The sequence below is a fragment of the Thunnus albacares genome, chromosome 2, assembly GCF_914725855.1.
Source record: "Thunnus albacares chromosome 2, fThuAlb1.1, whole genome shotgun sequence".
Classification (NCBI taxonomy): domain Eukaryota; kingdom Metazoa; phylum Chordata; class Actinopteri; order Scombriformes; family Scombridae; genus Thunnus; species Thunnus albacares.
The window spans coordinates 2,959,937-3,068,500 of record NC_058107.1 but is presented as its reverse complement, the minus strand read 5'-3'; the positions used below and the strand labels follow the sequence as shown (position 1 = coordinate 3,068,500).

At 39.8% G+C, this 108,564-nt stretch overlaps 1 protein-coding gene across 2 annotated transcripts; it reads right to left on the bottom strand.

The window, feature by feature from the left end:
* Positions 1-256: 256 nt before the first annotated feature.
* whrnb (whirlin b) lies at positions 257-98,635 on the bottom strand. Of its 2 annotated transcripts, none has more exons than XM_044363066.1 (12): positions 96,875-98,635; positions 51,066-51,242; positions 44,898-45,023; positions 31,171-31,445; positions 29,582-29,618; positions 19,561-19,746; positions 18,409-18,600; positions 14,622-14,696; positions 12,956-13,655; positions 11,353-11,528; positions 7,816-7,947; positions 257-5,241 (listed from the first exon to the last, which is right to left on the bottom strand). In XM_044363066.1, exons 1-12 carry the CDS (start codon positions 97,586-97,588, stop codon positions 5,065-5,067), a joined length of 2,967 nt encoding a protein of 988 aa, XP_044219001.1. In that variant the 5' UTR covers positions 97,589-98,635; the 3' UTR covers positions 257-5,064. The 2 variants fall into 2 exon arrangements, with proteins under 2 accessions (XP_044219001.1, XP_044219010.1); XM_044363075.1 differs by having other exon boundaries at positions 7,816-7,944; positions 96,875-98,634.
* Between the last annotated feature and the right edge of the window lie 9,929 nt (positions 98,636-108,564).

Here is a 108,564-nt window from a genome sequence, read left to right as displayed (position 1 = left end):
GTCTTATTTTTTAAAAAGGCTCAGTAATTTATTAAAACAGCTGGCCACTGTAGTTTTTAGCAAACATTACTCAACTAGGAGGAAACAATGCATTTGTTAGGGACTATTTTCAGTGGCGGATTAATTCACAGTCTGTGCTTTAGTGGGTGATTTTGGCAGCAGGACGGTGTGTGCGGTAAGGTAAACCAAACAAAACAAAAATACTCCTTCAAATCAGTGTATACATTCTCACACTTGTTTTTATTCTGTCTTATTCAGGAAATACGATGTGGGAATATTTGGAAGTATTTCACCCTTTTTTTTTTTTAACCTTTCTTGTTCCTTAAGAAAAAAGGAGGATTGCAAGAACCAATACAAGAATAAGTGACTTGTTCTGAAGGATATTTCTGTGGTGTGACAGCTGTGATAGGACATGGGAAGAGGAAATACACAAGAGATGTTAGCAGTTACATCAGCCACAAAGGGATTACATAATTGTGTTTAACAAAATTTTCTAACCTCTCACCATGTAGTGTATATACACCTCTATAAATCTATGTGCAGCTTTTTCTGTACAAGATATACTGTATCATCTTTGAACAGTTTGCATTTACAAAAAAGCATAATCTCATTTACACACCCTTATATACTACAGTGTTCTCCTCACCAACTCTTCATCCTTAAATCCACACTCTTAAAGGTGCAATATACAACATTCAGCCCCACTAGATGTCAGCAAACTATCTGCTATGTGAAGACACAGTGGAGTAATGGTGACCTGAGCAGAGAATGAAGTCACACTCCCTCTGTGTGTGTTGTAATCTGAGCCTCTCTGTTCATTGTTTTCCGGCCGTGCGTGCATGTTAGTGCATGTGAATCCCTCATGAAGGCTGGGTCAAGGGTGAGAAATAGGCAATGCAGTAACAGAATCTTGATCCATATTTGATCAGCACTGCCTAGTTTGACAGTTTGATCCGAGTTTCGTGAACTGTTGGTTCAGGGACATCTTTCTTTCTTTTTTTCCCAACTTTATTGAGTAAATGACGTGCACATTTATTTTGGTCTGAGATGCTGGTGCTATAGTGCAACATCTAGTGGGGCTGAATATTGTATATTGCACCTTTAAGCATTTTATTACTCATACATCTTATCCCTAGACTCCTACATTTTCTCTCACTATTATCTCACTGTAGTGGGATTATGTCATTAGATTACAAAAATATAATATAACCACAATAAATAGAATCAGCCCAAAATACATTTTTAAAAGCATCTGGATTACTTGGCTCTACTGTATTACTTTGGATTACGATTGCAGTTATGTTAAAGGATAATAAAATTATTTTCAGCCTTTTGGAGCGAACAAAGATTTTTGAAGGAACAGACCATATGAAAGCCACATATAACACTGACTGTTCTGCTGTTCTCTACAGCCACTGTAGTTCACTACACTGCTGAAAGCACCAACATGCTTCTGGTAAATCAGCTATAGTGAATTTATTTGGGTGTTTTATACCCAGGTTGAAAATGTATTATGATATAAATTCATGCTGAAGATCATAAGTAGAAACAACTGATTGTACCTTTGTTGAAATAGGGGTTGTATAAAGCAATGCATTAATAAATGCTTTTAAAGAGGCACCCCAGTGATTTAGTATTGCACTGTCATAAGGTTGGGAGACTCAGAGGAGCTTTAAAGTGTTAGTAGTTGGCTCTCCTTAGTGATAAAATGATAAGTACAGATTGTGCGTGACTAAGCCTGGATCATACATAAAGGCTGTTGTTGGTTGGACATTTCCCTCGTAGCAAATGTGTACTTGCAGTTTAAATATTTTCTATCAACTACAACAACCAGTAAAGAGCTGTCATCAACTAAAGTGGCTTCATATAGTATCTCTAGGTCAAGACAAAGGGGCTGTTAGTGCAAACATAGCAGGGAAGACTTTGGGAAGAAGACAGCTGAACAAATGCTTTCCACACCAGCCTAGTTTCAATTAACAAGACAGCGACAGAATCAAAAAAAAAAAAAAAGTTTTTTTTTTGTCATTTTGTAGCAATTTGACAGAAAATTAGGAATTTTCCACAATAAAGTGCAATCTTCTTGATTTTTGATCGATGAACTATTATTTCAAGGAATTAAGTTCTGCAAGTGGATTTATATCATTATGTTGACAAAACATTTAAAGGAGAGTTTTTTGCATTTTTTTGTTTGTGAATTGTGAATTTATGACTAAATAGGTATTACTTGTGTTGATGGTCTTGTCATCAGGTAAATGTAAATTGCTGTTAACTGCTTCAATACTGTTTCTACTTAGATTCCATTATCTTTATTCCTTGATTCAGATGGAGCACTTCAGTAAAGGTTTGGCAGACAGTCATTAGTCTAATTTGTGTTGGCAGGAGGTGATTTACTGACTTCTGTGGAGTGTTGAACAGTGCAGGGCTATTACCGACACATTACCTACAGTAAGGGATACTTTTTGGCTGACTTTTCACAATAAAAGTTCAGAGGAGCTTATTTTTCAAGTGATAAAGAAAACGAATATTGAACACAGTGTGAATTTTAGTCAGAAATTAAAACAAAACCAAATGAGCTGGTAAACATTGGTTTGTGGCAGAGCCATTGTTGGAATTTTGTGCAAATCAGCAATGGCTGAGTATTTTCCCCTCCAAATTAAATATGAATACCAGCAATACATTTTTTACCTACACATACTTTAATATTACAGCTGTAGCCTGGGGCGCACATGGAACTCTTCTGTGTGTCATTAGTGTGTTGTCTGATTTATTTATGTGAATAAATATGAGAAAAGTCGGGATAAACCCTAGTGATGTTCGCATAGAGCAATGCATGTCTCTATGGAAAAAAACACTATTTTAAATCAAGTTTCATTTACCTTTAAGACTTAATAATGCTTATAAATTGCTACTGAATGGCCATGAGTTTTAACATAATTTCTAAAATGAAGTCATATGTAATTTGGAGAAACTGGGAATATGTAATATTAGTGAACAAGGCACAACCTCATTCTGAATGGCATCAGACAAAAATACTGTACATATTACAGTAGGTGGGCAAGATAATGGAAATATAATCAACATATATGACCATGGTAAACAGCAGCTGTATTTCATTATTCGTTAAGACAGGTTTCTTCTTACTGCTCACAGTCAGTGCATATTATGGCTTTCTGATCTGGTCGTGTGAGTAATAAAATCCACTTTTCACTGTTTAAACCTAAATGAGGGCTTGATTTTATGTTTCTGCTCCTCACAGTGTGTGCGCACGTTTTTAATTACAACAGGATACTCTAATCTGATCAGTGTTTCCTGTACAGTGCATCAGCAGCCCGCTGATTCATTACTGAGTCTCAGTCCTCATCAGCATCCCACAGAGTGCAGGATATGGATATGCTGATTCATATAGGGCCTTCATTGATCTCTGCTATGTAGTATATGTGGTTTCATATAGAACATGGCAAATCCTGCACTTCAAGCTATAGGGGAAAGACATGAAATAAAATGATTTGTGATGTGATATAAAGTAGTGTTATAATCTTGGAAAATATTAAATGCTTTTCTACTGTAAACTATTTAGTATTATAAAAACTTATATAGTCTTTTCATGTAGGGGTTATAAGCAGTCTACAGTATATACAAGCTATCATACCATTAATGTCTGTATCATAGCTGTTTAATACATGTGGCAATCCTATTAAAATACTGAAGACAAATGTGATGGATTAAACAGATATATTCTCTGAAAAGAAAAGCACCATTGTTGGTCAACATGAAGATGCTGTTAATGTGCAAATCTGTGAGGATCGAGAATCTGATGGTTCGAGTTCCAAAATGCCAGAAAGGTGATTAGTGAGTTGTCGATATAAGTTTCAGAGGCTTCAATTCAGTAGAATCTATTAATAAATTCTTTGAAGGCAAATTAATGAGACATAGCCTTCTGTATCTTGTCAACTCATTTTGCCATGATATGGTTGAGATGGGAATTATGGGTTTTAATTCATGATATATTGGGATAATTATGCCAAACATGAGTCAAATGATATTTGCAAAAATGTCTTTGTATTTCTCTTAACTTCAATTGGTGGAGCCACCTCATCCAGTTTTCAGTCAGTCAGCTGTAGTTTGGATTTCACTGAAAAATCCTCCTGTTTTAATGAAACCTCACATATGCAGACATCCACAGGTATCTTGCCTAATCAGCACTAGACCAAAGCCCAGTAAAAGATGAGCAAACTAACACTCTACAGTCTCATACTCTCAGTAAAGACTGAGCAAAAACATACTTTTGGTAAATTTTTATCCAGGTTTGCTTGTTAGCCTGGCTAATGTTTTGAACTCAAATTAGCCATTTATCTAGCTAAGCTAGTTAGTAAGCCTGCAGAAATTCATCATGAATGAATTTTACAAAGTTTTTATTTTCACTTCCTTTTCTTTCTTTTCTTTCTTTCTTTTTTGGTTTTTTTTTTAACTTTTGTTAAGTTAGCCAGTTGTCTCTGCCTGTTAACTCATTTAATGGAATATTGCAGTTTATTACAACTTTGCTTTTATTTTCATAGATTTAGCCATTGTTTCTGTCAGTTATGATAACATTGTACACACCAAATTAATTGCTGAAAAGAAGTCAAGAGTGCAGCCAGATTATCTATAGCACATGTTTGGAGGTAAAAGTGAAATTAAATCACGTTTGTTAACCTGTGGGGTTGTGTTAAACCTTATGCTTGTGTTTCTTACCCTATTTGATGTGGCAAACCCTTGGATCAGTACTAACAGGTACTAATACCATGACATTCAGGTTGTGAATACTAATGAAATTGAAATTAAAGTCATTCACAAATGCTATTTGACTCAGGTATGACTTTTATGGCAAATATTAATATAAGACCCCTTTCTCAAATGACATTGTGCAAAACTCTGAAGAGTGCAATCATCAAATACCGAACACATCTTTCCACTTATCCTTTCCCTGAAATTGAAATGAGGGCCATGATTAGATGACAATATCATATGGAGTTCATTCGGTTCCCTTAGGTGTCTCCTTAAGCCAAGCTGCTTAAAGTCCTCATACTAGAGTCCCGGTTCAACCACCAGGAAGTCAATGTGGTCCTTTTCTTTGGTCTTGAAGGCCTCTGCAATGATCCGGGCTGCTTCCTTGTGCTCCCGACCTCTCAGGGAAATGCCGTTGACCTCCAAGATGACCTGACCCACCTTCAGCTGGCCACAGTTATGAGCTGAGCCTCCTTTCTGTCAACAGAGATGGTGATCTGAGTAATTTGGACAGCTGAAGCTTTATATTAGCTTTAGATAATCTTTTAAATACATTTTTCTACAGAAGGAGGACTGTGGATATTTGCTAATATTTGCTGATTAGCATTAAACACAAAATACAGCTGGGAGGAATAGTCAGGAGATTAGGATTCATCCTCTGAATGAGTGATGGTTGACTGAACATAGGCTGAGTGATTTTGATATTGTAAGACTTGGTTGTATATTTGGGAAACAATTTCTGCCATGAACTTACTAAATTACAGCAAACTCTGTAGCGTGACCTGCTAGATTCAGCCGCAATTTTTGTGTAGTGAGACCAATACTTTTGATAGTAAGAGCCTGATTTAAAGCAGCACTAATATTTCTATATTATCAGTGGATCAAATGACTGTGTAATGTGAAAGATGTCCCTTGTAGTGATCAACCAGTCACCTCTACAGAGGTTTTTTAGCCTCTTTTAGCTCATTGTTTTAGTTTTACTGCCTGCAAAGTTCTGCTCTCATTGACCTAAATTTCAGTGGAAAAGCTCTGATTACCCAATATACACTGCCTGCCCAGCACCAACTGGGACAGCCAAAGTTAACGACTACCTGGTGAAGAGAGAATACCAGCTAACAGCTAAACAGGCAGATATTTTTCTCAAGAGCTGGTGGAGAACAAAACGGAGCTAAAAGTGAATATTGGACTTAAATTGATCATCAGATGGACACAAACTCAAGTCTGACCAAATGCTTATGACGTTGTCCAGCAGACAATGTTGCAAAGTATCTGCTGAATGTGTAAATAGGCGGCTGTTTGCTGTTTTAGCTTGTTCCACTGCACCCAAGTGGTGAAAAAAAATCCAATTGATATAGTTTTAAAATAAAATTTTAGTAAAGTCACTGTTCTTCTTACCTCCCACTTGAATAGAACATTTTAGTTTTGCATTCATGTATTTTGGATGTGCGTGCTTGTGTGTGTGTGTGTGCGCACTGTTACACGACCATTTCCTCTTCCTCCACTAGGCAGTCCAACAGAGCCACAGGGTTAATCCATCCTTCCATTCATTGATCCTTCTTCCACTCAGGACAAACAGGATGACTGCCAAAATTGCCCGATTAAATTTAATCCTAGAGCCTAAACATGTTTATTTGCTGTGACATTCAATTACAAAGTAGCAGCTGAAAACATCACTGCAGGGTATATAGGCCAATAATAATGAATTTTGATTCTGCAGACTGGCCAAGAAACTCTCAGTGGGGTAATGAATCAGACACACTCTCCGCTGCATCCACAACCATCACTGATATGCCTGTTAGCAAGCATTAACATCCAGCTGCTCAAATACAGCAGCTCCTGGTGGTCCACGGTAAAAGACTGAGATCATAATATGTAGCTCCCTGCTTTAAAGCATGAAACACATTCAAGGGTTTCAGGCACCTCAATCAGAGACATCAGTGTTTTCAGTTCAGTTACAAATGTTCAGTTACACCAACACATTTCTGACATATTTCAGGAAAAGGAATTAAAACTGCAAGCAGTGTTGGTGAACTCCACGGGCTTCTGTCACGGGCATGTAGATGTCTCCAGACCTGGACTGACAGGTCTGACTTTACAAACATTTAAAGTTTAGTGTGACCGGAGCATGTACAATAAAGTTATAGCAATTTCCTCTGTCATGGTGAAACATCAAATCTCAACGGTGTGAGGATGAGAATTTTCTGCAGGGTGAGACATGTGACCTGTGTCATCAAAATTATGCAAGTTTTGGGCCCTTTCACTTTAATTTCAATAAATAAATTGAAAACTTTTGATGAGTTTGTGTGCAAAAGAAATTAATTTTCCTAATTTTCATCAAGTTTATTTTTAGAATAGCAGATTAGCAAATGAGCATTATTAGATTACAGCTTGTTTACAGGAATGTAATTGGCTAAATGTGTATGTACAAACATGCAATGTCACACTGATTATAGAGGAAGTTGGGTTTGTCAAGCTGCTAAATGACTGTGAGGGTCATCAGCAAACTGACTGACATTCAATGTCATCCACTGTCCTGAGAACCATGGAGACAGGTGAAAGGAGTCATTGTTATGGAAATCACTGCACAGTCACGAAAACTCCTCAAGGATGGCCTGCTCGTGACAGAGGCTGAGAGGAGGGTGGGGGGTCTGCTGGGGGGACTGAGGCTTTATGTCATTCAGTGATTAGCTGATGTTATCTCCTCTCACCCTCAGCCCGTATAAAACGCTATGGAAATGTGCCGCTTTGCTGTCTTCATACTTTGTTGGACAGAGGGATATATCACCAGGAGGATTGGTATTTGCAGATGGTTTTAGAATGCTGTCTGGGCAAAACAAATGCATGTTCATAATCAGATGCTGAGGGAAGACAGAGCTTCTATTTAAGCAGGAAAGGGAAACGTTAATATACTGGAGTTCTATTTTCTCTGCAAAATATTTTATTCCAGTCACGTACAGTATATTCTCAAAGAATAGACACTGAACATTGGCACAAAATGTAGGCTCCTGACGATCCAAGACCCACTTAAACCCTATTGTATCCCTGTCTCACCTGGATGGTTACTATGCGTGGCAGAGGTTGGCGTGTGTTGGCTCCTCCCTCTATAGCGATACCTAGGGTGTTGGCGTTTTTCACCACTCGTACCAGTGTAGCAGTGGGTGCAGGGACCGGTGAACCAGTCTGCTAGACAACAGACAGGGACACAAAGTGAAGAAATGTCAGGAGATTGAAGGTTCAGATTGAATTTTATATTGACAGTAGTGCAACCTTTTGTAGATCTAGATCAGACCTGCAAACTTGACATGAAATGATTTGATCCAAATAAATAAATAAAGGGACAATGGTGAAACCCTCTGCAAGGGTTCAGAAATAAATATTTAAACAGACTGCCCATGCCTGCCATAGCTATACAGTCTGCGGAAACGTTGGATCAAACGCTTTTTTGAAAGGTTTTATCATTCAGACAAACTGCAGACATCTGTGAGATCACAAAAAATATCTTTGAAGATACAACCCTCTGCTGGATAACGGGTAAAAATAAAGTTTAGATTTTTCCCTCGAAGATTTGCATACAGAATGCTATGTTACCAGTTAACATAGGTCACAAATGAGGCTAGGAATTACCACTGCAAGTGTATATTTGGCCATCTCTGTCTGGGCTCTACCTGGCCAAATCACAGTCACACCTGCCCTAAATGCAGGAGCCTGCTTGACATTATGTTTGGATAAGCAGCTGGTAATGCAATCTGAGGTAAGCCCTTTTGTTTGGCAGCTAAAACTGGCCCAGTATCAGCAGTATTTGAATGTGGTGTGAAGTGAAGTTTGCCACTTTTGTTTTTTGTAAAAAGTAACAAGATAGAGGACCCAAACGCAAATACTAGGTAGAATATTGGGCACTTTGTTTAATTGTTGGTCAGATGAACAGACTTACAGCTGGACAAACAAGCAAACAAACTGAAAGGGTTACAGCAGGAAGGCAGGTCACAGACAGGCATAACCTAGATAGCATATGGAAGTAAATAACTAACTAACTAATTAACTAACTTTTGGTGAGTACATGTTCTAATATTTTGCGCTGACACTAAAATACACAACTCTTGTCTTATTAATCGTAATATATCGACTGCCAAAAACAACCAGCACTTTTACAGATGAGTTCAATGACCTGTTGTCCCAAACTTCAACTTGATTTTATATTGATTTCTGGGGACTTAAATATCCATGTAGATAATAACACTGGGGACTACCATTATAAAGAGCTAAACAACCTGCTGGAGGCCTTTGGTTTCTCTCAGCATGTAACTGGACAATTCATAACCTGGGCCATACCTTAGGATTAATTACATCTAAAGGAGTAAATGTCCTTTCCATGTCAGCGTTTGACGTTGCTTCATCAGACCATTAAAAAGCTTGTCCATACTTTTATTTCCAGTCGGCCAGACAACTGTAACACGGTGCTCATGGGAAAACCTAAAAGGCATCTCGATTGACTGCAGCTACTCCAGAATGCAGCTGCTAGAGTTTTAACTAGAAAAAGGAAATATGACCATATAACACCTGTGCTGGGCTCATTACACTGGCTTCCAGTAAGTTTTAGAATTGATTTTAAAATTTTAATGCTCATTTTTTAGGCCCTACATGGTCTGGTACCCCAATATCTCTCTGATATGCTTGTAAGCTATGAACCAGCTAGACCCCTCAGGTCATCTGGTTGTTCCCTGAGTCTCCATGAAAACAGGTGAAACTGCTTTTAGCTTTTACGCTCAAAGGCACCAGAACATCCTACCCAATCATGTGAGGTGTGCTCCAACGCTATCATCCTTTAAAACTAAACTGAAAACATTCCTTTTTAGCTGTGCCTTTCAGTAGTCTGGTGTGCTTGTCTTATTTTATTTTATTTTATTCCTACTTTTGTAATGGTTTTTAACTCACTATTTATGTGTTTGTGTTAACTTATGTCTAATGTTTTATCTACATTCTTCTGTTTTTGTGGCTGTAACTTAGCTCATGCTCTATGATGCACATTGTGCTTCCACCTGGAATGAAATGTGCTATAAAAATAAAGTTTTGCTTGCTTGCTTGATGTAGTGACCACAACTTCAAATACATTCGCCTTTACTTTGAATGATTTCTGGTTATTTTAAAACAGTTCTCTTTGCTCTTCACACCACTATCACACAGAAGGCATGGACTGCTGAGTGCAAATTGTCCCAGAAACAGAAAAAAACAGAAATCTGCTTCTGTGTGGGCTCATTCCCTGTAAAAAAAAAAAAGAATGAAAAAAAAAACAAAAAAAAACGGAAAGGGTGTTAAAACATTTGACTGTATCTACTCAGTCTGAAGTCACGTACCTCCTAGATAAAATGGATGCAAAGGGAGAAGGGTGTGTGTAAATGTATTTTCTGGATTTTATTTCAGTGTTGTTTATCACCACTAAATGACTGCATGTGTGAACGTAGAATGTGACGCACTGTGTTTTGTGTTTCAGGATTTTCACCATGATGTGATTTTGCTGATCGTATGAAGACTTTTGAGAACATCTTTTAGAGCACAATTTTGTGGTTTTTCAAACGGAGCACAGTTTTGGTGTTTGGGTCATCTCTTGACTGGGCTTTTGTTTCTAGCTACGCATTATGCAAATGGAAAAAAAACTATTTGCTATCACAGTATTATCACTATGATGATATTTTTCCTCAAATTTGAAACATGTAAAGAGTACACTCACACAGCAGGAGAAACAGAGAAAACAATGTTGAGGCTTCTTACTTGTGGTTTTTATGTTTTGAATTTATGTGTTTCTGCATTAAATGTGTCCTGAATATTCAAGCATTGGTGCTTAAACATCTGTGCTGTGCATCTCTTTTACGATGGGCTTTAATTTTTTTTGAGTTTGTACAAATTATTCCTCTTTATTTCTCATTGTATTGCCCTTGCATGCTCTAATTGGATCATGACTATGCAAACTGACCCAGCCGAACTGATTTCCATTGAAAGCAAATTAAATCAGCAGCATTTGTAAAAAAAAAATTACACTATTACATTTCATTTTCTTTTCGCACATGTAAGAAAATGAAGGTTTTAATACAGTGCTCAGGGGTTAATTCAGATCTTTAAATATCACACAACTTGGGTTTATTCTTATACATCAAGTGCAGCACTGATTACAAGTTTATATCATTGTTAAAATCACATCTTGAATTATTAGTCTTCTTGTATGTAAATGAGCTGAGACAGAGTGTACTTCATCTTAATCCTGTTTCTTCATCTGTTGCTTTGATTGGACCGCTGCCAGTGACACAGTGATGCGCTAAATCGTTTGAGACACATAATCTGGCTCTGTATTATTAATTACATTGTTGTATCAGCTGTGCTTCTGTTTGTCTAGAACAAGCTGTGGTGCAAGTTATGTTTGCTGAATTCATTTTATAAAGGAAATGGAAGTAATAATAAGAATAAATAGTGATCCAGAGACCTGAAATCATAATCAAATAAACTTATCGGGTTTACACAGTAAGTCACAGGGAAAACTTTGAGCGACACTGTGAATCACATGACTTGTTAAATGGAGTATTTATGTGAAGCCCTCACCTGTCTGGTGGCCCCTGGAGGAGGTGCGTGGGCCCCTTGCTGCTCTGGATGGCCCTGCTGGTTCTTGTTGGGTCGAGGGCTGCCGTCTTTACTGAGGCCTCCCACCTCGGCTATATCCACCCCGCTGTCCTCACTCAGAGTCTGGCCACTGTCTGACAGCTGGGACAGCGTGGCCCCTGCACGGGACGACATATACACTGTAGTTAGTACATAAACAGGCGATACATACTGTACTGTTTAAACAGTACAGTATGTAAGTGTAAGTTTAGTTTCAGAAGTGGGTGGACAAATGAAGTCAGAGGTTCTTTAACTAAAAACAAAGAATGACTAAAAGTATATGAATGCTCTGTATCAAAGCTGTATTTATGCTTTTTTTTCGTTCCAAATAAGCCTCCCGAGCCTTCATGTATGCTGCTCTTTTTGACTGGAAAAATCAAAGTATCTTTTTCAACCATTTGGTCTCACTTTGTGTTTCTAAACTGTGTCTTTGACTGGAATATTTGTATCTATTGAGATTATCAGTGTTCTCTGTTTTTTTCCACTTTCTGGATTTACTTTGAAGACTTTTCTAGTATTCTGTATCTATTTTTACATTCCCTTTTTATGGATTATCAGTTGCAGTTATTTGTCATTCCAATCTTATCTATTTAGGGATCCTTATCCAGTATCAGAAGCTGCTATCTTGACAGGACACTGATGTGAAAGAAAATCTGTTAAAGATCCCCTCCAGACATATATCAAAACATATAAAAACACTCTGCACAATAATGTATGTCTGATATGGCTTTTCCACAAAAAAAGTAGATATAACACTTATATAACAAATGACATCTATGCTCTCTGTCATTAAAAATCTATGAATATGCAAATATAATTAATCTCAGAAGTTTAACTGCTCCGACCTCACTGTAGGGTCCGTTCTCAGTGGACCTTACAGAAACTTGAAGCAGTGGAGCTTTCAAGTTTCCACATCATGCTTCCAAACTAGTTGTGATATCATAACTCATGCTTACAGGCCCCTTAAAATCAGATTTTCAATGAGCACAGAGAAATTTTTCCATTTTCAGGAGATTAATGTGAAAAAAGCCCCCAGTCTCAAACTCTGCACACACATCACTGTGCACTGTGAAGCTAAAACATCTAACTGTAGGGAACTGTGGGGGCTTTACATAAAATAATGGTCGCTTTTGATGTGAAACATCTGCAGGAAGTGTTGAGTTTAATTAACATCGACATCAGACAAAAGAACTTATAGGAATCAATCAGTCAACGAAAATTGTGTTTCTGTGGAAAAAAAGAGAACTGCAGTAGGAATGATGCTAAATTTACCATGTGAGCAATAGACTCAACACTCAAGAGGCAGAGGAAGGTAATTCCCCCCCGCCTCAGTGTTTTTACTCAGCCAAACATACCAGCAGCAAGTCAAAGCTGCCAGAAGGCAAATTTATTTTCTACCACCAGAGAGATTTTGCATGATACAGTCACATTGTTCTGTAACAAATTCTAATCTTGCCATACATTATAATTTGATGTTATATGTTGAGGAATATGTGAAATGTATTTTTGCGAGGGACACCGCACACTCATACAGAGAGTTGTGTACCTCTTTGCTGTGGTCTGGTGTCTGCAGACAGCCGGTTCATGTCTGTAATGATGACTCTCTGGATGAGGGCAGGTGAGCAAGGCCGGTCAGGACTGCAGGGCGGAGCAGCAGGTGTGATGAGAGAAGGGCACGGGGAGGGACATGGTGATGGATGAGGTGATGGATGAGGAGAGGGCATGGGTGAGGCAGCAATGGAAGAGGATGCGGATTTCGACAAGATGGAGGATTTCTCATAAGATGATGATCTAGAAGAGAGTTTGACAGACGCCTCTGGCTTAGCGGAGCCGGAGGAGTCCCGGTGGTGCGAGAAGCCCGGGCAGGTGTGGTGACCTGAACTGGGCCGGCTGTGGTGGTGGAGGTGATGAGGAACGTGGGGGTGGCTGTGGGGATCAGAGTCGGAGAGCTGGAGGGAACTGTGGCAGGTATGATGGAGTGAGTTGAGGGAAGTATGGTGGCCAGTGCAGGTGTGGTGGGCTGAGGCCTGGGAGGGCTGGTGGATTGCGGGGAGGGATTTGAGTGACTTGTGGAGGCAGTCCTGAAGCAGCCGGGTGGGACCAGTGAAGAGCAGGCTGGAGCTGGGCTGCACCAGTCGGGCTGAGGGCTTCCGATTCAGCTCCTTCTCTCTGGACGGCCTGCTCTGTGCCTGGTGAGGAGTAGACCTGAAGGGTGGAGGAGATTCACCTGCAGCCTGCATTTCATCCTGTCAGTAACAAGAAGATAATCCCACATGAACTCACTTCTCTGAGACATACAGTAAGTGAATTCAAATGTCTGGCAGCAGCTCTTGTTTCACATGACATCCAGTATGTGGATGCATCATTTTCTGTATTCCTATTGTGTAAAGGAATAATTAGGACCAGAAATCATACAAAAAATTCCATAATGACAATCTTAAGGATTATAACTTTAAAGGAAGGGTTCCCCCAAATTATGAAAAGAGATGGTTTGGTTCCTCTACCAGTTTCATAGTCTCATCCAGAGCCAGTGATTATGACACCTACTGGCCCAGACAGCTATATATATATATATATATATATATATATTTTGACGCCTGATGATTCGGAGACTCTTGACATCTTGTTGACCTCAAGGTCAAATCTTCAAAAACTGCCTGCCAGATTTCTAAGAAATTTGATGTTGTTATTCATGCTCTTCAGAGGATGAACTTTTGATTTTCCCATGAACTTTCATCCAGGGCCTCCCTCAAGCCAAGAAATTTACAATTGCAAATGAGATCTAATAAATTTATGCTTAAATTGCCATGAAATGTACTGAGCAGCGACATGCTCCCGAGGGAATTAAGTCTTGATTTTAATGACTTCATGATCTTTCTTCTTGTGTCACCCTCAGGGCAAGCTTCAGATTTTAGCCCCGGCGTGTTTTTTTCATCTAACTCCACACTTACATGTTGCAGAATGTGATGAAGATTGTAGCTTCAATAGAACTCCCAGCGAGCCTTTCAGTCTTTAGTCTTGTTATGTGATCTGTCCTGTGTGTAACACTGTGGTGATTTATATTGTATCCTGATGCCTGAGATATTGCTAAAAATGGACAAACAGGGAGATCTATCCTCAAACATTAAAGTGATCTCTGCATATGCATTTTATATACTGTATGTCTCCGGTTGGTGCAAATCATGCCATATAAAACAAAGAATGACACATACCAGTGCGATGTTTTGTAAGGCATTAGTGATCTCCTCCTGGTCTTTTTCTGCCCAGCTACCAACAGAGCCGTCAGCCTGAAAGAAACAGTATGAAGTATTGTAGTACTACAGGGCTAAAACTGTGATAAAAACGTGATGGTTTACTATAGCCTACTTAATGCAGATGCCAAATGGATGGGATTTGCCCCATAGGACAACATAATGACTTCAGAAATTTGAGACAGTTAGAACAAAATGAGAAACTGTTTGTTTATTGGGGTTTTTTTTTGTCTTTTTGTTATTTGAGACCCAAGGCTTTATTCATAGCTGCGGAGCCGTAGTTTCAAATAGGAGTTCAGGAAGCCACAGAAGTCCTTTAAGGGGAGCATAAGGAATACCTTCATTTCATTATAATTTAATCAACAAATCCTCATAATGAACCTACACTCCAGAACAACTCATAGGATAGGATAGTGTTTCCAGAATGACCCATGGGAGCGTTTTCTAATATACTGCCTCTATTGGCAGTAATTGTGAAAAATAATGATGTTTTATAGAGACAACGCTGTGGTTAAGGTCTGCTTAGGTTTAGGCACAAAAACCACTTGGTTAGGGTTAAGGAAAGATCATGGTTCAGGTTAAAATGATCACTTGAAACGTGGTGTGGGTTAAAGTTACTTCCTTAAAGTTACGCAACCATCATTGTCATGGCAACAGTAAACACCATGTCAATTGGTTAGTTATGGTTTTTAAAAAACTGTCGCGGTTGGAAACAGGATGCAAACAGTGGTCTCCTGCAGCAAAGTCCAAAGTCCACTTTTTTCCATCTATCTAGCCATAACACAATACACAATAAACACAATATGAGCCCCCATTACTGTCACATCACACATTTAATAATCAAACAATACTGCAACCCTGCTGATATTGATAAACATTTTAATCCAATTTAATATATGTTTATTTCTTACAATTTATTATGATATATTTAGCTCATATTTGGCTTTATTGTTTTTCTTAATGAGCTACTACAGCCAAAGAAAAATCACCTTCTCTGCTCAGAGATCTTTTGTGTTGCAGAGTGAGCTTGGACTGAGAGAAGGAAGAGACGATTCACACTATACAGAGTGCAAAGAACCAGACAGAATTATTATTCTTATAATTATTTATCATGCACACATAAATGGAAGCTTGATTAACTGATTTTTATTGTAATATTTACACTCTGAACATCCATATAAATTTGTATCCAGCAGGTTTCTTTGGCCTTCTTTTCATTCTGCTGTCCTTGACATACTACAGTTTTAAGCTTCAGTATAAATAGCTCTATCTCTCTATGCACATCTCCAAATACCCCTCCCCCACTGGCTTGGCATGCTACCACATTTTTAGCTATGTTAATTACAGCTATTGGCTATTCTAAATGACTATCTTGCAGCCAACCTGCATAGAAATATATATTTAATGAGACAATGCTGTGTCATAACATGATGTTGCTACAATGAATCTCATTGAGTAACTAAGTGCCTGTCAATTAAATGCAATTAGAGTTTCATTGGGGGAAGGAAAGGGTGGGGGGTGACACTCACAGTAATGAGAGTGTCAGCATGGGCAATTACACATGTGCATACACATATGGTGTGGTGATCTTTGTGACTGTGAAGGCCATAGTATATGATTCATGTCATTTTCATACTCATCAAACCATTCAGTGACCCCTCGTGTCCTGTGAATTGGGGCATTGTCATCCTGGAAGAGACCACTCCCATCAGGATAGAAATGTTTCATCATAGGATAAAGCTGATCACTCAGAACAACTTTGTATTGACTAGCAGTGACCCTTCCCTCTAAGGGGACAAGTGAACCCAAGCCACACCAGCAAAATGCCCCCCCACAGCATAACAGAGCCACCAGATGCCCTCACTAGAGGGGTCAAGCATTCAAGCCTGTACCGCTTTTTCCTTCAATTTGTCACCCGTCTGTAGCTAACCACAACAAGACAAATGCACTGCTCCCGTGGGCACACAGAGTGAGGAGTTTGGTCGGGCAGAGGGCCAGAATGTGCAGCAGATAATCCACACTTCGCTCAAGCTAAAAGCTAACTGTGTTATAACATTGTGTTGCTCTGTTGGGTCTTCTAGGCCAGACTGTTGGAGGAAGTGGATCAGAGGAAGACTGGAACCTGGCAGAATGAGGCCTCTGTGGATTGATGTGGGCCACAGTGAAACATCAATACTACATAGTTGACAGGCTGGTCTGTGAGAAAGACTGATGCTAGCAAGCTGGGACTGAGGGAGATGGGAACAAATGATATGTGCAGTGACACTCTAAGTCACACACACATACAAACAAACACATGTTCAGTGCTCTGTGTGAAAGGCCATTACATGAGTAGAACAGAATCACCATACTCTCATAGGTTCCCATCATACCTATGTGTAGTCCTGTATGCTTTGATCACATGCACCACTACTGAAAATTACGTAGCATCAAAATATGTTACAATATTTCTTCTTGTGGCGTCAAGTATATTCTATGTTTTTACACAGACAAGCACTCACATTTAATTTCCCTACACTAGTCTGTTTACAGTTTTGGCTGACCAGAGAGTAACCACCTCCTGACTGGTGCTTAAATGTTTAATCATATATGGATTTTACACAATAATTTTCTATAGCAAATTGCTATAGAGATTATTGTTAAATTTAAGAGTTGCTCTCACTTCTCCTCGGAAATTTGAACTCTGCTCTACTCTCTGGGGAAAAGTAGTTTCATTCAGTTTGTTTGACAGCTGTGTTGTGTTGAAAATGTTCATATTGCACTAAACTGATATCCTGTACATTACTGTCATGTACGTTAACTGACTGTTTTCCATTAAAAATATATTTTGAACAGCATATTTTCTCTTCAGCTGCAGATCATGTGATATATCATAGATAAATGGTATAAATGTATGTATCACAGGATTGCCTTTGTTGTGATATATGTGCACAAATCAGACACTCAGTGGCATCAGGGACACAGAATAGGCTCTGATCAGCAAAGTGATTAAAGCTTCAGCAGCATCAAGATGTTTATGCAGATTTTTCTCTAGAAATACAGAAAAGGCAGGAAGTGATGTAATAAATGCTTCATATTATATATTAATATCAAAAAGATAATAGAAAATTATATACAAATATAATACAAGTGAGATTTGTTGATTTAGATGTGTTCCTCATGCCATCAATGTGTCTGTATTTGTGTACATATTTACAATATTCAAATGTTATCACTTTTCTGTATTTGACTGCACGATGGAGTATTATCACTGACCTGTTCGGGAGGCTTTTTTCATTGAGTTTGTTGGGTGCTCAGTTCTGATTGTGTATTTTAATAAAGTCTGTTTCAAATGAATAACAGATTGCTTTTTCTCTTGTTTTTTCCAATCACGTCTATCCGCAATCAAAAGGTGTAGTCTGTTTTGTTAATTGCTAATGAAATTAACATTTTGTTCCAGCCAGCTGGCACAGATTGTAAATTATATTGAGCTTGCAGTGAATCAATATTTCATGTCAGATGATTTGGTAAGCAGCCATGTGACAAGAATGATAATGCTCAGCAAGATGGTTGTTAATGCAAAATATGCAAAAATATCTTTGACAAAGTTAAAAATTCATTCGCCCTGTTGTGGCTTATCCTGTGAAAATGAACACACTGCTCTGTTATCGTTATTTAGCTGATATGAACCTTTAAATAGGGTCAGATTGGGGCATTATTACACTCAATATTACCACATTTTCACTGTTACAGTAGATGATAGATCTACCTTAGCAGGGGTGGTGTGTCCAGTATCATGGATCACAGGGGCTGCATGAAGGCAGTGACCCTGTGGATGAAGAACTCCCAGGCCTCCATGCCAGGTCTGGTGGGCCTCCCTTTCGCGGTGCAACACCAGTCCGTCGTACAATTCAAGGTCGTGGGGAGCCACCAGACTCCTCACCTCAGACAGCATGGACAGCTGGAGGCAAGGAGAAGACAAAACAATTCTACAATTAAAAAAAGAGCAAAGAATAGCTCCGGTCAGCTGATGCTCTTTTAAAAAAAATACTATATGTGGGATTTTTATGTGATTGCAGCATCTTTCAAATCATTTCTACACAATAAAAGCCGACACAATGTAATTAGAAAACAGCAAAATTGTGCAGGACAAGGCAGTGTTTTGGTCTTAAAGTTTTAAAATAGAAAATGTTTCTTTCTACTGTCATGAAACTCAAATTCCCAAAACAATGGAGCCTCATTGTAAAAATAATTACATCACTATATAATTTTCATAAAATAAGTGTTTTTAAGACTGAATAGGAAACCAAATGAACACTGTTAACACAAAGAAAAAATTGTTCAAAATGGCCATATCTTTTGAAATCACACTGGCCTCTAGGTGCATTTGTACTTCTTTTCTAAATTTTTGTAGTTAATTCACCTTGATTCTGAGATTTCTCTGCTCTGAACTGAAATGTCTTCATTTTTAGCCATGCTAGTGGCCTCGTCTGTCCACCACTTCACTCCAGACTGAAATATCTTGCCATGAGATTTTGTACAAACATTTTCAAACTTATAGTCTTCAGCCCTAACTGATGCTGACTCAAGTGACATCATTTGAGTCAACTTTCACACAGTTCGCTCTGGAGACTTTATACAACTTTTTTCACACATATGGTGGCGCTCGCCAACAAACACGCTGGAATTCACCTTTAAGTTCATATGAAGCCTTTGCTGTTAAAGTTAAGCTGCAAGCCTTTTTAGAATTTGCCAGGTGACTCCAGTCCATACCTCTGTTTTCTACTACATGATCACTGAAGTTCTCTGTAAATTCACAGATTTGCTGTTAAAAAACTGTGTGCACATATTCCTAGATTCGATTACATTCAAGTATTTTCTCCTGTGTTCCTGACAAAACCTTTAGATCTCAGACTGGTACCTTTGCGTGTGTGTTGAAGAGCTCAAACAGAGCCATGGCCAGAGGCTCCACTCCTATGTGTCCCTCCTGGTACTCCTGGAGGTAGTAGGCCATGGTCTGTCTCTCTAGCTCTGTCAGCAGCATGTAGGACTGCTGCTCCAGAGACACCTGGGCTCCAGGCGGGCCGGCACCCCTGTAAACCGCCGGCTGGATGGTCAGATAGGTCAACGCATGAGGAAAGATGAAGAGAAAAATGAAGGGAGAAAATATGAGGGTCACGTACAGATATAATAAGATCAGTTATCTAACTCTATGACCCCAGAGTAGCATGCAGACAGAAAGTCTTGTGATGTGTGCAGACCTCCCATTCCCCCTCTCCCATCCTGCACACACATGGCAGTGGCTGAGCTTATCACGCTCAGGGAATAGAGGAACCACTTCAAAGTCTCAGGGAGAGTCAGTCAGAACTTGTTTGCCTTTAGGACTCCATCATCGTTATCTTCATAAGCAGCTCAACTTGGAAACAGGTCCTCTCACTGTTGGTAGATTGACAGAGTTTCAGCGAGGTCCCGTGGCTTTACGCCAATCCTGAAAACCTTTCTATGGAACAAAAAGCAGCCTGCAAGAGCTGCTGGGGGAGATTTCTCCTCCCACAAAGTTTCAGCTGTGAAACAAATAAACTGTTCATTAGATAGCGGATATAAGCCTCCACATGATTCGCTGAGACTTAGCACGGCTCTGTGATGGTGAAGCTCAAGTAAAACACCATATAATAAATGAGACTGCAGAAGGCCATTAACAAGAAAGCTATTCTCTGTGCTTAAGGTTAAATAATATCCATAACTGAAGAATAAAAGGCTTAGAGATATAGCCTGAGAGGGAGAAAGGACAGAAACAGAAAGAGGTGGAGACAAAACAGAGATCAAGAGAAGCTCTTACTGTAATTTGTTGGATTGAGAAATCAATACTTTCTAAGAGTTTGCCAATTGAATTTGACCTTGAGCATCCCTCCGTCAACTTACAGGATTGACTTTAAGCGTACTGACATGATAAAGGAGGAAAGAGATCACTTTAAAGCTCAGAGTTAGAGGATATAAACACTCTCATGTCTCTGACAGAAGCTCACTCTGAGCTATGATTGTATCTGATGTGAGGGGCCCCTAGTTGGGGCCAAAATTGAATGAAGTCAAATCGATCGAGTGAAATCTGATTCCTGAGGACAATGATGAGACAGTGTATCCGAAGGCTTTTCTTTCATTATAAAAAACACTAAGAAGTGTGTTGCTTTAAAACTTTAATGGAATTCTTTGCGGATCAACAAAAATCAAATAGCAGTTGTAGTTAATGTATAAGGGAGAAAATAATCTGTGAAAATTCTCCAATCTCTGGTCTTTTTTTTAATGTAATGTTTCTTTGATGACCTTTATGTGAGCAATCTAATCAGCTGTATCAAGTTAGCCTAACAGATGTTTCATAGCTTCCCAGTGTCTCTACTAATCAATAGAAAAAGGGACAGGCACAGAATACTGGTTGCAACAAGTCCACCTATCTAAAGGACACACTACATCATTTGCGATTGCCTTTAAAATCACAGTGAAAAGGCAGTGAGAGCATCTTTAGCTTTCTGTGATGTACTGTATTTCAGAGTGAAAAGGGATATGTGGGGGCGAGGAGGGATCTGATCAAATCTTGCAAACAAAGTTTTTGGTAACTGGTATCAAAACACATATTTCTGATCCATGATGTCACTCTGCCAGCTACCATAATCCATGAGCGGTGGGAGAACAACACTCGACCCAAACCATATTTGACTGGTTAGATTTATTAGCGCAGTGCCCGTTCAAAATTTCTCAATACCAAGAGAGAACAGTGCCTGTCCCCTAAATGCAGACTGTAGATGCTACAATTTACTGCAGTTAGCTAAAGAAGTAGAAAGCCAAACTGGAGTGACTGTTTCACGTGACACCATACGGCGCACACTGCAGAGGAATGGCATGCAGGGGTATCGTCCACGAAGGAAGCCTCTCCTAAAGCCCAAGCACAAAAAAGCACGCCTAGAATTTGCCAGGGCCCATGCTGAAATAGATGAAGACTACTGGGACTCTATACTCTGGAGTGATAAGACTAGGATCATTGTTTCTGGAACTAATGGCTTCAAAACTATATGGCGTCGTAAAGGTGAGGATTTCAAAGAAAAATGCATGGTGCCTACAGTGAAATATGGTGGTGGCAGAGTCCTTATGTGGGACTGCATGAGTGCTGCTGCATTTCATTAATGGTATCATGAACTCACAGATGTACTGCTCTATAATGAAAGAGAAGATACTACCATCACTCCGTGCCCTTGGTCGTCGTGCACTTTTCCAACACGACAATGATCCAAAACACACATCTAAAGCTACTGCTGCATTTTTGAAGACGAACAGGGTGAAGGTGATTGAATGGCCAAGTATGTCACCTGATCTGAACCCAGTTGAACACCTATGGGGAATTCTGAAGAGACAAGTTGAGCATCACTCTCCATCCAGCATCCAAGAGGTTGTTCTTGAAGAATGGAAAAAGATAGATGTTGCAATATGTCGCCAATTTGTTCATTCCATGCCTAGAAGACTTGGTGCTCTCCTTAAAAATCACAGCGGTCATGCAAAATACTAGATGTAGTTTTTGTTGCTGGGTGTATTCATTTTTGCTTTAACTAATTTGAGTAAAAGTGAAGATTTTGTGATCTAAGTTATATTATTAACCTTAATTTCATGTTACAGAGTTAAACAAGTGTTAAATAAAACTCAGCCATGTGAAAATTTTGGAAATTGTTCTTGTGTTCATTGAGATATTGATAAAAATCTTACTTTTCAAAGAGGGTGTACTCATTTATGCTGAGCAATGTACATGATTTTTCCATGTATTTCGAGGCAGTACAGGGTTTGCATTTGTGGTACAGTGATAAAGCAGTGGTCTAAAGAATGAATGGATCAGTCCACTGGGACATCAAACTACATCTGCGCTGAAATAACATTTCCCTAGGTCTGTATTTTTGAGCAGATGAGCCTGCAAACTGGGTCATGGAAATCCATGTCTCATGAAAATCCAGTCTGAAAAGACTTTATATGAACAAACTAGAGTTTTCCCAAAAAAACAGGAATGTTGTTAAAAGAACTAATATGTACTTTTGGTTAGTTTGGTTTATCTGTTTTTGTCAGCCCATCCTCACAAGAAAAACAGTACAGTATAGGCCTAAAATTCAGGCTGCCATTACAACCAACCCTTACGTTCACACCACCTAGTGGCCGTAGTAATTATGACCCAGGAAGTGACGCAGTTCAGATGACATCAATATAAAGTGTCTTGATAAGATGACTTCACCTTATTAGCAGGAGGCAGGTTGGGTGGATGGCTAGATAGCTTGACAGCAAAAAGTGGACTTTGCTGCAGGAGACCCATGTTCACTTCCTGTTTCCAACCATGAATGTCATGTTTCCAACCGTGAGTTGGGATGTTTTTAAAAAAAAATGTAATCATGACGACAAAAGTTGCATAACTTTAAGAAAGTATAAGCCACGTTTCAAGTTATCATTTTAACCCAAACCATGATCCTTCCCGAACCCGAATATGTCATATCATAAAACATGATTATTATTAAACAGTGTTTTGTAATGACTGTGGAAAGCGGCATATCTCGGTCTAGATGGTGTAAATTTAACTATAGGTCATTTTTTGCTGGCTGAATTTTAGACCTATACTGTTGTTTAATTATGAGGATGTGTTGGATTTGTTGTTTTTTGCATTGTCTCATCTGTTTTTTCTGTCCTAACAGTACAATTCTGAGATTATATTTTGCAGTTACCCACTTTTTGTGGTCTTGTTGTTCTTAGTTGAAGGATTACACAGTCTAATCCAGAAGGTTCAGAAAGTGAGACCCTCCAAACACTCATGAGGTAATCTCTTCATCTAGGTTTTTACTTAAGGGACAAGTGAAACATGTTTTTCTTGCTGTAATCATTCCTCCTGTTCATACTGACCATTAGAAGATCCCTTCATAATGCACTGACAATGTAAGTGATGGGGGACAAACCTACAGTCCTCTTTCTGTGCAAAACTTAATTAAAACTTTATCTAAAGTTAATATGAAGCTTCAGCCATCCAAATGTGTCAAATCAAGTAGATATCTTTCAATGTTATAGTCTTTTTAGTGCCAAAGTCCTTCCACCTTCTACTTCCACCACAGCTCAACAGGGAAACACTGTCCGAGGAAACAGAAAGAATTTGATGCTAAAAAGACTGTAAATGTGGCAGATATCCACTTGATATGACTAACTCAGACTGCTATAGCCTCATATAAGCTTCACATCAACTTTTATATACATTTTTGCACAAAATGATGTGTTTGGCCCCCATCACTTACACTGAAAGCACATTTGATGGGGATCTTTTAATAGCCAGTATCAACAGGACGAATGACTACAGCGAGGAAAACCTCTTTCACTGTTCATACGGACAACTGACTGCTGTTTTAAGACACAGTTGAGAAGCTCTGAATCTATCCGTTAAGAGCAAGTATTTTTTAATGTTTTTCTTGCAGTCACAATTCAGAAAGGCTGTCATCTATCATATTGTTATTTGAGAATACGTGGCATTTGTCACACACAATATATAACAGATGATGAAGAAAAGGGCATGAAAGTTAATTCTTGGCCATGGAAACAATGGTTTGACAAAATAATCTTATCAGATCTACTTATTAGCTTTTTCCACTGCATCTTATGGTCTTAATCAACGGATGGAATTGGCACAGTGCAAACTGAGTGCAGGCTAGTAAGTGGACCTAATTAGCCCACACAGTCTAATTCCTTTGTTAAATGAAGAAATGGCTTTGCATTAAAAAGGAATGTCAGCTTCAAAAGTTATAATCAGGTGAATAGTAACAGAGGACTCTGGGACAGAGCCAGAACATGCTGGAGGGATTATATATCTCATCTGGCCTGGGAAGTCCTCAGGACATCCATATTATCTGAACCTGGAGACATATCATCAGGGAGTGAATACAACACATCTGCTTTCTTATAGCGCAGATGCTCTGCCGCTTGCTCTTGCCTCTGCTTGCATTTTCTGCTGATATTCTTGTTTTTCTTCTGTGATACAACTATGAGCAGCGGCTCCTGGATACTTATAAATCACTGGGACTGTATTTTTTTGTGGATATAGTGGGAGATTTGTGATGTGACTGGCTGGCCTGCATTATTATTATTATCCATGCATAGCACCTTTTCAAACTCTGTCCTTAGTAGGACAAAGTCATGAACTGCTGCGAAAGGGAGAGCTAGCAACAATTCTCCCCAATTCTCCAGTGTGCAACTGGGGAAAAAGATTTGCTCCACTGTTGCAGGACCCTGGATCTCCATCTGATGATCTGGATGACGTCTCATCTTCACACAGCAGGGTAAGGAGTGAGAGTAAATCACAAAGTAAAAGGCTACAGAGAAAGCTAATGACTGGGTCTCAAACTCTAAAAAAAGTTTGAGACCCAACTCTAAAAAAACTAACTTTTTTCTTCCTAGGAGGACAATAACTAGATAGACCAAGTGATGTTAATGTCCCCAATAGAAAATATTGCTCTGTTTTCATCTGACTCTCTAATGTTTCACAGATTCTTTCAAGATACAATACATTGGCATTTGGAGGCCTATTGCAGCAGCCCACTAATACAGGCTTCCCATGAGATGGGTGCAGCTGAAGCCAGATATCTTCTAGATCACCTGATATTAAATCAGGGCGCAGTTTATTTGCAATACCGTCATCAACATATAAGGCTACACCTGCTCTGATTGGTGATTTGCCAATACAGATTAGGTTGGTTTTGTGTGTGTGTGTGTGTGTAGGTGCGTGTGTGTGTGTCATTGACTGTATAAAAATATGGATGACGTGTCTCCACTTCCTACTGCAGAGTCTGTGCAGTAGAGTTGGGCGCCGGGACCTCAGCCTTCCCGCCGTCTGACGGAGGTTTCAATCATGACGACATATCCCCTTTTTATATTGTCAAATAACAAATTAAAAACAAACTTCTCAGAAAAATGAGCACTTAGACAACCATAAGCGTGATAAGAACTACCTAAAATGACAGCACCCATCTTTGGGAAAAATGTATTTGATGTGAGCTTTGATATTTTAGTTTGGCTCATGTCCCATTAGCTAACATGGAGGTGGTGGGTCTTATGGCCTATAATGCAGCCAGCCACCAGAGGGCAATCGCGATGAATGGCTTCACTTTTGGGGAGCTGTCATGTCGTCCATCTTTATATACAGTCAATGGTGTGTGTGTGTGTCTGTGTGTGTGAGGGAGAGAGAGAGAGATAGAAATTGTATAACTAGGAGAAAGTCTCTCAGATGTCCTCTAAATTATGGTGTGTCAGCATACATGTTCTTCTCTTGTACTTCTAACCAATCACATCCCCGGAGCTAAGGCCCTAATTAATATACAGCACACTGCCTTCACTAACAAGCTGCTTTATGATAACCATCCTCATTTGAGTCACTATGATACAAGCACTGAAAACTCCCTCAGCATAAAGCAGCATCCTTTATGCGCTGTCTTTAATTCATTCATGGTTACCCAGCGGCTGTTGAAATGCTTGTTGGACATGCATTAAATCAACATGGCCGCCCATCCGATCTTAAATTACAAAGCTCATTAGTCCTTGGCCGCCTGGAGCACAGAAATTGGACCCATTTCTGAAGGATAGCTGCTTAATTATAGCAGAGCCTTTGATGCAGAGTGTATCAGTTTTCTGCACATAATAGCATGTAGCTCAGCTGTTTACAGTGTCAACTGAAAATGTTTAATAAAAGAAGCAATAGGTTGGGAGGTTGGAGAGTGAGCAATACAGGATAATAATAGTCTTGATTAGTACCATCACTGTTACATCAGTGTTATATATTCACTGACAACATTACAACAAGTCTATCCACTTTGATCTCTGATACACTGCAGCAATCTTATAGATAGATAGATAGATAGATAGATAGATAGATAGATAGATAGATAGATAGATAGATAGATAGATAGATAGATAGATAGATCTTGTTTCCATACAGCCAATCAAATCTTTGCATGTAACATAGTGTTAATCATGGCAGAGCAGACGGTCACACTGAGCCACAGACTGAACAACCCACTTTAGCTGCTGAAGTCTAATTCTTACAGGTAAAACAGGAGCTCAGCTGATTAGGTCTAGTTAAAGGTCTAATTAATTGAATGAAGAATAGTAAATATGTTGCACAGTATTTTGAGTTAATTCTACAGTATTTTACCAACACTGAGTTGAATAAGAAGTGAGCAGAGAAATGTTGACTATGACAACAGCATGTTGTGTTTCTCTTGAAGCAAATATATCAAGGAAGTATTGTCAATGGATGCAGTTTGCATCCCTTAAGCCACTATACAAATATTACCCATCATTAGAGAACGGTGTTGTGAACAAACAGAACCCCCTCCAGAAAGCCAACCAATAGTAAAAGCATGAACCAAACAACAAACAGCCAAAGAAGATTGAGCTCAATCAACCACATGAAATTAATTCACAACAAATAATACAAATATCTGCACATGGGTAGACTGCAAGCAGCATGGTAACAGTAAAACCTGGCAGCAGTGCCACCAGCAGATCTGTGTCAGCAATAAAACCCTGCAAAAACAAACGACCGATAAATTATATCTGTGGTCAAACAAGTAGCAGCAAAGCTCCTACTTAACGGTTAGCAAGGTCAATAGCCTCATACTGTAGCTTAATAGTGTGCTTAACTGAGCCAATAGACATCAGCAGGCAATATAGCAGCAGCAAATATTTCCCTTAGTGAAGTCAACCAGTTAGTTTCTGGCCCTTCTGGTGGTGAAAGCCTTTTGTAAAGCTACTTAGAAGATCACCCACATGCTGGGTGAGTGAGTTTATCACTGAACTCTCAATTTCTCCTTCCATTTCCACAGTTATTATCCACCTTCACTTATGCCAAAACTGTGCAAGGTGCACAGGAGCGCACGACCAGGCTCCCACATGAGAAAAGGTCCATGGTCATGGAAGGTTTCAGCACTTCTCCCACACTGGGGAAGAAGCATCTGAAAGACAAGTTGTTGTTTTCTCCTTCTTTTTCCAGTTTTTTTCCTCTGCCATCAACTGACAATTACCTCTAACATTTGTGTCAAAAATCATCAAAAGTGAGAACAATCTTCGCTTAATCATCAGGGAGATGTGTGCTGCACATTTGCTGTTTCCTACCTAAGATGAGTCGGGTGAAGACCTATTTGGTGAAATATACTGTTTGCATACTATCTGTGAGTTTCGGGGGAGGATTGATATGCTCCCAATTGTGACTTGAGCAATGCCAATGTCAGATTACCTTTCTAATAACTCTCCTATTTCATTGTAATTTCACTTTCAATATTGAAAAGGTTCAACTGGATATATTTTACAACAGGAAAATTCTGAAAATAACATAAATCATTAACTTTTCGGGACAGGTTAGGGTTAGGCAAGTAGTGGTTATGGTTAGGATAAGTCTCCAGAAAATGTAAGTCAATGTAACGCCCTCTGAAGTGATGGAAATATGACTGTGTGTGTGTGTGTGTGAGTGTGTGTACAGTAGCTGTGTGTAAGGCTGATGCAATACGCATCTCGACACATTGCCAACAATCCGATACATTAAAGATACATATGAAGCAACTACCAATGTGATACAATTCACCCTATTGCGACGTATTGTAATTCGACACAATTTGATTCAACACAATGCAATTCGACATGATGCAAAAGAATGACGCTATGCAATTCAATATGGTACAGGGGGTTTGATTTTATTTTTACCAATGCAAAGATGTTAGAAATGATGCATCGAGTTCATCCAAAATAGTTCTGTATCCGGTGCACACTTTCTTAATCAGGGCGGGGATTTTTAGTGGCAGATTAATCTACATTAGGTGCTCTAGTGGATATTTCTGGCAGCAGGACAGTGTGCGTGGGAGTAAGTCAAAATAAACTATAGCATGTGTGTTCAAGGTTATGAAGGAACATGTCACCCAGTGCAACCGTGTGGCTCACTGATGTGTTTTTAAGGGTTTTCGGACAACAGAGGAATAAAGTACAACAGGCTTTGATACACACACAATTCATTGCTGTTTTGAGCCTGCACATGAGATTTGAATATCACTAGCATCATCCTTTAAATATGCATATTACATTCACATCTTCATTGCCTTATTAACAGCACTAATAAACGCATGACTTAACTGTCATCTCTATTGTGCAAAGAAAATGAAGCCTATCGTTAGTTCAGGCAGAGCACTGAGGTCGAACTTCAATATTAGCTGATTGGTATCAGCTGTTTCATTCATGCTTCACAGTCACTGGCTCATTCAGAGCTAAGTCCAGTCATTTTCACGCAGGTGTACGGAGAGGTCATTATAACCTGACACTTCTTACTATTACTCTGCTGATAATCTCATAAGACTGCATTTGTTGGTGCAGCTGACTTCACCATCCTGTTTTCCTCCTTATATGCTATGTTTTTGACATTGTCAAAAACATAGCATAGCATAACATAGCGTAACATAGCATTGATTTAACAAAGAGCTAATGTTTGTGTTTTTTAAGGGTTGATACTGTAGTTCTCTCAGCAGAATCCTCATTGAGCCTCAAGAGCAGAGCCTTTTCAACTAAATCTGACTATTTGTGATGAATGCTCAAATGTTGATTTAAGTGCCTCTGATTGAAATCAAATCACAAAGAAAATGATCAGTCCATCTTAAGTTTTAACAATTTTAATTTAAATGTAAGTCTCAGCTTAATGTCTTATCATTCTATGCTTGGGCACTGTCAGGCATAAAATAGTCAGACTTCTCTGATAAATTATGATTCATATTGTTGTGACGTCATGTAAAATGATGATAAATGATGATAAATGAACCCAGCAGTGTTGTGTATTCCAAATCTTAAAAGGGCTTTACAGTGTGTTATCACATACACAGTGAGCAGTAATACCAAGCTGCCTCTCTTACCTTTCCTAGTACAGGTGTGGCTCTTGCAGAAGATGGTCTGCAACAAATAAAACAAGGCACAGTGTATTTAAGACACACATAATATCTTAATTTGTAATTATTCTACAAACAAGTTGAATTGAGAGCAACATATGAAAGTAAGTATTAGTAGAAATACCCCTACACCTCACTGATTCATATGTATGTAGAACATTAAAAACACAACAACAACATCACAGATGGCGGTGTGGCCGAGCCAAGCCTTAGGCAAGACAGAGGCAACGTGACTTTAATGAAGTGTGGACCTAAGAGCCACCTTGTATGATTTCCAAGGCAGCAGCAGGCAGGGAAATTTATACCTCCACAAATTCTCAATCAGGGCCAGCTCCATTAGAGCTGGGGGACAGATGGATGTGGATGAGAGAGAGAGAGAGGGGGGGGGGGGGCTGGGGTGTCAATAATATACACTGCTTTGCTGTCAAACACAACCCTCCACTCTGGGGAAAGGTTTTTTGCCCTGTACCTCCCAAACAGACCCACAGATAAGATGAGATTTTGCGCACTGGGTTACCATGTTTTTTGTTGCTGATTTAGTCCTAAATTAAAACTAAATAAATAAAAGAAATGGTCACAGTGATTTTTTCCCCCCACTTTTACATACTAAATTAGGTATTATATCTTTTGTCATTCCAAAGATTTTAATTGGATCCATTTGAGAACCAAAGCAACAAATACTAAAATGAGCCTTGCACTGTCTTGTATTCATTTCTGTCTGTCTTATTTTTATGTGTGGGAGTGCATAAAAATGACTATTAAAGGAAATCTGAGTCTGAATCTGAAAATGATTCAACTAACCTTCAGAAATGGTCGGATTAAAATGAAAGGTCATTCCCACCAGTCTTACGGCTTGATTACACTTGGCATGTCTGCGTCCGATGCAGCCACTCTAGTGAATGCATGTGATCCTACCAGAGGCGTTGGGATTCCAGCGAGCACATTAAATTAAATTGCACTGTTAGGCTTCCATAATTACTGCAGTAGCAGTGCAATTAAACTAATTTGTTAACTTGCTCAGATTTCGTTGATTTGGTCATTTTACTACTATGGAGTCAGCTATGTAGATAAATGGTTTCCTTATTTGTCATTTAATTGTGTTTGTTGTTGATATACGATTTGGAATCTGCACAGGATGTTTTATTTTGAAAATTGACTGGATGCTCTATGCTGTTTCTGTGTCGGACTTCCTGCCCAGCTTGATCTGCTCTGTACAGCTTGATGCAGCTTCTGTAAAATTGGATGGGGTGTGTAACTTTAGCACAGCAGAGCGTAGGGCCGCTTCTGGGCCACACTCACTTTTTACATTTAGATAGTATGAAATATAAGTTGTTAGTTACAGGGTGTTAAATGGTGGTTTTACCCTATAAAAATAGCTGATACTCTCTAAATACAAAATTTTAATCAACAACAACAAAAAAAAGTACTTAATGGGGAAACAAAGAGGCACAGGTCATTTATCAGTTAAAATGATGTGCCTGATTCAATGCTGTTGACAGTTCTAGTATTGACTGTAATTGGCTAATAGTCCTTGTCATTGATTATAATGCACTCACCTTGAATTGCAGGCACTGGCACTGATACTAGGGAGGATGCCGGCATTGACAGCAGGGTTGGTGACGGAACTTGGGTTGACTGTAGCGTTGGTCTCGGCTATGGCCTGACTGCTGATCCATTTGGTCTCATCCACCACTGTGCGTGCATGAGGGAGACGACCCACATCCCTCACCTTCATCAGCAGGTGGTGCCCTGTTTTGAGGATGTGAACCGCCTCATCGTGGGAGATGGTGACAAAGCTCTGCCCATTCACTTCCAGGATCTGGTCACCCACCTGTCAAGGCAATTGAAGGACCAGTTTAAGTAAACACAATCACTATATTCTCATTATCGCCATGCAGACCAATTGCAGACATAATTTCTTAGAGTTCTGCATGACAAACAGCAGCAGGCTAAATATCATCCAAAGTCATGTGCAGCCTACAGTAGGATGACATATGGAGTTATTATTATAACAAAGTTCAGGAACAAGACCACACCGTCCCAGGTCCTTTCTGTGTGGAGTTTGCATGTTCTCCCCATGTTCGCGTGGGTTTCCGCCGGGTACTCCGGTTTCCTCCCACCATCAAAGTCATGCTCGTTAGGGTTAATACTTCCACATAAGTGATTCTTCTCATCCTATTCTAGGAACCACAGGGGGATGACGAAGCAGAAAGCTCATCGAGACATGTCCCCCACCCTGAGTGTCGACCCCCGGGTTCCTAGACGCTCCATCCTCTTTGTGATTCCATTTGGTCCCCGGTCGTCCCAACGCCATCGACCCCCTTCATCCCTCTCCTTGACCCCATCATCCCACCGTACACGACCCGGACCAACCTTCAGCTCCCATTCCCCGGCAATCGACCCCTTGATCCCTCTCCTCGATCCGCATCCAGCCCACCATACACTCTCCTCATCAATCCTGAACCCTCTTGGCAATCCAAATAAATCTACTTTTATACCGTTCAAATGGCGTGGTCTTTGTTAGTGAAATGGTGCTAACAGCTAATTTGTGTAAATGGCCCTGACTCGCTGTTTGCTAAGTGTGATGTAGGGTACCCTCCTGCTGGCTGGCAGGCCTAGCAAGCCTTAGTGATGGACTCTACAAACCATGCTCCCCTGGTGGTTTACTGTACCTTCCTTTAAGAAATTGCAGGACATGTCTTATCACCATAACACTGGATCACACCCAAACGATTGTGAATCCCAGACTTTGCACCATTGCACCAGTGATCTATACTAAAAGTGTATGTGCATACGAAAGCTGAAAATGGTGCGCACCAAAAAATATTTAGATTTATAAAACCATGTGTACGCACAAATGTGTCAGGGCTCAGGAGATGCAGGAGTGGACCCAAACGCAGAGACCGGAATACAGATATGATGAAAAACTCTTTTAATAGTGGATGGTCACGGACAGGTAAACAGGGCTGAACAGAACTAGCAGAAGGGACACAAAATGATCCAACAAAGACTGAACAGAAAACCAGAACTTAAAGAAACTGAACTAACAAGGAGATGAGGTGCAGGTGGGGAGATGGGTGGAGAACTCGAGAGGGGAATGAACATACAGGGAGCTGATTGGCTGAGGAAACACAGGGAGCGGGGCAGGGCTGACGAGGCTAACACAGGGCAGGGCTAACGAGTCCAAATGCAGGGCAGGTGTGGAGGAGTACATGAACACACAAATGAAACAGAACAAAAACCCAGAAAACAAACTGAATGCCATCTACACTAACCCATCCAAAACCAAACACAAACCCAAGCACACAACCCAACAAACCAATGATGCAGTGATGAACTGAGGGACTAAACAAACGTGCAAAACCAGGAGACCATACAGAACACAACATAACACCAAAAAAACACCTTAAGTCCAGGCAAGATGTGACACAAATGCACGTATGTTTCCCCTTTATAAATCACAGTCCACCTGGAAATGTGTGCATGTGGATCAGCCTCATATCCTGAACCTCCACATGCCCACATTCAAACTTCAATGGTCGATGCAAATGTATTCATGAATATTGATGTACATGTGTTTCTTTCATGGCACCAATCAGTCTCTCTGTCTTGAGATGCCTGACCAATCAGTGTCGAGAGTCTGCGTTTCGGACCCTCTCGCTCATCCCTTGCACTTAAGCAGCTGCAGATGAAGGACAGTGACAGCCAGGCGGTGAGGCGACTGGAGAAGGCAGAGTGTGTGTGGCAGCCACCGCGGTGTCTCCAGTGACAGCACAGTCATGTGTTCACTGCAGCAACTATATGGAAACTAAAATCATACCTGTTGTTATATGCACAGTATTAGAAGATATTAAAACACTGCTGGTTTGAATGTTTATGATAATGTCGATCTATAAGTGAAATTTGATACTAAGTGAAATAAAATGTGTTAGAGGATTATTATACAATCTAGCTTCAATTCACCACCTCACGATCTGTGTTACCAATGTCCCCTGTCTTCTAACAACGGTGCAACGGTGCAACGGTTAAAAATGAGACCCGAGAGATGTATAACCCTGCCATGAGGGAGGACAAAGATGTTACTAGGACAAGGGGGGGACATTTCTCTTTGTTCCGTAATGTTAGAGGTAAAGTTAGGTTTTGCTGACGGCTTCCTGACTCATTTTTAAAAAGACAAGAGAAAAAGAGGGAGCGAGAGAGCTCAAGCGAGCTGATAGCACAAAGCTAGAAAGTAAATGAAGAGAGCTAGCGGTAGTAATGAGAAAGCAGATGAATGAGAAAAATAAAATGTTATTCTCTGATTGTTTCACAGCGGTTACAAATAAACATGCCTACACCCCTACACTCCTCCACATAACCCTACAGAGGTACACCGCAACACCTGATTTGGTCTGAATATGGCCTTAAGTGCTAAACTAAGAAAACCACATTGTGTCTAAGTGTAAAGAAGCTCTTGCTTAAGTTGACCAGTCTGAGAAACATGGGTAAGGATAGCTGCTGTGTCAAGGCACAGAGAAGCCAGGTCCAAGTCCTGGCTTTGGCTGCTAAATGTTCCACTACTGAATGACAGTTTTCACTGAAAACAGTTGCCTGCTGTTGCTGGAAACACTTTTGATAAGAACAGTGAGACTGAGACAAAACAGTAAAGTTGTGTGCCAGAAAAGTAAAACGATGAGCTGAAACAGACAAACAAGCTTAGTAGAGCTGAGAGGAACCTCAGTGATAATTCTTTGTGGGTTTGATGCTATGGGCAATTCCTTTCACATTACACAAAGTCATTTGTTTGTTGTTAACCTAAAAATGAAGTAATACTAATTAGTGCTTTAAACTTAGGACTTTAAACAAAACATACTTGTAAATATGCATGAGTCCCTGGGAAAAGGAGTGGTAGATTTTGCAGACATGTTCCTGGAAATTCCAAAATCCCCAAAGAGAGGCAAAAGTATAAATATAAATCTACCACTACCAGTAAACATGTACAAACACTCAGTATCTCTGAGGCTATGTATGCACCTCTATGTGTGCAATGCATCCCAATCCTGATTCCATTTTTTTTTCATTGTTACAACCTTAGGCCAGAGATTTTATACCAAACAAGCAGTGTGAAATCCAAGGTCATCCTTACTTTCCCAACTCGTTGAGTTGTCTGCAGGGTGCCACAGACACAGACACACTCATAAACACTAATGCTGCACTGCAGCTAATTATCCTCCTGTAGACAGCTCGACAATAGGTGAGGTCCTGGCCCTTCTCAACACAGTGTGTCAGAGGAGAGTATCACAGATAAGACAATACGATCAACAGTATTCATCAGACCACAAGAGAGGAAAACCAAAACCAATCAGTGGTCACTGCTGTGTGGTCTTTGTTGTTCAAATGAAGAGGCAAAACACTCATGGCTCTTTCATAATCAGTGTCCCTCTTCCATTTCATTATCCGTAGTATTTAGGTCTTGCTGTTAGAGATTGTGCAACAGTGCTGCTGTTATGAAACCCTGTACTGTGAATGCAATTTTGATTATTCAAGTTTAAGAAAAGGATATTTTAAAGCTATAAAGTTTTTGAAAATGTATGTAGGCTAAAACCACTAAAATGAACGATAAAATGAGTCAATCGATCTGATCATCTGTCAGTCTCAGATATCTACTACTATCAACTACTGGCTACATTGTACATGCTACAACATGCCATGTGTTTATATGCACATGAGAGTCCAGGTTATGATAAGAATCTTTAATTATCTAGGTTATGTATTGCACATGTAAACACCACCAGCTGGTTTCAGAAACATAGATAAGGCCTTATTCTAGTTTTGAGACTGTAGCTGGAGTACTCCCATAGAAAACAGGATACTGTGGCATGGAAACACCTGATCCAGGTTTCTGAAGGTTCCCTGCCATGTTTGTAGTTGTGTCATCAACTGAAGCACTCACTGAGCACTTTATTAGGAACACTTTTCAATGTAATGCACTCCAGTTCACCACCACCACCCACTACGACCTCAATAACAAAGTTTGTAATGCAGACTTTCTTCTAAGCTTTGCCAGAGCCACAGAAAACATTATATATCTGATTTCACAGGCTGAGAATTACTCTGAATGATGAGTACACTGACCTTTATATGAGAAAGTGGTACAATGCCCCTTTAATGAGGATGAGAAGCCTCAAGGGGATGGTGCAAGAAAATAATGTTTTTCTGCAAACACACAGTAACAGACTTTTGTTTATAACGGTGGTATGCTATTACTCTTACGTGAATAGAGGTCACAGCTTACCTAATTTTTATTCATGCATGCATCACTAATGGTCACCTTCATGTTCATCTGATATATAATACTGCGTTAAAGTGAATAATCCTGCCTGCCTGCAGCAATTTAGCCAAATGAGATTCAATCAATATAAAGACGGAGATAGAGAAGGACACAAGATGATGCAGAAAAACACAAGGGAGTGCTGAAAGCAGCAGAAAAACAGCTTCCACTGTATTACAGCAGGACAAGTAAAGCCAGAAATTACTTATTGACTTCTCTCCTTCTCACCTCACCGCACCAACATGATTATGTGAAGCAGATTCAGCCTAAATGAAACTCCACAACTGAACCTTGCGAGGATAAAAGGGCTCTTGATTTACATATTTTATCCATGATTATTCACACAGTAACAAATAGTAACATGAATACAATTCATTGGCTATAAGGACTCAATCTACTTCTCCATTGCAGAAATTACCATTTTCTTCTTATTATTATTGTTACCAAATATCATCCTGAATGCTCGATTAGATATTATGGCTTTCCAGTAGATTTCTTAAGATATATCTTTGTTCTATTTTTAATTATAAACTACTAGTTGGACTTCAGCGCTACACCTCGCTATTCCCAGCTCACATCCTGACCAGCGCAAGACGTTATCCTCTCCAAGTCTTCCCACTCTCACCCACTTTCCTGCTGTCATGATTTACAAGTTGTGTTTCATTGATCATTCATGATGAAGTGTGAAATAAAGTGTGTGCGTATGTGTGTGTGTGCAGGGTGCTGGGGGTGCAATGTATTTGTCCTTTTCACAGGGAGAGGGCAAATGGCTATTTTCAGCAGCAGGAGCAGTTTGCCGGGCTGCAGTGGACTCACTGAGTGGCTGTTAATGACAAAGGGACTGTCCAACATGAGCTTTAAAAGCTCAGTGGTTTTTAGATAATATATTTTAATGAGTTGGTGATCTCCTAACCTTTCCTCTAGTGCCACCATGAGGTTGACATCTGCTGTTTTGAGTGAAAAGTCTAAACATGATGACGTTACAGCACGTTACTGTTGTCACATATTAGTAGGGGTGCAACTAACAATTTTTATCATTATGGAATAATCTGTTGATTATTTTCTTGATTAATTAGTCCTTTGGACTACAAAATGTCAAAAAATGGTGATCGACCACTGTTTCCCAAAGCCCAAGATACAACAGTCAATATAACAGACAAAGATATTCAGTTTACTCTCATAGAGGACTAAAGAAACTGGGAAAGATTGACATTTAAAGGGCCAGTGTGTAGAATTTAGTGGCATCTAGCAGAATGGACCAGAAATGGAATATAGTATTCATAAGTAAGTTTTAATGAGTGTATAATCACCTGAAAAAAAGAATAAGAAGTGTTTTTGTTACCTTAGAATGAGCCCTTTATATCTACATAGGGAGCAGGTCCTCTTCCACGGAGCCCACCATGTTGCACTGCCATGTTTCTAATAGGGATGTGCAGAGAGCCCAGTATTTGTATCTGTATTTGTTGAGGCAGAAAAAATTATTTGTATTTGTATTTGAATAAAAGTGGAAAGAGGCTTAAAAATCCTGTTTTTGTTTTTTTTATTACGCTTTTAATTTTAGAAAATCAAAGTGTTACAATAAGTGTTCATGAATAAACGACCTTATGAAGGAGGTCCCCACACCGGGTCTCAAACTGGAGTCTCTCAGATCACTGTGGACTGCGCTGATTACTGAGCTAAAACTTTGCCTCATTGCAGACAGACCTCTACCTATTTATACACCCATAACACAGAGACAGCATGCCATGTAACGTGTAGGGAAGAACTTCAAAGGTGATTATTGCTTTGCACTTTTCATTTATTGCCTCTTTTTTACAAGTGAACTTTGTGGGAAGGGGAACAACAGGTTATGGAGAGTCCCTTGGGAGCACTTCGCATGTGTCAGTAGCTCAGCTTTATCTCTGGGGAACACCCCCAACTCTGGGAGTGATGTCCAAATTAGGAAATGTGCGTCATGTAGCAGGTTGATGTGACTCCCCTTGTTGAGACCTGCTGATAGACGTAACAGCAGAGCAGAGGAGAGAGACTGAGATAGTGATGTAACCGACCTGCGTGCTGGTATTTGACATGTTTTTTTCTTCCCAAAAACAAATTATTTTTAAAATATTTGTATGAGATAACTATTTGTGCTTTGCCGAATAACTTATTTGTATTCGGGCACACACCTTATTTTTCTACATTAGCCCAGAACAGACAAACTAAACTGTATGGAGGGTGAGGGGAGGGGTATTCAGTTGTTTGCAATCTGTAACCTCACTGCTAAATGTCACTAAATCCTTCACACTGGCCCTTTATGAAGCTGGAACCAGAGGATTTGGGCATTTTTCCTAATTTTTCTTTTTTCTTTTTTTTTTTTACTGAAAATCATTAAATGATTACCAAAAAAGCTGGAAATTAATTTTAATCTCACATCAGCCTGCCAAAGACACATTCCAATGCATTGGATGTGACAGGCAAATCTGCGGCTTGACCTCTGGCAAGAGACGAGCTGATACTAATTAAACATCAAGCCACAGCAGAGATGGAGTACACACAAACGGCAGGCAGAACTCACACAATATTGACATAATATTCAGGAGTGTGACGGCAAAAGGCAGCATAAAAGACCAACCGTCAGACAGAGAAACAAGCTGAGTGCACAGTACAAGATCATAGCTCGGATTCTTTCTTGAAGAACGTCCCCCTTCCTGTATTAAATATAACTCTATAAAATCTCTTTCATCCGAGTAAGACCCCTGGAGGTGATGGTTTCACTATTGAATTTTATAAATGCTTTCTGTCTTGTCTCCATTGTAGGTTAAGTTGTACAATGACATGATAGAAAATCAGTCAATGTCTTTGACAATGTGTACCACCACAACATGCCTTCTTCCAAAACCTGGGAGAGACCACCAGTTAATGAGCAATTTCTGACCTTTAAGTCTCCTAAACAACAATTAAGTGTTTTGCAAAAGTACTTGCCCTCCATCTGGAGAAAGTTATTACACCTCTAGTGAAGCTGGACCAGGTGGGATTCGTGGCTGGGTGTCAGTCAGCTGATAAAATGAGGAGGCTGCTTCAGGTGATGTTTGGATGTTTGCAATCGCTGGACACTGAGAGAGCCTTTGACAGGACTGAATAGCCATATTTATTAAATATTTTATCAAAATTCAGATTTGGTCCTGTCTGTATGAAATGGTTTAGCACTCTATCATGAACAACATTCTTTCTGACCCTTTCCATCTATATCAAGGGACATGGCAGGGGTGCCCAATATCCCCTTCAATATTTATTTTAGCCCTTGAGCCCTTAGCCTGTGCTATTAATGAAAATCCAGACATAGTATCTCAATGGGCGGACATCAGTTCAAAATTATGAAATTAATAGAATGATATTCTATTGACTTTATCTGATCCACTTACCTCTATACCCAAGGTGTTAGATATAATCAAATAATAATATTAAAAGTGACGCCATCCTGCTAATGTTTTTATGCTTTCTGTTCATTTAGGCTCTGCCCCGGAAACCTGAAGGAATGAAATACAGGAACTCAGTATCACTGTCCAAATGTGTACAATTTAGGGTAATAAAATTGAAAATAATACACTGAGCATACATTACCCCCTCTAGACTTAAAAAGATGGATCAAGCCCTATGCTGGCATGGTTATGGGAAGGTGGACACCCTTGTCCAGCTGTGAAGGCCCTCTAACATGTAGTTAGAATCACTCTTTCAAAGAGCTTGAACATGGACTTAGCTCTATGTCCAGCTACATGCTTGATGGGCATCCAGCCCGATGGCATACATTCTACATTTGTACAAAAAATTGTTGCATTAGCATGCCTTGCAACAAAACTCATAATTCTTATGAACTGGAAAGTTAGAAAGGTCAATTGTTTTAACTTAATGAATGGTTGGAGGACTTTCTGAACCTTATAGGCATGGAAGAAGCTGCATCACCCATATTATATCTGGATAGGGGATGGAATGGCATATGGGACACAATAAGGTCATTCTTGGACTCACAATGTCTTGCTTTCTTCTCTTTGTAATTTAACAAGGTCATTGTTGGACTCATAATATTCACTCCTGGTCTCAACCAACTTGTCTGTCCCTGTAGAGCAATGTATTGGAGCAAGCATATGTTGATGTAAAATCATTTGCATGCATGTGTTCCTATGGTCACACTATGTGTTAAATAGAAACACATGCATAGAATAATTTAACACTGTAAGCATCCCCCTCCCTGCTTCCACTGGCTTGTCTTCTCTGTGCCATGTCCATGTCATGTCCTTGTATTGTCATACTGTCTTTCTCGTATGTTTGGCAGTCATGAAAAATCTATAATCAAATCTAAATGGAAAAAGACAGAGAAACAAAAGATTTCATTTCTCATCCATACCAGCTTGTGAAATAGTATTTAACAATACAAACGAACAGAGAATTTAAATTGTTCATCTTTATATTTCTAATCTAGTGTCAAAGCAACCTCTCCAAGGTTCAGAAACAGCCTCTAATTAAATGGATTTAGAGCAGATTTATATCACTTTCTAATGGATATGGCTGAGCGTTTCATTCTCTTAAAGTAATGAATGGGCAAAAGCAACTGTTACTGAGTTGCACAAATATAAATGAGTAATATGACTTTCAGTCTGGCCTCTTCACATAGGGCTGAGGTGATGGATCTTCTAGTTTTCTAGTGATGCTGAGTTCAGGAATATTTAACATTACAATTTCAAACTATGTACAAGGCTAAACTGCTGCTTTCAGCTTTATAACAGCAAAACTATAAATCTTAACAAGTCATTCCATCATATTCATTTAAAATGAACCAAGTAAAAGAAAAAACCTTTACAATATGGAACAATTATATAATATTTACATTGCCAGACTTTCCTTGAATCAACTGTGTCAAGATAATCACACTTTCTTCTAGAGCAGTTCCTGTATACAAAACATTTGCATTGGAAACTAATGACATTTATATTCTTTTTAGTCTTTTTTGTTTTTTTCACCTTTTTGCAGAAAACATGATTTTATCATTTACACTTATTGACCTCCTACTTGTCTGAATCTCTAAAGCCTTGCTTGTAGCCCATAAAGACTGTAGTGTATGAGATTAGATTGGTTTCATAATTACTGAACAAAATTTTCCCAGAAATCAATTGAAAAAAATTGAATTGAAAGTGAATTAAAAAAAAAATTGGAATAAAAAAATGACCCCAAAGGCAAAACCTATATTAAAACTCTGCTTTTCTTTCACTGATAGGGTTTCTGTTTCCCACTTTTATCATTTTCTCTGCTGAATTTTACTTTTTCTTACAACTGGCACTCAAAAAGAAGGCAAGTGTCTTCAGAGCTGCAACTATTAGTCAATTAATCAGTTAGTCAATCAACAGGAGATTAATCAATAACAATTTTGATAATCGGTTAATCGTTTGAGTCATTTTTAAAGAAAAAAATGCAAATTTCTTTTAGTTAAACTTCTTATATGTGAATATTTTCTGGGGGGTTTTGTCCTTCATGACAGTAAACTGAATATCTTTGTGTTGTGGACTGTTGGTCGGGACAAACCAAGACATTTTAGGTTGCATTTTGGGCTTTGCGAAATGGTGACTGACATTTTTCACCATTTTCTGACATTTCATAGCCCAAACAACTAATTGATTAATTGAGAAAATAATCAACAGATTGATTGATAATTAAATAATAGTTAATTGCAGTGCCTTATTATTTTTTTCTTGGGGTATTATTAGTCATTACAAACAACCATATAGATACAATGGCTTGAATTTAAGGAATGTGATGTAATAACGCTAACTACATGTTTGCTGTTTGTTTTGGCCTTAATCGGCTGCAAGAAAGGTAAGCTAGTATAGTATTTAGCCAGTGTAGCTGAAGACCTCTGTTGTTGTTCAGAAACTCTTAAAAACACGTGAAGATAACTAGTACTAGATGAAGATAACTAGTGCAGTAGTTTGTTTAGAAACAGCTCTAAAGACTGATGACATCAATCATTTACATCCTCTGAAGGTAGTTCAGTTCAGCTACATTGACAGTCCATTGCTAGCTTGTTGTGATACACGTCACAACCTCTTGACTTCGTACTACATTGTAAATTTCTCAAAGAACTTCAATAGTCAGCAAAGTTGACATTTTTGCCAAAGTATGCTGCTAAAGGAAAATTCAACTCACCGTCCAAAATTCAAAGGGTTCATCATGTGGGAAGCTTGACTGTGTTTAGTGAAGTTCACAGTAATCTGTTCATTAGCTTTTGATATAGTTATAATGGTGTGCAAGCAACAATTTCAGCCTGATAGTGGCACTATAAAAAATGACAAGTAATCTGATAAAGAAGTTCAACCCTGCCTTCTCTCTCACCTCTGCACACCTGGCCAGGTTGGTTGAGTTGGTATTGTATGTTTGGGAAGTTACTGATTCTACAGACACTGTTAGATGATCCAAAACGCTCTTGGTTAAAAGCATATTGAGAACTTAAGGCCTTGCCTGACAAAAGCTTTATTTCTATTGAAATGAAACCGTTCATAAATTAATGGTGTTAGTGGGAAAGAGCAGTATCAAAACTAGTTCAAAATAAAATGTGTAATCTATGAAAATAATAATATGGTTTAAAAAAAAATTACACATCCTGTAATTAAATGATAGAAAATGACATGAACTGATATATTCTTAACATTAAATTTGCTGGTATGTAGACTTTTTGAATAAAAAAGCATTATTTAACTTTTTCTGAAAATAATTTGTCTTCACACTTATGCATGTTTGACTTATGATGTGATGATCATGTGCTGCAGTGTCTGGTATACAAGGAGAGAGGGACAGGGAAAGGATACGCGACCTCTTTCTCCACCTGCTGCTCCAACTCTAACAGCAGGATCACTCCATCTTCTACATCCAGACCACCACATGCACACACACGCACACACACACACACACACACACACACACACACACACACTGTAATGTGTCTACAAACAATGAATGGACTCAGACTAGGAGTGGATAAAAGCACATACTTGAGCTGAAGAAAAAACATCCACTACATCTCTTTTCTCTATTCACTTCCTCTCTTTCACCTTCCCTGTTTTCTCCCTTTACCTGCTGTCAGCATGTGAAAAGCTGTAGTTTTGCTGCATTACCAGCCAGTCATGTCACCAGCAAGGATGACATTTGAATTTTTAGAATGCCTTTCACACTTAGCTTTTATTTTAACCTCTTTTCTCTCATAGTAGGGTTATTTTTTCCAGGTGTCCCAATTAGTTTGGACTAGTAAAGAATCAAACCATAAATTTGAGGTTTTATTTTTATCCTCAAGTAGGACACAGTTTGATATTATCATGAAAGCCATATTGAGGTTTCAGCCACATTGTTTACAGGTAGGAAACACTGGCTTATGTTTTCCTCGCCTCAGGCTGGTTAAAAAATAGCACAGAGTGAGAGTGGCCTGCTTGTTGAGGCAGAAAGCTGACCTGAAAGCACACAGCTGAGATTTAGCATGGCTAATAAAGCAGGCCTGTCATGGAAGTGAAACCAGCTGCCTGACTGAGGCTGTAAGGCAGGTAGCAGATGTTAGCAACGCTAACAGGTTTAGCAGCCTAATAGGGAGCAGGTGGCAGGAATGCTAACAGGTTCATCTGAATCAGGTGTTACGGATGACAGCTAACACTGTCGGAAATCTTCACATCAACAACACATTGACTAAAACTGAAAGGAACATCCCAAAATTTGTTCTTCCACAAATCAAGTGTGGATTTATCAAAAGTGTTTTCTACAGCGCATTTCCACTTGGTATGAAAGTCAATTCAAAGCTCACCTTATATCGGTAATCTATCACTATCATGTCTGCTTTTTTTTTTTTTTGAGAATTGAATTACTACACAGCAGTAATCTAACTTTGACAACAATGAAAGCAGACGCGATGTTCATTGTGATGGATTACTAATTTCAAGTTTCAGTCTCTGTTTCCATATTGTACAGGAATGAATAAAAAAAACAATGTTTGCTTAGAGGGAATGGAAACGATTAAAAACACACTACAGCATGCATGGAAAATAGGTGATATTACTGCATTCAAATGCAAAATGGCAGTATGGTCCTTTAAGCAGTTTCCTTGAAAAGTGAAAAACACCTCAGTTTTTAGCCATGCAATATGGCACTGGCATTGGAAATGTTGGCCCTCCAGTCTGCTAGTTGGCCTCCTTTGGTTCTGGCTGAAATATTTAACTATTGGAAACATAGTGAGTAAAAACTAAACAACAAAACTAAAACTAAACTTATACATTCCCCTGAGGATGAATCCTAATACTGTTGGTGATCCTTTGACTTTTTCTTTATTATTATTCTTTATTATTCTTATTCTTTATTTCTTTCATTCTCCTTTATCTCAGCAACTATTAGATGGATTGTCATGAGATTTGGAACAAATATTCATGGTTCACAGAAAATAAATCCTAATGACTTTGGTGATCCTGGATTTTTCATCTATCACCACCTGCAGGTCAAAGGTTTAAGCCTTTCTTCTGGTCCCAGCAGGTTGACAGACTGATGTCAGACTGACAGTCATGTTCCTCACACGATGAATTGTTATAACTTGATCGTGAATGTGATCACCTGACTTTCCAATTAGTCTGTACGTTGTCTTCAGTGCTAATTAGAAAAAGATAGCATGCCACCACACTAAACAAAGAAACATTATACCTGCCAAACATCAGCATATCAACATTGTCATTGGGAGCAGGTTACCATGCTGCATTAGTATTTCGATTAAAGCACTGCTGTGCCTTAGCACAGCCTCACAGAGCAGCTAGCATGAGACAACAGTGGCAAGAGTGAAACCTAGAATTCTTATAGATAACTTCAGGTAATGAAGCTGGAGCCCTCTGAAAGATCTTAATCTGTATTGAACTGGTCAAGTTGGACAGATTTCGCAGTGTTATATTAGCAGTACTATCAAGATACATTGAGTCAGGGTACCTTAAGTGCACCGGCATCTGCTGCAGATCCAGGGTCCACTCCAGTGATGTAGATCCCCAGTCCATACTCAGCACCACCCCTGATCATTAGGCCCAGAGAGCGACCATCGTCCATATTCAGGTTGACCTGTAAGAGAGACACACCATTGAGATCCTTCAGTGTTGTCAATTAACCAAAAACATGTTCTTTCTTGCAAGCACCCTTTTGGTTTTTTGATGTCTCAGTGAGATAACTTGAGTTAAATGGGAGGATGTAGTACAGGATGTGTCACTAACAAGCAATGCTACTGTGGCCATTATTACTATGTTTTGCACTTGGAATATTTGACTTTCATATAAAGTTTGCAGACTTGGAAGTCTGTATTCTGTACTAGAAAACTATGGATTGCTCACTCAAGGATTGGAGTGAATTGCTTGAAAGAGTAAGTATCTTGGGGTCTTTATCACAAGTGAAGGTAAGATGGAACATGAGGTCAAGAGGTGGCGTCAGTAAAAAGGCAGAGCTCTCCATTTATCAGTCGAACTATGTTCTAACCTTCAACTATGGTCATGACCAAAGACTTAAAAAATGAGACTGTGGATTCTATAGGAAAAAATGAGTTTCCTTCACAGGGTGACTGGGTTCATCCTGCAGGATGAGTAGACGTAGATTACAGCTGCTGCTCCTTCACATCAAAATGTTGAGGTGGTTTGAGTATGTGATCAGGTTGCTGCGTGGACATCTCCCTTTAGAGGCTAGTCTAGGCTGCCTTTCTTAGCATGCACAATGCTGCAACTCTGATGAGCAGTGGCAAATGTATGGATAGATGGATATGTTGGGCCTCAAACCATACGGTCACACAAAGAAGGCCTGGCCATGAGATGCTTTTCCGGCTGAGGACCAAGCCGGACAGAAAGACTTAACACACACCCTGCTCGCTTTCTGAAGCAACCAAGTAAGAGGCTTAAGTCTGGGCAGAGGCAGTGTTATTGTGTGTTAGTTTCAGCATCAGTGTTGTTGTTTAGCTTTTAGCTTTTTAGCTTTATTGCTATTGTTTTGTTGTGTGGATTGACAGACCGCCGAGTCCATTTGCTCTGCTCTACTCTGAGGAGTATTTTAAGTTTGCTGCCTGTTTAGTTGTGTTCACCACGCTAGACTGTTTTGTGTTTGTCCCGCTGTTTGTGTTTGTAACTGTTTGTTTCAGACTGTCGTCCGTATGCGCTCTCTCTGTGGACAAAGGAACCACTTCTCTCCCTCTCACGATCACTTTCCCTCCTCTTTCCTCCCTGTCTTTCGACACACACACACACATACACGCACCAACATCTTTTTGCACATCTGATGGTCTGATAACGTGGGACTCTGCCCTCGCTATGCGCCATCAGACACGTGTGTTTTCACGGAATTGGGTGGCTGCAAGACGCCATGGTCGGCGTTCGGTTCTTGCCGTGTGGTTCTCACGTGACATGACTTCCTCCCGTAGTCACGTCCACGTCCCTGACCCACGACGTCATCACGTCACACACACACACACAGACACATGCATGTGTTCATCCTGTACATAGCTGTTTGTGTTTGCTTAGGTAGACTTAGATTTTAGAATAGTAGTTTATTGAATGAAGCATTTGTTAACTTTGTTAATTTTTCTAAGTTTAATAAACACTGTTATATCTTAAAGAGAAGTCTTTTGTCATTATTGTGTTTATCATATGGTGAAAAGTGGCTGATTGAAGGAGTCAGAGCTCGAATTCAACCCTTCTTTCTTCACCTGTGAATGCTGATATCTCTCAGATATTAATATTCTCTTTTATGAGACTACTTTGTTTTGGTTACCGGTCCCTATTTCCGGGTGGTGCCCCGTAATTGTTAATTCATATTAATAATTCTATTAATTTTTATAATCAATTAATCATCTCTGATAATTATTAATTATTGTTAATAACCAACCGTGCTTCTCACAGATCTGACAGTTTTGTCTCCCCATGTGAGGTTCTTTAACAGTTGCTGCCCGAATTATTGATTGATATTAATAGTCTTTTGATTTAATAATTCATAATAACCAAACGCACTGCTACTCGTCCCAACAGATATGTAGTACCAGTCATGTACTGTGTTATTATAGAACTCTCTAGGAGAATAAATACACAGCAAGAAACTCAGAACGAGTCAGTTTTCACCCAGTAGTCTTGTTTTTCTACAACTATGATATCAATTGAATGTGCTGATGATACTTTGAGACAAAAATGATACACATTGTCTAGTTGTAGTTACTTGTGGAGATTCTGCACTTCATGCAGACGAATATTTCTCTCAGGAGAAGCTTTGATAGCAGAGCCACTCTGGAGTGTTGTCTGCCACCAGCAAATTATCAGAGTGCTGCAGCACAGAGTGCACTGACTTTAATGGGAAGGAGAATAAGTGATTTAAATTGGTTATGATTGAAGCCATGGCCATCACACCTCCTACTGCAACACTGTTTTCAAACTGCATTACAGGAGCACAGCTCTGGCCTCAGAGTTACCAAAACCATGTGCTCCATACATTCACACAGTGCACATTTGACCATGTACCCCTGATTACTACTCACTGAATGAAAGAGTTTAGGAAAATTCTCCTTGTAGTATGTAATGTAAAATTAGTAGACACTAATACAGTGTGTTATTTGGATCTGCATACTGTGTCATAATGTGAATAGATTGTACAATATTTTTCTCATATCATAATCTACATATAATCCTAGCTCAATACCCTGCTTCCTGTTTCTGTCCCATCCACCCCAGTAAAACATAACAAAACAATACAAACAAAAACAAACAAATAAACAATATGAAGACCATGAATCGATTAAAAAAAAAAGACCAAATGAATGGAATACTGTCCATGCAGGATCAAACTCTGGTCCCTATACTAAGAAATGATTGTTGTATTATTGTATGTAACTGAGTAAGACTTCACTGGAATCATGTTTTATTTGCAGAATTGGAACTGGATTTAAAACAAGTGCTGGTCCAGTCTTCTGAAACACATACATAGTATAATAAAACTTTGTAAACCTAAAGGTACAATCCAAAAATACGCAAAAAAGTAGAAAACAATGCCCCTGCAATGCCATTTGTACAAAAGACTACATTTTTTCATACAGCTGAGGGAAACTGTGGTGTTGGTGATAATGAGCAAAGCCCCTCACATTACACACTGACATTTGATCCACTGGTATTAGGCCTATAGAAAATACTGATCATTGCAGCTTTAAGTAAAAGCTAGTCCTAAAGCATTTGTGGCACATTTGTTTAATTTAAACCATGTTTTCGCAAGATAAGGTTTAAATCAACTTCTGCCACTTAAGTTACATTAAACTATCATAAAGGGATATCAGTGGGAAGCTGTAAAATTGTGAAATACTACATAAAGCCTTCTTAGAGATGAGAGGACTGGGATGGTTAGCTCTATAATTCTCACCCAAAAGAACTGTTTCAGTAGACATGATTCATAAAACAACGAGCTGGCCTATTGTAGATCAACTGGAATATACCTGGCACCATCACTGACAAAGATATATATGTTCTCCAAATAAGGAGCCAACAAATCATGCCTCCGTACTGTAGTAGTAAAAGCATCTCAGGCCTCTGTCCAGAAACTCCACCACTCTCCTCACCCCTTTAATTAGGTCTCCTACAGGTCATCCAGGCTCATCTAAATATAATCAAATATAAGCAGTTTTCTGAACTCCTTTGCTATAATACAGTAGAGTGTAAATCAGCCGCTGACAAGCTTTTGGAAGGATCACACATCAACTAAGCCACATTCAAATCTGCAGAGCTGCATTCAGAGGCATCTGCATTGGCTGCATGGAGCTGCTTATGCAGCAAGTTTAGTCAGGGAGTTAGCTGCTGTAGGATATTTAGATTCATCCTACAGCGGTTGGAGGACATCGATTTCCAGTCTCCTCTACACCTTTCTCCAAAAAACTGTCTGGCAATTTGGCAATTCAACCCTTGTTTCAGCTGATTATAGCACCACTAGCCTCAGTTGTGGCAGAGGCAGTTGTAGTCTAGCCTCAGTGGAACATTGATTCCATGAGAAGAGTGGACTCAAGAATAGTGTCTAATTGTCTATTTAATTACAGTGAAATCCAGAGTAAACTGAAATCAATCTCTGCTAGACTGATGCAGTCTTCCTGATCCATTTTATGGGTAAAGCTCTGCATGAGCAATGCTGACCCTTATTTATATTAACTAACTTTAAGGTCCAAAAGTTCTTAAACTTCTTAAACTGACTTCAATACTTTCACCGTCACCCTGCAGAAACCAAGTTCATTAAAACACACTAGGAGAAGTGAGAGTCATCTGACATAGACTCCTGATTAATGCTGGTCATCAGTTATACTTTAGAACCAAAGCTCTAAAAAGTTGCTAATAATATAACCATATATAACTTAATATGGCACTCTTACAAAAACATAGTTTATTTTAAGATTGGCAGGGCTTAGTGCCACTTTTTCTTTTTGTAATTTTGGACTGGAATTCTTTAAAGTGAAACTCTGGCTGGACATTTATTAGAGAAGCTAGGGAGCCAAAACTGGTGAAAAATCCTTTCCCTTTTTGTGGTGTTTCTTGGTACCATTTTTGTTCAGTGCAGGCCTGGCTGCCAGCAGTGTACAGGCTCCCTGATGTTTCTCTGCTGTATCGTGACAGCCTTGTCAGCTTATGATGTCTATGATTACTTTGTAACTAACATGACACTGTAGTCAAACAACATACAGTATATTCAACTCACCCTTTTATCATGCTGCTCATTCTTTCTGTATTTCAAGTCCCACCTCTACCCAAGCATCCACCTGTTGGTCCCAGTTGGAATTTTTATTGGCGTTCTCCACTCCCAGCTGTGCTGAGCCTAAAGCATCCTTGTGGGGAGTGAGCCTAAACGGCAAATATCAACACTGTACATATTCTGCATTGACATAATAATCCATTCTTAGTGAGTTGGCTGACTGCAACCCTGTCACCTAGAAGTGACTTTGTATACAGTATTATAAATAGTAAATATGTTTTTTAATTAACATAACTAGGAAACACTTTTAACATATCTGGCAAATCACATAATTTTAATACTAAAAGAATTACATACTTTGTTTGTTTACCTACAATATCCACTGTTGAAGTACAAAAATAAAGGTTAAGGAAAGACAGATTGTTTTTGCTAAGAATGTAACTTACAGGCTGCTGACAAATGATTGTTTGCAATGATCATTAAGGTTATCACTACTGTATGCTTGACATCTGACCTGATTTTTTACTCATAAAACTCAACTGTGAACTATGTTGAGTTTCAAAACATCAAAGATCGATGATATTGACAAGTGAACAGATTAATCTACTGCATTTCTATTACATTTGCATCATAAATAGGAGATTGAATATAAAGATATTTTACATTTACATTGTGTAGGAAGATGGCTTATTTTTGACAAACAACTTATTTCTAACAAACATATCAGTATGTAAAGCTGAATGGTGTTCCATCCAATCAGAAAACATGAGAACAGATGTATTTTTCATACGATTCAATCTTCTCTGGGCCACAGTCACAGGCCTGTGGTGGATTACTTTGTTGTAAGATGAGTGCATCTTCCAAAATGTCACACCACCAAAGGTCATGATAACCTCCTCAGAGAGCCATATTCCAATCCTGAACTGACTGCTATCAGCCTTGATGCCACTGAGCTAGAGGACAACTACAAAACCCTCACCATCATCCAGGATAATAAATTGTTTTGAGCCTGACAGATGTACGGTGGCCGGCAAGGGCAAACACACTGCAATAACACTGTTGTACAGCCAGCTGTGAGGCAAGTGTGCAGGGATAGTCTAAATGCTAAATGCTGCACATGTGTTGTCAAACTGATGATGTTTTCTTAATCTGCTTTTGTTTTGTCTCCTTGCATGTGTTTTCCTAAGTTGCAGTGCGTTTGCCCTTGTCGGCCACTGTACAGATGCCATCTGAAAATCCTCCAACAGTGTCTTTGCTTTCAGAGAAACTACTTTCTTTTAAAGTCTGCGCTACACTTTTGTCTCTATTCTACAGATGTTTTATTGAGTTTGAATTGTAGAGTTTATTACATCTGCTACACTTGCCTTATTTTTTGGAGTTTTTCCTGTCCTACCACAACCACACCCGCACTGTTCTCACCGTCCTCTCCTCCATGCCGTGCCCTTGCCTCTGATTGGCCTCCTGGTTATCGGGTGGTGGGGAGACGCTCCGGCCCTGAGGGTCCACCCAGCTGTACACGTGATTGGTGATGTATCCTCCAGGGATCCGGCCCATAGAGCACACTGACATGGCCAGCTTCTTGCATCCCTTCAGCACCTGCGTCAGGACAGGAGGATGAGGATGTGAGTGCTGTGAAAGGGTTGCTTCATACAGTAGACCTCATGACCTCAAACAGCAATGCTTTCGCTATCATATGAAGGAACCAAGCAAAACCAATAAATACATTCTTTAAAGCATAAAATATGGCTTTGTATATAAAAATCTAAATGATGGCTCTGTGTGCTGCTTTACTTTTTTTTTTGTTCTGTGGATGTGCAGAGAACATTTGCCAGATAGATTTGTGCAATACATCTCTTCCTTTTGAAAACATTCTTAGCTTCTTCTTAGCTACACTCTAGCTGATTTAGACAGTAAAATGAGTGTTTATCTTTCACCTATTTGTTTCATGTATATGCTCACTGTGGAGGTCATTGAATTAGACTCTGTGTCTGTTCCTTTTACATGTTTGAATGGGTCATGTTCACACAATAGATGGTTCAAAACTGAAGGACTAGGGCTTTAATATCTCCTCAGTGGAGCAAAGATTCCTAAAATACCACCAAAGTTGCATACATGTAAAAGAAGAAGTGAAAGTACACCCTAATTTCTTGTAAGAAAAAATGCATTGCCCTTACTACTAGGACATTTTTAAAAGGCTATAATACAGACTTCATGAACCAGCATCTAGTGTAAATTCATTGCACAGAATCTAAAGGTACTTCTGTGCTGGCCTCAGCTATTTGATTCAGACTCGAGATGATAGTACATATTTCTAGTATGTACAGTATATACATGGAATTTTGATACCATCCAGTTAATCCTATCATCAGACAGACAAGAACATTGATATTGTGGGATTCTGCAAAATCCTGCATTTTTAACATTCAGTCACCATATACTTTAAAATTATTTCTTCAATATCTGTACATAGCAACAATGGAATAGTTAGAGTTAGGGAAAAAGCATGGTTACGGAAAATAAACTACAATCATATGGCTGGGAAACCCTGGTAGCCCGATGATTAAGGCACATACCACATTACCACAACATCCGGTTGAATCCGGTCTTGGAGCTTTGTTGCATGTCATAACCCTCTCTCCATACAATGTTAACTGTCAAATACAGGTAAAATTCCCCCCAAAAATCATGAAAAAGGATATGGTAAGGTTAGGTTAGGTTTGGAAAAAATATGACAAGCCATGGACTTTGGTCTTCTGCATGAAGATGTGCGACACACCATTCACCACCCAGATTTCCACAGCTTTACTTTCCACCTCACTGTATAAAGGACAGACTTCCTATAGTGGCACTATATATTGCAACCCTATCAGCAGACAAGAACGTTGACATTGGATGACTTTGGATAATGCCCAATACCAACATTATAAGATTCTGCCTTTACACAATATCTGTGCATGACAACTACAGTCTGGTTAAGATTAAGGAAAGATCTTGGTTAAAGCTAATAAACTATGGGTAAGTTGCAATACACGACATTCAGCCACTAGATGTCACACTATAGCACCAACATCTAAGTCAAGTCAAGTATCATATAAGACAGTATATAAAAAAAAAAAAAAGGTTTCACCCATTAACCTAACTAAAAGCTTGTGAAAAAAGATATGTTTTTAGTCTGCTTTTAAAGGAAGACACTGTTGTAACAGACCTGAGTTCATGTGGTAGAGAATTCCAAAGAGTAGGACCAGAATGGCTGAAGGCACCTTGAGCTGATTTAGTATTTATTCTAGGTATAGTGAGGAGACCTTCATTTGATGATCTCAAGGGTCTATCTGGCGTGTATTCAGAGAGCATGTCAACAATGCAGGTGGGAGCTAGGCCATTCATAGCTTTAAAAACCATAAGAAGTATTTTAAAATCAATTCTTTGCTTTACTGGGAGCCAGTTAAGAGAGATTAAAACAGGAGTGATGTGTCCACACCTTCTGGTTTTGGTTAATACTCTGGCTGCAATATTCTGGATAAGCTGGAGTTTATTAAGTGTTTTGCCAGTCCAGCAAAGAGTTCATTACAATAGTCTAGTCGACTGGAAATGAACGCATGAACCAATTTTTCAGAATCAGACTGTGAAAGGAAAGATCTAACTTTGGATATATTTCTAAGATGATAAAGAGCAGTCTTAGAGGCTGGAAATGTGCCTCTGAGAGTTAAGATCAGCATCCAAGATCACACCCAAGTTTTTGACATGATCACAGGGTTTTACTGATAGGGGAGTTAAAGTTAATCTGGTGCCTCAAAACCTTCTGACCTGCTAAAAGAATCTCTTTTAACTTCAGTAATGGACTGGATGAGATCATTCACTGGGTTAAGGTGGTTGGCAGAAACGGATATGTATAACAGTGTGTCGTCAGCATAGGACTGATATGATATGTTGTATTGTTGAATGATGGACCCCAGTGGGAGCATATACAAATTAAACAGTAGAGGGCCAAGAATTGACCCTTGAGGGACTCCATATGGAACGCTGACTACATCTGATTCAGAGTTACCAACAGCAACAGAAAAAGACCTACCAGTAACGTAAGAGGAAAGCCAGTTCACAACAGTGCCTCTAAGGCCTAAACAGTGTTCAAGGTGCTTCAGAAGTATCACATGGTCAACTGTATCAAAGGCTGCACTGAGGTCGAGAAGTGCTAAGACAGTAACTTTGTAGTTGTCAGAGCTAATTTTAAGATCATTCACAACTCTGATCAGGGCAGTTTCTGTACTGTGAAACTCTAAAACCAGACTGGTAAACGTCAAAGAAATTGTTATATGACAGATACATGTGTAATTGTTGATATATAACCTTTTCAAGAATTTTCCCCAGGAATGGTAGGTTTGAGGTTGGTCTATACTTCTCTAGGACAAATGGGTCAAGATTGCTCTTCTTTAACAGTGGTGTAACAATAGCATGTTTGAGAGCTGTGGGGAAGATTCCAGAGAGTAGAGAGGTATTAACAATTTCAAGGACATTATTTACCAAACAGCTGAGAACACTTTTAAACAACTTGGTGGGCATTGGGTCGAGAGCACATGTAGCAGAGCTTAACTGTTGTACTTCTTCTTGCAGCTCATAACTTTGAATGGGAGCGAAGTTGGAGAGGATGATGGCAGAATGGCACTGAGTAGAAGAAGAGAAGTCACTCGCACCAGGTGTTTCGAAGGTTAATAATCTTGGATTTAAAATATGAGGCAAATTCGTTGCATTTTTGTGAAGAGTGGAGTTCAGCAGGTATTGGTCTGAAGGGATTGACCAGTTTATCAATTGTGCTGAACAGAAACTTAGAGTTATTGAGATTTTCACTAATAATTAGAGAAAAGTAATGCTGTCTAGATGTTTTTATTTCTTTCTTTGTTATATTTACTGAGCAGGTCTTTATAGAGAATATAATCAGCCTGTAATTTGGTTTTATGCCATTTGCGCTCAAATTTACGGCAGGTTCTTTTTAGTGCCTACATTCTTTCCACATTCCTCCAAGGTGCTTTAGATTTACCAGAAATTATCTTGGTTTTTACAAGTGCAATATAAAATGTGTTTCACTGAAAGATTAAAATTGTCACACAAAGACAATGAGGACAAATTAAAAACAGAAGTAAAATAAGAATTAAAACCAGAATGTGACCAGGTACTCCTAGCAGAGTTAGTATATCTAGTGAAAAACTTATCAGATGTATCTGCACAGATGGAGCACCTTTTAACTGATTTTAGACCAGGTACATGTTCGGCTACCCAGGCAACACTGAAAAAAATACAAAAATGATCTGAAATCCCAACATCTAGAGTGCAGTTTTGGGTTATATCAAGGCCTTTGGAAATGACCAGGTCAAGTGTGTGACCCTGATTATGAGTAGGTCTGGCAGTGTGCTGTGTGAAATCAAACGTTGATAACATGTCAGTAAACTGGTTGGCGAAATGGTTTGTGGTGTTATCAGTATGAATGTTGAAATCGCCAGAAATAAGGATTGAGTCAAACTCAATAGTTATTTTGGATAAAAGCTCACCAAATTCAGATATGAAGCCTTTTTTAAGCCTTGGAGGGCGGTAAACTGTGAGTACTAGACAGGGATTTGCAGATTTCATTACCAGGGCTAAATACTCAAAAGTAGAGTAAGAACGAAATAAGACACTTTTACATGATAAAATATCTGAAAAAATGGCTGCAACACCACCACCCTTTTTATTTGACCTGGCTAGCTGGGTTAGCATCAGCATTGGTCAAGCTCTGTGGGTCCAGCAGAGAAGCACCCTGGCCGGAGGGACCAAAGCCAGGCGGAGACTGGAGGACCGCCGGAGCGACTGGGGCTCTGGGTGTTGCAGCAGGAGCTCTATCACCGTCCTCCGGTGATGAAGTACACAGGCGAGGGCGTTTGTCAGAAGGAGAGTCGGCTCTAGAGCTGGAGTTGCTGCACAGAGATCTGCGCCTTTTGGAAATAACGCTAGGTGTAACTTTGCGTTTTCCGTCAGCACAGTCCACATTCAGCAGCAGCGAAGCCCAAAGGAGTAAAGAAGTTACACAGCTCCAAATCTGTGGAATCATCCTGGGAGTCATAGAGAGGAAGGGACAGTCTTTCCTTGCCCTTAATTACTGAGGCCCAAGTGGAACAGCCAGGAGATGGGTCAACTGTGTCAGGGCGATTTACATTCACCGGTAAACTGGCGGACTCGGGAAGCTCCAGCGAGACTAGCCGGGAGCCGAGGTCAGTCTGCCACTGGAGAAGGACAGAGATGAGCTGTTCGATGGAGGCCAGTTCACCCTTGATCTCGGAGATAAACGAGGAGGTGACCATGCTTGGAAATACGGTATGTCCTTGGTTTCACCAGAAACCACGCCAGCCAAGAGGTATCCGGTATAGAATGGAGTAGAGCAACCGGCTAGCCTAGCCACCAGGCTAAAAACAAACCCAGCTAAGCTAGCAGCAGTCGAGGCAGTCCAGTCAGCAACATCCAGCTGATAACTTAAAATCCAAGTGTCCGCTGACTAAAAACATTTACCTCGTTAAAAAATAGTAAGAACACCAGGATCTAAAAGTGTAGAAAATAATTGTGGCTTTAAACACCGGATAAAAAACGTCAATTTATGACGGACCAACACAACACAACACAATGATTGATCAATGAAGCTGAAAAAAAAAAGAGAGCCGACAACTCACAAAACTTGTCAAACTGGGCGGAACTGATCAAATATGGAATTGGGACTCACATGCACTTACATGCACATGCGGCTGGCACGGCTACCAAAATAAAGAACAGAGAAGCTCGGATAACAGCATACACAGAAAGGGTGTGACTTCATTCAATGGTAAGGACGCCATTACTCCGTGATATCTCTACATAGCAAATAGTAATATCATTTATTGCAACTTTAAGGTTAGGCAACTAAAACCCTCGAGTATAAGGTCAGGGAAAGATCATGGTTAGAGCTAATGGTAATTTTGTACAGGGATGCAAACTCTAATCCCCAGCATGACAATTAGATGCACTCCATCCATCACCCCAACCTTACTTTCCACCTCACTACATAAACGCCAATCTACGTCCTGCATGGGAACTGAACATTGGATGTAAATCATTAGCCACAGAATTGACTGATATGAACATATTTCATATACTGGCTGGTCCAGCACCCGCAGTCCACTGCCAGCAGCCTTTTTTCCGGGGGGTTTGACTATTATTTTGTCTTACCTTAATCTAGACCAAACCAAACAGTGACTCTGAGTCGCAATGCCCTCCTCTCTGTTGCATAGATACATTGTGTCTGGTGTTGAATTACTGCACCCTTTCATCATTTCACCTTGAGTGATTTCATACTACTTTCAGCTCTGCTATTTAAACAGCTGAAGCTCCCTTGCCTTGTGCATCTGCTGTCACATCATTTAGATGTTGTATGAGAGAGGGGCAGAATTAGCGGAGGCTTTGAGGCCACTGCACTGACTGTCTCTGTGACTCACACAGGCGCTGGCAGAGACACGGCAAAGACACCAGGAAACAGAGAGACAGAGGGTCAGAGTCAGGCCTTATATGGATGAGATTCATCTCCACTGTACAAATATTCTTTGGTGACCTTTTCCCCATGACATAACATGACTAACACTAAATAAATAGAGAGGGAAAATAAAAACTCAACCTGTAAAAACTAAATAATAATGTGAAGATGGACAAATGGACATATGAATTCATTACTGTTTTAATGTAGTCTTAATCAATGACCTGCTTCCATCAGTGGAATCATTACATGCTCCTAATTATTAAAATAATGTCCTCTGCCACCCAAAAATATCTCTCAGAACTAGCTGCTTGACCTTTACTAATGCTGTTTCTAGCTAATATCTTGTATTTTAGTAATTTTGTATCTCCGTCTGTAATGTCTTGTAGGGAAAAAGTAGCAGATTTATGGACTATATTCATCTACAATCTCACTGAAAATTAGACAGCAAAATACAGCAACTAGCTGGAACAAATCATGAGAACATGTAGGCCAGAACTCCAACATTTTTCAAGTTAGTTCATTTAGTATAGGGACTGTGTTTGTTTTTCATATTCCAAATCTGTCTAATTAGAGGCACATCAGACACATTTCAGAACAGTGAGGCTCACAAACAAAGGGTCTGGAGGATGCATCTTTGCACTATTTTTAGTTGGTGTGATGTGCTGAGATTTCCGTTTATCTACATCAACATGAACACGTGGCACTTTTTGAGATGTGAAAAGTGATTACTTTTTGGCTTTTTTCTCACCCTGTTTCTTTCACTGTCCCTTTGTTTCTGTTCTGTCTGTCTGCTCCTTTGTTTCGTTCCTGTTTTGGCTGGTATAATGTGCAATGAGTGATCATGTTAGGGCACATTGTTTCACTGAAGGACACTTCAACAAGAAACATGGCTGGATAGGCTGCTGTAGCAGGGGTCAGAGTTAAGATGGTTCTGCAGCACAATGGTCCCTGTAGTCATCAGGGAAATATGCCCTAATGTGTAGATTTTCTTTCTCATTCTCTGCAACTGTTTGCCTTTGGGGTTTCATTGTCCCAGAAACCAAGAAAATAATCTTGGATAACTCATGCAGCCCAGACAGATTTAAAAGGTGTCTGGAGTCTGCAACTGTCATTTACTGTTTTATGTGATTTATGAAGTCTATCTAATCACTGTTTTTTTTCAGTCTCTCTCTAGTTTTCTCTCTCAGCCATGAAAAACAGATCAAGGTCTAATCTCTGTCAGAATGCCTCTGTCTCCCTGCCCTGATGACAGATCCTAAAACCTGGGACAAGACTTAACACACATCACATCAGATGTCTCAAACATGTTTTTTCCAGCAACTTTCTTAAAATTGTGTTCATATAGAGAAACCAAGTGAAACTGAAACTTGTGGGTTCTGTTCTAGAAGTAAGAAAAGATAAAAACCATGCTCAAGGAGTGGGTAGTTCACTCCTTTATGTAGACAGGGATGGTAAATTCTTTAATAACAGTATAATATTGTTGTATATGTAATATTGCCATTGTGGGTTAAATGTCACTAGTTTGACAGACTGAGGCCAGTTAAGTGGCTGTCAACTGCAACATAAGGTTGAGGTTGTCAACAAAGTCAAACAGGACTGCAAGGGCAGTCAAAAATGTCAACAGTGTTGACGTTTCTCAGACAGAAAAGATTAAAAATTTGGAAAGATAACGAGAGCATGATTTGACATGGATAATGCAGACACTGGTAACATGACTTAGTTATGCATGTATTGCCATGTTTTTTGATGTTAAAAGAATTATTCTCATTGTTAAAATCAAGCAAGGGTCAAATTCAGAAAGGCTGATTTCATTGAAACAAACCCTCAGTGAAAGTTAGCATGTAGTTACACATGCTAATGAAACGGCAGCTTGTCCAGATGTCAGAACTTCAGCTTTTTGTCAAAAAAGGAAAAATGTTTATATATACACAAACCTTTGGTGTCAGAATCCTGTGCTCTGTACATCCAACCATCCACCACGACCTCCTCCCTACAATTTTTGTGCAGTATGAGAACATCATACTTCCTGCACTGGAAAAAATGTTGGCAGTGAGTGCAATCTAGGCAATATTATGTTGTTACCTCTAAAATGTATTTGGCAAACAAATTGAGCTCACCCTCCAACTAGAGGACTCAGATTTAACCCCAATCTTGGAGTGCATGTTCCCTGCTCAAGTGTCCTTGAGCAAAACAGTCCCCACTGGCTCAGAGTTGCTGTTCTTTAGATGACCATAACCTGTGACCTGCACGGGAAGATCGAGAGAATGCATTTCCCTCCAGGGATCTGCCTGTCCAACACAAATGATCTAATTACTAAGGCAGAGTATTTTCTGTTTGAAACCCGTCCTCCACTTTCCCCCTTCCACCCAAAGATTCGGTGATGTGAGGATTATGGATGACTGTCCCTGCAGTGTTGATGGATGTTCAGTGTGTGTCTCAGCACTGCGACTGCAATGTGTCATTCCGGCGGTGCTGTGGCCATAAATCAGTGCCTACTGAGCTTCTTTATCACCACCAAAAGTAGCAGACGCACCCAAGGACTGTGTGTGCTGAGTCGATGGGCCGAGATACACACATGTGGACCCGCTCGTGAAGACCATCACATACAGATACTTTAAATACTGTGTACTGTGCTCAGAGGTTGCACAGCATGTGTGTCCTGTGTCAGTCATTACAGGATCTGCAGAGACTTACAGTAACTGAGCACCAGAGCCCCCAGAGTTGTGTTTAATGTTTGATGGATGAGTGAGGTGAGATTTCCACCCAAATTCAATTAGACAGCCTCACCTCCTGTCACCAGCAAACAAGTAAGGAGCAGACTGATGACAGACAGGAGGTCTTCACCTGCGCTGCTGTGATTTATATTTAGCAAAATCAGCAGAGCCTCCTCTTTGGTCTCCTCCAAACTTTTCTGTGGAGCCATTTTCATAGACTGTGTTGAACAAAACTAGAAGAAACTTTTATTTGATCCAAGGACTCAGCTAATCCCACTCTCCCTCATGACTGAATGTGTTAGCTGAAACGTCAGTTCAAACATGGCCCAAAATATTTTTCTTTAAATCGAAACTAAATTTTTAAAAATTCAAAAATCTTTCTCATTAGAAATAAAAATGTGATTAATAAGCAATAAAAATAATGTTCCCCGACCACCCTAACATATGTTATTGACCACTACAGCCTGTTTTTCTAAATTAGTCGGGCCTCCTCCCTTTGGCCTCCCTGGCTGGAAAGTAGCATCATATCTACATATCTGTGAACCCGAGCAACAAGTTGTAAACAAGTTGTTTACAAGTTGTAAAGATGTGAAATCATCTAGCGCTCAAGGAAGTACTTTTTCCACACAAAAATAAACACTTAAAGCTGCACTCATCAATACCTTGTATATACAATGACTCGAGTGATGAAAGATTTGGCTCATAGCGATGAACCTCCAGAGAATTATCCCCCAGGCCATGTTCCTCTCAGCTCTACTGAGTGTTTTATCCTCTTTTAGCTCTCATTATTCCTGTTTCCATCTACAGCATGCAGCTGATAAACCCACTATACATTACCTGCCCTGCAACATGGAAAACGTTTAGCGACTAGCTGGTGAACATAGTGGAGCATTTAGCAGCTTAACAGTCAGATATTTTTCTCAGGAGTTGGTGGAGACCAAACAGAGCTAAAAGGAGAGTGAATATTAGACTTATGTTCATCAGGTGGACAGAAGACGACTACAGATGAATGATAATATTGTGGCTAACAAATTTGTTGTGGTGAATGTGCGACGTGGTGCATTTTACAGCTTGTAAACTGCCCCCATGTGGCTATACAATTATAGCCTATAGATGCTTTAATTAAGCACCTAAACCCTAGCTAAACTACACTAGTTAGTGAGCTGCTCTGCTGATGTTGAATTTCATGAATATAGTCATTACTTTTACTATAATTTTTCAGTTTCTGTTAAGCTTGTGTGGCAAAGAATTAACTCAAAATCTAAATGTTCAAAATATAAAATCTGATCAAAATATGAAAAGTGCAATGACTTATTTGTCCTTCAGTTTATCAGTTAGCTAATGTGCATTTGTTTGTTTATGAAATGTTTATGAAACTAAACCAGATGAATAAATGAAGCTGCCATGCTAATGGTGCAATAATGTGACAGGAGCTGATGCACAGCGGAAATATGCATGAGCATGAGCACCTAAACACAGCATTTGTGTCCTCGTCAGGTCTGAGGCTGCACACTGTTCATTAACCCCACTCTAGCTACAATAACCTGCCCTGTGCTGTCTCCTACCCAGACATGATGAATTGGCTCGCTACATTGCTGGCTGAGCCCAAGGCTGAACTTTGTGCAGGCTTTGAGAGGGTAAAATTCACCCTGCCAGCCTTTTTCGAATAACACTAGCTGTCAACGCACTCTCCCAGAAAACAGGTTTCACTTCAGTTTGTCTGAACAGTCTGGCTCAGTCTTGTAAAACAATACTGAAGGAGGTGCAGTCTAATAAACAGAAAAGGATTTGCTCTAAATTGAAATATCCATCTTGTGAAAATGTGACACCCACTATACAAAATAATTAAAAAGGCAACATTTAAATTGAATGTCCTTTTTAAGTGAGCACTGGAAAGTTCATTGTATGTGTGAAAAGAAACAGCTGGGAAGTGAAATAATTTCCAGTTCCCTTAACAGCCACTGCCGAGGCTCCCTTGAGTTCTGTGTAGCTGCTCAGTGAACAACAGCATGCATAGAGGCTCCTCGTCCCTAACAGGAGTTAGTGGATGTTGCTCAAGTACCATGGGAGATTATATTGGCTGAATAAATTTGTTTTTTTTTAAATTTTATTTTAATTTAGCCATGTTTTCTCAAATTAAAATGACACTGCAGAAAGTAGGGCTTGTGTCCATATAGCGTTTTTTTTCTGAGCTCCAGCTTTTTTCATTTGTCCCCAGTGAGGGGGGAGCGTATGCAGCCGCCTAGAGACGAGCGCTGCACCCGGTGTCTTTTGTCAGAGTGCTCTGAGTTTTTTGTGCGGCTGCTCTGAGCGCTTCTGTTAGAAAATCTCTGAACTTTTCAGGAAGACACTGGCGTCGTCACTGTCCCTCCGTTTCAGGCAACCAATCATATATTAATTAGATGGGGTGGGACACGTCACCCTGGTAACCAAGAAAACGGAGGAGAAGCTTGTTCTGGTTTTGTCTGTCTATCCTGAGCTGAGATATGTCAGACAGAAATCATAATAAAGACAGAAAATAGAAAATAAAAAGCAAAGGGATAATGCTAGTCTATCACACAACAGCGGTTAGAGTGGTGTTATGTTGTCATAGAAATTGTCAAGATATTGTTGTCATAGAAACAAAACCCATGTGCAGTATTATTTTTTTCTCACCGCACAGGCGCTTCATCCCAGTGCTCTCCAGCACCCTGCCAGCGCTTTTCTGAGAAAACCACTATATGGATACACGCCCTTAGATTGTTCCTGACTCTCTGTGACACAGAGAGATTCATACTTGCTTTTATTTTCTCTCATCTTGATTACTGCAATGCCTTATTTACTCCTCTTAACTAGCAGACAGTGGCTCAGCTCCAGGCTGTGCAAAATGCTGCAGCAAGGCTTGTGAGTGAAGAGAAAGAACCACGCTCTCCTCCTGGCATTCATACGTATGTGTTTTTCAGTATTTCATAATAACTAAGTCTTTTTAACCTCCAACATGGCACACGCATATGTATACTTCTAATGTGTTACGTGGGCTGTGGCATTAAGTTGACATATTAAGTATGGCATTTTGAAAATTAATTGCTCCAAATGAAAGATGGCAGGTGGGCTGGTGAGTGAATGAATCTTGCAGTGTGTCTGACCTCGAACGTTATCTGACTCAGCTGAAGAGCTGCTGGCACTGACTCTCCCAGGCCTCTTACTGCAATCCCTGTGCTCGGTCCTCAGTGTCTCCCATCCACAGGGAGAAACATTGCAATTCCAGCAGATGGTTCCAGTACACTAAGTAGACTGTTGGCACGCTCCGAGCCTCCAGCCTAAAGACACTGCAGGCCCAGAAACACCATTTCAATAGAGAGTAAAGGACACATTTTTGTTTGAGTTTGTGTGGAGTTTCATGGGAATAAGAGGCACATATTGCACATATATGGGCGATATGTGTTCCCATTATCTTAATTAGTGCTCTACATTTGCAGATTTGTTCATTATAGCACAGTAGGACACTTAGTCTGTCCATACTGTAGGTCTGTCCAACAAATTCCATGAGATTTGCTGTGGAAATTCTTTGCACACAAAGGACAAATCATGTTCATGTTTTCAGTGACCCGGTGACCTTTCCTCTAGTGGCACCAGCAGGCGAAAACGTCCCCTTGTACACAAGAAATACTGTAGAAAAATCAAATGGGTCTGTTGCCATGAAATCTACTGAGCACATTCATGCTCCGCAGAGAATGAAGCCTTTCAAATTTAGACACTACACAAGCTTTCCTCTCCTACCGACTCCCAGCCAAAATGTCAACTTAGCACACAAGTTATCTCATACAAAGAGACCATAAGCCTGAGCATATTCACACTGCCAAGGAGATAAATTCTCTTGATTTTATTGACCCAATGATCTTTACTCTAGTACCTACCTCAGAACAAACTACATTTTTAGCCACTGGGATACAACTAGTGAAAGTTGTACTGAGTACAACTATACATAGCAACATTGTTTTGTTTTTTTTTTTTTGTCCAAAACTTTCATATTGCAGGATGTAATTAAAATTGTAGCCCCTGAGACAGTGATTCCCAACCAGCTGGCAATGCATCAGTATCAGGCCACATAACTGTTGCCACCAGGCTGTGAGAAAATGATGTGATTCTGCAAAAATGAATAATAACTGAATAATAACTGGACCACTCATATGAACACACTCATTCTTAAACAGCACATACAGTGAGAACGGTTTAAAAGAATACGAGTCATGAACAGGGCAAAAAAGGACAAATTTGACCTGAAATCATAACATCTTCATCTGAATGAATTTGGACTTTACATCTATATGACATCAAATTAACTAGTAAAAAACATATATAAAATATATACTATATATATTATACATAAAATGACAATCTTATTAATTTAACTTAATTATCCATCTCAGTTTCATCTCGCACTCTCCAACAATGTCATGGACATATTCTCTTCATTTCCATCACTGTACAGTCCTGCTCTGATGACATGTTATTAATATTTTCTAATTGTTTCTGGCCCATTAATATCATTACTGGCACTGCCAAATTTGTTATGTTTTTTACTGATTTCTGAAAGCAGGACTTGATGTTCCACGGTGTGAAATTCTTCTTTTTACTCTTTGGTAACATTTTGTGAATGAAACTTGCCCACAACTGGTGGGCCTGGTCGGGGTGTTGATTATGCAAATGATGAAATGTCAAACACACACACACCTCCTCATCAACTGGTGACATTCATCAGGCTGAAACAAGCAATTTACAATAAGTTTCTACAGATAAATTTGTTGTTTCTGACTTCTGACAAACCACAAAGCAGAAAGGTTGGGAACCTCTGCTCTAGCTCACACCAGCAAGACCTTTTCTCTTACAGTTTTATTTATTTTCTCTTTGTCTCACTATTCTTCATGTCCCATTTTTAAATATAATTTGATTCCTACATTTCTACATAACCTGTCATTTGTGTAGCTGGGGATCCATAGGAATTTGCTCTTATTGGACTTGTCTGCAACAAATATACATCCACTCCCTTAACCACAGTGTTGTCAGATATTGCACTGTAGAAATAAGTTATCTGGGTTCTGTTCAGGATATTTTAGTACACCTTCCACTCTGGAAACTGGGTCTGGTCGGCGCCTTTGCCCTGACTATATCTGTGATGGATGATGCTCGTTCCGCTGCTCTCCCAGATATGTCACCATTACGGTGGCACAACAGCTTTTTGATGGGACATGAAAAGTTCTCCATTCTGTGTGACAGCTCAGTTGGTTCTGTTTGGAGAGGTATGAGGAGGGATGATTGAAAGCTGCTGTGACAGGTGATCAGTCTCTGAGAGGAAGTAAGTATAGATAGTTTAACTGTTGGCTTTATCGTCTCAGAGCAGGTTGGAACCTGTGACTGTTCATAGGTCTGTCTAAGCAGCCCAACATAAGGCTGCTTATCAATAGAAATGAGCTCAGTAGCAGAGACTGAGAGGTTTTAGGTTTGAAAACCACAAAACCAGCTGAGATAATTAAGGTATTGAGTATGAATAACGCTTCCCACTGCATCATACAGTGCTCAGAAGGTAACTTCATGAAATGAGCAAGAACTCTCAAATTACTCCTTAATTAATACAAATCATGTGAACCTTACATTCCATGACTGCTAATAAAATGGTTCATTAGCTGTTTGTCAAGTGTAACTAACCACTGGATTTAAGTAAAACAAGCATGGTTAAGATTTTGGTTGTAGTTATATGAAAAAAAACTGTCACTAGAAATGAAAACATTTTGGATCTTTGTCCAAATTGTAACCTGAATCATGAGATGATTCAGCACATTTACAACCACTAAAGCAATGAGGAAAGTGAAAATGGGTGGAAGTGTTGAAAAATCTCTAACAGTATTATGTTTGTGTAAGTATATGCTGTTAGAGTCTCAATTTTCCAAGAGGTAAAGGTAACCTACATAAGTGAACACAAAATGTTACGAGGAGCGGAGCAGGTGGACCCAAAATATTAATAATTATTCGGGAACAGGACTCAGGAGTGCAGGCAAAGCAAGACAGAACAGAACAAAACAGATGATCCAAAAAAAAGACTGAACTCAACAAAAGGACTTAAATATAAACTGAATTAACAAGGGAATAGGGAACAGGTGACAAGATAGGAGAACAGACAAGGAGCTGATTGGCTGTGGGAAACACTGTGAGCAGGGCAGGACTGACAAGTCTGATGAAGGGCAGGTGTGGAAGGAAAAGCTGGCTGAGTAGGAGTACAGGAACACAGAGCACAAAGACAACTAGGGCTATTGCAATAACCGCAATATTACAATACCGGGCTGTAGACAGGCCACCACAGCGGATGGCATGTAACTGCCACAACCATGCTATGTTCACGTTTTTGCTCTTTTTCTTTATGAGGCTAGGCCCTTCTTGTTTTTTCATGAGACAATTTTCTCGCATGTTAACTTGTGTAACATATGAAAACAAACTCCATACTTGTGACTCATGACAATTGCCGTTATCAATGCGCAGGCAACACAAAGTGTTTACTTTAGCTTTTTCTGAAGCCATATGACCTCCAAGACTGGGACCTTAAACCACCAATTAAATTCTGTTTCCCATCCATTACCTCTGACAGCACATAGTAAAGACAAACACGCCATTAAGGGTGTACCAGCCATTAAAATGTCTCATCTGCCCAATTACAGCCCTGATAAAATTTTAAGGTATCAGGCTACTCAACAGACTCTGATACAAAGAGACCCAGATAAACTGTATGGAGCAATGGTCTGCAACTAGAGCTTCACTAACAAATGAAAGACAGAAAATGCTGGATGACAAAGAATGACTCCGCAGGCGGGTCCATTCACTTTGTTCACTGTTGTATCACAACAGTGAATTAGAGGTTGAGGCAGAAGTAGCTGCTTTCTATTCTGGGCCCAACGTTTCTGCGGGCTCAGAGCCATCCGCAGCTACGGAGTGGCAAAGATCAGCGCCATAACCGGCAGAGACGAGTGACACTCAAGTGCGATTTGGGCTATATATGCATCCCCACGGTGCTCGAGCTGGGATGGAGTGGGTGGAAGAGGAGCTCTCAGCAGGTCTTGTGTGGGGCAGGGTGGGTGGGTGGATGGAGAGACTGAGGGAGGGAGGGAATTGTTGCGGTGATAAAGGTGGTGGATGGGTTTATTTTTACGCTGCAGAAGAGGTGATGCGCGGGACAAGAGGCCAATGCAGACGTCAATGCTGGTCACTGGGGCTACAGGGCCTCTCTGAGGGCCCCTCATTGTGACTGAATCGCCACTTCAGCCCCTAATCGTTGCATGTACTGAAGTCACTGCCAGTTTATTCTCTGTCCTGTCTTGAGATGAACGTATGGTCCAAAATAGTCCAAAATGTCACTTGTCTCTCCAAGTTACAATACTTATCTTTGCCCCATGCTGCCTGTGAGAAAAAAGAACAGTCCATAAGCGTCTTCTGACTAATGCATTGCATTGCATTCATGTCAGATCAGATTTACTTGAAATATGTTGTCTTTAAATGGTGATTTTAAGTAGGACATGCTTAACTTTCTCTAGGACTGGATTGCCTACTTACCATCATGAGTTGTGGAACTATGACAGCACAGTCAAAGTCAAGGCTTGATCATTACAGTTTTTCTCGATCGCTTACACACTGTAACTGGGCCTATTAACTAAACATCCCGAACTATGACACCATCTACCAAAAGATAGACCTATTTCCCAAAACCATAAACACTGTTACCCTGTTTTCACTCGTGCTCATTTAGAAAACACTGGCATTCAACATCATTAACTTAAGTCATCACAGCTAGAACCCAATTAACACACAATTCCCCAAGTGAAAACACTAAGGGCCAAATTCACAAAAGGATTGCGCAGCTTTTGTGGCCACTAAACCTGCGCAAATGAGACAAAAAGATCCTGCAAAGGGTGAAATGCACCACAAGCTGTGCTGCCAAGTAAATAGTGTCATGGTGAGTCTGTGCCATTTGCATGTATGTAAATTAGGTAATATTCATACATTCGGCGCAAAATTGGCCCCTTTCTGTGCAAATAAGCCTTGTTGCAAAAACCCTCTAATTCACAAAGACCTGTGGTCTGTGGAGTTATTAGCATCTTCAGATAGTTGGTGTCACTCCTCACTCTCTCTATCTGTCTCTCTCTCTCTTTTCAAATCTTCAAGCTTGTGAGGCTTGAATGATATTGAATAGGTATGAGCTGGTAGGCTTATCTTGGACTTTCAGCTACTTAAAAATAAAAATGACAGCTCTGATGGAGCTCAGGATTCATCTATAAGGGCTGATTTATTACAAACAATTTCACTGTATAAACCTGGAATCTGTGTAGCTGATCTATCAGCTGATCTGTGTAGATATGTAGCAGAACACAGAACATTAATTACTGTCAGATCCGGTGATGCTGCAGCCAGCTGTGACACACAGCCGGCTGTGGGCACCAAACAGAACATCAGTACTGATGTTTCTGCAAATTACATTCAGTGACACCTGAACAACATTATTGTAAGATTCAGACATGAATCTAACATGTTTCAGACCTGCCTGAGTCACATGACTGTAACTGGGCAAAGCAGATAACTGTTGTTTTGACGGGCATCCAGGAGAAATCCAGGTTTACTGCATGTCAGTTGTTTTTTTTTTAATTTTATTAATTACTTGTTAGGGAATTTGCACAGTACAATATGAACTAATGTGGGTCCAGCATTATTAGCTAAAGTTGTGGCACTGTGTAGGAGAGGGTCCTACGTAACCTAAAGTTTTACCAAGAGTTGGATTGGAGGATCATGTCATTGCATCTCTGTTCTCTTCAATGCATAGACTGGTTCAGGACATGATAGCTTGAGGTGGGGGATGGCAGCTAAACTCTGGTAAACAAGAGGAATGCTTCCAAGAGACTGACAGGAGAGAGAGTGTGAGTATGTGACTGATAAGTGACAGTGACTGACAAGCTACACTATGCTATAAGGATAAGAGCTCTCTTCTCCTCTTGGCCAATATGGCACTTCCAAACCGTTGGCTGACTGCCAGTTGTGCTGTGATTTTTTACATGCACAATCAAATGAGCTGGATTCTCCAAAAACCTGATCATAATCAGAGTACTAGGTGTATGTAAACACACTCTGTGTTGACTGAAAGTGACATCAGTGTGGATGGAAACTACAAACTGATTTGTACAAAATTGAATCTTCCCCCCACAATATTCTCTATTTCAGCATGTGTTAAAGTGGAAGATGTGACGTGTGGAAGTGGAGATTTGGAATTTGGAACTTTGATGGAGCTGAGCTGTGTTACAAAAATAATGTAACGAGTAATGTCACTAATTACTTATTACTACATCTTTCAACTTGAACCAACACTGATGGTCAATAGGGGCCCAACCAGATTTTTCACCCAAGCCCCCCAGCAGGTGAATCCAGCCGTGGTCAAAGTTAAAAGAAAATGATCTTAACTTGCAGCAAAGTGATCCAGCCCTCCACTTCTTCAGGTAGACCTAATGTACAGGCATGAACCACAAACTCACTGCTGTAGTGCAACAATACACAAAGTAAATCAACCTTGACATCATGTTCTTATTTCTTTCTCAAATCTGTCAGCTCAACCCATCTGTTATTGTTTCAGTCAGACCAAAGGCTTTAATCTAATTTAGCTGCTTTTAGTTTTGGTTCAAGTCAAATGTGTTGTATTTATTTGTTAACTGAGGTAAATATACCGTAGTAGATTCATACACAATTACAGTATGCCAGTATAATTGTAAGCTGCTAGTAATCACACAGATGTATTGTGTGCTGTGTTGTTGTGTTTCCAGCACTGCCCTCACTTGTTCTCTCTCTCTCCTCCTCACTCTCTCAGCATCATGAAAGCACTTGTGACTCACGCAATGATGTATCCCATGGTACATTAGCTTCACATAATAAGTTGGTATGTGTGTGTGTGTGTGTGTGCTTGTGTGTGTGTGTACCTATAGCAATATATAGCACTTTAGCAGTATACATGCATGCAGGAAGTGTGTAACTTCCTATTGGCAGATCCAAAGCATGCTTTTCTTTGGTTTTTTGCATCTGCTGAGTTTGTGTGTGTGTGTGTGTGTGTGTGTGTGTGTGTGTGTGTGTGTGTGTGTGTGTGTGTGTGTGTATGTGTGTGTGCAGTTACTGCACCTGATTCCTCTCTCTCTCTCTCTCTCTCTCCCTCCCTCTCTCTTTCTCTCAAAAACAAACACACTAATATACAGACATTCCTGTATACATACATGTCAGATGTACTGTACACAAACAAGGATGCATCCAAGTAACTGTATCCACTATCTGCATATAATCTGTGCACATATTGGTTAGTTACATACAGTACAGTGCTATAAAGAAATACCAAAGATATGAAGGTTTTCAGGGGCTTTAGAGGATTGTGTTACTCCTGTTGCTATTTATCTATCTATTTGTGATGAACATGTTCTACATCATGCTTTGGGCAGTGCAAAGCATAATATGTGATTATGTGGTAGGTGAGTTTCCATCCAACTGTTTTTATGTGCATTTTGAATTTGCGCATTAAAAAAGACCTGAGTGGTAATGGTAAATGGACTGTACTTGTATAGCGCCTTTCTAGTCTTCCGACCACTCAAAGCGCTTTTACACTACGAATCACATTCACCCATTCACACACATTCATACGCTGAATGGATATCATGCATGGATACCCATCAGAGGAGATCTAGTCATTCATACACATTCACACACTGATGGCACAGCCATCAGGAGCAATTCGGGGTTAAGTATCTTGCCCAAGGACACATCACCATGCAGACTAGAGGAGCCAGGAATCGAATCGCCGATCTTCCGATTAGTGGACGACCCGCTCTACCTCCTGAGCCACAGCCGCCCAATGGTGAGCATTTAAAACAAAAATCTCAAAATATTGCAAAGAGTTTTGTGCTTGGCTGAGGTAGCAAAGTTGATGGATGGATAAAAGCAAAATGTAACAAAGTGCAATGGAAACAGACTTAAATTGACAGATATGGCCGATGATTTTTTATACTTTTCTTATTGTCAACAAATCGCATGTGCAGAGCCAAACCAACACTGAATCAATCCTACTAACAAGTATTGTAAGTGCATCAAAAGCCTGATATATCACATTATTCTGTGCTGTTGAACTCTGTTGTAATTAAAAACACATCAATGAGCCACACTGCTGCACTGGGTGACATGTTCCTTTTGGTCACGTTAGGTTGTTTAGAAACGGCTCCAAAGACTAATAACAGTGATCACATTTGCAGTCTCTGGAGAGTACTTCTGTGAAAGTGCAAGTGGCAGTGCAAGTCCTGGTCCATGGCACATAGCACACACACATACATGTACAAATACTATTTATAAAATTAAACAATCACTGGACATGGACACTGGACTGGACAAACGTGCACATTTACTAAATACTCACATGCACATTTCCTTTTTCTCTCACACATACATACAATATTGTGACAGTTGTTCTGTTCTCTTATCTACTGTAGCTACAGTATGTGTCAGCCTGCTCCTCCACATCAGGGAGCTCATTCCCATTGGCTTCTCCCACACACTGATGCCTGTTATCTACAATATGCGCTTTGAAAAATGGAGAGCAGTATTCAAGGACACTTGACAACAGCAGCATCCAGCAGTGGAGTTTTGATAGGGAAAGCAGCCGAGGGAACTGAGCAGTCAACGAGCTTTGCTCTAATAACAAGCGGTCACATCATGTTGGCCTTATCAAACTGACAGCAAAGGATAACTTCACCTACTGAAATACTTCCACCTCCTCCTAGATCCAGCATTGAGCAATCTGAGGGAGAGTTGCTGTTTTTGGAACTTGTTCAGGGCTTGTAGTGCTAGTGGAGTCATTCGGTTGTGATTACGTAATGTTTTTTTTCCCCCACACACAAGTAGAATGACGCCATTGTTTAAAAATAAAATCAAACAGTGGCCAAAGTTTGACTTACAGCATACTGCTCTGACATATCTTATTCAAATCTGCTTGATGCTACAAGCTGGAAACAAAATATGGTATCAGTATAGGCGCAGAATATGCTGTTTCACAAAAGTATAACCTGACTAGGATTTGACACACAAGGCTTGAAGGTTTATAACAATATTGTTAACTGTAAACATTTTTTTAACCAGGTAAATCCACAGAGGTTGGAAACCTCTTTTGCAAGGGAGACATGGTCAAGATGGCAGCATGTTGCAGATAAAACAATTCAACAATACTAAAAACAGAAAATAACAATAAAGTATAGCTAAGAGCAGGCAAAGAACAGAAGCAATTTTTAACAGTCATCTGTCATTAACATCCCATAAATTAATGCATAAATGTGTTTTAGGATTTTTGCCTGACTTTTATTCCTTTCTTGTAACGAGACTGGCCATGCTAGCAACTCTGTGAGGCCATACATAGACAAAGCAGTGCTCTGAGCTAAATGCTAATGCTACCATGGTTAACATGCTGATTTTTAGTAGGTAGCCTACGTTTACTATGGGTGGAGCAGAATCAGAATATGGTATTTGGAAAAGCACAAATAGTGGTTTTTTATGAATATTTATTTCTCACAAATAGTTTAAGTATTATATGTTTTGGGGAAGAAAAAATAACAACATGTCAAATAAAAGTGTGCAGGTCGGGACTCGTAGCTTAGCGAGGTTACATTGCTGTCTCCACCTCTCTCCTCTGCTCCACTCTATCTATCTCTGTGTCATGTGGGGCTGGGCGATATGACCAAAATCTCATATCCTGATATAGGTCATTTCATATCCTGATAACGATACCTATCCTGATATAGCACACTTTCATGTACCCTGCCCGACCCCTGGTTTTCTGTTCAGTTTTGGTTGAATCCTCTGTTCAGTTCAGTTTGTTCTGTTCTATTCTGTTCAGTCAGCTCAGTTCAGTATTGTTCAGTTTAGCTCTGCCTGCACTGGAGCTTTAATAAAGACATTTTTCTTCAGCCTTGCTTTGCCTGCAGTCCCTGCGTTTGGGTCCATTCCTGCTACTCCCCATGACTGAAGGATCCAACTAGCTATGGACCCAGCAGAGACAGACCTGCTTCCTGTTTTCTGGCCTTTAATCCATCCTAAAGATTCTGGTGGTGAGCTTGGTCTCCTCAAGCTCAGTTCCAGTCCAGATTACTTTTTTGTTATCAGGCATCAAAGATTGCTAGCAATGATTCAGCTAGCCACAATTAAGCTAGCCGCAAACTAGTTGACCACCAGCAGGCTAGCCATTTCCTCAGCCCCTGGTTCCCAGTTACCAGACCAAGCCTGCACCCAGGACTGATCATAACCCACTAGCCACCCAGTCAGTACGGCTCAGGTTTGAAAGCCTGCAACCTGCTGGTCCTAAACCGGCTAAAGCCCTTAACCATACCTGGGCAAACACCTGGCTCTGGGAGGTCCTTGTAGTGTCATCCAGATTTCCAGTCTTCATGGCAGACGATGAAACCTCTCCTTGGGTCACCTTGCCACCATGCTTGTCTTGTCCAGGGCTACTCCTCCACTCCTCAGTGCTGCAGAGCCTTCATTCCCCAGTGCCACTAAAACTCAGCCCCTAGTTCCCAGCTTTCAGCTCAAGCACTAGCCCAAGCCACTGTCCCGGCTGGTATGCAGCAACCTCCTGTCCCAGCTGACCTGCAGCAACCCCTGTCCCTGCTGGGCTGCAGCAATCTTCTGTTCTTGTTGGGCTGTAACAATCTCCTGTTTCTGAGCTGCACCAGCCCCTTGTTTCTGAGTTGCACCAGTCTCCTGTTTCTGAGCTGCAATGGTCCGCTCCCTGCCTGAAGTCATGGAATCTCTGGTGCTTGGGTTTCTGTTTAGCTGTTTCATTTGGCTGCCAAGTTCACCAGATTCCAGCTTTCACAAGGAGGCCAATGCTCCACTTCCTGAATCCCCTGTGGCTCTGTCCTCGGAGTCTTCAGCATCCCCTGTGGCTCTGCCTTCAGAGTCTGCAGCATCCCCTGTGGATCCACCTTCAGAGTCTGCAGCATCCTGTGTGGTCCCACCTCCAGAGTCTGCTACACTCTCAGTGGCACAGCTCCCCGGGTCTCCACTGCCCAGCATACCAGACCTTCTAGACCTTCCAGACCTTCTAGACCTTCCAGATCTTCAGTCGGAAGATCTTCGGTCCACTGACCCACAGCCAGACCTCCTAGACCAGCAGTCTGCTATCTTCACTGACACTCAATCAGACCTCCAGTTGGCTGTATCCACTTACCCACAGTCAGACCTCCCAGATCACTAGTAACTATAGTTTGTATGTAGTTGTGTAAAATATACAATATTTGTTCATGAAATGAACAAATGTACTCTACTACATGTTCATGTAGTAGCATAAAATGGAAATATTCAAGTAAATTACAAGTACTGCAAAATTGTACTTGTGTAAGTAAGCTTCCAGTACTTAACTAAATGTACAATGTTAATTTCCACCACTAGAACCATGAATGAACTGTATGTCAATCTGTCCAACTTAATGGTGGCACCAGAGGAAAATAGAGTGGATTACCAAAGCCAGTAAGGGATTCATCTTATGAGAAACATGAGCGTCTGTACAAAATTCGATCAAAACTAGCAATCCATCACATTTTTATTGAGATATTTCAACCTGGACCAAAGAGGTGGACCGACCACTCGACCAACCTACAGATATTGCCATCCCTTAAACCAAGCATTTAGACTATCCTCTGACACTGAAATATTTGAATGAAAACCAGGGAAATGCAACTGTTTTGGTATTAGCAGGTCTTGATAAGGCAGGAAGACTCTCCACACCTGTTTAACAGTCGGAAAAATCAATGACTGAATTTACAGAGCTAGTTTAACAACACAGAATAATTAATTAATTAAGTAATAATTAACAATCAAACAAGTGATTTAAGTCCTTAAAGGTTGTCCTGGACTTTCCAGGAACCTTCATAATAGACTTGGGTCATACTGACTGCATTACATTAAAAGCGGTAACTTCCACCTTTCCCCCTCCAACCAGTATTTGTTACAAAACGTCCCCACTTCTCTATGTCTCAAGCCCAGCATCCAGGAGATGCCCGCCTATTCGTCAAAGCTGTAGGGAGACATTTAATGAGGATGAAATCCCAGAAACATCTATACCAATATATATACTGTAATGAGTCAGCAAAGTACAGGTTGAGCGGTATAATTGCCCAGCGCACTTTAGGTGCCCCGATGGCTGGCAAGGGGAGGCTTTGCCAGCCATTGGGGCGCCTAGGATGACGTCCCACTGTGTCATAAGTGTGCACGCCTTCCTCGGAGGACATGAGATGTGCCGGCAAAATATCTTTGCAAACTGTGGTAGAGAAAAAGTCAAGGTAGTTTAGCCCCTTGTTCAGCTCAATTCAACACAAGCCAAGCACACTACAGTGGAAGTGATCAGTGATCAGAGCTGGCTGTTGCTGCTGGTCTGACTGACTGATATTACTGACTGTTTTTCCTGTTAACGTGAGTTAACGTGAGTTAACATTAACATCTTTTCCCCTCAAACCTTGAGAGACTGTTCTGGTTTCGTTTTGTTGGAGTGATATACATCTGCTTTTTATTTTTGTTTTTTATGGACTGTGAAATGAACTCTTAATCACACAGAAACTCACAATTGTATTTTGTTTGGTTTATTGAAAAAAGAAGGTTAGGTTAATTTTTTAATGATAACATTTTCTAATAATTGAAAAGCAAAGTTGTGTTTATTTTTTTCAGTATCTACTTTATTTTAAAGTTGTATGAGCCATTTAATTTACATTTAAGGTGTATGTCCTGTGTTGGCTGATTTTCTTTTTTGTGTGTGTGACTAAAAGACTTTTGTAAGGATATCTCCTGCCTGGTACCCCATTAAATAAAAATAAAATAATAGTAACACACAAAAGCCATCATAGTACGCCTGCAAGACAACCTGATTACCACAACAAGATTAACATGAAACAACAACAGTCATTAAGCACGGTTACTCTGCTGCATTGTACCTGTGCCAGAGCAGTGCTGCTCTGACAAGCTTTTATTCAAAATGATGACAGCAAATCCCACAAGACCTTGCATGTGCAGCTGAGGTGGAGTGATGCAGTCAACATAGCATTAAAGGACAAATTCCCTGTAGACTGCATAGGAGAATGTGCATGTTCTCAATTCAATCAATCAATCAATTTTTATTTATATAGCGCCAAATCACAACAAAAGTCATCTCAAGGCACTTTTCACATAGAGCAGGTCAAGACCATACTCTTCTGATGCAAATATGGTGTTTCAAGCTAAATGCATGGCTGCAGTGGGGTGTAAATGCACATAAACAAGAAGAGTTCAACAGAAGAGTATTTTCTTTTGAAAACAAGAAGAAAACTTAAAGGATCCTTGCTGGTAATGTAATCTATGCATGCTGGAGCCTCTCTATGCACCCTGGACTCAAGAAATGATGGCATATGACTGGGGGTCACTCATTGGGATGGGGAGATGATCAGCTAACCCCCCTGCCGACTCTGCTAACAGCCCAGTCCTGGTTTTCAAATGTAAACATCAGATTAAACATCAAGTAAGACCATCTGTACATCCATCTCAACATCAGAGGAAACAGACCTGGCCACATGGATCTTCTGGGGTTCCTACCCACCCGGATGGCAGCCTTTTCTCCCCACTGAAGTCAAGAGGAGGTTCCAGGTGCACCGAGCTGGTGCTGAGGGGCTTAAGAGGAGCTTCTACCTTCTAGCCACTGAGATCCTGGATGGGATTGCGACATAGGACTGTCATCCGAGACCGTTTATCGTACCACAGAGCATGCCTGTCAAAAACTGCGTCAAGTTCAAAGCAGTTTGTCATCAGCAAAAACACCTGGACTGTGTTTCATGGAGTGCTTTTTGGACCACCGTAGGTATTCACTGCTGTATTGCCTGTACGTGTTTTCCATCAGTGTTGATTGCTCTGGCCAGAGCAATCAACACTGATGGAAAACAATTGGGACCCCAAGTGATTGAGCTTGGGACAAATGCTGGCTCATGGCCAGTTGACACTCCTACAGTGGGTTTTCATCATAACTTACTGGGATATTTTGCAATCTATTCCTCTGTCCTGCCGCACAGGCAAGCCCAGGTACCAGAGCAAATCACTGATCCAATGGACTGGTCATCTGCCACCCCATTTCAGAGAATAGCAGGTCTCCTCTTCATGCTGATCTTGCTCTCCGGAGATGTTCAGCTAAATCCTGGACCAGTGACCCCTGGAGAGCTGCAGAACTTCGATGCTGATTTGTGCCCAAGTGTGTCTGGGACTCCTCTGGTGCCAGTGATGAATGAGCAGCAACTTTCTGAGTCGGGCTTCTCCCTTAACAGACTAAACTTTGTTAACACCAGGCATGATGGCTCCATGAATAACTTTTCGCTACCAGGCTGTGGAAACCTTGATAGGTCCAGTGTCTCTCTTACAAAACCTGCTGCTGACACCACTGTGTGTCGAAACCCTGCAGTGAGGAGGCAGAAGTTATTCAAAACCTTCCAAACTGTCAATCATGCAAAAGTCTTATGGGACCCAAAGCTGAAACCGAGGGGGCTATTCGGTGGACATTTTAACATCAGAAGCGTTACTGCAAAGAGCAGTTAGCTGACTCATCTTGTGTCTGACTCAAATCTGGACTTTCTCTGTCTGACTGAAACATGGTTGAAACAAACAACTCCTGCGAGTGTGTTCACGGTGCCCGGATTCCAATGTTTCAGAAGAGACAGACCTGATGGAAAGACAACATCAAATGTAAACGTGTGGTTTATAATGCGGGTAACACATTAGAATATGTTGGGATAAAAATAATGTGATCCCAGCAAATGTCTTTTAACATCATAGGTATCTATAGGCCCCATTCTGCAGATGACACTTTCTATGATCAACTCACAGAAGTCTTGAAAGAGTGCAGTCTCAACAAAGAATTATTACTTATGGGTGATTTTAATGTGAACTGGGAGGATAAAACTAAGAGGAAAAAACTAAAAATGATCACAGAGAAATTCCAACTAGAACAACTAGTAAAAGGCCTAACTAGGATTGCAAAATGCTCCAGTACACAAATTGATCTGATATTTACTAACAAACCAGAAAAAATTTAATCACTGGCTTATCAGATCATTACCTAACTCTATGTGCGAGAAAACTGACTAAAAGTAGATTTAAGACCACAGCAACTAAGACAATGATCCTTCAATGCATACCCAGAGCTAAGCAAGAAGAATTTACCAATGAAATTAAGAGCTTGAACTGGGATGATGTACTGTCCTCTGATGATCTGGACTATGGCTGTGAAACTTTTACTCACAGAATCAACTCTGTGAGGGAAAGATTTAATGTGAGGATACAGATAAAATCTAAAATTAAAAACAATTTACCGTGGTTTAATGAAAATTTGTGGAAACTAATGAAATCGAGAGATGCTGCACTAAGGAAGGCAATTAAAACTAGAAGAGACACTGACATGCTGGTTTAAGGAACAAAGTTAAGAGCTAAGAGAAGCTAAATCTCCTTTTTATCTCAATATTTTGAATGAGGCAAAAGGCAACAGTAAATTGATCTGAAAAAACATTGATAATCTCGCAAGGAGGGACCCAAAATTTTTAGGAGATTTTAAACTCAAAGTACAGGGAAAGTTAATTGAAGATCATTTTACTGTTGCTTCTGTCTTTAATTTTTTTTTCTTGAGTCTGTAAATGAGTTAGGAAAAAAAATTACAAAAAAGAAACTGGATATTGTTCCTATAGATGCTACACGCCAGGTTTTCGAGCTGGTAGAGACTAATGAGTTACAAGTAAACAAATCATCAGCTCCTTAAAAAGCTCCAAAAGTAAAGATGCTTTCCAATTTGACATGTTTGTCAAATCACACAAAGATATTTTAACTCCCCCTATTGCTCATTTAATTAACTTGTCTTTTAATCACAGCTTCTTTCCTGATGACTGGAAATGTGCCATTGTCACGCTTATTTTTAAATCTGGAGACCGCCTTGAAGCCAGTAACTAAAGACCAATAAGTATACTGCCAGTACTCTCAAAGGTTGCTGAGAAAGTTGTCATTAAACAACTGACAACATTTCTTAATACAAGTAATTTTGGTCTACATTGTATGCAATTTGGCTTTAGAGCAAATCATTCCACCGAAACTGCTACCTTGCACTTAATAGAGCAAATTAAATCAAGACTTGTTAAAGGAGGAGTAGTTGGTGCTGTATTTTTAGATCTGCATAAAGCATTCGATACAGTCAATCATGATGTTTTAATGTCAAAACTCTCTAAATTTAACTTCTCATCTAGAGCACTGGCATGGATGTCATCATATTAATTTAATAGGATTCATTGTGTTAAAGTTGGTGACACACTGTCCAGGTACATGAAGTGCACAATGGGTGTTCCACAAGGGTCAGTGTTAGGTCTCCTATTATTTGGCCAATATATTAATGATCTCCCTCAACAGTGTCATCATGTAGAACTACAAATGTATGCAGATGATACCGTTGTGTACACACTTGCAAAAACAGCTGAGTGAGCTGCTGCTAAGCTAACAAGTGCATTGGAAAGGATCACACACTGGCTTGATCAATCATGTCTGAGTCTAAATGTAAACAAGACAAAAGGTATGTTTTTCTCTATAACCATGGTACAACCTCCTAACGCTGAAATTTTATCTTGGTGTGACACTGGATCAAAATTTGAACTTTAAGAAATATGTTAAAAAAAACGGTTAAAACCATAAAGTACAACTATGTGTTATGTGTATTTTTTTTGTTTGTTTGTTTGTTTTTTGCTTTGTACTGTTTGTTGTTGTGCTGTTTTGATTGTGGGGGACTACGGATGAGCTAACTCCGGTGCAGTGCATCTTTAATAATTAAAAATGCACACTGTCCCAATCAATAAATCAAATCAAATGCCCATATCTCAAATTCTGATATAGTATTTACACAGCCCCCTGAGCGTTTATGGATACTTTCCATCACTTTACGCCTGTTAGTGCACTCAGACTGGCTTCCCTTCCTCTCTTGTAGATTCTAGGAATGCTCATTTTCTTCTCTGGTGAACATTGTGAACATCAGTGTTAGGCAAGGTACTTGAAAATTGTAATTAATCATTGACTACACATTTCTCATTGTAAAAGTTATTACATTACTTATTACTTAGCGGCAAAAGCTGTCAGCTCCATCAAAGTTTCATTTAAACAGCTCATTCATCCACAGCCACATCCTGCTCTTTTTGTATGTAACACATGTAGAAATATAAAATGAGACGTTTGTAGTTTAACAAGCAGGCAGGATACAGTTTGGAAGAATTTCCCGTGGCTAACATTAGCAAGCCAGCAAAGAACACACAACATGTGAATAAGAGAAAATGGAATTACTGCCAGTCGCATCTCTCCTCCTCTGGGGCAGTCTGTCAGCTGAACAAAGGGACCACACTGATATCAACCCTCCATTAATCCCAGTAAGACAGCAAGCATGCCCACCCCCAAGTGTAAAAGTAAAGGAGCATTACTGGGATTAGTTACTGTAATATAATTACTGAATTTCAAAATGTAAACCCTTACACTACTGTTACTGAAAAAAGTAATTATACTGTATTATAATGTGTTATGAAGAAATGTATTCCTGCCCAATACTGGTGAACACCGACACAACTGTTACTGTTAACATGAAGCAACCATCAAACCACCACCCACTCAAGATATGCAGGTAGTAAAACAAACAAACCCCCCATGCTGAAGATAGCAGGCAGACTGGGTGACTGTTTATCAAATAATAATCAGTTAAATAAAAGACTATGATGTAAGTTGATAATTGTTTGTTCCCTAAAGTGACACTAAAATTGTTTGGGTTTTTTTTGTTTTTTTTTAACATTAAACCATCTGGTTCATCTATATTAGTTTGTTGCTGCTGCAGCTTAAAATAATGCTAACTTGATAGTTGCCATTAGCTTGGTTGCAAACACACTAGCTTATATATTCCCACAGTTATTTGTGAGTCCACACACACTGCCAGTCACACTATGGAAATTTTAGTACCGCTTCATCCACTGTTCATCCTGCTATGGATGCATGTTGTTTTTGCTCAAATTGAGTCGGCTTAAAGTAGATGTAGTCTTATGCTAATGTCAGCATGTGAACATGCTGAACAAAAAATGCCATCCATAGAGCCATGCAGCTACTGTGGCTAAAAATTGTCTCCTAGAATCCTAATTTCACACAGAAATAAGTAGACGCAGATCGATGCTCTCTCTGCAGAGCAAACATCACTGGAATGCCCAACGAATATCTATTCCCAATTTAAAATTGATGTGGCAAGGCTGATTTTGTTGAAACACATTCCTCTGCGGAGAGTGTCTGGGTTTAATATTCTGTCAGAGTTTTTTTTAAAAATACAGAACTCTCACCAGGGGGAAGAGAGAAGCCTGAGAGAGAGAGAGACAAAGAAAAAATGGAGTGAGGGAGACAAAAAAAGAGTTAGAGGTATGCAAAACAAATAAAAGGAGTTTACACAAGTGTAGCAAGACAAGTCAAGGTGACAGCTCTTGACAAAGAGAAGCAGAACGTACGGTGAGAGTGACAGATTGGTAAGCAAGCCATGGACAGATCAATGACCAGACTGTCCATAATGCGAGCAACACTGAACACAAAGCAGAAGGCTCCACACTACACTGAGTACTGAAGGTCTCAGTATGCTTCCGCCAAAAGCATACAGAAAGGGAAAAAGTCTTTGTACTTGTTCCAAATAGTCTGTTTGCATCGCACTGCCTCCCCGATCCCGTCACTTGTCTTTATAGTCTTGACACAATGAATCGTACAGATGAAGGCACACTCTCGGACAATCTCTCTTTGGTTGAACAAATAAAAAGTGACAGACGAAGGTGTGTGAAGAGTTGAAAGAGAGCTTAAGAAAAGTTATGCCTGCTTTCTCATCTACATACAGCTGACTATCACTGTGTAAAGCGGGTGTCATTGCCGCCTGTTTCCGCTGTTGTTTCAGATGCTTGAGCAAGATCTGTTGTGTTATGTTCTCCAGATCATCATGCTGAGTTTTGTTTCTAGAAATTATGATTTTTATCAGCATGTGTCGGCACATTTCAGTAGTAGTTGTAAACAGCTGCCTCTGTGTCTCTCTGCAGCTCTCTGTCCAGTATCATATTGTATTGCAGCTGACAGTGTAACATCACCTAGTGTAGACTATAATATACCCTCCTCTAATATCGCTGTGACTGTCACATGACCGCATTTCATTAGTCACAGAGCGCTTTGATTTAGAAAGACATTTTTAGCATCTAACTTCATTCCCTTTTTATTTTTGTCACAGTACAGCGCTGCTCTGATGGATTCATATTTTCTAACTGTTTTGGGTCCAGTGCTATTACTAGCACTGCTGAAGTTGTTTGCTGATTTCTGGAAGCAGGACATGAAGTCCTGTGTGGGAAATTCTTTTTTTACTCTTTGGGAACGTTTTGTTGAAGAACAGGTCCCTAACATGAAAATTTTAGGTCTGTCAAACATGCTAGTGATGAAATCTCACAAACACACACGTCTTCATGAACAGGTCACCTTCATCAGGCTGAAACAAGTGATTTACGACAAGTTTGCTCAGTTAAGAGAGTTTGATGAATCCAACTTGGAACATTCCTATGAACAGACCTCAGAAAAAAGTAAGAAAGGTTTAGGATAAATATTAAAATGTCCTGGCATGAGGCTCACTGTGTAAGGACACTGTAGCCTAGAGCAAACATATAACATTATGGATCTAGACGTGTGGTGGAATGTTGGTATGTATAATCGCTATGGGCTGCTTTTATATCGTTTTGTGTATCTATGCGTAATTATTGTGTGCGTGGATTCAGTGTCAGGTTAGATCAGTGCCTTTTGACGACCGGGCTACAGCTCTGTACCAGTCTGTTCTGTGCTTGCTCCTGTACTGCAGACATTATCTGACAAGACTTCTCCCTCCCTCCTGCCTTCACCTCACACAAGTCCAGATGACTCGACATGTATTGTATGATGTCTAAATGGACATCCTCTTTCTCATCAGCAACAGAGCCCCATATCCCACCAACGAAGACCTGACCACACCTCCTGCCAGCCCACATAGTATAATTCTCTGAGAATATATATGCTCTTTATGTTTAAATGTATCTATCAAACTTAACGAAATATACAATGTTTGAAAAATCTCTTTGGCTGATCTAATCCAGTGAGTATTATATATCCACCCCCATGCCTCCAATCCCAGTCAGGCTCTGAACACTGCTTGAGTTGTTCCAGTTCCCCTGAGTAAAATTTTACATGTAGTTTTGAATCTGAACAAAAGCATATTTACAATAACAAGTATCCACTTGAAAAATTGCAATAGATGTGAATGTGAGTATGACAAGTCTGTCTGTAGCCAATAGCCTTTTTTGCCTAAAACATCACTGTGACCCATCTGATGCTGCATAGCGGCACATGAATATAACTGATAGAAGAGGGATTTCATATTTCTGTTTAAACAACCTTGAAGAAATGATAGCAAGAGGAATACTGTATGTTGTGTGGATCATTGTCCTGATCACAGTGAGTTAGGGCTGTAGTCTCCTGGTTGACTGCTCAATTAGTTGGTCTATATGCTCTTGTCCAACCAAATTCTCATTGGTCGAATAATCGTTGTGTTACTTTCACAAGGAGAAAAGTGCTAGCTTAGCTAGCAATAGCTTTCCAGGATTAATCCATTATTTCCTGCGGCGGGAGGGACGGACAAACAAATTACCTGTGAAAACAGGGGTGAATTCAAAACACCCCTGTTGGGTTAGCCTAATCTGAAGAGAAACAGAGAAATAGAGAATGGAGAAATGCGTGATCCCCCCGCTTCTGCGACTAATCGATTAGTTGAAAATTATGTACGATTTCAGTCAACTATGATTTTATTTGGTTGACAACAGCCCTACGGTGCATAGTGATGAGCGAGCCCAGGTGGCCAATATGGAAATGGAAAACAGCATACTCAATATGTGAGTTTAGCTCTGTAGTCAGAACAGAAATGGTTCTCATTTTGGTGCACATTAAAGTAATGCCTCTATTAATACAAGCAGGTCATAGGTCAAACAGCTCCACAAACACTATGTAGATAAAAATGTTTCTCACTTTCAGAAATTTTGCTTTTATCCTTCTTATGTCACTTTGCTACTGTGTTTTCTCTCAGGCATTTATATTAACTTTTTACTCTGTGAGGGTTCTAGATAAAGGTCTTTGCCCTTGTGCCTGCTGGTGTATAAATAGCATCAAGTTTGGAGGTCTGTTTGCTCCTGAGCTGTGGGATTTCAGCACAGGAAGTTTCTTGAATGGGCAGAGGAGGCAGAGGATAAAGAATTATAGCTTTTAGAAAATAGCTTTTCACCAGACCAGGCTTATTTTGCCTATAGTAAAATATTTTCTGTGTGCATGTGTGTGTGTGCAAATCCACAAAAGAAACACCAACTTCCATAAGAGTTTTGCATATGTGCATGTGCACATTATTTGGGATTAGGAAAAAGCACAAACTCTGATCACATGACAGCTTAGCTTCATTTCTTATCAGTTTGTAAAGAGGAGCTTACAACAGCATTAATCCACTACAGTATAACAGTGAGTGACCTCTGATATAATGAACATTCAAGAGTTTGTGTGATTTGACACTTTGGTCAGATCCACAAGTATCCAGTGTTAATAACTATTATAGTTTTTACCTGTCAGAGGAAATAAAACTTCTCAGCATGTGAAAACAGTTGTATAATGTCTTCTGTGGCTCTGAAGGAGCTTTGTTAAGCCTGAGAAAATATTCTCTGATGATGTCATCAGGGTTATCTCAGCTTGGACTTGGAGACCACAAATTTGAAAGATGTGGGTCTTAATCAGGCAGGGAGGGTCTAATGAAAAGATGCCATCAAGTTGCATTATGGGAGGTGTAGGATCCAGGATCCAGGCTAACATGCTGATGTTTAGCCAGGTTTACTACATCCACCATCCTGCCGTGATAGCTTGCTAATTGACATTTGCTAATTATTACTAAACACAAAGTAGAGCTGAGGCTGATGGGAATGTCCAAAGTATTGTACAAATAAAAAAATGACTTGATGATGGAGCTACATGAAAACTTAAAGGTGCTATATGCAACATTTAGTCCCACTAGATGTTGCATATAGCACTAGAGCACTGCCATCTCAGACCAAAACAAATGGGCGCGTGGGCCAAACCTTCCCCCTCCCGCTTCCCTTCATGTTCCCTTCACGTGTTGTGAAACACAGAGAAGGCAGCCCCTGAACACACAAAACTCAGATCAAACTGTCAACTAGGCAGTGCTGATCAAATATGGATCAAGATTCTGTAACTGCAAACATATTTTAATGTACAATTTAGCTGTAATGTGAGAAAGTTTGTGACCTGGCCATCATGTTGAAAATGGATGGGCCAAAACCAAGCCCCACCCAGCTCGCAGTACATCATCCACTACATCATCCACCACATCACAACCAGCCAAACAGGACGGGAGGGGGGAAGCAGTCTCTACCATTAGTCTCTTTATAAACAGCCAACAGCTTCATAGGGAGGGATTCACATGCACTAACATGCACGTGCAGCTGGACCAGCTACCAAAACAAAGAACACACAGAGGAGTGTGATTTCATTCTCTGCTCAGAATGCCATTACTCCACTATATCTTGACATAGCAAATAGTTGTTTGCTGCTATATTAATGTTCTAAATCTCATATATGGCACCTTTAAGGGATCAGTTAAGGGATAAGTTGTTACAATTCATCCTGTGTTGTTGAGACGTTTCATCAAAACAAATGATAACTAGATCTTCTAGAGAGCATGAATGTCTGTGTAACAATTGTTGGCAATCCATCCAATAGTTGGTGAGATATTTCAGTCTGGACCACAGTTATTACCCACACTCTCACTTGTAAATGTCTATTAAATTTTACAGTTTAACTATGACCTGCAGTAGCCACTGTGGTTTGGTAAGGACAATGTTTTATAATGCACTAGGTGACCGTAATGGACACTTCACTTTATCTTCCAAACAAGTGATTAACTTACTAAAGTTCAAGTGGGTATTTGTTTGCAACCTGTCTAACTGTCTGCTGTTTGTGTTTTTCTAGTGGACTGCATTGTTATCACACCCAAACCAACAAAAAAAAACAAAACCCAGGTTATAAAAAAACAAATTTCCCTTTCTGTATAATACATTTCTAATCTTATTTGATGAATAACTTTTAACAAAACGTTATCTGTTACTAGCTACGTAAACTCATTACTTTCCAAAGTATTTCTTCACAACACTATTCTTACAGAATTGCCAGACTAAGTCTACATTAAATAGACTTATCTTCACAAATGAGGTCCTTTGTGTATGCAGCTAGCTTGCTGGCCTTTACCACCCTGCTGGTAAACAGCTTTGAAGTCACACTTCAGACAATAGGAAGTGTCTTGGTGCAGCAGGCCTTAAACATTAGCAGCCTCATTAAAAGTTGTAATGAATTACTCAGCTTGTAATGAGAGTGAAGATGTGGACCTAAAGCAAGGGGAGAACTACGGCCTTTAGCAGGAACTGGAAATATTAGCCGTGTTCACATGCCTCTGAATATTAATAGAGTCTTCAATGAAAAGCAAATAAGTAAAGTTCATTTATATAGCACGTTTCACTGACACCAGTTGCAAAGTCCTTCATAGTCAAATAAATAAAACAAAGATAAACAATAGACAAAACACACAAGGGGAAACAGACATAAAACACAAGTTAACACATAAAATACCACATGCTACCTAAATGCCTGTCTGATGGGTTTCTAACTGCTTTTTAAGAGTCCACAGAGTCCAGAGACCTCAGACTTACTGGGAGACTATTCCAAAGCTTAGATGTTGCCGACTGGAATGCACAATCTCCACAAGTCTTAAAACATGTCCAAGGGACACTTAGAAGACCCTCGTTAGAGGACCTAAGAGCTCGGCATATGATGTGGGGGTGTAGAAGGTCCATGACATAATGTGGAGCCTGGCCATGTACAGCTCTCTTCCAAAATGAACAGGAGCAGCAATAGTTAAAATAGTTGTAATGTGTGACCACCTGTTAGATTGTGTTAAAAGCCTAGCAGCAGCAGATGTGATTCAGCGTCAAGTCAGCGTCCTAATATAAGCATCAAAACTCATGGATTGGTCAAAAAACACCACAAGATTATGCAGACTTGACCAAGACGAGGATAAGGCACCATGGTTCTGACTGATCACTGAGTGAAGGTTATCAGGAGCAATAATAAAGACTTTTATCTGCATTTAACTGCAGGAAATTATTTGCCGTCCAGTTCTTACTTGAATATAAACAGTTGTTCAATACAGACAGTCTAGCAAGCTCATCAGGTGTAAAGGAAGAGTATAACTGGATGTCATCAGCATACAAATGATTGGAACAGTACACTCGTCCTAGTTTACTGCTTATTTCCCAGTTTACTGCTTATGGTTAAGCCTGACCCTCATTCCTCTACAGAAGTTATGGAATAAGGGGGTAACAATATCAGATACACAACTATGCAATACAATCCTTTACCTTAAAGAAATAGTTCGACATTTAGTGAAATAAGCTTATTTGCTGTCTGTCTGAGTGTGAGTTGTGTGTTAGTACAGAACTGGAATCAGGATGTGGTTAGCCTAGCTTAGCATAAAGGCTAGTAGCAGAGATAACACTTTAGAATACAGCCTGCAATGTACAGTGTACTTACTTCGCAGTTACAGTGTAATCTTTTGTACTAATGGTGTACCGGTACAGTACATACCAATACATATATGTAGGTACAGGGGAACAAGATGTGAAGTGTTGTGGCAGAAAGAGGCGGTCAACAGAGGAATCAGATGGTCGAGACACAGGTGTCAGATGGGGAATCTCTTTTATTTCACAACGGCTCACCAACAACGTAGACAACATTACAGAACGTGACATGCCTTTTGTACTGAAGACAGGCTATGTGTGTGTATGTGTTCATGTTGCATGACAAGTCTCGTCCTGTTTTTGCCAGACTTTTTGGCACCCTCAAATTCTAAAGAAGAATGTTGGGACATTTCTCAATTTACTTGACTTTGGACTTTAACCAAATTTGAGTGGGCGTCTCTGTACTATGTGTGTGTGTGTGTAGTACACACACACACATGTGAATGGGCGTCTCTATACTATGTGTGTGTGTGTGGTATTCTGCCTCTTTCCAATATATCTCCAGATGTCTCCTGTTTCGGTTTGGTGGACTGACATGTTTGGCATCGGTACAGGTCACCGCGGCCCAGCACTCATTCCAGGTCGCAGTTGCCTGACCCTCATTCCCCTACAGAAGTTATGGAATAAGGGGGTAACGATATAGGAACTCCAAATTACTTATACTGTAGTTATTTTTTAACTACGAGGTACCTATTCGATTATTACAGAGTATGTACGACCTACAGAGCAAAATCTGGAAGCTTCAGGGAAGATGTGATGACTTCTGCAGCACATGATAAATGTGATGTGATTTTATTTCAAAATGAACTTATTACCAACAAACAGGCAAAATACAAAGTGTAAATCAAAGAAGTGACAAAGATTTGGATAGGAAGAACAATAAAAGCAATGCCATAAAGATGATAATAATGCAAAAGTACTATGTTATTTTTTATTACAGTTGTGACTTATAACCTTTCATATCAGCATCATCAAAGTTGAATGGGTACACTTCATTCATATCAGATCACAGCAGGGGGCGACGGAGTGTTTTCTATAAAGTAATGGAAAAGGCTCTCCGCCCGCCCACCCTACAGGTGTACGCTGATGAGATGAGGGAACACACCCAATCTGTTCCCTGCTAACCTACTTTACAGCAAACATATGGTTAGTAATAATCTGAATATATTTATTGGCACAGAATTGTCTGGTTTGTGGCTCATGTCAAATGTAGCAATAACTGAACAAAAGAAAGATCCTGTTGGACTGTTAGCTTGATAATCATTTGTTAGCTACCGCACTTCATATCCAAGCTAACGCTGTGCCCAGCTGAAAGAGCAAAGTGTTAGCCTGCAGTTTTTACAAGCTAATACTAATGATTGCTCTAATAGTAATGTCATTCAATTCAATGTAATACAGTATAACGCTTGTGGGTTTGTGTCTTACAGAAGCTGAAACATGTTCAGGTGATTTTATTCACATAGCAACCTACACTAAGCTAATTAATTGATTTGATTCATTGATTGGGACAGTGTGCAGTTTTAAACATTAAAGATACACTGCACCAGAGTTAGCTCGAAGCTAATTTGTGTCCGTAGTCCCCTACAATCAAAACATACAACAGCACAATAACAAACAGTACAAAGCAAAAAATACACAGAACACACCATACAAAATACAAAATACAAAGCTACACACAACAGCACATCGCATACACCCACAATGTCAATCAGAAACTAACAATGCAAACTAGACTCAGTGGTCACAGGGCTGATTGGTCTTTAGTAATGTTTTTAGTTTGGCCTTGAATGTATTGATTGAACTGCAGTTCTTCATATCATCAGGTAGGACATTCCACCGAGTTGTGGCTTTCACAGAGAAAGCTGACTGCCCACATGCAGTGCGACAAAATGGTACAATCTTGTATAGAGGATATTCTGGAGGATCTAATAGAACTTACTGAGCGAGTGTACACAAAGTAACATAGTGGAGGAGACGCCAAACTACTTAACATTTTATAAACTAGGAACAAATTTGAGAATAATCTAAAATTCACAAAGCTCAGTAAATTGTATTTCTCCAGTACCCTATAGTGATGGAAATGCATTGGCTTTTTGTTGAGTTTGTTTGTATAAGGATTCAAGAGGTTTTATGGCTTTCTCCAGCCTGCCCCCAACATGTGATGCAATAAGACATGTGGGAAAGAATCATAGCATGCATAAATATCTTGGTTGTGTCCAAAGAGAGACAGTTTCTAATATGTCTAAAATTTGCTAAGTTGTACATATGTACTTACGTATGGTTTTAACTGTTTTTTTAACATGTTTCAATTCAGTTCAAATTTGGATCCAGTGTCACACCAAGATATTTAAAATCAGTAACTATGTCAATTTTTTCACCTTGATGAAAATATCAGCGTTAGGAGGTTGTACCATAGTTTTAGAGAAAAACATACCTTTTGTCTTGTTTACATTTAGACTCAGACATGATTGATCAAGCCAATGGGTGATCCTCTCCAATGCAATTGTTAGCTTAGCAGCAGCTAATTTGCTTCTGCACTGGCTAAACTTTCAACACACTCATTGGAGCTGACATTAATTTGTGATGACTTTGCTGGCAACTAGCAATTACTGGAAATTATATTTCCTGTATAGCCTTATGTTACCCATTAATATTGTATTTATTCACATCTAGAATGGTAGCCATGATGGCTTTGCAGTTGTGTGGCCAACAGTTTGATTCTTATGGCTTCTCACCAAGTGGGAGACATCATAACTGTCAGAAATCCAGATATCTCACACTATAATAACGGTCAAGAGACTGAAACTAACAGTTTCTCTCTATAGGGTCAACATATGGCCACGGTGCACCGGCTTCTTTCCCCTCATCTCAACCTCAATCTTGTCATCTTCATCAGGAGTGGAAAGGAAGATGAAAAAGAAGAATAAAATGAAGAAGCAATGCAAGAAAAACAAAGAAATAAAGAATTTGATGCTATTTGTTCATCAAAGTTTTTTAAATGTATTTTAAATAATAAATGTGTTAAATTAAGCATTAAGTTAAGGATGTAAGGTTTTGGTTACACTTTAGATGACAGCCTGCATCTCTTGTACTTATCCTGTAACTAAACATAACAAGAGGGGAACTAACAGTGCTTTAGATTACAGTCTGCATACCCTGTAATTACACTGTAACTAGATGTAACAATGGGGGAACAACCATCATAACAGTTGGTTTAAATTTTACATGCCTCAAAACAAGAAAGAACAAACTAAATTAACTACACAGTTTGCAATCAGAAGAGTATATGAACTATATATATATGCATTCTGATTCATACCTCATGTTTTATCTTTAGCTATATTTATATTAGCTATAGCTATACATTTATTTCTTGGGATGAAAGGAGGCCGTGCACAGAGCTGAAAAAAGGACCTTGAGGAGCCTTGATACTGAACAAAAACAAAGACCACGGAGAAGTCTTTCAACACTTTAATGACTTCACAATTGTCAACATGTGTTTACACACAAGTGAGTGACATCTTTGGTGGGTGAATTCTGTCCACCGATGGCAGGCGGAGCCAAGGTGCCATAAACGAGCATCAAGTGATGCAGTTTGCTAGTGAGGAGAATGACAGCTGAGACAGTCCTTAGAGGCCGACAGTATCCATGACAACACACTGTCCCCTGGACCTTTGTTCCGAAGTAAACGCACAGATGTACCCTGTAGTTATTTTAAGTATCCCCAAATGAAAAAGGAGCAATGTATTTTGCCTGTTTGTTGGTAATAAGGTCATTTTGAAATAAAATCACGTCAGATTTATTAAGTGCTACAGAAGTCATTACTCCATCTTCCCTGAAACGTCCAGATCTTTGCTCAGTTTTATGGTCATACTGTACCTTGTAATAACATAACAGGTACCTAGTAGTTAAATAATAACTAAAGTATTAATTATCTCTAAATTCTTCCCAAATTTCCAGATTATTGCTCAGTAGGTCGTACATACTAATAATAGAATAGGTACCTGGTAGTTAAAAAATAACTACAGTATAAGTAATTTGTAATTTCCTAAATTGTTACCCCCTTATTCCATAATTTATATCTTGTTCCCCTGTCCCTGCTAGGGATGTGCAGAGATCCCAGTATTTGTATTTGTATCTGTATTTGTTGAGGCAGCCAAATTATTTGTATCTGTATTTGTATTCGAATAAAAGTGGAAAGAGGCTTACAAATTCTGTTTTTGTTTTTATGACACTTTTAATTTTAGAAAATTAAAGTGTTACAATAAGTGTTCATGAATAAACGACCTTACAAAGGAGGTCCCCACATCGGATCTTGAACTGGAGTCTCCCAGATCATAGACGACTGCGCTGACTACTGAGCTAAAACTTTACTCATTGCCCCATTGCAGACAGACCTCTAACTATTTATACACCCATAACACAGAGACAGCACACCATGTAATGTGTAGAGAGGAACTTCAAAGGCGATTATTGCTTTGCTCTTTTAATTTATTGCTTATTTTTTACAATCTAACTTTGTGGAAAGGAGAAGGGGAACAACAGGTTATGGAGAGTCCCGTGGGAGCACTTTGCTTGTGTCAGTAACTCAGCTTTATCTCTGGCAAATACCCCCCACAAATAATTTTTAAAATATTTGTATGAAACAAATATTTGTATAAAACCCACTATTTGTGCTTTGCTGATGATGTATTTGTATTCGGGCACACCCCTAGTACCTACATATATGTATTGGTACATACTGTACTATTTTGTACTACACCATTAGTACAAAAGATTACACCATAACTATGGAGTAATTACACTGTAAATTGCGAGCTGTATTCTAAAGCGTTATCAAAGTAGGGAGAAAACCAGCTGTATTTGTTGTAATGTCTCACCATACTGCTATTACTTTGATAGCATGTTGTACTGAACACAGGTTCACACTGATCTGTGACAGCACTGATCCATCACGTTTGCAGTCACCCCCTCTGACAGATGAAGGTGTGAACATGGAAGTTACTCAAAAACACTAGTATGAAATGATAAAGGCTTGGAAAAATAACATTATTTTGACACATTATATCTGATTTCAACAATATGGATGTGAAAATGCTGTGTAGTAATTAAACCCACATTACTTCTCTTTCTGGCTTCTGATGATAAATCAACCAAATTTCAGTCAGTTATTTCTTGTATTGCAATCAGATTGAATACATATAATAAACATCTGGAAAATATGTAATATACAGTATGTATGTCTTTGCACCAGGAAACATTAAACATACAGAGTGTGTGGCAGATTGCCAGGCTGGCTATTTCTTCTGGCTTCCAGTGTTTATGATAAGCTAAACTAACTATGTCCTGATGACAGCTCTGTCTTCAGACATCATGTTAATATCAATCTGCCAACCTCACTCTCTTAAGAAAGCTAATTCCTAAAATCTCAAACTGTTCCATCAACAGAAAGATCTCTGCGGTGTCTGCCCTTAAAATAAAGCCACAAATATCCAAGATTGCCAGTTTGTCTGCGAGAGTGAACAAAATAAGCTGCAACACATCTTCAGCACTGTCAGGGAAAAAGGAGTTGTTGCTCTTGTTTTTCCCCTGGTTCTAGACTGATTCAATAAAGCCTTGTATAGGCAGGTAAAAAAGCCTTTTTATTAGCTCTTAAATAAGATGTCGCCCAAGGCCTGTGCCATCCAGCCTCCAGGAGAAGTGTTGTTTCTGATTGGAAATTGCCGTAGGTAGAGTGTATTAGACTCTGACTTAGTGAGAAAAGCTTGCAAGGTCATAAAAAAGATTCCACAGACAGACAATCCAAATACATGTGTCAAATAAAACATTAGCATCCAGGACAATAAAACAGTACATCATCGGTACATCATTAAACTTAATTAAAGGAACATATTTATATTGCTGCCAGGAGACCTTTGCCTGATCTTTTCTGTTAAGTATCTTTGCCTCCCACATGCCTGCTCCTCTCTCACATCATCGTTTCTGTTGCATCAAACAGAAGAATCAAAGTTGTATCCATGTGGACATTCAGGAACACAGAAAAGCCAGTGCCATCTCATCTTGTCATGTTGACTCATGTGTTTCCTTTAGAACAACAGATCTGTCAGTTACAGCCATGCCAACAGATGAACCAAAACACAATTCATTATAGTTGCAGTCCATAAAATCAAACTGAGAACACTGTTTTTACATCATTTTGCCCTAAAATTGGGGAAATAATCTGGTGCACCTCAGGCTTGGTGGTGTTTGTAAGATTTGTGCCTCTTTTCCACTGCCCTGTAGCGCCCTGAAGCTGTAGCAATGAATGCATACATTTATTTCCTCCAGGGCTTATAGCACTGACCTGGAATATAGTATGCTCTTTGAAAGCAGGACCAAGCAGTCTCCTCAACTCAGCCATGTTGTCAAAGTAAACTGCTTGACCCAAAATGTGTCATGGAAGTCAACCTACTAGAGAGAGCAAGCAAGTGCTTTCAGTACGTGTATCACAGATAGTAGCTGTACAGTATTCTGCCCAGAGCACCAGAAACCAATCAATACATATTTTCTGGAATCCTATCCAAAATAGGAGTTTGTGGTAATTTAATATATTTAATATAACACCAATATATTTAGAAATGTGCACTACATAAGCATAATATCAACTGAAATAATAAAAAGTATTAAAACCAGATTTTGAGGCAAGGATCCTCCACAGACTGGACCTGAAGATGAGGTAAATAAGCAGGAGCTGATTTAAGGCCCTTATAATTTTAGTTGATTTTTTTTTACCTTAGTTGTACATATGCACAAACAAATTTAGAATAATTACCAAGTTACCAAAAATAATTGGCCACTCAAACTGTGAGGGTGAGCAGTCGTTTTCAAGTTGGGATGTATGAATTTAGCCTAATGAGCCGAAAACCAAATTAACCAAGAAAGTGCCCGGGTCTGTCATATGGTGCAGCTGCAGCACAGTTCTGGTTTTGGATGGAAAATGTTTAATTATCTGATAAGTATCACTGTTTTTTGTTGTTTGGTTTTATATGTAGGTCAGTCCTGCAATGACACATACATACAGGTCCTTATGAATAAAACTTTGTAGTAAAATATCTGAGGAACAGCTGTGGTCATGGTTAAATGTTGACTGTAAGAATGAAACGGAAAGTGAACAATGATCTCTTGTCTTGTTGTCCGAAGTTTTCTTGTCTCACCCATCAACCTCAACCTCCTCCTCCTCCTCCTCCTCCTCCTCCTCCCTCTGAGGTCCCTGCGGTTCTATAATAATGTCACCTAATGTTGTTTTCTGGGGATTTTCCGAAAGGTTTGACTCATTTTTGTTAGGAGGACAATCAGTCTGCCTACACAAGGCCAATAGTGAGCCACTGACCTTCCACTTTTACAGTATCACATGTTTAAGTTTTGATTAATTAAAGATCCCTTCAGACATATTTTAAGATATATAAAAATACTATGCTTTGAATAAAAATACAGCTCTAATGTTGTTTTTCCACAAAAAGTGAAATTACCTCATTAAAATCCTCAGAATTCACATCTACTCCTTATCCCACTATATATGAATCTATCTAGCTATCTTCCATGAATATGCAAATATTTTTCATTCCAAAAGCTGAAGTGATGGACACAATATGTCTCCTACTTCACTTTCTCAGTGTATGTGCACTGGAGGCTTCAGGTTTCCTCATCACACTTCTGTCAGTTGCATACTGGACCATGATTGGCTTCAAACTAGTTGTGATGTCACAAATCACTCTCATACAGATTTAATGTGAGCACAGAGAAACTTTCCTCCTTCAGCAGATGAATGTGAAAACAAACTACAAAACTACAAACAAACAAAACACATTTTTTAACTGCAGCTGGACTTTAATTATATATTTCTTCTGATTCTAATGCAAGTAATCATGGTTTGCAAGTCTGATCAATTATAATCATAAGCTAGCATGTAATGCAGGCTGGTTTCATTCACATCCACACGATGGAGGTTGTACAGAAGCGGTATGTATTGTTATTTTGTCCTAAATCCTGTGTCTTTCAACCAGTTTCACACTTTTTTCAGACTGAATAACTTCAACATTCACACAGACTACCATCATCTGTTGGATGGGGACTGCTGACTGTGATTAATCCAAACATCTCTACTTTCACTGTCTGTAAATGTGTTCAGTTTGACTCTGCCACTGATGTAATGGTGGCGCTGCTTTAAAGAACAACACATGAATCACCCACTGCATTCATCCAGTCTGTGGATTAAGTCATCAGGATGTTGTTTCTGGAAAAATTTGTTGCTTTTGAATTAAGTTAATGCCATTTTTCTATGCTGTGAGCACCACAAAGGAAATTCAGTTCACCTCCATTGTATTGGGGGTGGAGACAGAAACCTTAGAGACAGATTTCTCCTAACCTGCACAAATAAAACCAACAGTATGACCACATGTGTGGTAAGTGAGAAAAATACGGTTATTTGCAATCTGGGTAAAAAAAAAAACAATGTAATCATCCCTCATACATGCACTGTGCCTTTTAGTGTGTGGTTTCCAGATGTGGTCCATTTACTAAAGTTTCAGTATTCTGTAATTCACTTCAGTCTTTGTGACAAACATATATAATAACTGTTGCAACCTCTTATTAGCTGCACACACTCAGTGCAAGTAGCTATTAAATTAATCAGCTGATACCTCCCCATGTTGTTCCCTCTAACAATCATGCACCAGCCCTGGCTGAAGAAAACAGCAAGAAAACCTGCTTTATCCATTTGCTGTTGTTTTCCTCTGTGTTTTTTCTTTAAAGAGAACAGGGCATTTACTCTGTGTGCTTCTGAACATGTTGGTTCACTGTGCCAGAGGCCAGGAGCATTAAGCCACAGTCAAGTGGTGTAGAAGAATTAATAAAGAGGAAGTTGCTGGACTGGAGGCGCAGCACTGTCACAAACTACTGTTGTTTTCTAGGACAGCACTGCATGGCCCACTGCTTCCGTTCTCCATGCCTGAAGCATACAGTGTTTACATCTAGAACACGCAAACATAACGTGCAAACATATAGTCTACATATTAACAGGCTCGCTCTCTCTCTCTCTCTCTCTCTCTCTCTCTCACACACACACACACACACACACTGTCTCTCTGTGTGATTGGATCCTACTCCTCATAGACATTATCCTGAGTGTTTCTTTAGAAATGATCAGTAATCATCCATTTATAACTCATGCACGCGCTCACATGTGTCCAGTCCTACCTTCACCGCCTCTATGTGAGTGACATTGTCAAATATCAGGTCGTTCACGGTCACTATCTGGTCCCCGACCCTCAGTCCTTCTCTCTCGGCCGATGAGCCGGGCTCCACCAGGGACACGTAAATCCCCACGCCGTGCTCCGACCCTCCGCGGATGCTGAAGCCCAGACCCTCGTGGCTCCTGGAACGCGTCAGGGTGACTTTACGCACCTCTCCGAAAGGGCTCTCGAAGAACTGGGGCGCCACCGGAGCCGACTGTTCCGCGGCGGCGCTGAAACCGTCCGGACAGCCCGAGGAGGTGAGGGGCTGGTCGTGGATGGAGCTGACATATTTTTGCAGAGTTGAATCGGCCTCGTCTCCAAACCCCTCCGCACTGCCGTTACTGGGGAGCAGCTCTGTCTTCAGGTAGAGTCCTTCGGACGTGTACTGGTCGAACAGCAGCTGGTCGGAGCGCGGGATGACCAGGCGCAGCATGGGAAGCAGCTGTCGTTTGCCGGGTGTGTTGAGAATCACTTTGAGAGTTTGGACCAGGTCGAAGACGTTGCGCTTGGCGTGGTACACATTGAGGCAGTGGATGAACTGCTCTCTCTCCAGGTCGCTGAGCAGCAGGTTGAGAGCGTTGTGGAGCCTCCGGACGTTTGCCGAGAGCGCACGGCCGCTCGAGCCGGCCGGGTTCAGTGATGTGTTGAGCGAAACGCGCTCCAGATCAGCGCTCATCCTACAACATAACGGAGAATCAGTGCATCATACAGACCGGAGGACGGATCATTTGGTAGAAAGCGGTGTTCAAGTCGATCCTCCCGTTTGAAAGCAAAAAGTGAAGCAGCTCACCGCGCATCGGGCAACTTCAACAGGTGACCGGTGATCTACGCGCGTAACGGCATTGATGTACGCCGCACAAGATGTGTCAGCCCGAAATAAACCATCTTCCCACTCAGTGTTTCTTTTCTTGTGGCAGTGAACAAAGTAAATGACCTTTTTTTCTTTGCGGTTTCCTTTTAATCCGTGCAATCTTTATCGCAGTCTTCACCGGGACGAGCTGTAGCGACTCAGATAGTGTCCAGTGTAATATCCGACAGCAGATTACAATCCTTAGAAGGCTTTCTTTGTTATTAAATCATCAATCGGTACATCTTAATAACATGTGACCTTCCCCGTGTTTATTTTGTCCACTGGATGAACTCTGAGTCTGTTGCGTCTCTACGGCGGAGCTTCTCTGTGCGCAACTGGCAGGGAGCGCTGAATTGGATGCTGTCAGACCCTCTGAGTGTAGGAAATGACGCAGGTGTTTGTGTGTGTGTGTATGTGTGTGTGTGTGTGTGTGTGTGTGTGTGTGTGTGTATGTGTGTGCGTGTGTGTGTGTGTGTGTGTGTTGCTTAGGAACTGACAACACTACTCTTAAATGATTATTTTTGGCACGCTATTTGCTGATGTCACATATTGTTGAGTGAAAGCAGGAATAAAACACGACTTCAGACTCCAGAAAACCAGTGAAAAGTCTGCGTCCACATATTTTATTCCACAATGTCTTGGGTAAAAGCAGGTGAATCCCTGCTTCATGGGGCAACTGTAATTGATCTGGACAACTTATTGTACATTTGTTTAGGGTTCATCTTCAAGATGTGTTGGTTGGTTCATCTGGACCCAGTAGGTGTCTGCCTGTCAGCCTTTAAGCTGATCAAGCTGCATTATGGCAAATACCTCCCTGAGACTCCTTGTCATAACTAGAGCCTAAGGCTATTTTTAAACAGCTATTTATAGGAGCCTAGAGTTGTCTTCTTGCTCATGAGAGTAACGAGCTCCCTCTGTCTGGCCCATTGGCATAATGAGAGTCCCTGGAAACATTCCTGCTACACCAGGGTACTGCTGAGGAGACAGGCCTCCTGACAGGGTGCAGCACAGCTGTGTCCACCCTGAGGAAGTGTTCAGTCAATGACATTAAACACAAAGATCACATAAATGACTGTGTTTCTCATCATGTCAAAGTGGTCCCCTTGAGGCTCTCTTAAAATATGCACAGTGCTACCCAATGTCTTCCATTTGTTGTTGTTTTTTAGACAAATGCAAAATAGAAAACAAAAAGTTTGCATTTTAACACGACCTCGTCACCCACCCCTTCCTCATCCCTTACCCTCCACCCCTGGTGAACAACACACAGTATTCAGACCAGTGGTATAATAGTGAGAAGGGAAGTATACAGTAAGTACCCAGGACCCAAACACAGGGAGGGCCCTCCAAAACCCTGGAGTTAAACGTTTTCACTGTAATTCTGAAATGTTACCCATTAGCATTATACAGTGTGTATAATGTAAATGTTTCTCAAGTAACAACTTTTGAAATATGATCATGTGTTCAGTTATTCAATTATTTGTACAGGTGTGTCAACTGATGTACAAATGCTTTAAAACATTAAGAAGGAAAACAATCAATAAGAGAAAAAAAGAGAAATATAGTAAATACTGGTTAGGTACAGATGTAGGTTATGTGCAGTGTAAATAAAGAGTGTTTAAAGGACGGGTTCACAGTTTTTCAAGTCTGTCTTAAAACAACAGTCAGGAGCCCAAATGAACATTGAAATATGTTTTTCTTGCTTTAATCATTCCTCCTGTTAACCCAATTTCCAGAGTAAAACGTTGGCATTGTACGTTTTACCACAGATATGTTGAATGTCTACGTTTCAGTGTCAGTTGAATAACGATGTTTTATGATGTGACAACGCTGTGGTTAACGTCTGGTTAAGTTTAGGCACAAAAGCCACTTGGTTAGAGTTAGGGAAAGATCATGGTTTGGGTTCAAATAAAAAATAAAATAAAACAAAATAAAAATGGCTGCAAATGTCCTGACATCTCACTAAAAACACACAGTTTTGTCAGTTGAAACAGGAAGTGGACATTGGTTTTGAGGTGGTCTCAAACCGTGCTCTCTGCTGGTTTCCAATTTTATTCCATCTAACCAACTTCCTAACCATCCACTGACCCCTCCTCCTCCTCAGCTCACATAGATCATGTGAACTACGTTACTTTAGAAATGTTGACAAGATACGTATTGTTGAAATGTTGATATGCTATGTATTACACGTGTTGAAATGTATCTGTGGTTTGCAGAAATGTACAATGCCAACCTTTTATTCTGGCAACCAGGCTGCTCCTGTTCATACTGACCATTAAAAGTGCTAAGAGTAAACCAAAACAATGATGAAAGGTGCTAGCTCGGTAGAGCTGAAGGGAACTGAGTTGGTGATAACGTTCTGTGGATTTGTCAATGGGAGCGACACTTTTCACATTACACAAAATAATTTTTCCATGAAGTAATATAAAAATATTGATTTGGCAGCTTTAAGATTCATTCAAATGCAGAGAACATAAAGGGTTTAACTGTAGTCAAAGTCAGAACAGGTTTTATATCATGTGGAAGTTTATTCCAACTTTGTGGTGCCAGCAATTAAATGCTGCTTCACCATGTTTACTTTGGACTCTTTGTATTTTGGTCCTGTATGTAACTGAGAGATTTATAGACAAATAGCAGGAATTTAAACCCTATTCTATAACACACCAGTGCCAGTGGACAGACTTTAAGTTCAGTTTTCTCTGACTTTGTGAGGAATCTGGCTGCAGTATTCTGAATGAGGACCAAGTGACAAGTTTGTCCAAGTCATGCCTAAATAAGAATTCTAGTGATGGTTTTAAAATTATAATATGTAGATTTTGTTATTGATTTGATGTGACTATTAAAGTTTAACTTTGAGTCCATGATTACACCAAGATTTCTGACTTGGTTTTTGGTTTTCAAAGACAAGGAGTCATAATCTTTTATTGTGCCAAAAACAATTGAAGTAAATATCATATAAATTAATAGATTTAATAAAAGACAAATGTCTCTTAAATTTTCAGCAAATATATAATATGTAATTTAAAATAATCCATGTACAATCCAAATAATCCAAATCCATAGTCCAAAAACATTCTAGAAATGAAGTGATCACACAGCCAGGCAATTAAAGATGCTAACATTACAACACTGAGCTGAGTAGATGTCCATCTGCTGTTTACATGTGGCATATCAAAGAATTTCATTTCAGGCACTTGAACAAAAGAACCATGTGGTGAAGAGGCAGTACACGTTCTAAATATCTCAACTGATAACAAATTTGATGAACTAAACTTTTTTAAAATTATTCCTCTTTTAAGGAAAGGAAAACAAGAATTAGAGTCTACAGCCATTAAAGCAGCTCTGTGAGGCTGTACTCAGGCACAGCGCTGCTTTTAGCTAAATGCTAACGTTCACTCATTCACTTCCTCCTATGTCGCAGACATTCAGTACGCTAGTTTACTCTATAGTGAGCAGCAAATTGAGATTTCGGACACTTACTAATCATCATCGGTTTGTGTAATCACTGTCATTTATATATCTATGAAATGCCATGGACATGACTGGTTTTGTTCCATTGTAGAATTTTTGAGGGCGCTATATAGTGGATACATTTTAGGCAATCAGAATTTGGACACTGAAATAAAAGGGCAAATGACAATGCCTTCCATGCTGATGCTAAGCAGGTATTGTGTTTACCATGTTCCCCATCTTAGTTTAGCATCATAGCATAAGTACAGTAAAATACAACAGAGGGAATGTTATTAGTTTTGAGTTTTCATAAACCAAAGTATTGGACAAATTGAAATTCTGACCTACAGTAGGATTGCCAAAGTTATTCAGTTAATCCTCAGGGTGAAATGAATGTCTAAACCAAATTTCATGGCAAACCATCCCGTAGTTTTCAAGACATTTCAGTAAAAACCATGAATGTGAGCCTCATAGTGGCGCTAGAGTAGAGGCAAGAGGATCATCAAAATAATGAGGATATATCATCCGAGAACCATGAATGTCTGTACAAAATGTTTTGCAGGTAGATTTCACGTTATTTCACTGTATAAGTCAAACCTTAGACCTGCTGGTGGCACTAGAGGAAAAGTCAGGGGTTCACCAAAGTCAGAACAAATCATCTTCTGAGGACCATGAATGTCTGTACAGCGTTTCATACCAATGCATCCACTGGTCTCCAAACTGGTTTTAGCATGGGATGTCTTCTCTCAAAGTGATATGTGCTGTCCTGTTTTTGGATATTAAAGCAGCAGTGGGAGTGTATTATTATTGTCAGGTGTTACACAAAGTACGCAGGCATTACATTATAAATTGTAATACTGTCAGTAGTGAGGGAAGGCACATTAAAGACTATTAAATTACAGAGGGTGGTCACAGTTGTAGGATTACATTCACCCGCACACAGACAGCCAGACTCATACACAAACTTTGCAGAGGGATTATTTTATAAAACAGCCTCTGTATGTCCCAGATTATTTGTCATATACTAATAGATTTTGTTATATGCTAATAGAATTACTGTAGGTACAGTATATAGCAATACAAAACTGACACCAGACAGCTGGACACATAACACACTGTACTTACAAACATTGCATAAACCTCCCAAACATTACATGTGATAGTTGGACATGTCTTAAATAAATATGTCCATGAATCTGCTGCTATAACAATCTGCACTTTTCTTCAGGCCATTCAGTGGATGTTGGAACCTGGATTTACTCCCATTCAAACACAAGAGCATTAGTGAGGTCCAACACTGATGAAATAAATAATCACATGAATAAATATAGACAAAATATTTAATACAACATATATTATTATACATAACATTTATTTATTTCTAGAGCATTTACTCTCTCACATTATATACTGCATGATATTGCAATATAAAATGACATATACTGGGACAGAAGATTTTGCTTGTATGTATATATGTGGCTCTCTGATGTGCCTACTAATACACAAACTGTGAAAGTCAGTTTGGTGTGGGCTGGCTTGCTCTGTATTCTTGTGATTTAAGCCATTTAGATTCGATGCCCCTTCTTGCATCACTTGGTACTTCATTGAAATTGTACCACCCCCCATCCATGTCTCTATCTGAGTCTCCACTCATATTATTTCTTGAGGTCCAACATGTTTTTCTCACAAGCACCAGCAGGGCCCAGACTAAACTAAGCAAAGCTAAGCTAAGCTAAGGGCGAAAAATCTGCACACATGGCGTGACTGGAGCAGAGGACAGAGCAGCCAGCTGTGGAGGAGAGAGCCGGGGAGCAAAGCTGGAGAGTCCTGCATCGCTGCTGCTGCTGTCTCACCTCCTGGAGGAAGAAACACCTGATTCTGCTCTGATCCAGAGCAGTTTACCAGCAGCAAGAGTTCATTTTTTAAACTTCTGGGATTAAGTGGATTTATCTTCAAACTCAGAGTTACACACCACCTCAGCTGCTGTCATCAATAATAAACATCTTAAATGCTGGTGAGTTTATAGAATTTTAAAGTTACACAGCATGTGGATATCTATGAGTATAAACAATAATGTCACTGCCGTTTTTATGCCTTTAGATGATGTTATTTTGAGTGTTAGCATAGCTTTGATCGATCTGAACTGAAGTTGTTTGCTTGTCGTCATGTGGACAGACCTGACAAAGCATGAATTCAGACTTTTTACAAATCAGCATCATGATGTAGTGATTTCAACATCCATTTGATCCGTTTATTGCAATTAAATTCAAGCAAAATCTGGGTTTATTTTGGGTTCCTTCAGGCTGAGCGTCAGTAACATCACTGCACTGGTTGGGAACTAGATGGTGCCTGCTGTTGCTCGCTGGCCGTGTGGGGCGAATAAACACAAATGATCTGTGGTCAAACTCACACAAGTAACATGAGGTGTTTGGTGTGTTTGCTGCACTGCTGTGTTTTCTCTGGCAGCCATGTTTCTGCAGGGTTCACGCTCAACAGTAACCATGGTCACCGGCACATCCCGTGGAAGAGGGGGGTGAGGTGGGCGGGACAGGCTGTTCTGAACTGTTTAGACAGGATGAGAGGGCTGGTGTGGTGCTTCATGACCAAAGACTTTTATTAAGACCCCAGGGAACTGTATAAACTTGTGGAAAAGTGTATAATATAGCCCCTTTAAGTTAAATGACATCTTCATCTTTTACATCTTCGAGAGGGAGAGCTTTAATAACTGGGCTTTAGTAACATGTTGGGATGTTTGATTTGAAATTAAATTAGGGGAAAATTCCCATGTGTATTTACTGTCTCAGTATACTTCCAGCACAGTATCTGATAACCCTCTCCTATGACAGTAGGTGGGCTGCATCTGACAGTTTTTGTATCTTTACGAAACAGACAATCCAAGAATAGCACTCATCTTACGCAGCACATGGCCAGGTGTGCTCCAAATCAAATGACAAAAAAATGCCCTCATCAAGTTGACATCATTTGTCAGTGTCTCTTTTAAGGTAGTTTAGGGTTGGGGTTTGGGTTCAAATTACTACGTCATTAAGGTTGGGGGAGCTTCGTTGTCATGGTTACAACAACAACCAAATGGCTAAGGTCAGAGAATGAATGTGGTCGAGGTTGAAAGAAACCAACGTTGACTGCTGTTAGGAAACAGGAAACAAACAGTTTCCAATGTTAAAGGATAGATACTGGCCATTAGAAGAATCCTATCCTAATGTGCTTTCAGTGTGATTTCAGCGTGATGGGAGACAAAATCCACAATCCTCGTTTTGTGCACAAATGTATTCAAAAGTTTATCTGAGACTAATATAAAGCTTCAGCAGTCTGGGTTAATCCAATTAAGCAGATATCCTCCAAAGACAACATTACATTACAACATTACCTCTTTGTGTTTCCCTGGACACTGTTACCTGGTTGAGCTGCAGTGAATGAATAGTAACAGAAAGAAGGAAATTTACTAAAAAGTCATTAACTTTATATTAGCTTCAGATAAACTTTTAAATATATTTTTCCACAGAAGGAGGACTGTGGAGTTTGTCCCCCATCACTTACATTGTAAGTGCATTATGAAGGGATCCTCTAATGGTCAGTATGAACAGGAGGAATGATTACAGCAAACAAAACATCTCTCAATGTTCATGTTGTTTTAAGACAGACCCCTCCTTTATAGTCCAGCATTTTGTTGACCCTGACCTTCTGCCTCAGTTGATTCTGTAATGTCACCTGACTCACTCCTTTTCTCCTTTACTCCCGATGGACAAGAGTCATAATTCCTGTGTTCAAGTTTAGTTACTTACTGTCATTTTTCTTGGGAGGAAACACTTATTTTTGTCACTTTTCTTGTGTAAAAACTGAGCACTACACTATGAATATCTTTGATGAGAGACTGATTGAAAGTGTACGCATTAATCTTTATTTGTATGATTCATACGGCCATTCGGAACAATTATAAACACGTATCTTTAGATGTGGTCAGACAAACATATGGTAAAACCTGTTTTATTTGAAGCATATATTTTGGAATGAAGCAGAAGTTGTATTTGCATCCATGACTCACTATGACTTGAGATATACATTTTGATCCTTTCCAGCTCCCTCTGTGAACTATAGATTCTAATTCTAAAGGTGGATAAAAAAAGTAAACATTCATCGCCTTGAACTTCATGTAACCCCAAATGCCCACATTTATGAACAGACCTCCCAAAGACAGATGAATCCCTTCCTCTTAAAAAGAGAGTTGGATCAAACTGAGCCATGTTAAAGTAAAGGGTGAGAGTGAGGTTTTATCTTGAGACAACATTAATCCACTCCCTCTCTGAATTTAAACCTTCCTGACTCACCACAGAGCTGTTTGTTGGTCTTGGTATCCAACAGTACGCATGACTCCATGCAAAAATACAAGGATTGAGAAAGCAATTCTCAGGAACACGGCACTGTCTCCTTGAAGAGAGATAGACAGTTCAGTGAAAATTGTTTTAGAAGGGAAAGCAATTACTGTTGAGCACAAATCAATAGTGTGTTGTTTGCAAAGCACTGTAGTTCAGCATGGTAGTATTGTACTGACACTGTGTATAGATAATAACCGTACAAGCTGCAAACTCATTGGAAGTACACCTGCATTGTAGACCTTAATTAAAGAAAAGCGTTCAGAGCAAGTGGAGTCACACACTGCAGCAAAAGAGAACAACACACAAGCCCCTTTGTGGTTAAAAAAAAAGTCTCATATTACTTTTTATTCACTAATCAAAATTTTTGTATACATTTTTTATTTTTTTGTATGAAATACTATGCATAAAGTGTAAGGTGTTGGTCAGAGTGACAAACCCAAATAATTAACACTAACTCTGCAGTTTCCCTCAGCCGTACTCAATGTTTTAGCCATTTAACACAGACAGTTAGAGACTAGCTGGTAATCATAGTGGAGCATTTAGCAGCTAAAGAGACAGATATTTTGCTCAGGAGTTGGTGGAGACCAAACCTGAGTGAAAAGGAGAGTGAATATTGGAAATTCCTCAGGTGAACACATTCAAATAACTCTAATTAGCAATTACTAGCATGCTGAGATGCTAAACCAAGATGGTGAACATGGTGAACATTATACCCACTAAACACCATCATGTTAGTTTGGGGACATTAGCATTTAACTCATACAGCCTCACAGAGCTGCTAACATGGCTGTAGAATCTTAGTCTTCTTTATTGATATATTGCATTTGTTGGGGTAAATTCAACTTAACCAAATTGTTATCAAAGTTTTTCTATTTCATCTACATTTCAGTTGACATTTTAGTGAGGATGTATGGAAATAACAATACATCTAACATCCTCACACTGCTGTATTATCCAAGCAAACCTCTGAACAGAGAACAGTCATTTCTTGACTGACTGTTTTCACTCTGTATGTAAAGCTAACAGAACTCTCACTATTCATCCTCGCTGCCAGCAGCTGTGGCGGGGGAAGGTGGGCGTTGATTCTGTGTGTTGGGAAAGCAGTGTGGTAATTAGAGGCCTCTGTTTCATAAGAATGGAGCTCTCAGCAGCTTCGTTTTTTTACATCTACCATTTGTGACGACAGCTAAAAGCACCTAACATTTCCCTCACTGGCAATTAATGCCCAAGCCAGTGAACTTCCCAAGGTTCTGAGGAGTCAATGTCCCCTGTCCATCTATGCTACAGAGACTATGGCTACATTCACACCGCAAGCATTAGTGCTCAATTCAGATTTATTGCTCAGATCCAGATTTTTGTTTGGCTGTTCACGTTATTTTTTAAATGTGGCAAATATCAGATTCCAGTGTGAACTGGTCATGGTCCTGAACTGACTTGCATGTGCAAAAGAACAATAACAAAGACATCACACACAGCATGTATGACACCTAAATGTATGAATAACACTGGTTTGTACAAAATTGTAGTGAGATATCAATATGTGAAAATGATGTTTACACTGTTAAAAAAGTGGAATGGATGTGGAAATATAAACGACAGTCACATCATCAGGGACATTCTACTGACATTGTTCTTTGTCTAATTCATAGTACTGAATAAATTGGTTATTGCTCTACTTTGTTTTCAGAAATGTAATGGATAAAACAGGTTTGGAGGTTTTTCCACTTTTCCACAACATAATTTAGACTCACGCAGATCATAACTGCAGGTTAATGATACAGCTGCCTGATCCTGCTTTATTAATGTCTCATGCACTTTAATTTTAGGGAGTGCTGGATTTTGCTGTGCTTTGCTTCATTCATTTTCCATTTGATCTTCCAAAGCCTTCCAGGCTGCAGAGACACATCCTGCTGCATGATGCCACCATCAACATGAAGCCATTGCAGGAAAGCTGTGTCCATCGTTGTGATGATGGCATAAACTTTAGAAAAACACAGACATGGCATCAGTAGCCACCCACAGGATACCAAAGGGACATTTTAAAGCCTGGAGTGATTGCTTCCACAAAACATGTTTGTTTCTGGACATCGTCCTTCCCCAAATGATAGATGGTGAAATTCAAATGCCAAACAATGCCTCCTTTCCAGCAACAGCATAAAATACATGCTTCCTACCTACGCTGGTCTACCTGCCACATGAGCACATTTACAATTTACAGTTTCAATTTACAATTTTATTTAGCAGAGGTGTTTGTGAAAGAGCTGGGTCTTTAGCCTTTTCTTAAAGACTGAGAGAGACTCTGTGGATCAAACAGAGTTTGGTAACTTGTTCCACCACCAGGGAACTACAAAAGAGAAGAGTCTGACATGCAACTTAGGGCCCTGTTGTGGTGGTGGTACCAGGTGCCTTTCATTGGCAGAGCGTATTGAGTGAGTGGGAGCGTACACCTGAGTGAGGGAGTTCAGGCAGGTGGTAGGTAGGAGCCATTTTAGTTGCTGTTTTGTAAGTAAGTGTCAGTGTTTGAATGTGATGCAGGCAGCAACTGGGAGCCAGCAGGGTGACATTTGCTGTTTTGGGCTGTGAAGACCAGCCATGCCACCGCGTTCTGGATCTTCTGCAAAAGTACCTGCAGTAAGGAATTGCAGTAGTCAGTGTGTGACATTACGAGAGGCTGTACCACGAGTTGTGCTGCATGCTCAGACAGGTAGGGTCTGATCTTCCTGATGTTGTACTGGGCGGATCGACACGACTGAGTGATTGAGGCCATGTGAACCTTAAAGGTTAGTCGGTGATCAATCATGACACCCAAGTTTCAGGCAGACTTTATGGGCATGAGATGGGTTGATTCGAGCTGGATGCTGATATTTTGTTGTATAGAGGGACTGGTCAGACCTTCAGCTGAAGGCAATGGCACAACCCAGCCCAAAAAAGAAAGCTCAGATTTGGTCTCATGAGACCATAAAG

Coding starts and splice junctions, on each gene's coding strand:
- whrnb (XM_044363066.1), bottom strand. CDS start 97,588: ATGAGCGCTGATCTGGAGCGCGTTTCGCTCAACACATCACTGAACCCG. Junction 45,024..51,065: donor ACGGCATGGAGGAGAGGACG/GTGAGAACAGTG, acceptor TCTCTCTTACAG/GTCAACCTGAATATGGACGA. Junction 18,601..19,560: donor TCTTCAACACACACGCAAAG/GTACCAGTCTGA, acceptor CCTTGCCTCCAG/CTGTCCATGCTGTCTGAGGT.